Source organism: Paramisgurnus dabryanus, chromosome 15 (assembly GCF_030506205.2).
Source record: "Paramisgurnus dabryanus chromosome 15, PD_genome_1.1, whole genome shotgun sequence".
Taxonomy (NCBI): domain Eukaryota; kingdom Metazoa; phylum Chordata; class Actinopteri; order Cypriniformes; family Cobitidae; genus Paramisgurnus; species Paramisgurnus dabryanus.
Window position 1 is genome coordinate 835,160 of NC_133351.1, and position 144,179 is coordinate 979,338.

General features: G+C 37.0%; 4 protein-coding genes across 5 annotated transcripts in view; 1 reads left to right on the forward strand and 3 right to left on the reverse strand.

Moving 5' to 3' along the window:
- Positions 1-35,097: 35,097 nt before the first annotated feature.
- On the reverse strand, positions 35,098-100,140 carry LOC135733638 (anosmin-1). Its single transcript, XM_065252419.2, has 14 exons — positions 99,923-100,140; positions 83,581-83,628; positions 61,053-61,115; positions 60,683-60,905; positions 57,288-57,472; positions 56,512-56,641; positions 53,586-53,791; positions 50,033-50,177; positions 49,665-49,802; positions 42,533-42,621; positions 39,782-39,953; positions 39,316-39,530; positions 35,895-36,033; positions 35,098-35,809 (listed from the first exon to the last, which is right to left on the reverse strand). Exons 1-14 carry the CDS (start codon positions 100,085-100,087, stop codon positions 35,760-35,762), a joined length of 1,968 nt encoding a protein of 655 aa, XP_065108491.1. The 5' UTR covers positions 100,088-100,140; the 3' UTR covers positions 35,098-35,759.
- Positions 100,141-113,056: 12,916 nt separating this feature from the next.
- Positions 113,057-126,855, forward strand: tbl1x (transducin beta like 1 X-linked). The gene is made up of 15 exons (XM_065252431.2): positions 113,057-113,229; positions 118,522-118,631; positions 119,301-119,446; positions 119,779-119,980; positions 120,252-120,384; positions 121,693-121,831; positions 121,918-121,981; positions 122,069-122,166; positions 122,291-122,351; positions 122,545-122,666; positions 123,570-123,644; positions 124,215-124,327; positions 124,483-124,648; positions 125,396-125,497; positions 125,607-126,855. The coding sequence occupies exons 2-15, from the start codon at positions 118,574-118,576 to the stop codon at positions 125,631-125,633; spliced, it is 1,506 nt and encodes a 501-aa protein (XP_065108503.1). The 5' UTR covers positions 113,057-113,229; positions 118,522-118,573; the 3' UTR covers positions 125,634-126,855.
- A 316-nt stretch (positions 126,856-127,171) lies between these two features.
- On the reverse strand, positions 127,172-133,234 carry gpr143 (G protein-coupled receptor 143). Of its 2 annotated transcripts, none has more exons than XM_065252438.2 (9): positions 132,866-133,234; positions 131,040-131,146; positions 130,806-130,900; positions 130,596-130,688; positions 130,255-130,364; positions 129,479-129,587; positions 129,275-129,392; positions 128,795-129,044; positions 127,172-128,303 (listed from the first exon to the last, which is right to left on the reverse strand). In XM_065252438.2, exons 1-9 carry the CDS (start codon positions 133,179-133,181, stop codon positions 128,200-128,202), a joined length of 1,302 nt encoding a protein of 433 aa, XP_065108510.1. In that variant the 5' UTR covers positions 133,182-133,234; the 3' UTR covers positions 127,172-128,199. The 2 variants fall into 2 exon arrangements, with proteins under 2 accessions (XP_065108510.1, XP_073668055.1); XM_073811954.1 differs by having other exon boundaries at positions 128,742-129,044.
- Positions 133,235-139,517: 6,283 nt separating this feature from the next.
- The window catches only part of mospd2 (motile sperm domain containing 2), an 18,603-nt gene continuing 13,941 nt past the window's right edge, over positions 139,518-144,179 (reverse strand). Inside the window, exons 11-15 of the mRNA XM_065252430.1 lie at positions 143,508-143,601; positions 143,315-143,411; positions 143,071-143,200; positions 141,262-141,364; positions 139,518-140,025 (exon numbers count right to left, since the gene is read on the reverse strand). Of these exons, the coding sequence (XP_065108502.1) occupies positions 139,885-140,025; positions 141,262-141,364; positions 143,071-143,200; positions 143,315-143,411; positions 143,508-143,601 (565 nt within the window). The 3' untranslated portion in view covers positions 139,518-139,884. The remainder of the gene's footprint in view (positions 140,026-141,261; positions 141,365-143,070; positions 143,201-143,314; positions 143,412-143,507; positions 143,602-144,179) is intronic.

The following is a 144,179-nucleotide window of genomic DNA, read 5'->3' on the forward strand; positions in this document are numbered from 1 at the left end:
GGTGTGATGCTCGAGTCTGTCCCAAAATACGACTCCGGTGCACCCACGTGGACTCGCATCAAGGGTCCCTAAAGTCTGGACTACGTGATGTCATCAAAGTGTGGACTCTGAGGAGGACCACAAGTCCGGAGTGTGCCATTTGGGACAGGGCGTATGTGTGCATGTGCCCGAAGGACAGGAAACTCTCTCTGTCTGGGAGTGTCCTTAAGGTATTTAATGAGGTAAAATACTAGGGCATTACATAACCGATGACCTGTCTGATGACAGGGATATCTACAGACAGTGTTGTACACTGTACAGCCAGGCTAATACATTGATTCGGAAATTTGTTACGTGCACATGATCTGACAAGACTACACTTTTTAAAGTATATTGTACCCCTATGTATACTGCTCATCTGTGGTGGCAGTACAGTAAGAGACGTGTGCAGAGGCTTAATGTGGCATGCCAATGCTGCTTAAGGTGAAACAATGGAGAAGTGCAAGCCAAATGTTGTCAGTGCTTTTGTGCCAACCTGTGCTGCTGTGATGTGTAATCTCATGTATAGATGTATGTTATGAAGGTATATTTGGTGCAAAACAACTGCACACCTGTGACAGTGGAATTTGTATTTGCAGAGATTATCCACACATGTGTATCAGTAAATTTGAAGTCACAGATGAAGAGTTGCAAACTTGTAGATTTTTTTTCTTTCCCTCAAATACAACACAACAGTTACACATTCACAAATCCTTCAGTGCAGCTGCACAAATCCCATTTTACAAATCACAGATTAAAGGGATAGTTCGGCCAAAAATGATATTAAACCCATGATTTACTCACCCCCAAGCTGTCCGAGTTGCATATGTCCATCGTTTTTCAGACAAACACATTTTCTGATATTTTAGAAAATATTTTAGATCTTTCTGTTGATTAAATGTAATGTTACGGGGTCCAGCAATAGTCCACGACCTTCAAGTCCAAAAAAAGTGCGTCCATCCTTCACAAATTAAATCCAAACGGCTCCAGGATGATAAACAAAGGTCTTCTGAGGGTAATCCGTGCGGTGTTGTTGTAGAAATATCCATATTTAAAATGTTATTAACGTAATTAACTACCTTCCGGTTTCGCCGCCATCTTAGAGTCATCCGCATTCAGGATGAGCGCTTATGCAGCATACAGCGGTTTCTCTGTTGCTGCTCTGTCCCCCGCCCTCCGAATTTGTCATACGTCACTAAGAAAAGTGCGTACACTACGCTAATACTCTCTCCTGAGTCTAAGATGGCGGCGAAACCGGAAGGTAGTTAATTACGTTAATAACATTTTAAATATGGATATTTCTACAACAACACCGCACGGATTACCCTCAGAAGACCTTTGTTTATCATCCTGGAGCCGTTTGGATTTAATTTGTGAAGGATGGACGCACTTTTTTGGACTTGAAGGTCGTGGACTATTGCTGGACCCCGTAACATTACATTTAATCAACTGAAAGATCTAAAATATTTTCTAAAATATCCGAAAATGTGTTTGTCTGAAAAAACGATGGACATATGCAACTCGGACAGCTTGGGGGTGAGTAAATCATGGGTTTAATATCGTTTTTGGCCGAACTATCCCTTTAAGAAACTCACAAGCTCACGTTTTTTGCTACAATTGCTGCAGTAAATATAGTGCAAAACCTACTTGAACACCTGCATCAAAGTATGTGAAGTCACACACAAATTTTGTACATTCGCAAATCAGTTTGTGCATCTGTGCGATGAGAGTTGCATGTGTGTAAAAAAAATTTTTCACAAATATTTTTTTATTTTTGAAATATTTTCTAGCACAAACACAAGTACATAAATACAACTGCTTGAATCTGCTGCTACAAGTTTCAAACACTCTTTTTTGTGTGCTCTCTGTTTTGCACCAAATATCTCGAGATAAGTGGTGCGAAAGTGATTTGTATACCTGTAGGCTATGTTCAGCACTGCCCACCAGGTGGCGCCTGACACTCACTGAAGCAGAGTTTATTAATTACCAGCAATGTAATTAGGTATTATTTTCACCAAGTGGAGAACAATACAAATGGGAGTGCTAATTATACACAGATGAAGGTAATTACATACAATATTCCAATGATTCATTAGTAAACAAAACATAAGTTCCATAAATCTCAAACCATCAATATAAGTAGATAAAAAAATACAAGCAGCAAATACACACATAGGCCTACATATACCTAATAGGCTTTAATATACCTAAAAGGCCTCCTGTCTAAGTAAAAATTGGTCCAACTCACCTCACTTTCTAGATGAAAATACCCTCTCAATTGCTATATACAATAATGAAGTTATAGGATGATTAAGTTCAACAAAATGCAGTTGTAGCACTTATGTCACTGCAATCGTAATAACTATGCTACTGGACCAGTTCAAGGTTCGTTGAGTGGTGTATGTTATATTAGAAAAGACACATGAGACTTATATGAGAAATTTATTTATGAGAAATATTTACAGTAAAAGATGTGTCAATAAATAATCAATGTAGATCAATAAATAATCAATAAATGTTTATAGTAAATTATGTATGTCAATAAATAATCAATAAATATTTACAGTACGATATTTATAATAAATAATTTTAAATCCTTTATATTTAATCTTTTCTTATTTAAATAAGTTTAAATGGATTTAACTGGTTTAAGTATGGGTTTATTCTGGTTAGTTTTGTTCTTAGACCGGTCTATTAAATTTTAATCAGCTCTTTTAGAACAGTTGCTTTAACTATTTTTAAACTATTCTTTTGAGTTAACTCTTCTTTCTTTAAGGGAACAGGTAAGTATTTTAGCGTGCTTATGTTAGTGTGATTGTTTCACTTTACAGGGTCTAACTTTTTTTTGCAGGTAATTGTAAGGATTTTAAATGTTTCTTTTGTTTGTGCAATTGCTATTAGAAAAATACATATGGACCTTGGTATTTATAAAATCCTCTGTACGGCCCTGCTTATGACAATAAGAATCCACTCTCAATAGTGTATGACGAGCTGTAGGTTTTTTAATCGGATCCCTATGTAAAAAATTACAAGCTACCCACAAGTCTAAAAAGCTGATTTGATTTGGGTTAGCATCCAAAGTAAATGTTAAGAAATCAGAACAACTGTTTAGATAATAATAAAAACAATTTAGTTGTTCAGTTACCCGATTCAAAAAGACAGAAATAATCATCCAAATTAGTATATTAGAAGAAAAAGCATGTATCTTAGTTAAATGTAGGCCTATGTGTGTATTTGCTGCTTGTATTTTTTAATCTACTTATATTGATGGTTTGAGATTTATGGAACTTATATTTTGTTTACTAATGAATCATTGGAATATTGTATGTAATTACCTTCATCTGTGTATAATTAGCACTCCCATTTGTATTGTTCTCCACTTGGTGAAAATAATACCTTGATAAAGGCGATTTACCTTGCTGAAACATTGCTGGTAATTAATAAACTCTGCGTCAGTGAGTGTCGGGCGCCACCTGGTGGGAAGTTCTGAACATACCCTACAGGTATACAAATCACTTTCGCACCATTTATCTCGAGATATTTGGTGCAAAACAGAGAGCACACAAAAAAGAGTGTTTGAAACTTGTAGCAGCAGATTCAAGCAGTTGTATTTATGTACTTGTGTTTGTGCTAGAAAATATTTCAAAAATAAAAAAATATTTGTGAAAAAAAATTTTTTTTACACACATGCAACTCTCATCGCACAGATGCACAAACTGATTTTGCAAATGTACAAAATTTGTGTGTGACTTCACATACTTTGATGCAGGTGTTCAAGTAGGTTTTGCACCATATTTACTGCAGCAATTGTAGCAAAAAACGTGAGCTTGTGAGTTTCTTAATCTGTGATTTGTAAAATGGGATTTGTGCAGCTGCACTGAAGGATTTGTGAATGTGTAACTGTTGTGTTGTATTTGAGGGAAAGAAAAAAAATCTACAAGTTTGCAACTCTTCATCTGTGACTTCAAATTTACTGATACACATGTGTGGATAATCTCTACAAATACAAATTCCACTGTCACAGGTGTGCAGTTGTTTTGCACCAAATATACCTTCATAGTATGTGTAGGTTATCAGAATCTGTTAGTAGTATCATTTTAACATTGACAAACCTGGCACAGAGTTCACTCAGGCTTTTTACAAATATGTCATTTTAGTGCACATGTAAATAGGTGATTGTGGAGTATGTGTGTGTGCGTGTGCGTGTGTGTGTGTGTGTGTGTGTGTGTGTGTGTGTGTGTGTGTGTGTGTGTGTGTGTGTGTGTGTGTGCCTGGTAATTATCACGTTGTGGGGACCAGTTGTCCCCACAAAGATAAGAATACCAGTGTTTTTGTGACCTTGTGGGGACATTTTGATGTCCCCATGAGGAAACAAGCTTATAAATCAAACAAGATGATGTTTATTGAAAATCTAAGGTACAAGAAAGGTTTCTGTGATGGTTGGGGTTAGGGAATGGGGCAGGTTAGGGGAATAGAATATACAGTTTGTGCAGTATAAAATGCATTACGTCTATGGAATGTCCCCACAAAACATGGAAACCAGAATGTGTGTGTGTGTGTGTGTGTGTGTGTGTGTGTGTGTGTGTGTGTGTGTGTGTGTGTGTGTGTGTGTGTGTGTGTGTGTGTGTGTGTGTGTGTGTTGATGTGTTTTTCTGCTTTGGACCAACAGTGTCCCTAATACAGTTTGACGGATTTCTAGAAATAGGCAAACCAGGCAGTCACCTAGGGCTCCACCAGCTGCAGGGGGCACCAGAGAGCTCATATACATTTCGACTTAAATGAGTGAAAAAATTAGCACTGCAACAAAATAAAAGATAAACGCTGAATGTCACGTGTTTAACACAGAATGGAAAGCAAAATATTTCACCATCATCAGACCGAAGGTGTTATGTATGATTTGCTAAAAAGTATTGCAGTTTTTCAGCTTTCCTCTGTTTATAACACATATGTAATAAGTACGAATCAAGCATTGCATTTAAGAGAGCCTGATAAATAAATGCAAGAAAACATGTCAGAGGCACTTAAAGGGTTAAAGGCATCTGACCTCTTCATGTATTTACAGGTATGGAGTAGACAGAGAAGTGTAGCGTCCTCTGCTGGTAATATGAGCTTAAACATGCTCTTGATCTTACAGTCTCAGGTTACTAAAACTAATCTCACAACAAATGTAAGACTGCAACAATAGCAGCAGAAATCTCAAAGGACCATCGACACAAAGACACAGAAATACATTAACAGAGAAGCTGTGCGTACATCTTTAAAATCCAAATAACACATATGACTGCATAAACACTGTGAATGAATGACTACAGTTTTATTTATTCAATATTGTTCACACACATTTCTTCTAAACTGCTGATGTTATGATGTATATAACTATTATCTCAATCTCATGTGACCTGTACTGAGTCAACATGAGCAATAAAAAAATGAGTTATTTATATCTTGACATTCTCTGTTTAAACAACTTCAAAACCCTGTATGATTTGGTGGAATCTGACAAGAAAAAAATGACAGAGCTACATGTGTTTGAAAGTGATAGATTCAGCAAAGTCAATTTAGAGACAAATCAAGTTAAAGCTTATTGTAGGTTAAAAAGCAAAATCACCTCATCCATACCGTAAAATCACTGTAAAACTAATAGATTTAGCACACAAAGACAAAAACAATATCTATGAGAATATATATGTTCAACTTGTAGAATATGTTTTCTTTCTTTTACTGTTTGATTGACATTAGACAGATCTACATTTATACTTTCTTTTGCCTGTAGTTCAAAATTAGACCGAGAGAATTCAGACTCATTTTGCCAGCACGGTTCACATTTGCTCTGCTACACTTTCTTTGCACTGTTAGTCATTCTGCATGTCATCCTGTAAGATTTAATAATATTACCTAGAGACTACTTTAGCTATAAATCTTGACAGATTCAAAGTATTCCTTGTGTTGAAAAGACTAATTTAGACATTTCCTTGACACGAGGCTGAGCAAATAAAAAGAGTTTCTCTGTGAATATGTTGCACAGAAGCAGATGGCAGGAGATGCTGAGATCTTAGGAGACCTTTGCAGGCATCGCAGCAGGAGGCAAACTGCTCTGATTCACATCTGTGCCAGTTTTCAATGAAAAAAATCTTTATTTCTTTGTCCTCCAACAGCCCTGATATCTTAGATGAAACTTTAGGAGACTTTAAAAACTCCCTGTACGAGGATTTCATCTTCCTGTCTGATTATGATGTAAAACAAACTCCGGCCTCATTTGATCTACACGTGCTTCTAAAGTAAATTTCCTGTCTGGGTAATAAAATCAACTCTTTCTCTTTATTAAAGACTTCGGGTCAGGGCTTCAGTAAAGTTTGATCTTGACCGGCTGCACTTTTGTTTGTAGTTGATCAATTAACGGCCTGATGCTGTTGTGACAGATGCAATATTTCAGAAAGTTTCATGGAGTTACAGTACCTTTAATTCTATGCCATTTGTGTCAGGTTGGTTCACTTGTTTATCTCATTTCTCTGATGCTCCACCATGACAGTAGTTCATCTGAAAGATGAAAATGATTCATGACTACAAATGACTATAGGGCCAACTAAAGAAATTCAGACACAACAATTTTCACTGACATGTTTTATATTCATTCATTTACAAAATATTACAATCAATGACAACACAAAAAACCCACAATGATGTCAAAACGTTGTACAACAATTATACAAAATATTATTTATTCCTCATTTTTAGGTATCGCCAGACACATTATAATAGGTAATTTTATAATCATTTTTATTATCAAAAACTTGTGTCTGGCGATAGCTAAAAATTAGGAATAAATATTTTTTTTTTATAATTGTTGTACAACATTTTGACATATCAATAATTACTGTGTTGTTGTGAAATGATGTGAATGATCTTCCAGTCATGTATTTTGTATATGAGTATTAGTCTCTCACCCCTCCATACATGACTGTAGGATATAAAACTAATATAGCATTTCATTGACACACATGATCTGCTTATATTTAATCGCTGAAGGATTAAACTAATGCTGGCATTCATACTTCTTTCCATTTTGGGAATTGTTTATTGATATCATGAAAGAAAAGAATTGAACTTTAACAAGACTATAAAAATGTCACTCCGTGAACATTCATCATGTTTTTTTCCTTTATTCCCCCAGCTGGGTCAGTGTTCACCCCGTCCCACTGCTGATTAGACACATTACATCGAGCCAAAAACACTTAAATATCAGAACTTCCTAAGCCCTCAAACCATAAAATATGCATGTTTTAAAACACAAGGTACTACAGTAAATGAGGCCCAGTGTGATATTTACACTTTTAATGGTGTAGGGTTCCTAAGACCACCCAACACAATCATTTTCCACACTGCATAAAGGAACGGTTTACCTACAGATATAAATTCAGGTTTTTACACTCCCTCATGTCCCTCCAACCGTATGACTTTCATCATCTTCTGAACACAAACAGAGATTATTTCATGAATTCTCTTGTGTGCTTTATTAAGACCTAAGTGAGTCATTGACTTTACATTGAATCCACCCAATTGGATTGCCATTAAATCATCATTTTGTGTTCTTAAGAAGAGATTCAAAGAGGTTTCGAGCAACATAAGGAGCAGTAACAGAAGTTTTCAATCCTTTAAGAATTTAACATGACTCTTCCCGGTTTCACAGACAAAGTTTAAGGCAAGGCCTATGTATAATGAAAATAACTTACACATACAGCTCTTAAAATATATCCGTGCCATTGATTTGTCTCTAGATACACACGTCTTTTTGTAATTTATTAAAGATGTTTAATTTAACTAAGGCCTAGTCTTGGCTTTAGCTAAGCTTTGTCTGTGAAACCAGGCCTGTGTGTACTTTTAACCCTTACATTTCAGTCATCTATTATGAATATCTATTAACATTCTAGTCTCTTAAACAAAAACTATGTGAATAATGTTGAATAATCTGTTGAAAAAGAGCTGAATGAGTCAACGTTTCAAGAGTGGACTAACCTGTGAATGTCTGCGTGGGTTTATAATCACACACATCATATGATTCCTGTGAAGATCTGAGATTTGTCTAAATGTTTATGGAAACTCTTTAATGGTCTGAAGATATTTCAAGACTTTTCAGTCAATGCTTTCTTTTGATCAACAGGGGTCAGTGTTTCTACATCTAAAGTGGATAGCAACATTTTAAATCCCCTTCACAATTTCTACCTAGTTGGCATAACTACAAAGATGTACTGGATATAAATAACCAAAACTTGTTAGCTGTTATAGCTTCTTGTGATGTTTGTTTGTTTTATGTCAAATAAAGTCATCTTGAGTGAGTATGAGTTAACAAAGATAATCTCACCATTTGCTGGTTAAATATAAATGTTTGTATGTTTTTGGAGAATAAACTTACTGGCTAAAGATTGTGATTAACTTAAACATACACAAACATACACTGGTAAAAATGTCTGAATCAATGACAGTATGACTGTCAGCTGTTTTCCAGGAACTTACTGTAGATTTAAATGTATGGTATTTACTATAGTTTGTTTAAAGTCAAATGAACATTAAACATTAACAAGACTTTATCTAACTAAAATAACAGCCTCAAGCAAAACATGGAACTAAAATCTGAAGGAAAAAAACAGAAAAAGGTTGATGGGGATTTCTGGTTCCCAGAATTAAGATTTGTATATCATCTGAATAAATAACTCAAACTCTTTGGGCGGTTTCCGTTGGGACAGGGATCAGACTAGTCCTAGACTAAAATAAATATAAGAGCTGTCCAAACTGAGAACAACTTGCACTTAAAATACATATCTTAAAATACCTTGTTTTGCCTCAAAATGCACATATATTTAAGGTCTAGTCTTGGTTTAAGCTAATTCCTGTCTGAGAATCCACCCCTTTAAGTTTGTAAGATAGGACAATATTTGGTTAAGATACATCTATTTGTGCAAAAAGTCTAAATATTGAGAAAATCCCTTTAAAGATGTCCAAATGAAGTCTTTTGCAACACATATTACTGATGATAAATCATTTTTTAAATAATCTTTTTATTAATCATTTTTTATTTAAATTAGGAAATGGGTAACACTTTACATTAAGGTTCATTAGTTAACGTTAGTTAACTACAAGAGTTAACATGAACTAATAATTGCACTTATACAGCATTTATTAATCTTTGTTAATGTTAATTTCAACAATTACTAATATTAAAATCTTGTTAACATTGGTTAATGCACTGTGAACTAACATGAACAAACAATGAACAGCTTTATTTCTATTAACATTGACAAAAATTAATAATTACTGTAACAAATGTATTGCTTATGGTGTGTTTATGTTAGTTAATACATTAACTAGGGTTACCAGGAAATGTACACAATCTCTTTATGAAATATGATCTTTACTTTTTTTTATATAATGATTTTGGCATACACAGATAAGCTACAGCTTACGGTTTTGTGGTCCAGGGTTACATATTTGTTGTAATTTAAAAAGCAGATGTTGCTCTTCACGTGACTTCTCATCTGTTCATTTGTTTATCAACAGTTTTTGCTTTGAAGAACTAAATAAAGTTGATTCAAAGCATTGAAATGAATGTGAATAGCTTAGCTCAGATCTTTGTGTTCCTGTGGATGAGCTGGAGTAGATAACATATGACATCAATCATTCTGTTTTAAAATGATTAAGGACTGAGATTCTAAAATACAAAGAATAACTCCAACCTCCAACAGTCCAAACCAATTATGAGGAAGTCAAATTGCTCTCATCTTCCACAAGACAAAATATAGTGTGGATAAAGCCTATCAGATTTCCCTGGAGAGACTATAGAAATATTCTTATATTAAATTATCTGCAGGAGTCAGTAGAGGAAAAGGCAATAATATGGACTACTTCTTGACCTCATGAAGAAGTTAATGTCACGCTACTGAAACCCTGAGATGTTTCTTCTCACTGTGAGGTGGAGCTCAGCTGGTGACCTTTAAGAAACGACTGTGTGATGATCTGAGACCAGCAGCTATGAAAACAACACCTTGTCTGAATGATCAGAGCATTTAAATGTGATCACGATCAAGACACAACTATTTCACATATCTATTGTAACACTTACTATGAGCACAGATCTTTAGTTACAGTACACATCTTAAAGGTGCCAAATAATGCATGTTAATTTTCTGTTAAATTGTTCTCTGATATCTACACAAAGGTTTGTGACTTTATTAAGTGCAAAAATGATCCAGAGACAGTTAATCTTGTAAAACCAGTTTTACATCAAGGGTCATGAATAATAATGTTAAGCTCTGCTCTGATTGGCTGTTTCTCCTTCAGTAGCTCTCTGTGTGTGTAAACAGATCTTATGTTTGAGTCTGTATCAGATTTTGAGGAATAATCAATTGTTTGGAGATTGTTAATGGACGTTTCTGAGTGGTAAGTTTGTGTTTTTCAGTAAAGACCGGCACATGGACCTCACTATCATCCAACTACCACTTCTCCTCCTTCTCTCCGCTGACTGATAGCAAAGCTATTAAGCTTCTCTCCACCCACCTCACCACTTTCCCCTTGACCCAATCCCCTACCATTTGTTACAGGCCATTTCAGATATGCTCGCACTTGCACATATCATCAACACCTCCCTCCTTACCGGCACATTTCCATCCACTTTCAAGTTTAAAAAAAAGCCACATTAAACCCCCCCTCTTACTGACAGTTACAGACCTGTCACACTTGAGAGAGCTGAACCAGGTATATCCTCCTTTCTATCTTAGAATGACCTGCTCAATGACAATCAGTCAGGCTTCAAATGCAACCACACCACAGAAACAGCGTTGTTAGCGATCACAGAAGCATTACGGCAGAATTCAAATCCTTGGTCACTGACCCATCAGCAGCCTTTGACACAGACAATCATCCGATCCTATCATCGATAGGGATCATGGGTACTCCCCTCCAATGGTTCAAATCTAGGATCTCTGAGAGATCCTTTAGGGTGTTGCGAAAGGGTGTGCCGTCCACAGCTCACCAGTTGGTCACTGGGGTTCCTCAGGGATCAGTGCTCGGCCCACTCCTTTTTTCCATCTACACAACATACTTAGGACCTATAACACATGGCTTCTCCTACCACTGCTATGCTGATGACACACAAATCTTCTTCTCATTTCACACTGATGATCCCACCATCGCAGCACATATTACAGCCTGCTTAGAAGACATCTCAGCTTGAATGAAGAAACACCACCTCCAGCTGAACCTCGCTAAGACAAAGTTGCTTATTTTTCAGAACAACCCACACTACAGCACGACCCATCAATACAACTGGGCAACACAACCATTTCTCTTCCAAAATGGCAAGAAACCTCGGTGTTGTTTTTGATGACGAACTGTCCTTCTCTTATAACATTGCAAAGACAGTGCAATTGTGCCGTTTTGCTCTAAACAATATAAGAAAGATATGCCATATCTCACTGAGCAAGCGGCACAACTTCTAATTCAGGCCCTTGTAATCTCCAGGCTGTACTACTGCAAATCATTTCTTGCCAGCCTTCATGTACAATCTATTAAACTGCTCCAATTAGTTCAGAACGCAGCAGCTCGGTTCATCTTCCAGGAGCCCAAAAGGGTTCATGTAACGCCGCTCTTTATCTCCACTGGCTACCGATTAAAGATCGTATCAGGTACAAGTCCCTACTACTCACTTACACAACTTTTACTGGGAATGTACCAGCATCCTTTCACACCTTCATACATTTTTTTAGCATTGTAACAACATTGTACTTAATTTAATGTTGTGGTGTACATCTCGACTTTGACTTTACAGTTGGTGTTATGTTGTGATTGGTCTGTTTTCCAGCTGTCTTTTGCATGCATGAGGTTTACAAAGAAAGAAGGAAACAATCATGTTTGAGGCTCATATACCATGTACAGAGCTCTTATTATTCATCTATGCCTCAGTAAATACAGTTTAAAATTCTACAGCACCTTTAATGTGTCGAGTCAACTATAAGAAAGCATTTATGACGTTGATTCAAATAAAATTTTGAGTGGTCCGTCCAACCAAAGACAATATTTCTTTATGTTTAATAATTTGTTACCAACCGACAAAACATTAGAGATGGTTAGGATGGTTATGGATCAACGGTTTCAGATTAAACATTAAATCATTTCTTAATCCCGATTCGTTTCACTCAAATAGACTAAAACTAAACAATCGACTCAAATTGTCCTATTTTTGATGGACTGTTTAGCTGCTCCTGTGAGTGCATGTATATAGTGTTTCCAGAACAGCTCTGGATGATCAGGTCGAGTTATTTAAATTGCCTTTCAGAGGCCAGGACCTGGAATGGAACAATATCTTCTGGCTTGGGCTCCCCGGCCCACTGCTTCTCATTTATTTTAATGTGGAGTTAGGACAGGGCTTTGGCATCTTTCCATGCTGAAGGTAGGCCAGAGGAGATCCAGCTCCTGAGAGCTTACAATGAATCAGTCCATTTCAGTTCAATAAAAGTGCACAATGCTTCTTTCTGCTGTACTTGGCCACATCAGGACACAGGCAGGGGACACAAGAGCTGGGTAACCATGCACCAAGCATCTCATTTTTTGGTTGAGGAGATAATACACTGAAATGATGAAAATGCTCTAGTTTATAATGCATTATAAATGCAGGTATGTTTCCATATACATCTTTTAAAAAAGCACTCCGCAGGGGAATATATTGATTCTTTAATCAAGATCCTGAATGAGGCTGACTGAAGTTCTGTTCAGATTTTGAAAGTTTCAAAGCTTTATTGATATATACTTTGACAGGTGACCATTCACAATATTTTATGTCTTACAGTAGGGGTGAGCGGGGCACAAACTAACACGGGGTTAATTGTAATGCAGCTACTTTATATTTTTCTACATGGCCGTTCAATCGGTGGTTTTGGTCTTTTTCTCTTACTGTCAGAAAACCTTTTGTGAATTTGTGAAACGTTTTAATGTGTTTTGGTAAAGATATTATACAAAGAGTGTTTTGGAGGCATGAAAGTAATTTTCTTCATCTTATGTTTTTTAAATTTCTGAGTTGGGTGTGTAAGTCACCAAATCCAACCTTATATTATTTTAATCTCTGTCTTGTTACCTAAAACATAACAGCATTTTGAAACATGTCAGCAACTCCTAGTAACTCATAGATGGGATTGAAAACATTTTTACACAGCGGGGTTAGTTGTCACACAGTCTCAGGTATACAATGATAATGAAATGAAAACAATGAAAATACTATTCATTAAAATGATAACTGTTCATACAATATCAGGGGTAATAACGTAATATTATGATTTTTTGTCTTAATTGTGAAGCCCTTTCAAATAAATCTATTTCTGCATAACAGATGTTTAGATAAAGGATGATGGATGGGTGAATGTGTGGATATCTATCTATTATAGGCAGATATATAAACAATATCCACCTTTAGTATATAGACAGAATTTGATTGAATTATTTGTGTTTAAACTAAAGCAGGTGTTAAAAACCCTCTGTTTGTTACAATGAACCCCACCTATGGGGTAACGTTTGCACTCCTGTCACTTTCAGTGTAATTGTATGATAACGGCAGATCCCACAAACAAACTTTAAGTGTTCATTTGTACCAGAGATGTGTGTGTTGATTGTGTTACAAAAATTATTCATCTAACTTAAATATTTTTTGAATCATAGAGACAAAGACAAAAAGCATTAGGTTGTGCCCCGCACTCCCCTACTTAGTAAAAGTCTGAGTAGTTTTATAATGTTGTCAGATACATGAAAGTTAGATGGCAGGTCAGTTTACTAGTATGTTTGTTCAGTTTTAAGTCCTCATTCTACAGGACAGAGATGATAAAAGTATCAACCTCTCACTGCTGTCAGGTAAACTGAAGGAGCCTAACATAAGTATAGAAAGATGCTTAATGAGAACACACACACACACACACACACGCACGCGCACACGCACACGCACACACACACACACACACACACACACACGGTACTTCTAGTATATACGGTATGAATGTTAGTGATGAAAAGCTTCTTATGTTCTGAGTTAAAATATCAGTCTGATAAGATGTAAACAAGTGCAGAAGCACCATACGTTTCAGTCATGAAATGAAATTTGATTCTTAATTTTTTCCTTAAACTGTTTTGTTTTTCCACCAGATAAATTTCAAGTACATTGAAAGAAACTGTACATTTTATTATTAAACAGGTTGATTTTGTGTTTTAAACTCAATGTTTTACAGTACAGTAAAGGTTGAGGCATTGACAAATCTACTGTACATTGTGAAAAATGTGCTGTTGTTATGCATCAGTTTGCCAGTAACTTACTGTAGATTTAAATGTATTTGTTTACACTTTGTTTAAAGTTACTCATTCATTTGTTTGTGTACTTAATTTTTGCCCATTTATTTTTCTCATTTTCTAAAAACACAAAATCATCTCTCTTTGATTAAATATGTTATTTGTCCTGTTTATTTCTGTACATAAGTTTTGCATATTTCCTCTATGCTGTAAGTGTTTTTGATTCATTTGGGAGATCTGATGGAAGTGATTACTGTATGACAGCACTGTGTTTTGTTCGGCTGTTGTCATGGGGTAAATACATTTCTCTATGTGATTTTGGCTTGTCAAGAGTCTGTTGGGTCATTTTCATCTTAAAGAAGTTGAAGCATCTGTATGTCTGCAGTGTTGTTAACATCTCTAACAACATTTGTGTGTTGTCACATTAACCTTTACTCGTATCTCTGAACAACAAACATTTCATCGCATTATCAACCAAAGCTTCTCTAATAATAATGTTATAGCTGCTTGTGCTCCTTATCTTCTAATATATACATGTAAGCATTTAAAATATACTAGTATCTATTCATATTTCATTTTTAAAACGCAAATATTTTGAGGTGATTCTCACCGGCTGTCTTATATATACAGTAGATGCACATACTGTACAGTAATGTCTGAATGCTGTAAAATGTCACAGTGCTGTTATGTTGATAAAGTGTTTGAGAAATACTGTAGTGATTTGAAATCTCCTGCAACGCAGATTTTTTCCACTGTAACAAAACTTTCCTTTGCGTCTTTGTTTTATAAAGTTGAGTTTATTAGTACAGATGGCTGGCGGCTGATGGAAAACTCTGCTGCTGTTATAATCGCAGGTAATTGTGTTTAATGTGGCTGATAAATTCACACCGACTAAAACTCCTGACAGAATGAATATTATTCCCATTAAAAACACAAATCACATGCTCTCAACAGTGTGTTAAACCCTCTGCTATAAACACTCAAACATTTCTCATTAGATTCAATGTGTGACAGAATCACAATGCAACAAAATCTTAATTTCATACAAATGCTAAACTGCTCGCTAGACTTTTACATTTTCAGATAAAAACTGCAGTGCTGTTTATGTGTGAATGTTTTGTTATTATAATAGAAAGAGTTTGGACTCTGATACGTTCACTGCATCATCAGGAGGTTTGACATCTGAACCACACGCTGACCTTGTTTCATATAGAGGTCAATTCAAATCCTGCAGATATATTATTACTGATGTGAATTAATTGTGAAGAGTCTCCATTGACCAGGCCGTCTGACCCCAAAATCAATGATGAGTTTAATTTCAAGTGCTGCTGGCCTCATATTAAATACACAGGAGTCATGCTAATGCGTCAGAGAAGATAATTACTCAGATTTACTCCTGTTTCTATTGGAAATGATTCATGAAAAGACAGAAATTCAGTTATTATTTTGTGCTGTCAATTTCTCAATGTTCCACACATTTGCACAAAATGATATAAAAATTATGGACAAAATGGAGGAGTAAAGTAATCTGCAACTTTGTGTTTCAAACACAGAGATTGCAGCTTTAATTCTTTTCAGAGATGATATCTGTATACTGTAAAAAAAAAATGACTTTTACTTAGTATTTTTGTCTTATTTTCAGTACAAATATCTAAAAACCTTAAATCAAGATATATATATATAATGTGAAGTGAATTTGTGCTTAAAACAAGCAAAAATCTGCCGATTGTCCCAGTATGTGGGATGATAAAGGAGACGAGGAGTAGAATGAATGATAAACTTCTTAAATTAAACATAACAAAGAACAGGCAAAACTAACATGTAACATAAACCTATACAAGATGAGATCTAACTGAGACAAAGGCTTAAATACACATGGATGATAACAAAGAACAGGTGAAGACAATAATTAAACAAATGAGGAACAGGTGATGATGATGATGAAACAATAAATAAATAAATACATCAAGTCCAGACCAATAGGGGGAAGAAAAAAAATCTTGAAATAAGTTTACTTTATCTAAAAAACTTAATTAAAGAAAAATTTGCTTACCCCATTGGCAGATGTATTTATTTTTTGCTTTTTCATCACTTAAATTTGATATTTTTGGTCTAAAAACTAGATTTATTTTCTTGTGTTGTTTTGCTCATCAAGAAAAAGCACTGCATTTTTTGCTGTGTAGTTATAGTTTAAAAATAGATTTCACAGTCAGAAATACTGCACTGTAAAAAATGCTTTGCTGCCTTCAGCTTAGAGTTACAAGTCATTTTAACTTAATATTATTTAATTAAGGGGCAAGAGGCAATCTCTAGGCAAAGTTAATATTATTATTATTATTATTAGTATAAGTTAAAATGATTTTTAAATCTAAATTAGATTTTTTTACAGTGTGATTATTGAATAAATGAACATTTCTGCTGTTGTTTTGTTCTGTATATGACTAAACACAGAACTGTCTGATGACTGTGATTGGTTGTTTTGTCATTCAGATTATCTTTCTGACGATGGGACTCTTGGTCAGAAGAAGTGTCAGGTTACCTGGGCTCAGTCACGTGACCTGTGTGCCGGTCTATCAGTCATGCCGTTGTCTGTTTTGCAGGTGCATCGCATATATTTTTCTGTTATTCTTTCACGGCACTTAAATAAAACTGTCATTCAGTTGAAAAATGTCAAGGGTTCTTCCTCATTCAATCAGACAGCTGAAATGGGCTCAGACTTTAGTGTAACCAGATGTGCAGGTTGTCAGGACCATCACATCTTCTCATTTATTCTGAACAAATTGCTTGCATATGTCCAGAACGCTTTTGTCCCAGCAGCAGCATTCTGAGGAGAGTTTTTTTCAGATTTAGTATGAGGAAGATGATGGTTGTCAGTTTGATTTATTAGCATACCTTTGTGATGACTACAAAGACGACCTTTCATTGCTCAATGTCAGCAGACGTCGGTTCGTCGGTTACTTGCAAATTACTTCCAAAAGCGTCAGGTGGCTTCCAGCGAATGGTCAGATGTACCTGTAAAAGTTTGATCAGAAGGATGAGATCACATTTTCATTATTTGTGGTCAAAGGTTTATTTCACTGTCAGTTGTGTTTAAAATCATCGTGTTTGGTTAAAGATGTTGCAGAACTTCATCCATTGGTTGAGATGTTGTTTGCTGTACATTAATATTCTTTTCAGTATCAGTTGCTCTGCCAGTGCAGAAATCAATCACAGCTTACTATGAAAAGACATTCAGGCTCATGCACATCCCTGATAGATTCACACAACACATCATAACTGGATGAGTAGCATTTGCATGGATAAAATGATGGATCCAGCAGTGAAAACAGGAGTCAATGAAATCTCATGAATATCTCAACTAGACATCAGTGAGAGTTAATGAAAACTTTTACTTAAGTCTTCAGATTTCAAATAAATCTCACAAGCGTTTCAATCAGAGTTTAAGAGGAGATCTCTCAAAAACTCAGCTTGAATCTGCATTTCTGCTAAAGTTTCATCTTAAAGAAACTGTCATATACTTTTTTACTTTGTCTTGATGAAAATATAAAATGTTAGTAAAATCTTCTAAAAATTTTCTTGAATTAAGTGTTAAAAAAGTAAACTTATTTCAAAATATTTTTTCTTACCCCATTGGCAGATTTTTTTGCTTCTTTTAGGCACAAATTGTATATTGTATATTTGTACAGAAAACAAGACAAAAATACTAAATCAGAAAGTCATTTTTTGCAGTGTATAAACATGATGAGGCTTACAGTAACACATGAATGTACAGTACATAAAGTGTTCACAGTTTCTTATGATCTGAGTTCTTGTGTACGGAATGAAGATGTTTCCCTTTAATACCTAAAAGTATCATGAGATGAATGAGATTTAAAGCTCTGGACTCAGGCCTTCAGTATTTTGTGTCTCATCTCATGAGACCTGGCTGTTGTCAAATCAATCTGTGGGACCTGTTGCTGAACACAAGCAGAGCTTCTTTCATCAGTGATGAGAGATGAAGTCTGCTAGAGTCATTACAATCTCCTCATGTGTTGTAAAAGTCAAAGTGTAAAGTGTAGTGAACTCAATGATTCATACAGTTCTAGTGAATCTAGGAGACATTGAGGTGATGTGTGTGTGCATTTTGATTGACATTCATTCATTTACTACTGTCAGTAAATCTAACAGTCTGAATACATTAGCTGCGTTTACACTGGTTATGTGTAGGCTGTGTGTACCCTGCGTTGCCTGATGCACACCTTGCCAAAAATGTAACAACGCGTCTGTTCTATGCAAACTGCAAGAGCTGTGATTGGTCCGCTAGAACTCCTCCCTTCAGGTAAAAAATATATGCATTTCTTCATAGGCATTTCCGCTTGTGATGGTAAAAACAAATAAAGGGCAAGTTGAGGAATGATTTACATGCATGGATACTGCTTCCCAGTGGTCTGCATGTGTAATTGCACATGGATGCGGACGCTCCGGCTACACCTTAGGACCTACACACAACTATAATGAGCCTTTAAGTCACATGATTATTATTTGAAGATGACACTAAAACCTTCCAGAAACACCTCAATACGTGTTTGCTACAAAGTTTGCTCCAGAGTCTTTTCTTACCAATAATGTTTGCATAATACTCCTACGTAAAATAATGGCTTAAAATAACCAACTTCTATCGACATGATGTTTGGAATGACTTACGGTGAAAGGAAAAACAAAGTTTTAGTTGCATATCATCGGTTAATGGAAATGCTGTCATTTCACAAAAGTTTTTATCGACAATTAGAAAATATTGCATAAGTTTTGCACAAATCTGTAATGGAAATGTTAATCTTGGAAAAATTTAGAATTTTACCTACAATAAAAAAATGTAATTCAATTTGAATATAGAAAATAAAATCCTTAAAGGCACACAGTTGAAATTTTTGACCACTAGGGGGTGGTAGACATGTTTTTTTCACGTCTAGCGCCCCTAGAGGCCACAACGCCACAGCACTGTCGCAAAGGAAAAGAAGACAACTCTTTAGGTCACAAAGTGTGCCTTCCAACATGGCACATGAATATAATTTCATAGGTTTTATTTTTTTCAAAAGCCAAACAATCGCGTAGGGCACATTTTAAAGCCAGTTGTAACGGTGTTCGCTTGGTTAAAGTTTATATTAAAAAATTGCCATAAAGGGGAATTGAACCCGGATCACCCTTGTCGTAGGTGCATGACGCCACCACAGTGCCACAATGTCACATGATATAAGGCTCTCTCTACACTCTCCAAGTAGCCTCAAGTAAAATTCACGTTAAAAAAATTGCGAGCGAACGCTGGCCCAATATAATTGATCCTCGTCCTGTTTATTCTGTCACTCTCCCGTTTTCTCTTTCTGGAAACTTGGGTTTCTTTTTCTTAATTGATGACAAAAACATCAGGAGAATAAATAGTTGCGCTATCACGTCCGAATTTGAAGAAGTGGAGAAAGTGATGTATGCCGTTAAGCAGATTTTTGTAGTTCTTTATGTGCTTGGTTACTACCCCAAACCCCAAGTTTAAAAGTACGAGTAAAAGAGATACAGACCTCGTCAGGCTATGGTAGAAAAGTCATTCAACATATTTTAAGTGGATGTACCATCACAAAGGTCTTGAAAATATATAATGAAGGTTGAAAAACTACAAAGTGTCACTTTAATAATTCAAGGTTTCTGTTTGGATAAATAAACCTGTGGCGAGAGAGGGAGAGAGAGAGAGAGAGAGATTAAATAATCATCAGCATTATCATAAAGAAAATTATTTCAGAAAATTCCCAAATCTCTTAATATTCACCAGGCAGCTTCATTTTTACGAGCACTTCCGAGTCTGATTCCAGGAAAAGTTTTATTCGAATGTTTTGTCAGTCAATTTTCCTCCTGAAACTCATTTTATATTTCATTAAATGTATTGATATCAGCAGTAAGTTATGAGGAATTGGCAGCAGAAACACAACACATTTCTCTCTTAAAGTTGAAGTTGTTCATTTGGGAAAAGTTTTGTTCTGTGACATTCTCGCTGGTTTCTTTACAAGCTCAATGGGAAGGATAAAACCATGTTTGTGTAGTTATGAGGGCTGAGAATAATCTACACAACACAAACACTGAACTCTTACAAAAATCTCAAATCACAGCACTGGAAGAACTGAATATAGTAATGAAACATGGACTATAGTGTGTATATGAAAACTTAAAGCACTGAATTGACACTAACAAACATACACACACATTTCAATTTATGACTTGGTTTGGTTTGCGGTCGTTGTAACCAGTGAGGTTTGCGTTTTAGACCAAAAGTAATAATAAAGCATTCAACAGCCCTGTGGTATAAATAGGATTTAATGGACCCATAAACTACTGTATGTGCTGCAACATGATCTCATGGGAATATGTGTGTGTATTTTTACGTAAAGTGTGGTTGTACCACATGCACATTTGCTTACGCTTTAATACACAATGAAACATATAATACTGACATGTTGACAAGACTAATATGTTAATTATTTGTGTATTAACAGCTTTACAGATGTACAATAAATATTAATATAGTGGGCATACTCATATTGCTGACATTCTTTGACTTATTTATTTAAGACAGTTTACTCATTTATCTAATGAAATGTTCATGACTTTTGGGTTTGGGGTAGGGTGGTAACATTATCAACAAAAAGGTTAAGGTGAGATTATACAGCAAAATTTATGGTATGAAAGAAATGTTTTACATTTTGTAGCTGTAAAAATATAATAATGTTATGATTAAATGTTGCAAATACATCTACATTGTACACTTTAGCATCTATTAAAATGTATAAAAATATGTTTTGTGTGTTTGAAAGTTATGTATTAATACATATTAACAGTGAAGGGAACAACACAAACACATTCATCTCTTCAGACTCTTTTAGTTCTCACCGGCACACATTCACAATGAGATTCATCTGTCTGATGTTTTGCTTTGGTATATCTGTAATCATTTATTGGTTTTGCATCAACCAGCTGCTCTGGTAACCCCAAAACAATAAGAAAATGAAAATACAGAAGATACAAATTACAACACACTCTAGGGTCAAAAGTAATGATTACCTTATGTCCATACTTTAAATTTCTTTATATTCTATCTTTAAATCATTATGCTTAAATATTAACTATTTTCAGCAGAAATAATGATATTAGTATTGGGTTACAGTGACTCTCAGTGTAATATTAGATTTGATCTGGAATTATATAGGACTGGAAGTCTAATGGGCCAACTAAGCCAGGGACATACAGTATAATAGCCCACATGAGCCAGAATAAACATTTTTTTAGGGTGAATTTAAAGCATGCTGGTTTTAATCTCATAACAAAGCACATTTACAGAGTTCTTCAGATTTGTCTTTATTTACTTTAATTATACACAGAGGACATGAAGAAACTCCCTCCTATCCTCCCCTCCAGTTTTAATCAAAAGAAAATTGGTTTCTTAAAATCTCAAAGCTCCAAGCTAATGAAGAAAAACAAATTTAATTCAGTAAACACAGAGAAAGTGGAAAATAAAAGAAAGGAAAAAATTGCTTACCACAGAGACGAAACGAATACAGTGAGAAATGATAAGCAGCACCATAAAGAATTCACATCTATAGAGAATATAACACAGACAATATCACTGATGTACCTCTTATGATTCTCATTTGCAATGACACCATTTATACTTCATCATTGCTGTGTGCATTATGATTTCTTTTTACTTATTTTAATAGTATTTTTTATGTCTCAAGAATGTTTTTCTGTAAAGTTGCTTTGCAACAATACACAACATAGTGAAAAAAATGCAAACTGTTCCCAAACCAGTTAGCTTTACTGAGAATCTCTGAGGTGATCAATCTTACCGATCATGATCTTACCTCGCTAACACCGAGCTGCTTGTATTTCCGGCACAACCCACGCTCCAGCACCATCTATCCATTCAACTTGGCAACACAACCATTTCTCTTCCAAAACGGCAAAACACTTCAGTGTAGTCTTTGATGACGAACTGTCATTCTCTTATAACATTGCAAATCGATCATGTTGATTTGAAAGATACAGACATACCTACTCCTGATCCAGGCCCTGGTAATCTCTAGGCTAGACTACAGCAATGCTCTTTTTGCTGGTCTTTCTGTACGGTCTATCAAATCACCCAAACTGGTTCAGAACGCAATTTCTCATTAAGGGCCAGATTTACTTAACCTGGCAAATTAGCGGGAGAGTGCAATACCAAAAAGTTGCAGATGGGAGTGGTAATATCTATTAAATAACACAGACACAACAGCTGATTTCCATAATGACCAACAATCTACTGAGAGCAGCATAAATGAGTTCAGGATCACAAATAGAGCTGATGAGGTGCTGGTGATCTACTAACACCTGATGAGATTGAGCTCAGCACCGCAGACAACACAGATAATGAAGCCATAGGACACTGAGAGAACCAGAGGACAAAAAGATGTCTCTGAAGAAGACTTACAAGAAGTTTTAAAACACCTGCTATTGTGTGACTTCTCCTAGTGACTCCTCTTTTATTCCCTCCTCCAGCAAATAAAAATATAACATGGGTTGGCAAAAAATATTTTTTAATAATTTGTTCTTCTGGCATTAGAAATAAACTTGTACCACACGCTCTCTGATCTCTGTGATGCCTCTTTATCAGCAACAATTGTAGCTATTTCAATCGCAAAATGATGGAAGATTTTTTTTGACCTTAAATAATGTTGCAAATATCAAAAATATCACACGCACAAACATTAGTAAATTGCATTGCATGAAACATTTAAATAATCTTCTCCCATAAATTTGAAATTGAAACTCCTAGAAATGCATATGCAAAGAGATCAGTCACAAAAATTGTATACCTTTTATATTAGTGCTCCCCTATGACATATCGCTTTATTGTTTCCTAATCTTTGATAGTCGATCTATCTATCTTTCTGATACAGAAATGTCTCATGATGTTTACATGTGGAAAAACTCATGTGAAATGGGGTGATGTGTCATCACATTTGTTTTTCACATGTGCACAACATCACCACATTTCACATATGATCCCAAGGGATTCATACAAAAATGTTCTCAACCCATATTTCACATGTGATGATGTGGGTTTCTGTTCTATGTTGTGCAATATCTGTTTTTGCTTTAACACTAAAAACAGAAAATACACTAAATCTAAATAATGTTGGCTTGTTTAGCTCATAGTTAGGTCAAATATGGACGAACCCAACTGCTGGGATATAAATAACCCTATACTGGGTTGTTCTTACCCAACACAGGATTTGGGTTGAAATGAACCCAACTGTTGGGTTTGTCCAAATTTGACCCAACTTAAATATGTCTTTAAGTTAAATGAAGGATTAAGATTTGGATTAAAGAGAGACAGAACATCTGTGTGAATTTAAGCAGCTGGCCGGTTTCTGTACCCATTTCTGCTAAAGATCTCATGTTTGGAATGAAGAAACATACCAGAGATCAAACCTAATAAATCTCTCCTAATGTTCAACTCTTTTCATCCACAGTTTGTGGTCGCCAGAAAACTAAACTTGTTAAGAAATGTTTAATGAATGTAATAATTCATCTCACAACTGACTGATTTGCTTTATTATAACTTCTTCAATAATATCTGTGAAGATTCCTTTGGATTTTCCTAAAGTCACAGAAGTTATAATGCAGAAGCTGTAAACGTGGAGAGCTGAGTTCATTGACTTTATCTGACGTCTAATCTGTCTTCCTGTGGGCACTTACATGCATGAATATTTTAAATAAGATGAGGAACTTCCTTAAAACATCAATCAACCTGCAGTCTATTCAATTAACTCATCTGTAGATCTGAGATGATGTCTTTGCCCTGGGCTGAACATTTTAACCATGTGGCCTCACGAGGGAAACTTTTAAACGTCCGTGTGCTTAACTCAATTCAACATCTGAATGAAACACTGGATTGTGCTAAGTTCACTAATATCTTTACTTCAGCAAATGTATATTCATAAAACTATAGTATAATATAAAGTATAACACAACAAACTATTGTTATAACAGTAAAACTAAGACATTTTTAAAATTTCCAGTAAAGATCCTCCAAGCATCAGTGAGTCCTAAACATTTTACAATGATGTCAGTAAATGACGTCTCTCTGGACTGACACACTACACTACACTACACTATATAGACTCATACATACAAAGTCTACTGTATTGTATAATAGAGATATTTGATCTTCAGCACTATACAGTACAACTTCAGTGATTTCAAAATGTAATCAAAATAATAATTAATGTACACATATATATTAGACTGTGAAACAGTGTGATGAGGATAACACATGTGTACATGATGAAGAACAGGTGTTTGTTGTGATGGATGTTGTTTTCTGAAGCATGTGTCACATTATCTTGTTGTTACAGTTAAAAGTAAGGGCTTGAGAAATGATGCTTACAACAACTTCAGTCACTTTCAACCATACGTCATCCATACTTTGTGTTTCACAACAGAGATCTGTCATGGCTTCATTTTGAAGTTTGTATAAAATTGTAGACATCTTTATAGTTTTGCTTTTAAAAAAAGCAAGGGTGTTGATTATTTTTCTGTAAACAGCACACCTAACCTGTCAAATGTCTTAAAAATAGACACCAGATCAATATATGTGGTAACCGTGGTATAAGCGGAGTAATTGACTCTGTCCTTTAAATTATTAGTAAATAATGCACACCCCCAGTGTAACTCGCAATCAATTATTCCTTACTTATAAAATGTTTTAATTCTAATATATTTTTTTAAATTGCATCTTATAATTAGTATATCATCTATAGGATCAGTTATGTCTGGCTCTCTCTCTCTCAAGGGTTTTTTCCTCCATAGGACTTTGCCCCCTATAAATTAGGGTTTTTCTCCTAGGAGTTTTTTCAACGTGCTGACATTGGCTTGACTTTGAACTCACTTCTATACGTTACATTATTACTACACTCGCTAGTATGTTTTAATCTTGGGTTTGGGGTTAGAGCAACTTTTTGTTACATAAAATGAAATCCTCCTAACCCAAAGCCAAATTCTAACCCCAACTCCAAGCAAAGTTGGTGAAAAAAACAGATACAAATTGAAAAAGAAAAAAAAATACATAAAACAACACAAAAGACGTGCTGCCGTATGTATTGCACACCTTTTCACACTGCATGCTATTTATACTCAAATCATGAGAATGGGTTATCTTTACACAAAGCAAACCAAAGCTGTACAGTATATAGTGTATCACATCTCTTTATTACACGGCTCTCTGGAATGCTTGATTCTGATTGGTCAGTTGAGACATTTGCAGGTTCGTTCTTTTCGAATAATAACCGCTCCAAAATAATAACGCATAGCCGGTACTACTTTTACGAGTAAGATCGCTCCGCGCCAATAAAGATCAATAAAGATTACTGTCTGTTTGGCGCCATCTTGTGACAAACACTCGACAACCACGACAAGACACAGAGAGCTGACTGAGACTGAACTTGACAAAATAGAGCATGACAGCTACGAAGCCAACACACAAAAAAATACAGAATGGGCATTAAAACTTCTCAAAGACTGGTTAAAGAGAAAAAAATGGAGACAGACAAGTATGAAGCAGAGGATCTTAATAAGGTATTACGATCATTTTATGCATCTGTGCAAAGTTTCGCGGAAGGATAAAAATGTTAATTTAAAACAAATATGCCAATAAAATGTTTCATATTCATGTCCAGTTTTTTTTTCTTATGTGACAAGTAGCCGTGTAATAAGCGGGATAATGTAGAGTCAGCCGGTAGTTATCGGGAAATAAGCCCCTTCAGTGTGATACAAGACCCTCCGCTTCGCCTTGGGTCCTGATCACACTGTCGGGGCTTATTTCCCGATAACTACCGGCTGCCTCTACATTATCCCTTACTTGTCATATGGATTGTTATCATGGTGTTAATGAATTAATAGCCATATTCAACACAAACAAAAACACTCCAGCAATCTGCTTTAATGTAATATTGTGTTCCACAGAGAGCCATGAATATACAGTCAGGATATAAAAACGAGTAAATGATTACATGATTCATGTCATTTCTAAGAGAAACATCTTCCGTCCGCTAAGACCTTACTGGCTTTACTTATCTTTCTGATAGTGTGTGATGTTCCTCATGAGATGGTGACCTCCCATACTGTGATGATCTGAGCTGGTGAAGCATCTGTGAAGTATTAAAGATTCTGAGCAATGCGGCCTGGGATCAAAAATGCTTTTTTTTTCATATTCAGCTGTAAATTGAAAGATTCTGCTTGAAGACACAAAGTTTCAAGAGTCAGAGTTTCATCATCTTCCATGTGGTATGGTATCGGTGTCAAAGCCGACACATTTGAAGTGGAACATTCCAGAGTCGAGAGAGAGAAAAAACATCTGAAACATGTGCATCAAACCGCACAATAACTCACTCATTTATTTCTTCCCTCTCTTCTCTTAAACAGCTACGGATGAGCTGCCATGAGCAGAAGGTCACGGAGAAGCCAACATCACAAGTAAAACAATATATTAAGAAATGTAAAAGCAGCACATGTGATGTCTTCAGGACAACATTCATTAAAACATCATCATCTGGCAGCAGTATTACTGGTTTCACTGGTCATAAACACTTACTGTAAGTCTCACAGTGGCAGAAGTTGACTAAAGCTTATTTCAGTAAAATCATAAACTCTGTCAGCTATTCGCATGCAAAATGACCTGCTGTATTTAAACACATTCTCATAATTAGTGTATAGCATGCAGTGTATAAAGTCATGCAGTACATATGCCAAAATACAATTTTGCGAAGTTGCATATAATAAGCCAGTCCTTCCCGTTCACCTAATACACCACATCTTTTCATGTCGTTTTATGTTTCTGACTGTTTTTTAAATCATTGTCACTTGGGTTTGGAGTTAGAAATGTGGTTTAGGTTAGGATGTCATTTTATGTAACAAAAAGTTTTTCTAATCCCTAACCCAAGCGACAAAGGTAAAAAAAAGAAAAAAGAAAAGAGAAACCAATACATAAAACAAAAAACAAAAAGATGAGGCGTGTTAAGTGAACGGGAAGGACTGTGTGCTATTTATACACATTCATGAGAATAGACTCAAACGCATTCAAACATCTGTAGCTGTCAAACAACTGTTGGATAAAATAGACAAATATATCAAAATCATATCAGATATATAATACAAATAGATCCACCGTGAGTACATATGTCCATATGTATATATTTATTGAATATAAAAACTAAAAGCTTTGATATGAAGCCTTGAATGTTGACTTGAATCAAAGTGTTTGTCAGATGTATAAATCTGTTTAGCGCTGAATAAAGCTGCTGGTGATTTACATGAACATGAGGTTAACAGGTGCAGCAGATTTTTAATCAGTCTGTAAGAGATTTGGTTGGATTATAAATGACTGAAGGTGCGAAGTGTCGGAGAGTTTTTGGCAGGTCAATCGTGAGCTGAACTTTCATGACCCGCAGTTTCTCATCTGCTCTCGGTTTCCTCTGGGAGTCTTAAATGAGTTCAGTTCTGATGTCTCTCAGTCTCAGAAGTCATTTCACAGAAACTTCAATCACAAATAATTCATTATTTATGTTAAGGGAAATATCTGTGCTTCAGGTTTAGGATGACATGTTTTTGGTTCAGATGATTGACTCAAACAAAAGCAGGTTTGTACTCGGTTAAATCACAGGTGAAATTTGTCTCTGCTTTCCTCTCATGCTTGAATAAAAGCTGTGCAGTAAAGAATGAGACATTCAATTATTTGCCATTTAATGTTTTGTGCACTACAGAGCATGAGAACGGATCGGCGTCCGGTCATTCCTGACATGAAGCAAATTTATAACTTGCTAACTGCATCATAACACTTACTGAAGTCTGAGCTCCTGTTGCATCATCAAAATGATGTCACTTCCTGGACGACGATCTGACATTTATTGTTTTTTGTCATTTAAACAGGATGGAATGTGATACATGAATCTGATTAAAGGAATAAATCAACACACATGAGAAAAATTCGTTTATAATCTGATTTATAATAAGATGACCGATGAGGAATAATAACAACAACATACAGTACAGTACAGTATATTGGTGTGGTTAACAGTAATGAGACGTTGTATATCACAGGACACACTGCTGTGTGTGTGTTAATACAACACAATATTTAGACTGAACAGCAATCTTTTCCATCAGTATAATTGCACCGTGTACTGTTGTTTTTCCTTTTCTCCTCAGCGGTTACAATCCACCATATTCTGGCATTGACAAATGCTGTCAATTATTGCATCCACATGTTTAAACATCCAATCGGCCATAAGCCATGCGTTTCATCTGCTAAGCATTAAACTATGACTGGCATTTTTATATCAGAGCACAAGAGCTGAAATTTGGAGCAGCACAAGTGTGACTTGGACCGAAGGTCAAATCGGAAAATCCTGCAGCCGCTTTTAACATTGCATCATTTCTATCCCGATTCTTCGGCCATCAGAATACAGCATTTAACCAACCCATGGTTTAACAGTTCTTATACCACAGGTCTGTTGAATGCTTGATTCTGATTGGTTGAGAAATGTTCCATGGGTTTTGATTATTTTTCAGTAAGTGCACACCTAACCTTTAAAATGTTTTTAAAAAGGCACCAGAGCAATAGTTTTTTTTTGTAACCGTGTTATAAGCAGAATAATTGACTCAGGTCCTTTGAATTATTTAAAAATAAATAATGCACACCCGCGGTGTGTCCCGTTTCGTGCCACATTACCAACTTGGGTGTGAATTATGTAAGGAATAATTGACGACGGGCCATTGAATTAATGCACACCCAAGGTGCAATGCGGCACAACGCAAAGCAGAGTTACACCGCGGGTGTGCATTATTTTCAAATAATTCAATGGACCGGAGTCAATTATTCCTCTTATACCATGGTTGGGTGTGCGGTTATCAGAAATTAATGCATACCCACGGAACATTTCTCAGCCAATCAGAATACAACATTCAACAGACCCGTGGTATAATTTCTTATAATCCAACGGCCTGTCATCAATTATTCCTTACATTAACTACAGCTGTATGAGTGTAAACATAGTAATGCTTGAAAAATGAAAGAAGTTGATCATTATGACAACTAATAAAACAGAGAAATACACAGATACATGTGCACCTGTGAACTCACATCAACAGTAAACAACTGTCACATGTGGTGCTTTCATACTTTCGGCGACCCAAGTTCAATTCCCGACTTGTGGTCATTTGCCGATCCCATACCCCTCTCTCCTCCCAAAAATGGCCAAAAAATACAACATAAAAAAAACAGAAAACAGCTGAACTTTATTATTTAATCTGACTGAAGAATAAACCACTTGAGGCCGGTTGTTAGGAAGGTTCCTGAAGTTTAACTGGCAGAGCATTGCATTAACAGCACAAAAGGTCATGGATTTGTTCCGAGGAAACACACATTCTGATAATAATATGCAAATTGTCTGCTAAATGCATAAATGTAAATAATGAAACACAAGCACATCAGCACAAACACAAAATAGACATCTGCTGCATTCTCAAGATTGTTTAATTGCTGTTGAATTCACAGTAAAAAAGTGCTGTTGCCAGTATCTTACTGTAGATTTAAATTGATGTTATTTACTGGCAACAGTTTGTTCAAAGTTAAATGAACATTAAACATTAACAAGTCTTTATCTTTTCAGAATAAAACTATAAAATAACAGCATCATGCAAAGCATTCCGGGAACCAGAAATTCTTAACAAACTTTTTCAGTTTTTTTCCTTCCAATTTTGGTTCCCCGAATGCTTTGCATGATGCTGTTATTTTACAGTTTTATTCTGTAAAGAAAAAGACTTGTTAATGTTTAATGTTCATTTAACTTGTAACAAACTGTTGCCAGTAAATAACATCAATTTAAATCTACAGTAAGTTACTGACAATCAGCTGACAGTAAAAGGGGAGAACAGGGGTGAAAGTAACAAGGATAAAAGTAAGTGTTTTTCTCCGATCCCTGACTACATTTTCATCCCAAAATATGACAGCATCTATAGCACACAACCCTTGACAGCGCTGACAAATATCATGTTACTTCCTCATCGTTTTGCGCGTGTAGGTCCAGAAAGCTGTTTTTGACCATGATTAGTAAATTCCAAAAGCGATAATTTTTTTCTTATAACGCCGCGGCATGTTTTTGTTTCATGTGTTACAGTACTGATCAATCTACAGGTTATTTAGTGCTCCACTACATCCTGACTTCTCTGAGTTTTTCAAAATAAAAGTAAATCAGGTTCAAATGTCAGGAGATCCTGTTGGGATAAAAGTAACACTTGTTACTTTTGTTCCGTTGCTAAAATTGTTGCATTATGTTGAAAGTGTACATTATTTTTTATTTAATTTTCATTGTGTTCATACTGTAAAAAAAATGTTCTCAACAATTCAAATTTGTACTGTTTGGTTGCTTTTGAAACATTTGATGAAACGGAAATGTAAACTGTAAATGTAATTTCATTATTTTTTGCAACAATGGCAAAAAATGTCTGCAGCTAAGTTTTAACAAGGTGATAGACATGTATATTTACTAAAAACAAGTGTAACACAAAAATCTATCTAATGTAGTTGTGTTACTTTCATCTCAGCTGTCAGAGTAACAATGTGCTACTAATGTTCAAAGTCAAATTATACTGAAGTCATTTTACATTTGTTCACAACACTTGGAGTATTTGACCACAGCAAAACATATATCTCTGTCTAAAACATTAGCTTTGAAAATGATGTTTTATACTTTCGCCCCTGCTCTCCCCTACTGTAATTTCTACAGACATTTTTAACAGTGAATGGTGTTAAACTCAGTTTGTCTTTCAGATCAGATCACTGTCATGGGGAAGAAATATTCTAAAGATAAAAGTGATACGTATGTTGCTAGTTAAACTGTTAACTTGTCTGTAGCTACCTGAAGGTTTGTTAGTATGGATGGATGTTTAACATGATCACAGACTTGTGTAAAGTTTCTCTGATTGATTTTAAGAAGAAAGTCAGCGAGTGAGCGGCTCTTCCAAAGAATTTCCATCTTGTTTTATTTAAGCACTTCTCTTTCTAATTCAGCGAGTAAAGGAAGAAAACTCTCCGTGACAAAACTGATTACGTCTCTGGTGTGGATCTGAGCAGAAGTCGACCCCGCGACCGACCGGCTCGTGTACCGGCAGCAGAGCTCGAACCCTTAGAGGTAAGATGACCTCTGACCCGAATTTAAGCTTCCGCGCTCGTCCTGCCCTGTGATTACAGAGCATCCGTGTAACTCGATACACCACCATTCTTCTGGATCCTTTCCTAATTTCTTGACTTCCATTTTGCTCTGAGAAACAAGCACAAGCTGTTTCTAACAGTAGGACAATTGTACTTTAATCTCACAATGTGAATCTGGAACAGAATGAGGAGTAAATGATGGCAATATTTCAGTCATCTGGCACATTCAACGTGAATGTTATTCAAATTCTTGCATGAGAACAGAACTGGTTTATTTGCCTTTGATAAATGATTTTAGGGAAGATTAACTCTAATAAGCATGAAATGTTTACATACCTGCAATGTTTCCAACTAGAAGAGGAAGTTTTTTTGGGAGGGTTTGGTTAAAGACGTTTAGATGATAATGTGCTCTCAAGGGAAACTCTTCAAACACAAGCAAGCATTTCACTGAAGGCCTTATTGACCTCTGACCTGTAGGGTCATCAAATCTAAGCTGTTTTAATTTGACACAATGACCCTAAAGACCTGCAGTCACCATCTACATCAAGTTTCTCAAGACTTAAGTGAGAAAAACTCATCAGAAATAGAGGAAAGTGAGGTAAGATGAAACAATTTTCACACGTCTCTGCATGAGTCAAACAAAAACATCAACATTTATTTACGGATGTCTCATGTCAAATAAAATTATAAGAATGCCTTAATAAAAATGTGGCTTTTAAAAATGCTCTCGTGGTTTAACTTGCAAGTTGATCAGTGTGAATGGGTAAACTGACCCACTGACTTGTTTAGACTAAACCTGAACATAGTCATTTTAAACATAACTTTTTTATGCCAAATGCATAAAATGAAATGAATGAAAATTGTAACGTCTTGGCATGACACGTTTTCTAAAATGTTTAAAAATGAATTTGTTTTATTCTGTGGTTTCAGTGCCTAATGGTGGGGTATGTTGAACCGCTGGTTGAGTTTACCTACAGCATTTGGTTCAGCCACCATTGAAAACTGCCTAGTTAAGTCATTCAGACTAATCTTTATACATGAGCCTATCATCAATGTGTATGATTTAAATATTTAGGTCTGGATAAATCTGCTTTGACATAAAAGCCATTATACCTGACCTGTATAAACTTTACTTTGAGAGGATAAAAAACATCTTCATCTCTTTAACATGCACTTCTCTTCACCACAGAAATAAATGAATAGAAATAGAAATGATGTTTGCTTCCTGGATTTGTGGTCACGTGGTTAGAAATCTGTATGGTTGCTTAGATACAGGGGGTGGGTGGGTTAACTTACCCACTGGCTCACTCTCCCCTATACTGTATATGAAAGGAAATAAATCAGGAGCGTATGTGCCGTGTGATAAGAGATTTTAATGCTTCAGGCCAATTTAATCATCCGCCTGTTCAATATTTCATCATCTGTGGAGACTCCAAACAGACCTAGAACAGGATGTTATAAAATGTATGAAGGGTTAGAAAACATCACCATCACTTTTGCTTCAAGCTCTGGTTCATTTCTGTCATCAGGTGTGATTTGTTTCACAAAGACCTTCATGGTTTATCTCACACATAAACAGTTCAGTGAGACCTCAGTCCATATAAACCCAGCAGGTATTTTTCATTCAGTCAATGTTTATGGACGACGACTCTCTTCTCCATTAATTTTGAAGTTTTCTGTTCATATGACAAAAGCTGATTTGAATTTTTCTCTTTATGAATATTTGTTCTAGAACTGTGCCTGTGATGATATCACGAGCAAAGCTCTTTAAGTCAAGAGGATTATTTTGATCATTTATTCTGTGTTTTTATAGCTTTCATACTTCTTAAATGATACTTGAGAGAATTTCTCTGGCCGGCCGGAGGTTTTAAGACACAGCGGTGAGATAGATTGTGTTATTAGTTATTGTGTTTGTGTTTGTGTGGTTTCACTTACATTCTTTCAATCCCACAGCAGTTTAGAGATAAATAGAGGTCAATGTGCACAACATTAATAAATAAACACGAGTGAAAAGAGAGAAACACATGAAGAACCTCATCAAAAATCCAATAAGCTTTCTGAACTTTACATTTATAATAAAATCTGCTCATCGTATACCACTGCATCTCTCAAACAGATTCAATGACTGGAATCAAAACAGGATGGTTTTATTATTCCTATAGTGATTATTTGTATTATTTTAATATATGCAACTGTTTATATATGCATATGTGTGTGTGTGTGTGTGTGTGTGTGTGTGTGTGTGTGTGTGTGTGTGTGTGTGTGTGTGTGTGTGTGTGTGTGTGTGTGTGTGTGTGTGTGTGTGTGCTAGAGATGAAACAGAGCAGCTATACGTCTGATGCTCTGTTCTTCATTATAAACAGATGAAGTTTCTTGAGTCTAACCAGAAACACTCTCCAGTCCGTCTGTAATATCTGAACAATTCAAATAAAAAACAAACTGTACGATCTGAAATTGCATTTCAAAGGAAAGCTAAATTAAAAAATAGGAATTACATGCTTTAATACAATTTTAAAGGGATTATGGGAGATGCAATGGAATAAAAGACACAAGAACTAAAAACAAGGGGCCTGATTTAATAAACGGGGCAAATAAGTGCAAGAGCCCAATATTTAAAAAAAATGCTGGTAGTTCAGGGTCAGAAATAATCAGAGCTGATAAGGTGCAGGTGATCTACTAACACCTGATGTGCTTGAGTTCAGCCCCACAGACATCTCAGCTGAAAATTCAGGGTGTGAAATCTCAACTAACGAAGTCATAAGACACTGAAAAGAACTGGAGGACAAAAACATGAAGGTTTACAAGATGTTTTGAAACACCTGCTATTGTGCGACTTAGGACTATGTCCTAGTGACTCCAAAAAAATAACATGAATTGGCAAACAATATTTTTGAACATTTTGTTCCTCAGGCATAGCAAATAAACGAATAAATGTTAAAACAATCCTCTGCTATCGGAGCCGATGGTGTAGAGGACGGTGCTCCGACACATGATGCAGACGCACTTCTTACCAAGTTGGCCCAAAAAAATCAAACCTCCGCTTTGAACAAAGCTCGCTGTGATGCCTCTTCTATCAGCAACAATTTCAGCCATTTGAAACGCAAAATGATTGAAGACTCTTTTTAAGGTTTTTTTTGGCATTAAATAATGGTGCAAATACCAGTAATATCACACACACAAGCATTAGTAAGTCGCGTTGCACTAGACCACACCTTTTCAGCACTTATTATTCACTGTGTGTCCCTATTAGTCGTTATTAAATGACAATGCGTTCCTGTATAGCTCAGTGGTAGAGCATTGCATTTCGAACCCAGGAACTGTTGCTGGCAATGCATTGAAAGTCACTTTATATATGTCAAATTGCATAAATATATTACATATAAACATATACAAAATGATGGTTTGCACTGGCATGAGCTGTTAGTAAATCTGGCCCAAGAAATAAAATGAAATAAAAGAAAACTTTCTATATAAACTACAACAGAGAAACACAAAACTAAAAGAGGTGGGGATTATTTTATTACTTAAAAGTATGTACAGGTAACAACACAAGACTATATGTACAATTCATGTTTTTACATTATGTTTTTACAAGAAAAAACACTGACCTGCCAATGCAGAAGAACAAACAAATAAACACACAAATACAAACAAATGAAGTGTTGAAATACACACACATAAATAAATATCAACATTCACTGACTGCACCACAACAAATATCTCTAGTGGAGAACATACAGTATAGACTTTACATCATTTCATTGAGTATTAATAAACACAACTGTTAATCTTTGCTAACGCTTTCATACCAAACAACAAACCTGAAATGAAAGAAACTGGGAGAAAGCAAACAATCATTTGTCTGAAACAGAAATCATAACAGTGGTTCAATTGAAATGAGGTTGTAAGAATCAGTTTGTTTTACATCAATCTCAATTCTCCAAATTCAGTTCCTGTACGACTCCAACAAGAGTCACACAAATCACTGAATCATCGTGACGTTTAACTTCATCCTGTACAGCGTTTAAGAGAAGAAATTCACAAAGCAACCCAACTGTCTGAGATGATTTCTAAATGAATGAAGCTGAGATCTTTACAGTGTTGTCTCCATGATAAAACATCCATGTAAAGTTTTGATGCGTGACATGACGTGAGATCTTTAATGTTTCTCCGCTGCAGATCTCGGATGGTTCTGCTTATGTCGAGCTTCTGTGAGGAATAAAAACATCTGTAAATAAATCTGAGAAGAATCATTCAATGATTTATAAATGAGTAACACGTTACGTTAGCGTACTCTGTTGAAGTTGTGGTGGTTCGGGTGTCTGGAAGATCTTCATGGTTGCAGGTCCTTCACCTGCTGTAGTAATCACCTGAACCTCTAATCTGTAAAGTGATGCTGCTCTGAGGTTTGACACCACCAGGAAATTATGATCCTGAACAAAATCACAAAACAAAAGCACAGAATCAGTCTTACTGCATTCCAACCACTGACCTGCTCAGCAAAATATGTAATTAAAGGAGATGATGGAAGATCTTCAGCAGATGTTCTGACAGGCGTCTTTCATCATTTTTACTTCGTGTTTGTTATTAGTTCATTGGACGTGCGTGGTGCAGTTTTACTGAATAATCACAGAGGCATTTATAAACATGTCACAGAAATAATAAATGAATCCAATCTGATAATGATGACGCTGACTAACATTAAGCAAACAGGCTTTAATATCCTCTCACAGGAGATGAGTAAGGAAATGATCTGGCTGGACTCCGCGAGTCTGATTTATCTCAGTCTGATTGGAGGTTCAGCCGCTAGTCGCAAAGATGTAAATAGAAAAACATCATAATGTGATTTTGGTTTCTGCTGTTGTAAATGGAGTGTGAGGACAGTCTGTTCTTGGAGGAGTGTTTGTGATGGACGACTTCTCCTGTGTCTTTGACAGCGCTGATGTATGAGTGGAGACCAGCTCCAGATTTCATCACAGACAGCAGGGAGATTACATTAATACCTCTAATACTCACAATAGCATCAGTGAAGATCCTGAGAGCAAACGCTGGACAACACCGAGCTCAGCTGCTCAGGTCAATGATGATGCTCATGTGTTTGTGTAGTAACACACGCTCGCTTCAATATATGAGTGTCTTAGGACTCCTTAGTGTCGTGTGTGGTGTCTGACTGATGAAGAAAAACTAAAACTGCTCTAAGTTACTTTGTGTCTTTAAATGGATTTGTGTAAACTGAAGAATTCCTAGAGTGACTGGAGTTGATCCTCAAACAGTATATCCTCAGAGAAAACTAGTGGACTAGTCAGTCTGTGAATCTGATTAGATCAAATTTATATCATATCTGACCCTGGACCACAAAACCCCTGGTCATAAGTAGCATGGGTATATTTGAAGCAATAGCCAAAAGCTAGGGCTGTCAAAGCGTAATTGCGATTACTCGTATATAAAATACAGCCCTACCATTGTATGGGTCAAAATTATCATTTTATTTATCAAATTATTATTTTATGCCAAAAATCATTAGGATATTAAATAAAGATCATGTTCCATATTGTGTACTTACCATAAATATATAAAAATGTATTAATCATTAGTAATGTGTGTTGCTAAGGACATCATTTGGACATTTAAAGGACCATTTGGATTTCTCAATATTACAATTTTTTTGCACACTCAGATTCCAGATTTTCAAGTAGTTGTATCTCATCCAAATATGTCAGCTTATTTATTCAGCTTTCAGGTGATGTATAAATCTTAATAAAAAAATGGCCTTTATGACTGGTTTTGTGGTACAGGGTCACATTTGAATCAGACACTACACAGGGTGCTGCATCAGGGATCTGATTTGTGCAAGCACCGCAGTTTTATATGATGTAAAGTGAATCTCAAGTGAGTTCTAGTTATGCTGACTAAACTTTGTGGGAACAGGATCATATTTCAAAGTCTTGGGCTGTGATTATTAGTATTGGAAAATTCCAGGAATTTTCAAGGCTGGAAACTACCCATGGGAATTAACAGAAATGTATGGGAATTAACGGGAATAATGGAAATTAACAGGAAAATATGGGAATTAACAGGAATGGGAATTTACAAGAAAATATGTGAATTAACAGGAATATATGGGAATTAACGGGAATATATGGAAATAAACAGGAAAATATGGGAATTAACTGGAATTAACAGGAATATATGTGAATTAACAGGAATGGGAATTAACAAGAAAATATGTGAATTAATAGGAATATATGGGAATTAACGGGAATATATGGAAATTAACAGGAAAATATGGGAATTAACTGGAATTAACAGGAATATATGGGAATTAACAGGAATGGGAATTAACAAGAAAATATGTGAATTAATAGGAATATATGCAATTAATTGAGATATATGGGAATTAATAAGAAAATAAGTGAATTAAATGGAATATGTTAAGTAACAGGGATATATGGGAATTAATTGAAATATATGGGAATTAACAAGAAAATATGTGAATTAATGGGAATATAAAGGAATTAACAGGATTATATGGAAATTAATTGAAATATATGGGCATTAATAGGAATAAATTGGAATAAACTGGGAATTTGAAAAAATTGCAGAGTTGCCAAAACTCTGCTTCACAGAGTCAAGTACTGCACATATTCACATCAACTCACATCAGCTAACACATAACAACACTGTCAAAATATCTCGACACTCAATCCACATTAAAAGCCAAAGAATAAAAATATGTCTTGAGCAAACTCTTAAAACACTCAAGCGTTTTTATATGAAATGGTAAACCATTCCATAATTAAGGCTCTGCTACTGAAAATGCGCAGTCTCCTCTATTCTTACACCTAGACTGTGGAACATCAAAAAGGATCTGATTAAATGACCTCAATGATCTAGCCAGAGTGTGGACATGTAGCAGCTCTGATAAATAAGAAGGTGCCTTACCCTTTAAAATCTTAAACACAATCAGTAAATTGTAAATTCAATACTAAAACAAACCAGAAGCCAATGCAGCGAAGCCAAAACTGGGGGAAATATGCTCCCTTTCTTTGTCCTGGTTAAAAGCCGAGTCACTGCATTTTTAAACAACTGCAAGAGATGACTGATCTAAACCAACATAAAGTGCATTACAGTAATCCAATCGATACGTTATAAAAGTATGGATTACTTTCTCAAACTGTTTTTGTGCCAAGTAAGGCTTAACTTTGGCCAGCAATCTCAATTGAAAGAAATCAGATTTTACAACAGAACTTATCTGTTTCTCAAATTTAAAAACACTATCAAAAATCACCCCCAAGGTTCTTTGTAAATGGACGAAAATGTGAATCACCAAGTACATCAACACCAGCACAACACCAGTCACCCAAATAATTTAACACAACCACCTCAGTCTTACTTTCATTGAGGCATAGAAAGTTTTATTCTAACCATATTTTTAAATCTCTGAGACAGTTTAACATTGGCTGACCTAAGGATGGCTCCTACTGGTAGCATATATAGCGAAAATCAAATTGGGCCCAATATGGACCCTTGAGGGACACCACAAGTTAGAGGAGCAACAGAGGAGCTAAATTCACCAAGGTGAACAGAGAAACTCCTATCAGACAGATATGACTGAAACCATTTAATACCAACAGGAAATTTAAATGTAGTCAAAAAATGCAGCATAATTTTGTTTAAAACAACTGTGTTACACATTCAGATGTTGTGAGACTTACAGGCGGCAGAATCTGAGACTGAGAAATGATGCTATTGGGCAGTCCGTCCTGTCGGCTCTCTGTAGTAACCTCTGCCCACGTGACCTGGAAACCTGTGATTGGTTGATGAGTCTGGGGACGGGACACCCTCCAAAGAAAATGAGCTGTAACGTTGCCACCGTGGAAGGTGAAGGCCGCAGTCAGGTTTACAGGTTTAGCTAAAACCTTCGATGGTGCTAAAGGGATAAAAAACAGAAAATCATGATGTCAAAACAAGAGAAAGTGAAACATGAAATGTCACTGTAATGGGAGATGCTGATGCCAAGTGATCGTGCGTGTATAGCAAAACATTTATTTTGGCACAATGATTGAGTTTTAGATTCAATCCAGAATACAAATGCGATGATGTCAGTTGATCAAAACACAAAAGGCTTTGAAATCAATCACAAGTGTCTGATCAGAACATGAGATGTGAAGTTTGGCTTACTCGTGTCTCCGGGACAAGCGATGGGTTTGTGGCTTTTGCTCTGGAGCGTAGCACAGGAGGGTGTCAGGAAACTGATGCTCTCGTCTTTGGATCGTCTCTTAGCGTTCAGCGTGTGGACTGTGACTCTGTACTTACAGGAGAAGAGCAGGTTGGGAAGATTGATGTAGTTCTCCTGTGAGAAAAACACATTTATCAAACACTCACAGAAATGCCAACAGATAGGGGTGGGCGGTACGACCAAAAATCCATTTCACGGAATGAGTCATTTTATTTCACAGTTACGGTATATTTCACGGTATATACAGTACTGTGCAAAAGTCTTAGGCCACCACCACCAGACTTGTTGTTTTAGAAGTTTTAATGTCCATCCATATTTATTTTTCAATCTATTTGTATCTAAGATACAAACAGAAAATATGTACAAAAATAAACATTTAAATTTTCAGTAAATGTCTTCTTTAGGCATTGTCAGTGTTTAGTGTGACCTCTCTTGGCACTAAACACATCTTGAGCGTTTTTGAGCAGAATGAAGTAAAAAGACTAATTTCTTTAAAATTATAAATTAGGATTTCATTTTATTAGGGTTTAAAAGATCCTGCAGTTTTCTGCTATTGCTCAAGAAGAGTTTACCCTAAAAACTTGACACATCAGTTTACATTTTTATACAGTTTTTAATACTATATACACATTTCCTGTATTTTCTAGATTAATTCTATTAAAGGGACTGAGAAACAATTATATATATGATCACTATAACATTGCAAAAACAACAAATCTAATTCTAGCATGGTGGCCTAAGACTTTAGCACAGTACTGTATAGTATTTTTTTCAGCTTTATGTTTGTTTTTGAAATATAAAAATTTGCCATTCACATATTACCTAAATGCTCACCACAGTTTTAAAAATATAATTAGTTAGTAATAAAGTAAAAATGCACTAAAGATGACAAAAGATAAGTCTTAATAGGTAGAATCTTGTTTTTAAACTAGTTATTTACTTTGTAGGCTATTGAAGATACTGTATGCATTGTATTTTGTATTTATGCATACATTAAAAAGTATGAATATGCACAAATCAGATAGGGAAAAACCTGTATAGGATTTGAGATCTTTAGATATGTTGTTTTATTAAAAAATGTCCAGAAACAGAAACACGTCTCTATTGAAATGCAAACACATTGATAAACAGCTGTCCGTTGTGGTTAAATTGCGCTAGTTTAATCTTATTCCAGTTAACGACTAACTTGTTATGACGATGTATGTCATGTGATGTATCAACATGGTGGATGTAGTACGTCTGAATTCATTCATACTATCTATATTTGATACGCTACCCGTTCTCACCAAGATGTGTACAAATGACACGCAGTGTGATTATCGTGCAATAGATACGCCAAATTCCGATTTTGCATGCATATGATACGCCAGTCTTTTCCATTCACTTATATGGCGAATCGTTTCGTGTCGTTTTATTTATTGTTTTCTCATTTGTTTTCTGTTTTTTAAACCATTTTCGCTTGGGTTTAGGGTTAGATTTCCGATTTGTTTAAGCAGGTTATTTAATATACAGGTTTCTCAATGTTTTTGTCTATATTTAAGCCATGGTCGCTTGGAGTTGGGGTTAGAGTTGGGGTTTGGGTTAGGGTGTCATTTTTATATAACAAAAAGTTGTTCTAACCCTAAACCCAAGCGAAAATGGTAAAAAAAAACAGAAAACAAATGAGAAAACAATAAATAAAACGACACGAAACGATTCGCCATATAAGTGAATGGGAAGGACTGGCGTATCATATGCACGCAAAATCGGAATTTGGCGTATCTATTGCACGATAATCACACTGCGTGTCATTTGTACGCTTTTTGGTGAGAATGGGTTGTTGATACTATAGTATCTACTGTTTTAACGGATGATGAGTAGATTTAAATGAGATTTCAGACGCAGCCTCAGTCTAACATGTTATTTACATTACGCAAATACACAGAATAGAAAATCTGTTATTTCACAGTGAAGGAATATACTGCCATTCCAGCCATACCAACAAGTCATGTGACCTGGAGGAGTTCAACTACATCTAGACGTTCACATTTTATAAAAGAAAATGATGCTAAGGTGTTGCTTACTGGTCCAAGTGCTCTGTGACTTTGTGTTTTTTTGTAATGTTTGTGTGTTTTATTGTCCACTTAGTGAACAGACAGACATGATTGCTAATGCCCACATTAAACATGAGATCTGTGAACAGAATTTGGGCTGTGATGTCCTCAGACTGACAGAATATCATAGATTTAGGTCACCACCCGAAACACCCTAGCAACCTCATATTTTGTGTAATTTAAAGAATGTCATTTGAAGTAAAGCGTGAAGAAGTATAAAAGCATCCAAACTTTGACAAGCGTACGGAGACATTAGGAGTGAAGTATAGAGGAACGCCTCTGGAATCTCTTGTGTTTCCCAGTCGTCTAGTGAAGCAGTAATGAACGTGTGGACGCTCCGAGCTCCAGCGGACGGTCTGATGAATTTAATCTGCTTCCTGGAAATGTTGTTTTAACGCATGTGTTTTATTAGGCATCGGACCACATTTTCACCACATCGTTTGAAACAACACTCCCTAATTTGCTTGCAGTAATGATGAGGAATAACTCTTTAAAGACTTTACAGAGCCAGAGGATCTTGGCTTATACAGCGGTGAACGTTAAAGACACATGGAGGATTTGTAGGATTTGGTGTATGACTGATGAAGGTTAACAATCTACCTGAGTGATGGATTTCTGGGTTTCTCTGCTCTGGTTGTGACTGCAGTGTTCAGGCGTCCATTGAACGTGATAACGCTTCACAAATGAATCTGTAAAAATCAAACATGAACAAACACTCAAGACCTGGACTCTATTAAACAGCATAATTTACAGATATTTTCATGACAAACTTCTCCTTTTGGATCCTGTCTTACGGTACGGGCATAGAGCTGGAGTGTGTCTGTGTGTTATTATACAGTAGATCTGTTAATCAGTGGTGTTTATGCGGCGCTGTGAGTTTATTATTCATCACGCTGTGCCGCTTGGACGTGAAATGAAACTTTTCAAATTAATAATTAAGTTACGCTGGCTGATCAGAGAGACACGACTGCGGTCAGAGAGATAAAAGAGCCTTTGAAGACTCCGACTCGAAAGCTCACGAGCCTGGAAACACTTCTGGAAGAAGAAGAAAGGAATTGCAGCCGGAGAGAAGGAGGAAACTATACTGTGTAGAATAAACAAAGAGCTGAACCTAAACATGCTGACTTCTCAGGGCACATACAGGCTGGCATTCATGCAATATTAAAGGGAGGGGAAATTAATGCTATTTCATACATCTGACTTACTAACACAGTTTAAGAGTTGTAATCCTCATTCTAAACAAATGCAAAGTGTCAATAAAGCAGTATTTCTGGGCAAAACTCACACCTCCTCTTTTCATTTCGGAAAGTTTTATTGAGCCTGGGTACCTGTTACATATCAGTGACCCCATATTCCTTTTATGGGCAATTCCCCTGGAAAAGCACCCCCACCTGTCAATCAGAGTGAGAGCGAGAATAACGAGGACACTCATTAGCTTTGTTTTATATCAAGACTCAAAAATGGCATGAAAGAAGAAGTGTGTTTTTTGGTGTAAGGAGAAGAAAGTCTTGTTCAGCTTTCTAAGTAAGCTAGCATTATGGAAACAATGGATATAGTTTACTTATCCGGAGTTGCAGCAGAGTTTTGCATGTGTTTGTTTAATGCTGGATTTTGTTGAAATGGGGCGGTCCCAACCGGGTCATGAGTCACAGGCGGTAAGTAAAACTGCATCAAATGTCTGTGTTTGTTGGCAAACGACACAAACATGTAGTGAATCATAAGTTAACCAGAGATAGTGGGATAATGTTTTGTGTGTGTTGCTTGCTTGTGACTCGCTCTTCCCGCTGGATGCCTCTGGGATTTTGTGCTTTTCCAGGAACATTTGCTAGAGCTGATCCGTCTTTTATAAATCTGATGGAGAAGTCTCTTGAGAGATATAAAGGATGTAATACTACTCTATAGGTACTTAAGATTGAGCAGAAACAGTGTGTGTTATGGGAGCTTTAAGATTCATCTAGGCAAGGCAAGTTTATTTGTATAGCACATTTCATACACAGAGGTCATTCAAAGTGCTTTACACAGAAATGAGAAAACAATATATAAAAAAGAAAAAGTAAAAATAAGATTTACACGATAAGATCACAATAAAGACAAAGATACATGAGAATTTAAAATAACAATTAAAGAAAATAAATGTGATTTTAATAAAACAGTTTAAAATGTTAAAAAGAATAAAACAGGAGTAAAAGTGACTTGAGTTAAAGGTGCAGTCAGTGTGAAGCAACACAGTGCTCATTCTGTAAATGCAGAGTTAAACAGATGTGTTTTTAATCTAGATTTAAAAGTGTTTACTGTTGAAGCACATCTGATCTCTTCTGGAAGTTGATTCCAGCTAGAGGTGGCATAAAAGCTAAATGCTGACGCACCTTGTTTTGAGTGAACCCTTGGTATTTCTAACTGACCGGATCCTAATGATCTGAGTAATCTGTTAGGTTTATATTCAGTTAGCATATCTGTCATGTATTTGGGTCCTAAGCCATGAAGTGATTTATAAACGAGTAACAATACTTTAAAATCTATTCTAAATGTAACAGGAAGCCAGTGTAAGGACCTGAGGACTGGAGTGATGTGCTCAGATTTTTTGGTTCTGGTCAGAATTCTGGCAGCAGCGTTCTGTATGAGCTGCAGCTGTCTAATGTTCTTTTTGGGGATCCCCGTAAGGAGTCCATTGCAGTAATCCACCCTGCTGGTGATGAAAGCATGAACAAGTTTCTCTAAGTCCTGTCTTGAGACAAAACAGCTAATTCTGGCAATATTTCTGAGATGGTAGTAAGCTGATTTGCTTATCGCTTTCACGTGACTAATGAAATTAAGGTCAGACTCTAAAATTACACCAAGATTTCTGACTTTATTTTGTGTCTTTAGACCCCTAGAGTCAAGGTATGTGTTAACTTTGAGAGTTTCATCTTTATTTCCAAATACAATGACTTCGGTTTTGTCTTTGTTTAACTGGAGGAAGTTTTGACGCATCCAACAGTTAATTTCATCAATGCATTTACATAGAGAGTCAATGGGGCTGTAGTCATTAGGTGACAGGGCTAAGTATATCTGGGTGTCATCTGCATAGCTGTGGTAAGCAATTTGGTTCTTTTTCATTATTTGACCAAGTGGGAGCATATACAAATTAAACAGAAGCGGTGCAAGAATTGAACCCTGTGGGACTCCACATGTCATGGATGTCCACTCAGATTTATGGTTACCTATGTTCACATAGTAACCTCTTCCTTGTAGGTATGTTTTAAACCATTTGAGAACAATCCCAGAGAGCCCTACCCAGTTTTCCAGTCTATGTAAGAGTATGGTGTGATCTACTGTGTCAAAGGCAGCACTAAGATCTAGTAGCACCAGCACTGATATTTTACCTGAATCAGAGTTTAAGCGAATATCATTTATTATCTTTATGAGCACTGTCTCTGTGCTGTGATGCTGACGGAAACCAGATTGAAAGTTGTCCAGATAGCCATTTGAGTTTAAGAATTTGTTCAGCTGATTGAAAACAACCTTTTCAACGATCTTGCTTATAAACGGAAGATTTGAGATAGGTCTGTAGTTGCTAAGTATGGTTTTGTCTAGGTTACTCTTTTTTAGGAGAGGCTTAACAACTGCTGTTTTTAATGACTCTGGAAAAGTGCCTGTGATCAGAGAGGTGTTTACTATTTTTAAGAGGTCAGTTTCTAAGCAGTTAAGCACCTTTTTTAGAAAAGATGTGGGGAGAGTGTCAAGGCTGCAAGTTGATGCTTTAAGATGTTGTACTGTTTCTTCCAAGGTTTTTATATCAATTATGTCAAATTCTGAGAGAATGGCTAATTTCTGAGGTTGTTGCAATGATATCTGACTGACCACAGTACAATTTGAGGTCGTATTGATTGCCATTCTGATATTACTGATCTTCTCAGAGAAAAACTTAGCAAACTCATTGCATTTGTTGTCAGAGAGCATTTCACTAGGAACTTGAATTTGGGGGTTTGTTAGTCTCTCTACAGTAGCAAAAAGAGTGCGAGTGTGGTTTATGTTGTTATTTATAATATTGGAGAAGAAGGTCTGTCTAGCTGTGCCATCTAACAGGTTTGTTTGTTACATGGGTGCTTCAATGATATCCCACAATTCTGTGCATGCAGATTAGCGATTAGTAACAAGAATGAAAATCAGATTAAAATATGCTAAACCACAGAACAATACATGAATACTGAGCCAGTAATTCAGGTTTATAAACTTTATGATCATGTTTGGTTGAGAGTTATCGTCAGGGTTGAATCTGGACTTTATAAGCTCCAGTGTGCTGGATGATGTTGGGTCAGGTAAGGTGTGGTGTTTTGAAAGATGTTTAAATATGAACATTCACTGTCATCATTCATTGGCGATCATGTTGTTTCAATAATGACGTAACTTCTGGTCTCTTTCTCACACAGCTGATGTTGGACTCAAGGGGAATAAAGTGCACGCTCATGAGCGCGAGGAGAATTAAAAACATACGTGTGAGTACACGATGACTACATGTTCTTTTGAATGAAGCGTTTCTTTAAGATGAAGAACAGAAGTGAGATTACATCTCTGACATAGACGACTGTAACAGACCCAGTCAAAACTCCTCAATCAACAGAGCCAATCAAAAACCAGCACGAGCCACCACAAACCAGCAGGATCACACTGGGCTTTATGCATCACAGATTGTGAAAGTGCCACAGTAATTCACCATTGATTACATGAATGTGAGACCAGCAGGATTTTCACTGCCCTGTCAAATCACATAAAGCTCTTTTAAAAATAAACTTCAACACATAAACACATTAAGGATCAATGTTTGTGTATCTAAATGTGTTCTACAACATAATATGTTTGATTTCTAGAAACATTAGATGATATTCGCCTTATTCAGTCGTGTTGATTCCAAACTGAGGCTGTGAGGGATGGACATCCAGAGCGTGCGCTTTAAAGTTATTGTTTTGTATCACCCTTACGGAAATGAACCATGTTTTTGGTGTTAAAAGTGTAGTAACCATGTTTTTATTTTTCATTTTAACTGTAGTAAAACCATGGTTAATTTTCGTAAGGGCAGGATGCTCCTCATTCAGAAATAAATCATTTTACAAATTTCCACAGGACAAAGAACATCAGAAATCATGGATTTTTAAAATGAGAAGGGACTTATGACCTCATTTGAGATGAGAATAGCACATTGTGTACATAATATCTGTTTTGGATATTAACCTCTTGGCTAATGGCTAATTGTTGTAGGCCTAAGCATGTTTACTTTTCTTTAAAACACCAATATAACACAACAATACAATATTTTATAAGTATACATTTCTAGTTTGTATAGATCATAAGAGTTTGTCACATGTATTTGCTCTGTTATGTTTATTCAAGACATAAACATTTATTTAATAACGTGATTGACTTGATAACAAGCTATTTACATGAAAGATGGTTGTGCAAGTAATGTTAGAGTTAAAATCCCCAAAGTTGTGTACAAATGTTACTTGCTTAGAAATAAATCCTGCTTCTGTTGATTTAGCTCAATGTGCTTTAAAAACTTACAGGAGAAAGTTTTTTTTTATTTTAACATATTCATGCCTTGCATTTTTTGTAATCTGTATGAATTGGAGATATAGCTATAGGACTATATTGCGGTTTTAAAGAAAAGTAAGCATGCACACAACAATATTCAATTCAATTCTCATTTTAACAATTCATAATTTCTGAGGTTCTTTGTCCTGTGGAAATCTTTAAAATGATGTATTTTCTGTGTTTGATGGCTGAATGAGCAGCATCCTAATACAACACAATGGCCCTCATTTATCAAAAGTACGTACACCAAATTTCCAGCGTACACCTGGCGTACACCCAAAACCACGGTGACTTTGAGATTTATCAATACGCCTGCTCAGGAGGTGGTGTACGCACATTTTGAGTTAGTGCAGAAATGCGCAAACACTTCCTAACACCCCAAAACGCACTGACAAACGAAAATATATGATATATTATGACCCACTGTAGAAAAACAAAAACATAGTAGCCTAATTATAAACTTCAGTGTTTATTTTTATGCAACATGTACTTCAATGTTTAATTTGTGAGACTTTACCGAAGCATTTTATTTGTAGGCATATGTATTCCTTCAGTTGAGAGCCTGGGCGCTTTACCTGACGTTTCAGGGCAAAGCATGTGAGCGGATCGGAGCGGAGCCTTGAGCGGTGCGGTAATATTACCATCAAAGCGCCTTTCTAAAAAGTCCGCTCGCTCAGCACCGCTCGTTGAACCCAGAACGCCCTTTAATAATTTGCTAATTCGAGAATCTGTAAAAACGTCTAGCAATAAGTTATGGAATTCAAGCCTTCTACATAAATGTAAAGTAAAAATCAAAGTTAAGATTGGACAGGAAGAAAACATTGAAAGGAATTGCGGAGAGACTGTAAAGAGTTAGCAAATATTCATCCTGGAATTTGAAGCGGCACATTGTAAGAAAGCACAAGGATGTGCTACGAAAACATGGTAATGCAATAAAAGGTAAGCTAGTTACATACCATTCGATGATAAATAAATAGCTACACATGAATAGGTAAGGTAAAATGCTTGTGTTGAATGGAGCCATAAATCCGATCATGATGACATGCGGACAAAATCATGGCCACGAATTATCTTTTATGCTACATATGGACACTTCTTTTTCTTATTTAGTTTAAAGTATGGCCATAAATATAAAATTCGTTCCCAATATTCAACAGTTTGTTCCTTGGAATTAATTATTATAATATTTCGTAATTACTATTACAATTATTATTACTTCAAATTATGAATTAGTCTAGTAAAACATGTGGAAGTCTTGGAAACAAATTGTTAATTTGAATTATATCCGGAGCTCCGTATCAAACTGGATCTTAGCTAACAAACAACTGTATGTAAATACAGAAAAACACACTACAAAAGTTACTACATCATTTTAAAATATTATTTAAAAAAAACTTAACCGAACCATTAAGCAGACATATAATTTAGATGTAGGCAACATTAAATAATAATAATAAATAATTATTCTTCTAAATATCAATTAAGCGTCATTAATAATAAAAATAATAATAAAAATTTTACAAAACGTCATGCAATTATTAATGTGTTTTTAATCCCGCTCTTTAAACTCCCAAATAAAACAATTTTGTTTCTTTCCACTTCCCTGGTTTCTCGGCTTTGCCGTCTTCCATGTGTCAATGTCGTAAAATGAGGGCGTGGGGGAGGTGGAGACTTGAATTTATATGGGCGTGTTATTCTAATGACGATTGTTTTCAGCCGCCGCATTTATGAAGGGCAGATATTGCGTACACCTGAATTTCAGAGGTACGCACAGCTTCATAAATCAGGCGGAGAGACGAGTGTAAGCATAATCTTACGCCAACATATACGCCCGTTTCTACGCAAGAATGATAAATAAGGGCCAATAAGTTTAAAGTGCACGCTCTGGACGTCCATCCCTTAAAGTCTCGTTTTGGAATCAACATGTCAGCAGACTGAATAAAGTGAGTATTAATGATTATTAAACAGCTCTTGGAGTTCTTCATCCTGATTGGCCAGTGACAATATTCCAAATTTTTTTATTCTGCTTCACGTCCTTTATACCACCAGCCGGCTCAACCTTATCCCTTACTTAAATGCCATAGGAATTAATACAAATGTATATTTAATATATGTTCACCGCACATGTGTGTACTGTTTTTACAGGTTCATTTTTTTTTATTACCTGCACGCTTCTTCCAGTAGATACGTAGCTGTAGTTGTCCATCTTGATAATAAGGTGTGCCGACCTCCAGAGCACTTGCGACTCTCTTTCCCAAAACAGAACTGAGACCGGGAATCTTCCTCCCCTTAGACACAGGATCTACACAAACACAATAAACTAAACATTAGTTTCATCGATCCCATTCTCATTGCTTTAGTTTGTCTGTCTGTAGTAAATATTTAACACACGCATCCTAAAGCTCCACTACAGCTGTGTAATCTATTATTATTATTATACATTTATGACCATTTGATGAAAAAATGAAACATATTGCGATGATATTTCTAAGTGTGTAAGTAATGAGATGATGACGTTTAATGTGATCGTACTGGAGCGGTTGTGGTCCTGTGGGCTGAAGCTGATGGATGCTTTAGGGCTCTTCAGTCGTATTTGACCCCAGTAAGTCACCGCCTGAATCTCTACATTATAACTGTGATTGGCCAGAAGTCCATCGAGTTCAACCGAGTGTTCAGCCTGAAATAAAGATAGAGAAAAGAATCAAACACTGAATTTTAATATCACATTCAATTAGCTGTTAAATCGGAATCATCTGCACGTTTGTATTTATACTTCAGCACTTTATTTCTGAAACAAAATGAATGTTTTTATAAATATAGTAAGTGTGAAATGATTGCTACAAATTTAATTCATTTTATATTTTCAAGAGATGCACCGATGTATCGGCCAATAATCGGTATTGGTCATTAAAAGCAATTTTTTCACACAATTAGTTTCTTTCTATAATTCTTTTCTTTTAAACGCCATGCCAGCTTCTAAGCTATATTCATGTTAAAAATAAAGTCTAATTATATTAAGTAAGACTAGAATAGATGTTTAAAATGTTCATTTTATCTAAAAATACTAGAACTATGTTTGAATTAACTTGATTAAAAACTTTTTCAAAAGTATTAACAGGATAAAAAAGGTTTCCCTATAACAATTTTTTTAAAATAAATATAGTAAGTGTGAAGTGATTGCTATAAATTTAATTCATTATATATTTTCTAGAGATGCAACAATATTTCAGTCTATAATCGGTATCGGCCAATAAAATGAACTTTTCATACTATCGGTGATGGTCATGGCCAGTATATTCTGTCAATCGAAAGAAAACAGAAAAATTGAATGAATTTGACCTCTGCGTATAGAAAATGTAAGGAAACATCACTTGTTTAATCACTAAAAATATATATTTAGAATTTAGTTAATGCAAGTTAATATAACCACCAAACTATCGGTATGGGCAGATATTAGTCTGAGTAATCGGCTATTGGTATCGGTGGAAGATTTCATATTAGTGCATTTCTAATATTTTCATAACTTCTTAAGGTGTTTCACAGCATATACGGTTAAAACCAACAATATCTTATTATTATTTTTAAAACACGTTCAATGTTTCAGTTTGTTTTTTTGTAGACATAAAGACTTTTTAAATCAAATTAGGATCAGACTTCAGAGTCTCAGCTAAAGTTCAAAATCAATGTCAGATAAACGCATTGGAAACACATGTCTTCTCATCACATGAACTCATGATATCAGGCACCCAGCTTCTGTTTTTTTGAGTTTCTATCTAAAGCACATTCCTCCAGCAGCGTGCCATTGATTTGATTTAGTTAGTATTACTCCAGCTAGTTTTGACATTCCAGCCTCTGCAGGTTACTAAAGTAAACCCTGAGGTGATGAAGTGAAAACCAGCGGTCTATGTGTCAACAGACAGATCGTGTGTCTGAGAGTTTATGAACACCTTCACTTTGGGTTTGGTTTGAAAGTGCACGTGTCGCTGTCAACAACCTTCTCAACTACATGAAGTCATTATGTTAAATTGATCAGTAGTAGATGCTTTCATGGGTTCCTGCTGTGTGGTTTATGAAATAAAACACTGCCAGAACTTTCTACAGCAGCTCACAGTGCTCACAGGTGATGGGAAAAAACACCTTTGCCAAAACACAATCATTGTGTTAAATCTGACCTACAGATAAATATCAAAATAATGTGCAGTCTGGACACATTTATGCCTCATAATCTACAAACCTTTCCAGAAATGAGTTTAGCACACAATAAATTGTCTATATGGGCCATTCCACCGAAGCGGCGACATTTCTGTTCCCAGCCAGGACATTATATGTATAAAACGAACTCTAAAATACATTTTATTAAGCAAAGTGTCCCGCATGTTAATCTAACACCAAATTTAAATTATATAATTTACTATGTAGAAAAAACTGCATTTATCCTCTCTATACTTTACCTTTAAATATAAAGCATACAGTTCTTTAGATATCTTTATTTTTTGCATTTTTGTATTGTTTCATATCCCATCTTTGCTTTAAATATTTATACATCATAATATTTTAGATAAAATGCACATTTTAGTCATTTTCAAGAGAAGTCATTTTCATTTTTGAGGAAGTATCTTTTCTGTATATTTTATGATATTGATGCTATGACAATCTTAATGTTCAGTCATGTTACCTATATTATTTCTTTGATGTTATTTCAAAATAAAACATTTTGGTAAATCATTTCACGAGATTTGCTCAGCATCTAATTCAGCTATATTCCATGTATTTACTAAAGCTATGCTAAAAACTCAGTCCAAGTTACCAAAATGCCTCCATCCTCCATTAAGAAACCAGGTTAAAAATAGTTAACTAAAAACTAGTTACCTGAGATTGACCAAAATTAAAATATGTGTATTATTAGATTTAGGGCCAGATTTACTAAATGGGGCAAGAGCACAATTCCAAGAAAGCGCAGATGGGAGTGATAATATCTGTGGGTTATTTACTAATAAGGCACAAATTAAATAACACAGACGCAACAGCTGATTTCCATAATGACCAACAATCTACTAAAAGCAGCACAAATGAGTTCAGGATCACAAATAGAGCTGATGAGGTGCAGGTGATCTACTAACACCTGATGAGATTGAGCTCAACACTGCAGACATCACAGCTAATGAAGCCATAGGACACTGAGAGAACCAGAGGACAAAAAGATGAAGACTTTTAAAACACCTGCTATTGTGTGACTTCTCCTAGTGACTCCTCTTTCATTTCCTTCAGCAAATAATAAATAACATGGCTTGGCAAACAATATTCCTGAATAATATGTTCCTCTGGCATTATTAATAAACTTCCATGTTAAAAAATCCTTTGCCTTGTACCACGCGCTCTCTGATCTTTGATGTCACTCTTATCAGCAACAATTGCAGCTATTTCAATCGCAAAATGAGTTAAGACAAGCTTTTTTCTGCGTTTAATAATGTTGCAAAATCAGTAAAATCACATTCGCAAACATTCCTAAATTACGTTGCGCAAATAATTTAAATATTCTCCTCCCATAAATTTTGCGTCTGAAATGGAAACTCCTAGAAATGCATATGCAGTAAGATCAGTCACAAAAATAACTAGATCACACCTTTACAGCGCTAATAATCCACTGCGCGTCTTTAGTAAATCTTGACAGTTGTTATTTAACGACAAAATGATGGTTTGCTATTAGTAAATCTGGCCCTTAAAAAAGAAAAACAAATCTACTACAAGCAAATGGCACCGATTCTGTGAATTAAAGTATAACTACTGCAATATTTTTATATTTCATTCATTTATAGTTTGGTGACTTTTCTATGTTGTTAAAGACAGAAAAAAATACTAATAGATATTGTGTGTCCAGACACTTACTGCTCATGTAGGAAAATTTTGAGCAAAAATCTTCCATTGTCTGTTTCACAAATGGCAGATACACAGCAGTTTACATCAGACATCTCTCTGTGTGTGTTTATGTCTCTGGTTGTGATTTGCTGTGTTGGATCGGTGGATCAGTTTGTCCTCATAACAGCCACCGGCCACACATTAGCAAACATTAGAAAACCACATTTACCCCATCTGTGGTCTTTCTTCTCTTTCTTTTAGACGGCACTGATGACTTTCCAGGAACGCTCCAACTCCAGAAGACTTTGAAGTGGTGGACAGGGATGTCAGACTCTACAGGAAGAGTCCAGTTCAGTCGGACCGTCGTCAGGCCATCTTGGTTCACGGTGATGTTAGTTAATCTCAGTCCAGATGGAGTTGGAGGAGGAGATGGGTCTGATCACAACACAACATTTGACATCATCAGAAACTAAACATACAGATACATAATCCACACTGAATCAGCTGAAAGAGATCATTAGACCAGCGAGAACATTTAACAACAGATAAACACACACCAAACCAATGCCAGAACAATGAAATAGTGCAGACTATGAGTTAGAGGTCTTCTTGAGTCCAAAGAAAAGTACCCGACCCAAAATGACCCAAAACACTTTTTATCCGAACCCGATGTGCATAAATTTTTTTTTTAAATAAAGACCTGACCCGAGTCCGATCCAACCCCATGGCAATTTTTTGAACACGACTGAACCTTGAATGTAAGACAGAAAGCAACCCCAGTGGCCTCGCAACCAATTTGGCCCGCTGCTCCATTTATTTTCATTTGTTATCTGACGATGACACCACTAACCTCTTTGTGCATTCAAAAGTGCAATTATTTTTAATAACCCAAGACCCTATGCCACTAATATTATACCGACCCGTGTCCTAGGTACACGTAAAACTTTTAGACCTGAATCCACTCTGGTCTTGAGTCGGACCTCAGGTTTCTGGATCTAAGTGGACCTGTGAAGACCTCTACTATGAGGTTGCATCTGGGTCCAAAGTTGCCCTGACACACCAAACAAACGGCGGACGAGTAACTGATAAGACTGTAAGATGACTTTCTGAAAAAGCAGTAGTTGGTGTTCATTACTCAAAACTGGAAATAGGAAGAGCTATTGACCGCAGGGATTCACCACAGACGGATTCATGATATTTCTGTAATGTCTTATGATCTTTTCATGTATTTAAATGAGATGCAAATATTTTTTTAACGTTCTGTGCATTCCGTCTTGACTTCATCATTTGGTTGCTTTGTCACTTTCTTGTGCACTGGTTGGCGTTGCTGAACAGCCAATTAGAAAGAAATGAAGAGAAATGAAGTCAGATGATGCTCAAAACGACCATCGGCTTAGTGTTTAGCGGGCTTAACGTGATTTAAAATGACATGACAGGACAGAAGAGAACATTGCACAATACACCAACAATACACTGGTAACAATTTAACCGACACATAATTAAAAAATAATCTAGCTGTGCTGAAGGATATCCTGTTTTCATCACAGTAATCGTGCCAGCATGAAATGAAAAACTGACTTTAGTTCCTTTCTTATTATGTTTCTGTTGTACAATGATGGCTGAGATCCTGACCGTTGTTCCTCTAAATATCCTGCTGTCTTTGAGAACACCAAACGGTTAAATGAATGGGGTACATTTCAGGGTTATGATGTCATTTAATGTGCTATCCAATGGGATTTCAATATGAAAACAGTCCAGGGGTGCATTTCCCGAACAACGACGCAACTCGCGGCTGAAAAAGCATAGTAACTTTGTCGCACATTCGTCGTTTGAACCATGTTGGTTCAACAATATAGTTGATGATGTCACATGGGAGGTGAAGTACTAATTAATCTGTGCAAATCGATTTCATGTCAGATTATTGCTGTAAATAACATATATTGCATCGGAAGACTGATTTTGTTATAATGATTTAGTTATCTGTTGTTTATTTTCAAGATATTTAATTCATGCGCAAGTTCCCTCTTACGTCACTTCGCACAGGGATTCCCCAGGGTCTTAAAGCTCGTAGTTCTGCGCACATGCACAGTTTTAAAATTCAGCGTTTCAATTCTGTAAAATAAAAATTTTATATATTTAGAATGATGGATATACATTGCACTGTATGTTTTTTGCTTATTTTGTTAAAAAGCATGATCAACGTAAGTCTATGTATGATAATAACAAGGAACGATGCTTCAAACGACAGCTGAATCCCAATGATTATTCAAAGCCCAAATACCAACAACTAATGAACCAAATCCTTCAATCTCTAACTCAGAGAAAAACATCAACCTGCAGAAATGGTAGCACAATTTAGAGCCAAAAGACCGAGGACCTGGCAACGCTGCTTTGCGTTCAACCAAGCTGGTAACGGAGATGTGCCTGATAACCGTGCAGATTGCATTGGGTTGTATGAAGAAAAAGTGTCTGACTTTAATTATAAGTTCACATCTCACGCTGTTTGAAGCAGACGTGTGTCCGCTGTCTGACGGCGTTGTGTGGAAGCGTGTGACGTCACAGACCAACTAATCAATAATGAAATTTGTTTCGTCATCGATTATTACCGATTAGTTTTTGCAGCCTACTTCTCAGTGAAGAAAACATGTGATGTTGTCTCATGAGAAGTGATCTTAAGTGCTCTACCATGTTGTCTACGTAGTGAGGTGACTGTGTAATGGAACAGAGCTATAATGAAACGCATACAGTCAGTGGAGATCTCATTTGTTCTCACCATATGAGCTTCTCAATGATGGCATAGATTTCACACAGTCTGGCTTTACCTCATTCCTCCTGGCAAGCAAACAGTCCTGACACGCTGTTTTACAGCCTCACACCAGTCAAGGTTACTTATACAACATGTGTGAGAGATTGTGCTCTTATTACTACTATTATTCTCATCTCAACAGCAGAAGTAAATCTCTATGAGCGAAGAGCAATAAAAGGTTTATTAAAGGAATAGTTCAGCCAAAAACAAACATTTCTGAAAGAAGAAAATGCAGTCGTAACGTCCTCGACTGTTCTGTCCTTGACTAAAACAGATCAAAAGTGCCACCTGTTTTTACTGTAAACGGTGGAGGGATATCGGATGTCGGGCCACCAATGAAGAGACTCACCTCTGGATGAGCGGAAGTGTTTACTGGGAGCCGTGAACCCGCGGGTGCCGTGAACGTTGACCGCTGCCACACGGAACTGATACCACCTGCTCGGTCTGATGTCGGACAATGTGACACGCTCTTCGGCAATCTGAGGGTCAAAAAGGTCACAACCAGAGGTTAGGGGTCATGTACATTTAGGGCTGAATATGAGCTTGGAATCGGATCTATTTTAAAACTTGAAAGAGAGGACGCTTATTAAAAGCTGAGGTGTTGCGAGAGACATTTCTGCATCCTCCTTGTGTTTCACGTGGTGACATTTGAAGGAACAGAAGGAGATCCTTTCTGGATTTTGTACAATGGTAGCTCATTCTGACTCACAGTTAGTAAAGCATGAAAGGACAGATGGCTTGCTGATTATTCTCCACACGATGAAATACATAAAGATGAGAAATACAAGCCAAGCTGGCTTTTATTGTCATTTCAACCATGTACAGCTAATACACAGTGAAACAAAACAGTGTTTTCATCGAGGATCAAGGTTATACGCTACATACAACAACACAAGAACTGCTGTCAATATGAAACATTTATTAAGTATTGCAAGTTAGGTATACAGAATATGAGGGGCTTTATAGGGGACCCTTACATAAGTTATGTTTTTACATCATCATCACTCTCTGTTTTTGTGTCTCATGTCATGAGCACTGCATTTACTACTCTCTGTAAATGAGTTCATCTACTTGTGTATTATGTTGAACTAGCAGGTGATGATGATGATGATTATGATGACTGACCTGTGCCACATTCTGCCACTCGGTACCATCATCTTCACTGGGGTGAATGCCAAAGTTCCACCGGCGCTGGAGAACATACAGAACCGGTTCTACTGAGATATTGAACCTAGATGACCAGCGAATCTCAAGTTCTCCTGAGGGCTGCTCCAGGAACATCAACTCCTTCCTGGGCTTCAGAGGAGCTCCTGACAGACAGACAGACAATTATTTCATCATATGTGTCCTAATGCTCAACTGATGCCAGTATGCACTCAATTTAAAGAGAAAATAATTCAATCAGAGATCTGTGTGAAGAATAAGTCAAAAACAATTCAATTCAATTTTATTTATCTAGTGCTTTTTATAATTGCTCAATAGTTCCAAAGAAGCTTTACATTCATAAAAAACAGAGAAAGCGCAGAAAAATCAAAGGACAACAAAAATAGGAAAATAGAGCGGCTAAGATTAAACCGTACTAGTGAGCATTAATGTAATGTATAGAAGAAAGATCTAAGTTAAGCCAATGTCAGCTGACTCCCCTGTGGGGAAAAAAACAGACATTCTGGTTATGTAGAATATAAATAAAATCAGTGTTTCTGCTGTATGTGTAGCTCAAACATTAACAGACTCTGAAACCACAAAAAAACTTCTGCCTCCACATTCTGCTTTCTTCAATTTAACCTTCAAAGCCATTATAAACTCCTCCATATGTCATAAATTAAACATTTATTCAGTACAAAGCTTTGGGAGAAAGGAGTTCACCGTTCTGCTCTGTGATTGGTTACAGCTGTGATTAAAGGTTCACCGTTCTGCTTTGTGATTGGTTACGGCTCTGATGAAGAGTTTACTGTTCTGCTCTGTGATTGGTTACGCCTGCGATGAAGAGTTCACCGTTCTGCTCTGTGATTGGTTACGGCGGCGATGAAGAGTTCACCGTTCTGCTGTGATTGGTTACGGCTCTGATGAAGAGTTCACCGTTCTGCTCTGTGATTGGTTACGGCTGTGATGAAGAGTTCACCGTTCTGCTCTGTGATTGGTTACGGCAGCGATGAAGAGTTCACCGTTCTGCTCTGTGATTGGTTATGGCTGTGATGAAGAGTTTACTGTTCTGCTCTGTGATTGGTTACGGCTCTGATGAAGAGTTTACTGTTCTGCTCTGTGATTGGTTACGGCTGTGATGAAGAGTTTACTGTTCTGCTCTGTGATTGGTTACGGCTGTGATGAAGAGTTCACCGTTCTGCTCTGTGATTGGTTACGGCTCTGATGAAGAGTTTACTGTTCTGCTCTGTGATTGGTTACGCCTGCGATGAAGAGTTCACCGTTCTGCTCTGTGATTCGTTCCCGCTGTGATGAAGAGTTCACCGTTCTGCTCTGTGATTGGTTACGGCTGTGATGAAGAGTTTACTGTTCTGCTCTGTGCTCTGTGATTGGTTAAGCCTGCGATGAAGAGTTCACCGTTCTGCTCTGTGATTGGTTACGGCGGCGATGAAGAGTTCACCGTTCTGCTGTGATTGGTTACGGCTCTGATGAAGAGTTCACCGTTCTGCTCTGTGATTGGTTACGGCTGTGATGAAGAGTTCACCGTTCTGCTCTGTGATTGGTTACGGCAGCGATGAAGAGTTCACCGTTCTGCTCTGTGATTGGTTATGGCTGTGATGAAGAGTTTACTGTTCTGCTCTGTGATTGGTTACGGCTCTGATGAAGAGTTTACTGTTCTGCTCTGTGATTGGTTACGGCTCTGATGAAGAGTTCACCGTTCAGCTCTGTGATTGGTTACGGCTGTGATGAAGAGTTCACCGTTCAGCTTTGTGATTGGTTACGGCGGCGATGAAGAGTTTACCGTTCTGCTCTGTGATTCGTTACCGCTGTGATGAAGAGTTCACCGTTCTGCGATTGGTTACGGCTGCGATGAAGAGTTCGCCGTTCTGCTCTGTGATTGGTTACGGCTGTGATGAAGAGTTCACCGTCCAGCTCTGTGATTGGTTACGGCTGTGATAAAGAGTGAAACCAGTGTCCACACATACTGTGGTTGTACTCATGCAGAGCTGAACAGTGAAGTGTGCAGGTGTAAAGTGTGTAAAATATGTTTGTGTCCTGTGTGTGAATATAACAAGATCTGTTTGTGTGTGAACTGATCTTTGACATCTGAATACACTGACAAACGTGGATAAGTTTAAAAGAAGTCAATTCTCAACAGGGAATGATGGCTGTAGATACAACAGCTGTAGTGGATTGTGTTGTGGTTTCACATTTAGATTATGTGTGTGTGTTACGCCTGTTCAAACCCCAGACCTCTGTTACAATCCCACATCACTCCTTCAGTAACCACCTTCAGTACTGGAAATAATAAACTCACTCCAATCACAACCATACACACATCTACAGATCAGGAGAAAGTGTTCATCATCTTCCAATAAACACAGACACGTGCACACACACACAGGTGCTAATCATCTCCTCCAAAACAAACAGCAAAGGCTCTGCTACTAAACTGACAGATCTGCCTGTGGAAAAGTATTTAAGACATCAGAAAAGCACTCTTAAATTGATGGTTAGAAAGAATTTGGCCAAAAGAAGTTTTCTTAAAAGGCAAAACATGCTTTCTCAAAGCTTCTCTGGACGCTCTTCAAGTCCTTTTCATTAATGTTTTAAAACATCTCTTCTCACTTAGTAGCCTACTGTGAATAATTCTGTGAGAACTCTCTTCAACAGACTCCTGATCTTCTGCAATCTTTAACTCAGTCGAAACAGAAATGATTATTTCGTAACGCAAGGCCGTGGATGAAGAAACGCTGTCAGCGATGATCTTTGAAGATTTAGAAATCGAGAGGCGCAGCTGTGTCACAAAGCTGCTCTGCATTTCAGATGAAGCCCACATGCGTCAGGGACGAATCCTCAACATCTGTCTCTCTGTCCTCGTATCTTACAGTAAAACAAAGGACAAACGGAAACGTGCAAAGTTACGACGCCCACCTGCAGGAACATCTGAGAGCGATCGGAGCCGCGAGCGACAGTCGACGCTCAATTTCTCCTTTTAATAGCTTCCAGCATCATCAACGGTCATCAACTCAATTGTATCTGGGCCTCACCGATGCAACAGCGAGAAACAATTACACTTTTGACACAGCGATCATAATACAAATGTTTCTCTCGTAAAGTGCTGATTGGGTTTGGATTTTAATAAAAGGCTTTGCCCGATGAAGAGGAACCAGCAAATCTGAGATTAATAAAGATTCCCAAAGACGAATCACAAAGTGTCCTTTATTTGACCGGCAATGTTAAGAAAGCAGAAAGCATTTCGGCTTATTGCACAATTATGCAAAACCTTGTGGTTTTAACAAAAACAGATTGAAGTGGTTTAAGTGGAGTCACTATAAGTGGTTAAGCACTGAATGCGGTGAAGCAAGCGTTTGTACCTTTATAGAGATTCTTTGGCACCTGGCACGTGTGTCCACATCCATTAGGGCAGCATTTCTTCAGTGAAGAGCATTCAGCATCTGACTCGCAGCTCTCCACGCATGCGGCTGCGAATCCACTGGCACGATCTGGTGCCGGACAGTCCCCTTGTTTCTGAGTCTCTACAGAACGCAAAAACTCACAACTCGTGAGACACTCATAGTGCTTCTTTGGAAAATGTGTCTGAAAATAAGAACAGAACAGATTGGGTTATTCAAACATACTGTATATAGTCGCAGTACTTAACTTTGAGAACACAGCAGCTCATAAATCATCTGACGTTGTGTCTTTGAGATTTTCCATTGCTGCTGGGAAACACCGGTGACGTACCTCACACAGATCCTGACACTGGTTCTCCTGAATGTCCCATGATGCCATGCAAGGTTCCAGACACTAAGAGATAAATGAGAGGAGTCAGTCAGGCTCTTGGTTTATTAAACAGGGACAACACACAGGGTCATTCCTAATGCTGTTTGGAAGTTACGTTTATTCCACAAAAGCCGTTTGTTTTGTTGTTACTGCTGAAACCGTCTATAATACACAAAGTTTTCAAAGGAGCGTTAAAGTAATGTTGCTCAGAGGTGGCACATGCATTTATACAACATACAGTTGCATTTGTATAATGAGATTTAAAAATCTAAAATGATGAATATTACACTCAAAAAAATTTGTTCATTAACTTGAAAACTCTTCCATGAAATTAGTTTAGGCTTGTACAACAAGAATATAATAAGTTTAATTATTATATTTTTAATAAATACTTTTCATGGTCATACAAATATCGTGTTCAATAAACTTAGTTCAGTTAAGAAAAACTTTCCATGCAATTAGTTCTGGTCTGTTCAACAAGGAGAAAACAAGTTAATTAAAAAAAAATGTCTTGTTAAACCAACTGTCAGTGTCTATATCATACTAATAATTTTAATTTTTTAATTTTTAGAATTTTAGAAAAAAAACGCCTTCTCCATTTTTACAAAAAAATGCAACTGCGCAACACTCCTGATTGAAAACTAGGAGGACCAATAGTTGATGATCCACCCGGAAAAAGAAGATCCTCCGCAATACCTTTAAGTTAATGTCATTTTTTTAAATTTAAGTTGATTTAACATGATAAAATTTAATTGATACAAAAAAATGTGTTGTTTCATTTAAGTAAATTGGGCAAAAAATATTATTTTGAGTGTAATATTAAAATATAATTTGGGCCTGGTTTTACAGACAAGGTTTAGCTAAAGCCAGGACTAGGCCTTAGTTCAAATAAGATGGTTAAGCATCTTTTATAAACATGCCTTAGAAAAAGACGTCACTAGTGTGTATCTTGAGATAAATAAATGGCGCTGGTTTATTTTAAGATCTGTCAGCACAAGTTATTTTCAGTTGAGACAGGTCAAACATGTGTTTTAGTCTAGGACTAGCCTTAAAGGGTTAATTCACCCCCAAATGAAAATGTTATCATAAATCATTTACACCTGTGTTGCCCAGTGAAGAATAAATCATTTGTTTTGTTTTCTTTGTGCACAAAAGTGTTCTCGTCGTTTCATTATATTATTCTTGAACTACTGATGGCACATGGACATTTTGGGCGATGTCTTTCATTCTTTTCTGGGCTCGATTGTGTAAATCAAACAGCAGTCTAAACATGCTTCATATCTTTACATGTGTTCTGAAGACAATCAAAGGACTTGGTGATTTAGAACGACACAGGGGTAATGATTTATGATCAAATTGTAATTTTGGGGTGAATTAACCCTTAAAGCCTTGTCAGTGAAATGATGAAATGACCCTTTTTATAACAGTATCCTCTATACTAAGGTGGATCATTAACCTGGTCTGTTTTTATGCAGCATCATTGAGACTTCAATGAAAGACTTTCTGAGACGTCTCTCTAGCAACATGAACTTCTTCGTCCGGCTGACACACGACTACAGGATCTCATACTGAATTACACTCAAACGCTTCACTGTCACTTAAAATCACCGCTCACCTTTCTCAGGCGAATAAAAACACAAGATTAGTTCGTTCTCTCTTGGAATTTGTGGCACAGATGTTGCGTATCATGACAAATCATTCCTTACAGATGCATTAATGTAAGAGAGAGCCGCAGAGAAACGTCCGTCAGCGCACAGCTCGGTTTCTGTACCGCTGCTGCTGGGTCGAACCCAAACCACACCGACACAGCCAAACCAAAACCACTCAGACCTTTTCAATTTCAATCCACTCATATATGAGAGATTCAGTGAGCGATGTAACACATTAACTGCAGGACAGACGTTTATAAATGAAACCACATAATAGAGAAATGAACCTGTGACACATACCATGATAACAATGATTCAATGAATATTCACATTAAATACTAATTAATTTACTCAATGTTACATTTAAGTGCAAAGCAGAATTGCATGAGTTTCAAAAACAATGCACACCAGCTGTTTGCAAGCATTTACATTCACAGTATAGAAGAAACATCACAAACATCTCGCATTGTGTTTCACTGTGGTACAGTTTTGGAACGAAAATGAGGAGAAGATACAAACACTTCTCCAGAGTCATCTGTGAAAACATTACTGATATAAAAACAAACTGATCTGACAGAAAGTGTTGATCTGGTGATTTGAAGACTTTATGAGATTATAATGAGATCATTAGCGAGTGCTATCAATATTTAGCCTTTGGCAGTCAAACATTTATTTGCTGTTAAATGAAGTGTAAGGACTCAACACATGTTGGGATCTCAACACATTCAATGCCAGTCTGTAACTAAAGCATACGGTCTCTCATGTTAGTTTGAGAGCTTCTGGACTTCACAGTGATTCTCTGAGTAAAATCTCTGTCATATCACAATACTATGCATTCTGATGTGAAATCTTTAGTTTACATTTACTTTAATAATCGATTATGAATTAGTCATCAAATTTCATTATGGATTAGTTTGTGATATCAAATGCTCCCGGACCACTTAGGACAGTGTGGAGTCAGGCACTTTTTCTTAATACTACACACTGTAAAAAATACTTTGCTGCCTTAAATTTTTTTGTTAAATCAACAGATTTACAAGTCATGTCAACAGAGATGAGTTGTCACAACTTATAAAATATAGTTGAGAAAAGTCAACTTAATTTTATAAGTTATAACAACTCACCTGTAGTTATAACAACTTATCTCTAGTCAAGATAAATAATAGTAAGTTGAAATGACTTGTAAATCTGAGTTGATTCAACAAAAAATTTTAAGGCAGCAAAGTATTTTTTACAGTGCATGAGCTGCACATTTATCAAGCGCTTCTTTTTCTCACTGTGCAACCAGCTTGTTTAAAAGCAAGACAATGACGGAAACAAAAGTGCAAAAGAACTGATTAATAAAAGTTTAATTTCATCATTTAATATAAGCGTGTTTGTATTTGTTGTTGGGTTTTCATAAAAATAGTATGATCCAGGTTTTTATTACAGTGACTATCACTTTCATATCATAACGGCTAATTTATATTGTTAACAATGAATAATGTTAATTTTCATAAAGGTCTAAGGTTGAAGATAAAAATGAGTTTATCAATCTCTTAATTTATTTTATCCGATTAGTTGATTAATTGAAAAAATAATAGCCTGATTAATTGATTATGAAAATAATCGTTAGTTGCAGCCCTAATCTTAACAATCTCATAGAATCTATTCTATCTATAAACTTTTTTTCACGTAATTACAGTAAAATGTTTGACATGAAAACATATTATTTAGAGAGTTTACATTAGGGATGCACCAATGTATCGGTCTATAAATGATATCGCAGATAAAAGCATTTTCCCCACACTATTGGACAAACAGCGGTGATCAGGTCAGATTTTATCCTGGTGAGTTTAGGATTTCACAACATAATAATTTAAAACAATGAGTAAAAAGCAAAATCTGTATCGATCAATATCTGTAAGTAATTGAAAATCTGTATCAGCATTTGGCACAAACATTTTGTATCTGTACATCTCTAGTTGACATCATATAAATGTGAAAACTATCCAGGAATATTATTATTAGGTATAAAGAAAGTTTATATACAAACACTTTCCCTTATTGAGAAACCAAAAGAAAATGTGTTGTAAAACAGAATTGTTTTTCATTGTAAGCAACAATACATCAGTTGTGAAGCCCACAAACATCACAACATTCAGTAGCAGAAACATCAACTCATGACAAAGACTCTCTGTATAACAAACAATACAATTAAAAAGCCCACAGACATTTAAATGTTTAAAGCACCAGAACCACACCAGCAGTAACAGATACACATCACCGATTAATAAACGTTTGTCATTCATCACATCTGTCTCAAACACTGTGAGGATTTATGCCTTCAATCTTAAATGTAAAAGAGACACAGAGATATTTATCATACAATTCAAACGTACAATATGGGTAAAAAGATGTCTCAGTGTATTTCTTTCTATATTTACACAATATTGAAATGGCTTTTAAAATGCACTTTTCAATCTTCAGTTTCAGGTTAGGGTTGTAAAAACATTGAGCTTTCAAAAATCTGAAATGAATAATGTTTGTTTTTGTTCGATGTGTTTTTTCCTCTGTTGCTATGTGGCTGTTTTGTTGGACTTATCTGACTTCAGATCAGACAGACATTTCAAAATGTGAGAACCTCAAAAAATGTTTTGTGAGAAACGAAAGGAATTGCCGGGCCTGATTGGTTTATTTTACAAAAACAGTTTGGTGTTGCTTTTCATGTAAGAGGAAGATTGTATAAATATGTGGTCAAATAAATATGAGGAAGGCGAGAGCTGAGGTAACACAACCAAGAGAGAGAAAGTGTGTGGAAAAAACATCGCTTGAGTTAATGGAGCGTGAGACGCTGAAAATACTGCCTGAGGCGGCTTTATAACACAAAACTACAGCGCTGAAGAGAATCAAACTCTGTCAGATGAATGAAAAGACAGAAAGACTCCAGGTGTGTTTACTCAATAGGGTGCGTGCGCTGTGAAGAAAGACAGAAGACATTTTTAAGAAGTCTATTATCTCATAAGATTACACACATCACCATCTGTGTTTTCACATTACTGGATGTTTTTTCACTCCTACATGAAAATCACGTACAGCAGTCCTGAGATCTCAGAAAGAGATTTACCACGGTACAAACAGTAATGGTGCTTTTCCATTGCATAGTACCCCACGTTTGGTTTGGGTCAGGTCGGGTCAGCTCACCTCACTTTGGCTTGGTCAGCTTTTCCATCGAGTTTAGTAATACTTCGCAGTGGGAGGGATTATAGATGTGTCGTTATAGTTGCGCTGCCTGCTGCTGTATCATACAGTGAGAGTGTTGTTGGAATGCTAAACATTTCCATACATTCATTTATTTCTCAGTCTGCCACAAAAACCAAATTGACCACCACAAAGATGTTTGCACATCGTGTTCATCACTTGCTTTGTATCACATGACAGTTTCTGTACAAACACCGGTGGCGTCGTCAGCTGAGCATAATTTAAGTTGCATATACACATACATCACGAATGTGCCGTTACAAACTGCAAGTCTGGAAAAAACTGTTATGGTGTTTCTGGTTCTCAACATGTGGATGTTTTTCGTTGCTAAAAGGGAGTTTGGGAACTTATAGCAGAGTACAGATGACAACATGTTTGCTCAAGACAGCGCAAGCTAGCATGAAGGTAAAGCTAATCAGTAGCTATGATGCTGGTAGTGATGATTCTCTCAGACCAATCAGTGATCTACGGTGTTTTCGTGTCACGTTTGGTATCAGCTCAGATCCTTTGGAACCCCAGCCGAGGTGGTACGAAAAGAGTATTGGGTACTACTAACTGTACCCAGTGGAAAAGCTCACAAAAGTAAGCTGACCCAACCCAAACTAAACCAAACTGTGGGGTACTTTGCAATGGAAAAGCGCCATAAGGGTGAGGGGGCACAAACTAACGCAGGGTTCATTTTAACACGACTACTTTATATATTATAGGGCTGATCAATCTGTGCTTTTGGTCTTTTTCTCTTAACGTCAGAAAATCTTCTGTGAATTTGTGAAAAGTTTTGATGTGTTTTGGTTAAGATATTGAACACAGAGGGCCCTATGTTAACGATATGAAACACAAGTGAGTTTGTGGGCGGATCTTGGGCGCTGTTGCTATTTTCCCGGCGTGAGAAATAACTCTTGCGCGGGGCGCAAATCATTAAGGGGTTGGTCTGAAGTAGGTTCATTATTCATAGGTGTGGTTTGGGCATAACGTCAAATAAACCAATCAGAACGCTATCCAACATTCCCTTTAAACGCAAGGGCGCAAGTTCCATGGCGGGTTGCTATTATTATGACGGATTTACCAGGCGCACGCCAGGAGCGGTTCACAGCCGAGGCGACCCACGTTCTTGTAAGAGCAGTCAAAGACAGAGAAGTTGTTTTGTATGGGGATAGGAGAAACCCACCCAAATCAGCGTAGGTTAAACAGGCGTGAGAGGAAATAGCCACAGTCTCATCAGCTGGCATATCGTTGCGCCAAGCGCTACAATGATGTCAGGAGACGGGGGAATCCCAAGCTTGCCAGCATAAATCGGGCACGCCGTGTAACGGGAGGTGGATCTGCCTCAGGACCTGACGCCAGCAGAGGACATCGCTGCGTCCACCCTCACCGCTGAAAGGGTTTGGGGGCTTTGAAATCGGACCCAAGAAACGCAACAACCCCAAAGTACTCTTACAAATCAAGGTCACATACATTAAGGTTTCTTATGAAAACATTTGAATTATTATTTACATAAAATAAACGTAATACAGCCACACAACAAACTTATGAAAATATTTTAATCGTTATTTGCATGATAAGTTTTTAACGCAGCCACACAATAAATAAAAACTATCACCACAATGCTCACCACTATGATTCCCCTTATCTCGTGTATTAATATTTTTTAGTGTAACAATTTATGATTTGCAAAAATAACTGTTGCATCTGTGTAGATTAGATAAGCAAAGTGTATGCGCGTTGTGCACGCTATACATTATGGTCAAGCATGAGCCCTTAAAATAGCATAATGAACCACGCGCAACGCGCCACTGACTTGAAACTTTTTTTTTCTGGTCAGTGGCGCAATTGTTTTTTGAAACTGCAAAATAGCATCAGGGATGGTTTGCGCCGAAACATGCCTCTTTTTTTGCGCTAAACCGCCCAGGGAGCGCAAGTTCATTCCCTAGTTTGCCGACGTGCGTCTGTGGAGGGAAAAACCCGCTGGGCGCCGGTGCAAAATACGAATGATACATGCGTCACTGACAAAGTCAACTGCGCTGGCTGCAAGATAGGGCCCAGAGTGTTTTGGAGGTCAATTTCTTCATCTTATGATTTTTTTTATATTTCTGAGTTGTGTGTTTAAGTCACCAAATTCAACCTTTTATTATCTGAATCACTGTCTTGTTATCTAAAACATAACACCATGTCAGCAACTCCTAGTATCTGATAGCTGGGATTGAAAACATTTTTACACAGCGGGGTTAGTTGTCACAGGTATACAATGATAATGAAAGGAAAATAATGAAAATACTATTCATCAAAATGATAACAATTATCATTTTTTGTCTTTCATAAAAATCTATTTCTATGCATTGATGCCTAATACAATGATGGTTAGATGAAGGATGATGGATGGGTGAATGTGTGGATATCTATCTATTATAGGCAGATATAGAAACAATATCCACCTTTAGTATATAGACAGAATTTGATTGAATTATTTGTGTTTAAACTAAATTTTCTAGCAGGTGTAACAACAAACCCTCTGTTTGTTAAAATGAACCCCACCTATGGGGTAACGTTTGCACTCCTGTCACTTTCAGTGTAATTGTACGATAATGGTAGATCACACAAACAAACTTTAAGTGTTGATTTGTAGCAGAGATGTGCGTGTTGATTGAAAAAATTATTTGTCTAACTTAGATATTATTTGAATGATAGAGACAAAGCCAAAAAGCATTACTTTGTGACCCGCTCTCTCCTACAACTGAATCTTAACCAGTTGGCACACAAGTTCAAGACAGTCAAAGGTTAGTCACACCCATTTAGTCTGACACAAAACACACAAACCCATCCATCATCACCAGTCTTGAATTGGTTTGACTTGACTTGCCAGCAAACTTCAAAGCAGTGTAGTTGGTTTGTGAGCGTGGTAATGTTTACACTGAAGTGTGGTGATGAGGTCATGATGACTTCACAGAGCTCCAGCAGATCTCCTAATGATGATCACAGAGAAACTTTCTTCTAAAGAAACACGAGCCGGCTCTGCTTAGTGTTGCGTATGACTGAGCGCATATGTGTGTCATTGATCAGACTCGAAAGGATTGACACACGTTTTGGTATGCATATCAAACATGATCACGTCCACATATATACACATTTACCACAAAATCATAAACTGCCCACAATGTGAGAAGATGAATCTTAACATCATACAGCCACTGTTCAGAAAATACTGGAGAATCAAATAATGTGGAGAACCTGAAGGATTTTTCTGAGGAACTCATGATACAAAAAATATTGGACACAAATAGCATTTATCTTCTGCATTAAAGCTGAAATAGTGAACTAAGGTTGGGTGATAAACCAGTAGAAATTTGTCAAGTGGTAGAGATTTTGGACTATCATGTCTATCAAGGTTATGTGCTCACTTCACGTTGCTGTGCTCGTGGTCACGAAAAATTAACGTATGCATGCAAGCACCGTAATTTTAAAACCAAACACAAAGCATCATGTTCCTCATTTTAGATTATTCACGGGATTTAACTTCGTGGCATGCAATTTTTTTGTGATAATTGCACAGCCCAATTCGCATCATTTGGATCGCCCAGCGCAAGTTTGCATCTATTTGTGTCTTTGCATTGACTTTGCATGTAATCTATTCATGCATATCGTTAAATTCGCATTTGCTGTGTACGCTCCATTAGAGGAGCTCACAAGCCACACATCCACTGCTCAATGACCTCATAAGCATTTTTGCAACTTTATTGGCCCTAAATACGCCTCAAAATGCCCACCTTAGCAAGTATCTTCACAAACACAACCTTTCAGGTCTTAAGAGAAAGAAAACAACTGAAAAAAGATGTGTAACAGTATATTTGATCCGGACTTTGGTTTTAAAGAGGAAGTTATTTTGCTGAATAGTCTAGAGATGGAATTTGATACAGAGTTTAAAAGCATGCTCCCATTATCCAACCCCATAAAAATCATTTGATTCAAATGTGTTAACATCAAATCTTCTGCAGCGATGCCTACAGTCAAATCAAAGTGTAATATTGCCTCCCAGCAGAGAGAAGAGACTCAGCAGAGAGATATTTAGTGAATTATTGATATAAATACACAACAAAAGAGTCATAGATGTGTCCATGCATTATACATGTGCTATACAAACACCAGCATCTTTAATTCATGAGCTGAAGAAAGACGGAGCGGATTGAGTTTTGTCTGCACTGGAATGTAACAAAGATCCACTTTAATACTTCATAACACGCTGACACACGTCACTATTAACATATGAAGAAAACCTAAGCCCATTCCTATATTATATTATACACAATTTTCTCACCACTGATTGTGTTTGATGAAGAAGAGGAAGATCTACAACTGACTAATAAATAAATGAGTAATGTTAAATCAATATTTCATTTCATTCTCTCAGTCGTGCAGTTTGATGACTCAATATAATAGATAATAGAAAAAAGTGCATTATTTGTGTTCTGAAGTGATTTATGATCAAACTGTCATTTGGGGTGAACTAACCCTTTAACTAAGCAGCAGTTGTCCTGTGCATGTAGACTATGTTTGTATTTGTAATGATTAATTTAAATGAATTATTTCAAACATGTCAAATGAACTGGTGAAAAACACAGAAGAGAAACACCAACCATCAGCTAGGCTTCATACATTTTAAGCAAAACTCTTGACGTTAAGAAAACATTCCCATCCACACACATCCATCACTGACTCAAATCCCTGTTAATAAGATGAGGGCTGATATTTTCGGCCTGAAACACAAAAGCTCAATTAATCTTCTTTCCACTCAGGGATCGGTTTACAATTCATGACACAACACCTCAACAGGATGTATCCATCAAAACAGGGTCAGATTTAAGATAAGAGTCCAGGCTTAGAGTCCCTGGGAAATGAAGGACCTATTTAGGGTATCTCCTGTCGTCGGGCGATATATCTGATTTACTGTATATGAATACCCCTCCTAATGGACCCCAATATTTTAGAGGTGCTGACTGAGAAGACTGCTGACAGGTGCTGGGAAAACAGAAACCCTCTGGATTCCCAAGATATAAAACAATGCTGAGTACAACAACACAATGTTTGCTTGAAGACTTTATGCCATGGGTTTTATACTTTGTTCAAATCAATGTTACAAACTTTTGCCAATCCATATTACTTTCATAGTCATGCAAAACAACTTGAATTCATGATTAGTAAAGAAAAACAACCTTTTACAGGGCCTGAACATTTATTTTATACATTTCATACGTTTCCATTACCATTTAAAATGCACAAATTGACATTGCGAATAAAATTATGGCCAATGAAAACACGTCAATTTCGCAAAAAACTATATATCGCAAAATGCTTGCATGAGGTGGTTTTTCAGACAATTTAGAAATGCCTGTAGTATTTCACAAAACTGCAATGGAAACATAAATGGGTCACCTGATGAAAGTAAGTCACATCATTTTTATTTGAAGATATGAACTAAAACCTCTCAGAAACACCTTAGTACTAGGGGTGTAAATCAGACAGTTCATTGCAATATAGATTTTTTTACTCCCCCAGTGATGCGATATTTACCAATTCATCAAACACTTCTTCGATGCAGTTTATCGATATTTTTATATCATTTGCCTAGTTAAGCAGTTACATTTACTTACAAATGCAACCAAAATATATAACATGATCATTGAAAATGCACAATTTACAACAACAAACTAACAAAAAAAACAATTTTTAAATAAAGAAAAATAAATAGTGAGAAAAAATCAAGCTTATGATGGCAACAGCCAAAATCTTTCAGTATTTTGTGCCAAAACACTTGTTGACACTAGAAGATGAAAATAAATGAAAATGTGCGCTTTGGCAGAAATACGTATATGGACGTTACGTCAAGGAATGAGGATGTGGAAAGAGTCAAAATAAAGGTACCTCATATGGATATTTTATGGGTGGCATCAAAGCAACGTATCATTAGAAGTGCGATGTCTTTATCCATATCGATGTATCGTTACACCCCTACTCAATACGTCCATGGCATGAATGTTTGGATACTCTTACGTCTCCTTCTGTTAAAAATAATGCCTAATGTGGTTGATGTGATTTAGTAAACCTACCAACATCATTCAATATGATGTTTGGAATGACTTATCGCGAAGAAGAAAAACTATATTTCAGTCGCATATCATCAATTAATGGAAACGGCATCATTTCCTAATCGTTTTTTGTCGACATTTAGAAAATAACGCTAACGTTTTGTGCAAATCTTCAAAGAAAACGCTACTATAGCTACTATAACCATACGTTTTTACTCTGACAGCAGAAATACAGCTGTCACGTGACGTGACCCAGCAGAGATATGAGACCAGCGAGTTGATTCTGTTTTTTACACATAATGGTCTGGTCTCGTGTTAAAGGGTTAGTTCACCCCAGAATAAACATTTTGTCATTTATTACTCACCCTCATGTTGTTCAACAACTTTGTTCATTTTCAAAACACAAATTAAGATATTTTTGTATACATAGATGCCTCATTTGAACATGCAGCAGCCAAACCGCTGATATTGAGGCATCTATGTATACATATGTCTATGTTTAACACATGCATTCGCTGCTTTCTTTAATACGTGTCAGAGATTGATTTTTTCATCAGCCCAAGGTGTGAGTTGTGTTGCTGTCTTGAATTTCATCAAACATTTCTTCATTTTTGTTCTGACAGTGTGACCAAACTAAAATAATCAAGCAGTTTAATTTTTTTATCAGGTCTCTTGTTAACAGAAGACTTGTAGAGAGATGTGACATTAATAAACAAACAGCAGACCTCTGTCTAACCCTGTCGAACAACACTTCTCTGTTTATTGCTTTGAGAAGATTTAACAAGCAGCTCTCATTATAATAATCCCTTAAGATAAATGAAGGAGCCGAGCTATACATCTGACACTGAGGTCAAAACTGATCAGTCACAGTCAGACAGACAGTCAACTCAAGGTAAACTTTTACAAGCATAGCATATAATGTTATGAACATAAACCAAATGAATTTGATAATCTCTTAGGGGTGGTTTCCCAGACATAGTTCAAATTAATCCAGGACTAAACCTTAGGACATTTTAGGAATTTAGTTTTCAGAAACAATACTGGTGTGCATCTTTAAACAATGGCACTGATATATGTTAAGAAATCTCAATGCAAGCTGTTTTCAATTAAGACAGCTCAAACAAGCATTTTAGTCTGGGACTAGACTTAAGCCCTGTCTGGGAAACCACCCCATGTTTAGTATATATTACCGGTGCAAAGGAAAATCTTCTTCATTTAACTTTGTTTAAATGTTTTCAAATCCATCTACACATTTTAAACTTTCACAGCCTTTATGTACGTGACTTTTCCTAAGTTGTGCTCCGTCCCGTACACTTCCTCAAGCATGTGTGATATATACGTCTGTGGACACATATTCTCTCTTCTTCACCCCATGCCTCCTTCTTTTGGCTGCTATGTTTGCCACCCACCATGATGAGTAATGAATGGAGCAGATAGCAGACAGAAGCTCAGGTCGCCCACCAGCACCCCTCCCCTCTATAGCCCATCAAAGTTAACAGGCATGTCCCATCAGAACATCACCCGCTGGGTTCTGACCGGCCCTCCACTGCACTGCGCTACCACACACATACAACAGCACTACGTCATATCAGGAAGCAAATAAATGCACTCATTTACTCACAACAGGAGCGACCATTTCTGCCCTGAGTCAAATGAGTGAATTGGAAAGTATTATCTAAACTTTACAAGAACTTTCCAGAACGCTGATGTCTTTAACAGTTACGCCGAGTAAGGTGTTGCTAACTCATCTGGTTTACACGTCCACCAAAAGGGACTTTGAAGTTTTTACTGATGGACCCAACGTAAAACCAACACCAAACTCTTGTGTTGGTGGACTGGAGAACATCTGAGCTAAATATCTTCATAGATATATATATTATTTAAAGGGATAGTTCAGTTTTCTAACAACTTGAGTGTGCATAAATGATGGCAGGTTTTTTATTTTTATGAGAACTATCCCTTTAACTAAAGAATGACTATAAAGATTATGGTCATGGTTCCCTTTTACCTTGATTATAATCTTCCTTTTCAGTTATTGTATTACATACTATTATTAGTCTATACCAAACACAATAATATAACTTATTTTAATCTTTTTTTGTTTTATAATTGAAATTGATTGAATTCTCACAGGCCCGAAGTACAACAGTAAAAGTCATTCAGTTTGATTTATTCATTCTGATTCAGCTTTGAGATGCAACATTACGGCCACACGTGTCAGATGGGCGCACACACACATCATTTTCAAACAGCATGTGAGTAAATCTGTTTCGCGTCTTCTTGTGCTTAAAAATTTAAATTGGCAATATCTGAAAGCATGTGAAATGATCGCTTGTGCCGACGCACAAGAGAAGATGGATTGACAGGTCTACGCTGTTCTCACTCCCTTCATTTAAACTTTAAAGCTCAACCAGATGTGCATGAACGAAATAAGATTTACCTTATAATGCTCACTCGTGATTGGATATGTGTTACTTCACTCAAAAGTAACAAACCAAAAACATTGTACGTGTCCTCCATGTATTATATGCCCATGCTTTACTGTCACAAAGAGTTTATATTCAAAATATAAAAATACACAAAAACTATATAGAAATATAAAATAACATACATACAAAACAAGTTATATGTTATTTGTATGGTTGTTAAGTTCCAGCCTTATTTTATTTCTCTCTTTGTTTTTGATCAGTTTTGTTAAAAAGCACCTATGTTGTTGCTAAAAACAATATTATTTTGTGTATTTGCTGCAACGCAAAGTTACATTTAAAAATAATTAATTTATGAATTATTGTTGCTCCTCTATGCCCTGCCTCCCTGAAACACATTGATTTTGTACAAAGTTCATCTTTCTGACAGGTGCTGTGTCCTCTGACTGGCCAGCTAATCTGTACGTTGTGATTGGCCTAAATACCTTTGACGTCAGTCGGAAATGTGACGCCCCTTACCATGTTTGAAAGATTCCCTCACAATGCTCACAATTCGTCTTTACTACCTTATCAATACGAGCTAAATCTGATCCAGAAAATGCAGATGACCAAGCTGATCGATCAACTTTACCAGCGTGGCTTGAGCAGAATGTAACAGATTGGTAAGTTAAGGACACTTAAACATAAAACCATGTCTGAATGCTTTGTGATCATAGAAACGACCAACAACAACTGCTACTGTACACTGCACAAAACTCATGTTTGATTCATGGTTTGGTAAAGTCTTTAAATATGAAAACATCAACTACCTACAGGCTATGAGTCAAAAGTGGGTGGAGTTATGATAATGACCATTGTGTCTACTTCGAGGGGTATCCTTCCGATCTCTTTGATGAAGCCAATACAGAAGTGACTTAAACTGCAATTCATTGGCTGGCCGCTTGAGGCTCCAAAAGGGAGTCAATTATTCCCATAGACCCCCATGATAAAAATGGCCAACTTTACAGTAGAAAATAATATGTTTACAGCCTGGTAGAAACCAAAAGTGTTTTTGGTCTGTATAGCTTATTTTGCCCTTCATGACAACTGTGAGGAGGGTGAATTTTTTTGTAACTCATTCATTTAAATGATATTAAGCCTTAAACTTCTGCATAATTAAGGGCGTGGCCACTTGAGTGATGGTTGAACAGCCACTGCTGTCACTAGAATCGAGCTAGGTGGGCGTGGTTTGAGCAATCAGCCATCTTAGCTTCACCTATGTCCCACCTCTTTACCCATTTTCGAATATCCGCGAGTGAGATTCGCGGTGACGCGTAGCCAATATGACAATGGTAGGCAACATCTACTTTAAGCTTCAAAAACAATCTTCACAAACCAATGGGTGACGTCACATACACTATTTCCATTTTTTTTACAGTCTATGGTCTACGTCAACACGACGAGGAAGTAAACGGTTGCCTACGAACTGTGTGTTTGTTGTAGTCCAAGAAAAGAGATTTATGTTGGAGATGATAACTTGCATCATTGTTTACTTTGGGGTTTTTACCTTTTGGATATCATTAACATGAACTAATACACACTTACACACCAAAGAAAAACCATGAATTAGATAACAGATGCTCTTTACGCTCAATTTAGTAAGGGGCGAAGTTTAGTTCAGCTGCTCAGTTCTGTGTGTGCACGAGTGAAGCTCATTGTCCATCGGTGCCACCTATCTTACAGGCATAAAATAGCTGAAGTTGAACAATCGTTTCGTCCTTGATGCAAAAGCTCATCTCGTTAGTGATTCACATCGCTTTATTGCATCACAGACAAACTGACAAGGCCTTTACACATGAAAGTACAGATTATAGATGATGTCCATTAAACTCCTGACTCAATCTGAACCTCTATGGAAAAACAACTGACCTGGAAAAGCACTTGATTCACATGCCACTACAGTCACTAGAGTCATTTAAGGGGGAGGTCTGGGAGCGGAGAATCACCACATCATTTTCCCATGAACGATTCCTGTAGTCCAAATCTTAATAAAGGCACATATTCACAGGATTCAAAAAACTCACTAATTCTGACATGAAAAGAGATTTGTGCATATGCAACACTTATGAATCATTGCAATCTTTCTTTAAAAACACACACAGGAACACCAGCTCGACCGGCATTAAATCAATATTTAACATTCGATTTAAGAAACCCCTTTATTCTTTTGACGACCTGAGCAGTCCTGTAAGTCCATCTCAGAGAGACTGTCTGCCGTTGATGCTTATTTGCAAAGCAAATCAACTCGACCTTTAGGGCTTCTTAGAAGTCTGACCCCTCTAAGCAACAGAAACTGCTTTTCAGCTCCTTGTTTTTCTCTTCAACACCCGCTTTCGCTTGAACAAGCACCCAGAAGTTGTCAAACTTTCCTGCCGTGTGAAGGCCGAGCTGAAGAAGTGCTCACAAGAGAGAAAGAAAGAGGAGACAAAAAGCCCTGACAAAGCCCAAACATTCAGGCCTCCTAGCGTGATGGTGTGTGAATGGAGGGTGATGGTTGTGCTATGGCATGCTAATGAAGTTCTAATACTCACAAATGCCCTCTCTCTTTCCTCCGGCAACAGGGTTAATTATCATAACAACGGGGTGCTGGAGAAACAGTGGACGTTTCGCAGGAGAAACCAAGACGAAGAGCAAAACGCAGATGGATAAGAGAGGTCGGTCGCCCTGTCTCGGTTTAATGAGTACCATCGGCGGAAGGAAACTACGGCATCGGTATGTTTCGCCGTGTCTCTGGAAGTAGGGGGCTTGTTTAAACCATCACTTTCTTTGCTTTTGTTTGACTTCTGTGCTGACTCGCTTCAATCTTCAGTGAAAGAGCTATTCACAAACACAAAAACACACAAACTGTACAGGAGAACACTGCTGGGATACTCTTTATAAACCATCTCAGTGTGCTTCTTGCTTTGTAATGTAAAGACTTTACAAACAAATCACTTCATTAAGAGCGGATCACTGGCATGAAGATACACAAACTCTACCAGCAGAAACCTGCTTCAACAAAACACAGCCGCTAACATTACAAAGAAACAAACAAGCTTGAATGATTTGACAACTACTTCAGTAACATTCATAGCAATAATATCTGTTGTCATGTGCCATTTATTGCCAGAACCGTGCTGTCGTATTTAAAGTTGTGATTGAATACTGAAGAGTGATTGCATGCATAAAAATAAATGAATGCATAAAAAAATTAAACTTTTACCAAATGTTTTTAACCGTATATGGATCTCTCAATTGTCAATATATGGGGGTTTAAATACCAATGCAAGTCTCTGTTTAAGTCGATTTTTGCTTTGTTTATTTTTTAACCAAAGGCAGCTGACTTGTTGCCTGCTGCCTCATGAGGCTATAGGTGTGTTTGAGTTCATGCGATCCTGCGCAGACCGATTGGTGAGGTTTGCCGCTTGCAGTTGAGGGAGGAGTTGAAGATAGAGCGGTCAAAACGGACACCTGCTGTCTTGCTGTAGTGACGTGTGCGCTGTGTTGCCTTTTTTTAATCGCAAAAGAAGTGAATAAGATCTTTTAATAAAATCTGCAACCAGAAACCCTTTATATTTAATATAACCTAAAAATAACGGAAACATAAACCTACAGTATTAAAATAGCTAGGGGCGGTTTCCCAGGTTTATCGTAGTCCCAGACTAAAATGCATGTTTGAGCTGCTTTAATTTAAAAAAACCTTGACCAGTTTCATTTTAACATACTTTGTTGATATTGTTTTGTCTTAAGATGCACACCTGTAAAGTTTTTTTACCGCTCCATAGAGTTTGGTCTTTCACTTTTTTATTTTTATATTTGTTACATGAGTTTTACCTGTTATAAAAACATGAATTTATAATGTTTATTAGTTGAACTGAAGGTTTGATTAAACATGAAACGCATGTGATTGTTGTCATCAGTTAGGAGACCAATCACAGAGAGATGTGTCGTCACCAGAAGCCTATGCAGACGCTCTGGAAAGGCCAGCCGGCTCCTCTCGAAACCCTCCTGTGGTACTTTGATACCATTTGTCACAGTCATATGCATTCAGCGCCAGCTCAAGTCGGACAACATGTCTAACCAGCATGCACTGCTTCAAGTCAGCCGCCAATCCGTCTGCGCAGCACCGCATGAAGTCAAAGACACCCAATGACTTCAGCGGCATGAAGGCAGCTCCGGGAAACGCATTCAGACAGCCTTCATAGGCAGTGTAATGTAATTGTGTTTGAAATATAAACAGACAGCGCCTTTGTGATAACTAATCCCATATTTGAAAACTCTAATACAATTAAAAGCTGTAAAAAATATATATATAACTTCATTTACACTTTGTGATCCAGCTGCTTTCTTGGCCGCCAATCTATTTTTTCAAACTCGACCAGGCTCGACCAATCACATTCCCCTTGCACACACATGCATAGAATTGTGGGACAAGATGATGAAGGTATCTCAAGAGACAAGAAGTAAACCAAACACTGGATTCGGACGTGCCTCCAAACGCAGCCACTGTCTCTCTAAAGCTTGTGTCCTTATTTGTCGCATCCATAACACGTTTTTTTACAGAAAACATGAGTATAGACTGATATTTTTCTGAGGTCTGGACTCTCTTATAAGGAATTTAGAAAAATTAAAACAGATGGTTCTATGGTTGCCAGATATTTAGAAATTATTGGAATATTGCAAATGTCACGTCACAATGTTTTGCAATAACTGAATGATTTTAATTCTTGAAAAAGTTATGAGTTTTAGGTCGATACTGATGCCAGACAGATTGGTAAGACAAAGAGAGTGATGGTTTCTTTCCCATGTGAAACATGTATGCAGTTATATCATTTTCAGTTTTTTTATATATTTTATCATTATTCAAACTGATTTTACAACCCTAAAGATTACTGTATTGTATACTAGTGCTGTGTTTAAAATAGCAATATGGCGATACATCTACATGAACTCCTGATGATGTGCGCATACAGCACCTTCTGTATCAATTCTGACACATTTTTGAAAGTAGCATGATGGATCATAGTTGATCCGTGATCATACGAAAGGGACACATGTGACACGCAGAGTGATATTTAAAGGGTTAACCTTTCCTGCTTTTGTCTACATCTCGCACACCTTTCATAAGCGCATACTCTCTGTCTCTTTATATGCAGATATCTTAACTTTAACTTTGCAGCAGTTTAAGTAGCTTGTGGTCTTGTATCAGGAAACATATAGTATCAGGAAATTGTTGGCCTATCATATACTGCCCAAGATGGTTCAATATATTGGTAATAATATCATTATCTGAGAAATTATATTTTTATTTTTGACTGAAAATGTGACATACTGCTGGAATTACACAGATACTGCATCAGTCCAACGCTCAACACAGCCACACACACAAACACACACAAATCATGTTCTTGTGTTTAGTGAGAGCTAGACAAAGCAGAACTAATGGACAAGAACACATCTTTAAAAGCAGATTTATTTAACTTGACATGCTTTCTAAAGCGAGACGCTTGTGGTGAGAGATGATGAAAAACTAGCAAGACATAATGCGCTGACGTCCATCTGACACACATTTACAAACACACACACACACACACACACACACACACACACAAACAATAAAAAAACCTTCATCCAACAGCACATCGCCAATGACCATCAAAAACACATGACCTTAGATTACATACGACACTAGAAACAGAAACACTGAACTGAACTCCATAGATGGCACAACGCTCTCACAGGCATCAAGTCCTTTATAGTTTTTGATCCATACATGAAGAAGGCCAGTTTCAATGGGAACGCCCAACGTTCAGACACGCAAACAGCCAAATCCTTCTTTAACATAACAGCTCTTGATGGATGACTAGGGACAAGACCGTTGCCAGGAACCAATACTGGCCAACTTCACGGAAAAGGAAAAGAAAACAGGTCTTTTGTTGCATTTTAACACCAAAACAAAGCGTCTTTGCTTTTAAAGCACACTTTAGCTCTTCTTTGAAGCCCTGACATCCTCATTAACTCGCGTGAAGGAATATGAAGTTTTGTTTTTGCCCGGTTCTTCGTCTGCTCCGCTTGGCTGAACTTCACTCGACTGGTGCTGCACCAGCGTGACAGGCATTCAGTTTTCATAATCGTACGACAGAAAGCTTCAAACATTTCAGTCCTCTAAAACATGCAGATTGCTGAATAACTTTACAGCAGTGCAATCTTTTACTTATTATTAAAATAAATCTATTACACATCATATAAACACGCTGCTCTAAAATCTATTATAGACCCAACTACCTCATACACGACAAAGTCTAGATACACTTTCTGCTTTCTCAGTGTTACACAACACCTACCACTGATCTGCATTTGTACTGTTTTGTCATTGCTAAGACTTTCAAATAATTAACCAGAAAAACCATTGGGATGCAAGAGGGATATTTAAAGGGGAGATTTTGCAAGACTTTTTAAGATGTAAAATAAATCTTTGGTTTTCAGCTTAAAATGTCCCACAGATCATTTATAATAACATGTTACAATTTACGCTTTGTCGGTGTGAACAAAATTGTACTGTTTTTGGGTGTGTCCTTTAAAATGCAAATGAGCTGATGATAATGCAAACACTGATCACCATAATGGTGGTTTGATGAAGTTGAAACACAATTGTGCTGTCAATTATTTTCTCTCGGTCTCTGCACTAAATGGCAGTGCTGTGGTTGAATAGTGCAGAGTAAGGGTGGTATTAATATAATAAGATCCCCTTCTGACATCACTAGGGAGCAACATTTTAATGAGCTATTTTTTCACATGCTTGCAGAGAATGGTTTACCACACTGTAAAAAATCCAATTAATGAAATGTTGGAAGGGCAAAAATATATAAGTTGAACCAATTTTCTTGTTTGGGCTTAGTTGAGTAGACATATTATTTTAAGTCTAGATAAATCTGTGTTTAAAACATTAAGTGAATGGTTATTTCCAAATTCAGTCAACATTCAGAATGGCTATGTTGACTGAACTAATTAAGACAAATCTGGTCAATATGTGGACTTATGACAGCTATGTTTCCTGACAACAAAATGCTCATAATATTACTGTTATTTGGTAACAAAATGTAATTTTAAGAGTTGTTCAGGCGTGAATGTATGTGCTTTAAGTTTAAATATGCGGTCGGTTAATATAGATAGCGGCTATTTAAAAATGTGCTCGGACACTTTCGGACGGAGAAGAGCTCCAGATGAGCTCCAGAAAATCACAGACACTTAAGCGCTCACACCCCGCCCAGCGCAGCCTCGCCTCGGCAAGCCCATCAGAAATCGACTGCTGGCTCTGATATCTCTGTGGCGTTTAAACATGCGATTTAATTCATTTTAATTTCTTATACTTAATAATAAAAGGTTTACCGGTATGTTTTAAATCATATTTTAGGATTGCACTTAAATGATATCGCTGTTGAATGATATTTCATATCTTTCACATTTGTTATAACTGGGCTGCGTACTGCCTGCGAATTTGAACTTCAGAGCTGAAGGTGCGAGTGGAGAAATAGTCCCAATATCATAACAATCTTAAAACTTCTAAATATACCCGTGTTTGTACCCGTGTGCGTGCGTGTGTGCGCGCGCGCGTGCTCGCGCATGTACATGTATGTATGTATGTATGCGCGTGCGTCTGTGTATTTTGAATTTAAAATGTTTTAACTCGGAAGGATCTGGATCACAGGTCATTTCATCTGAGATCAATCCGCACGCAACAGCTGGAATCACTCACTGATTCACACAAGGGAGGACACAAGTCAGCCGTTTCCTGAAGTTCACGTCAGGTAAGTGTTTGTAATTAAATGTTAATTTTAGAATATATTAATTGACAAAGACGCAAATACTCGACGTTTTTCTAATTATATTTTTGTAAAGATATATTAGAAGTGTGTTATGTTATGTGACCGAAGTAAAGTGGAGCTATTTTAGTTAAGATAAAAAGCCTGGATAACGTTATAGGGTTGGTTTACCGGACAGAGTTTAGAACTCGGTCTTTATTATAATTGGGACATTTTTACAAACAAACCTTATATAATACAATACTGGCGTGCATTTTGAGATAAAACAATAGCACTCATATGTTAAGAGATGTCAGTAAGTTATTTTAGTCAGTGAAAAGCCCTGTCCGAGAAAACCGCCCAATAGTGTTTAATGTGTGATGTCTGAGGGAAATTTGGCCTAACATTAACGTTATTTAGGGAATAAAGTCTTTCACCGTCAAACTTTATTATATTAAACATGTTATTTATGTATGTGTGTGTGTGTTTATATTCCTCTGTTTATCAAACCAGATCGGAGATGATGTGAGAGGCAGACCCGAGACATAGCGAGACAGTCTCCGCTTGGACTGGCTGAGGAAAGTCTCCTAAATGGCCCTGGAGATGTTCTGACTGACTTTGGAGGCTTTTTGGACTGTTTTATGCCCTCTATTTAAAGAAGACTTAATTCTGTATGTTCAGTCTGTATGATAAGTGACTAAGTGAATAAAAAGCTTTTGTTTTTATGTGACTGAAGTTAATTATTTTGTTTACAACACCAGCATAAATTATTTGATAAATAATTTAAAAATGTTATTAAAAAAATCCCAAATAATAAATATTAATTGAAGTAACACATAAAACATTGAGTGAATACTTAAATTTTAATTGACAGAGTCTTTGCTGTAAGTTTTTAAAGATTCAACTGATTAAAACATTTTAGTTGAATGAACTATAAAGCTAATTGAGCCAACATACTTTTTTATATTTGAGCCAAATTTGGGCCAACTAAAAAACATCAATCCAGGTAACACTTTGGTGACAGAAATTGAGTGAACGTAAAATTTCTGTGGAACTAGTTACTAAAAAATTATTCATTGAGCTAACAATTTATTTTTTACAGTGCAAAACTAAGATACTGGGTTGATCTTTTTCACATTTTCTATGTTGATAGAAGCACTAGGGACACAAATATAGCACTTAAACATGAAAAAAGTCATCCATGATTTTCATGACATGTCCCCTTTAAATGACCAATTCACATCTGAGAGTTTAGGAGAAACATGAATGAGTTTTACCTTTGAGCATTGCTTGTGATTCTGACACCAAACCAACGATCCATTACTCTGTGAACAGAAAAAGAAACAACATCACATCATGAAACAATGGTTTACCTGAGGTAAACAGAAACATTTATTGGGACTCAAATATACTCAAAAACAAGGTAAAATAGTATTTTTTTTATTTACACAGAACTTTTTCAACACGGTTTGGCATTGCCTATTGGCGCTTTTCCATTGCATAGTACCCCACACGGGTCAGGTCATGTCAGCTCACTTTACGTTGGTTCAGATAGCTCTTCCATTGAGTTTAATATCAGTTCAGAGTGGGAGGGATTACATGTGTCGCTAAATTTCATACAAAATGTGGGAGCGAGCATCGTTGGAATGCAATGTTTCCCATTCATTCATTCATTTATTTGTCAGTTGCCACAAAATCAAAAATTGACCACCACAAATAAATGTTTGCACATCATGTTAATCACTACCTCTGCTCTGACAGTTTCTCAGCTCACTTGAAACCCCAACTGACGTGGTCCTTAAAAAAGTATTGGATACTAAGTACAGTACTGTACCCAGTGTAAAAGCCCACAAAAGTGAGCGGAGCGGAGCTGACCCGACCCGTGGGGTACTATGCAATGGAAAAGCACCATATTTAGACAGCTTACTAGGTTTTAGCACAGAGCCCACGAGTTACAGTTTTGGCCTTCATTAATGTGCAAACATCACAATGAGAACTGACAGATTGCTTTTAGTAGAGAAAGATGCTTGAAGGACCCATCCAAATACTCCATTAACAACCGTTTCAAATTAAAAAATATAAAATGGACCTTTGTTTCAATTTCCAAGAAGGGACTTTGGAGTATTTGAACGGCTAAACTTTACGGGTCTAGGAAAGACCAAAAGTCTGCTTAAGTTCAATGTCAAGTTCAAAGGCTTCTGGAACAATGTAATCCAGTGGAAATTCCCAGAGAAACCTTGGGAAAAAAACGTATCATTAAAGGACTTCATTTGCCATGCAGTACCACAGGGTGTTGTGCATTTGATGTCAATGTTAATGGTCAAAGAGAGGAAGACAAGACAGCATCCACAGTTTCTAATTCAAACACAAATCGTTCTTAAAAAGAAAGCGAAGGGGTTCGAATTGTCTGGTTATGGGTTTATTTAAGAAGATCAGACTGTAAACACTCTTAACTTAACCTTATTTTACTTCTTTACAAGAGACATTTAACCACTGTAATCTCACAGTTCATTTTGTACCATGGTGCAGACGGGTTGTTGTTATTAAAGAAATATTTAATAAAGATTAAATGACTTCCCTTTTATAGTAACAGGTACGAAGATACACACCTCTTCATCAACTTGTTTACATATCACTAAAGTAAAAATAATAAAGTTGTGATTATATTAAATGATCTGATTCAGTCATGATTATATTTAGAATACAGCACAGCCTCCATTCCCAAATTGCATAAACATTTCTGCTTAAAGCAACATCACACAGAGTCATTTCCATAACCCTGTCAGCATCCCCATAGAAGACTGCTATTCTTCTTCATCATCATCATCATCATCACTGAACTCAGTAGATGGGTTTCCATCACACTGATTTTATGCGCATTTTGAAGTATCGCATAAGGAACGAGTGATGGAAATGGCAAAATGTGAATAAAAATCCGTTAATTCGCAAAAAATGTTTTCATGGATTTATGCAAAAAAGAGTCATTGTGAATAGAAATGCATTTGCTGAATAAATTCATGTCCAACATTAAACCCACGTGACTGATCGTCTAACTGTATCAGATGACGTTGTCTTTCCCACATGTGGGTCTCGACGCCCTTGCTGCTCTTGCCTGCATCAACAATTTTGCATTTCTTCTTCTGTGCACAACATTTAGTTTGGCAATTACAAGCTGCACTGCTAGTAAAATTATAACTTGCCCAATTGTAACTAAATGCAGTCCTGTCTCAATTTCCTAAGCATTCCTTGTTAGTGGTGCTTGCATTTATGCAAGGCATCACTATTACTATTGCTCATACTTATTATTTATTTATATCTTTATTTATTATTCTTATATCTGGACACTTTTTCGGCGCGTAACTCGTCCCACACGGTTTGTCGTAGACCAATAAAACAGGGCTCAAAATGACCGGCTTATTGAGGACACGTCTGCTATGACTTTTATAAGGGATCGGGTGCAGGATTTCCGAAAGGGGGGCGAAAAACCACCCGAAAAATCCCATTGACTTAACATTGCGCCCAACTTTGACGAGTCATAGCTCCGCTCAAGGATTTTATAGAAACATGTGGGTTACAACATTTGAAGAGGGTGGTAGACTCTGTAACAACATGGATCACAATGGGGTGTAAGTTGTACCCCTGGGGTGTAAGAGGTGCCCAAAAATGCCCAATGAAAAGTCAATGGGGCAAAATCCCATAGACTTAACATTGGAAAAATTTTGACGCGTCATAGGTACGAGTGAGGATTTCATAGAAACATGTGGGTTACATTATTTGAAGAGGGTGGTAGGCTATGTAAGAACATACATGACATTGGGGTGTAAGTTGTACCCCTGGGGTGTAAGAGGCACCCGAAAATTCCCATTGACTTATAATGGGGCAGGAAACATGCCCATATAAGGGAATAAAAAAGTTCCAGATGGGATATCTTCGCTTTACAATGTCGTAGAGACACGGGGGTTGGACCGTTTTACTCATGACTCAGAGTGTAATCATTATGGGATGCCAATTTTTTCCCTAGCAACCAAATACAGTACCCTAGCAACAGAGTAAACAAAGCCTTATATCTCCGCACCAGAACATCGTAGAGACACGGGGGTTGGACCGTTTGACTAGTGACTCAGAGTGTAATCATTATGGGATGCCAATTTTTTCCCTAGCAACCAAATACAGTACCCTAGCAACAGAGTAAACAAAGCCTTATATCTCCGCACCAGAACATCGTAGAGACACGGGGGTTGGACCGTTTGACTAGTGACTCAGAGTGTAATCATTATGGGATGCCAATTTTTTCCCTAGCAACCAAATACAGTACCCTAGCAACAGAGTAAACAAAAGGTGCGTTCCATTCGACAGGGTCCCTGCGGAGTGTTCACTGCTCCCTACTCCCTGAGCACGGTATATCAGTTGAAGTGGACTTCACGGACAATAACCGCTCATTTGGAACGGCCTGCAAACGTCATCAAAGAAAGTCAACGACGGGGTCGCACAGATTGATATAACATAAATATATATAGGACTACATTCATATTTTAATTTTTATTTACGATCACATTTCAAATATGTACACTATACAATAAAAAAAACATTGAGTACTACGTAATGAAAAACGTATGTTTATTATACACTTTAATTGACTATTGCTGCTATTACTTGACTATTAACAGAATTGAAGCCCTGCTGTAACTGTCATGCAAATATGAAAGTAAACTTTAAACTTTGGTTAACTATGTGTATATATGTGTTTTTAAACGCTTGTCATATAATTGCATAGCGGTCTGACCGTTCCGACGGGTGATCACGTGATGCGCGCAATGACAGTTGGGTGATTATCGCTCTCCACTTCCGGTGAAGTGATGTATCGATGTTCCCTGATTCCCTATGCCGTGCGCAGTGCCCTTCGAACTGAACATGTTCGCTCCCTTCGGATTGGAATCTCACTTAAGATGGCGGAATACCCTGTGAAGTCCACTTCGCAGTCCACTTACGGTCGAATGGAACGCACCTAAAGCCTTATATCTCCGCACCAGAACATCGTAGAGACACGGGGGTTGGACCGTTTGACTAGTGACTCAGAGTGTAATCATTATGGGATGCCAATTTTTTCCCTAGCAACCAAATACAGTACCCTAGCAACAGAGTAAACAAAGCCTTATATCTCCGCATCAGAACATCGTAGAGACACGGGGGTTGGACCTTTTGACTTGTGACTCGGAGTGTAATCATTATGGGATGCCATTTTTTTCCCTAGCAACCAAATACAGTACCCTAGCAACAGAGTAAACAAAGCCTTATATCTCCGCACCAGAACATCGTAGAGACACGGGGGTTGGACCGTTTGACTAGTGACTCAGAGTGTAATCATTATGGGATGCCAATTTTTTCCCTAGCAACCAAATACAGTACCCTAGCAACAGAGTAAACAAAGCCTTATATCTCCGCATCAGAACATCGTAGAGACACGGGGGTTGGACCTTTTGACTTGTGACTCGGAGTGTAATCATTATGGGATGCCATTTTTTTCCCTAGCAACCAAATACAGTACCCTAGCAACAGAGTAAACAAAGCCTTATATCTCCGCACCAGAACATCGTAGAGACACGGGGGTTGGACCGTTTGACTAGTGACTCAGAGTGTAATCATTATGGGATGCCAATTTTTTCCCTAGCAACCAAATACAGTACCCTAGCAACAGAGTAAACAAAGCCTTATATCTCCGCATCAGAACATCGTAGAGACACGGGGGTTGGACCGTTTGACTCGTGACTCGGAGTGTAATCATTATGGGATGCCAATTTTTTCCCTAGCAACCAAATACAGTACCCTAGCAACAGAGTAAACAAAACCTTATATCTCCGCATCAGAACATCGTAGAGACACGGGGGTTGGACCGTTTGACTTGTGACTCAGAGTGTAATCATTATGGGATGCCAATTTTTTCCCTAGCAACCAAATACAGTACCCTAGCAACAGAGTAAACAAAACCTTATATCTCCGCATCAGAACATCGTAGAGACACGGGGGTTGGACCGTTTGACTCGTGACTCAGAGTGTAATCATTATGGGATGCCAATTTTTCCCTAGCAACCAAATACAGTACCCTAGCAACAGAGTAAACAAAGCCTTATATCTCCGCATCAGAACATCGTAGAGACACGGGGGTTGGACCGTTTGACTCGTGACTCAGAGTGTAATCATTATGGGATGCCATTTTTTTCCCTAGCAACCAAATACAGTACCCTAGCAACAGAGTAAACAAAGCCTTATATCTCCGCATCAGAACATCGTAGAGACACGGGGGTTGGACCGTTTGACTCGTGAATCAGAGTGTAATCACTAGTGGATGCCAATTTTTTCCCTAGCAACCAAATACAGTACCCTAGCAACAGTGTAAACAAAGCCTTATAACTCAGCATCAGAACATCGTAGAGACACGGGGGTTGGACCGTTTTACTCGTGACTCGGCATGTAATCACTAGTGGATGCCAATTTTTTTCCCTAGCAACCAAATACAGTACCCTAGCAACAGTGTAAACAAAGCCTTATATCTCTGCATCAGAACATCGTAGAGACACGGGGGTTGGACCGTTTTACTCGTGACTCGGCATGTAATCACTAGTGGATGCCAATTTTTTCCCTAGCAACCAAATACAGTACCCTAGCAACAGTGTAAACAAACCCTTATATCTCCGCATCAGAACATCGTAGAGACACGGGGGTTGGACCGTTTGACTTGTGACTTAGAGTGTAATCACCAGTGGATGCCAATTTTTTCCCTAGCAACCAAATACAGTACCCTAGCAACAGTGTAAACAAAGCCTTATATCTCCGCATCAGAACATCGTAGAGACACGGGGGTTGGACCGTTTAACTCGTGACTCTGAGTGTAATCACTAGTGGATAGTGGGTTGGAACGTTTTACTTTTGGGTTGGAGTATAATCATATATTGTCCCGAGAATTTTGCCACGGCAAGCACCACTTCACATTTTCTTCAGGAAATGTACCTATCTAGTATCTTATTATTCTTATGTCTGCACACTTTTTCGGCGCGTAACTCGTCCCACACGGTTTGTCGTAGACACACGAAAGAGGGCTCAAATTGACCGGATTATTGAGGAGAGGTGTGCTATGACTTTTATAAGAGATCGGGTGCAGGATTTCCGAAAGGGGGGCGAAAAACCACCCGAAAAATCCCATTGACTTAACATTGGGCCGAACTTTGACGGGTCATAGCTCCGCTCGAGGATTTGGTAGAAACATGTGGGTTATAACATTTGAAGATGGTGGTAGGCTCTGTAAGAACATACATCACATTGGGGTGTTAGTTGTACCCCTGGGGTGTAAGAGGCACCCGAAATTTCCCATTGACTTATAATGGGGCAGGAAACATGCCCATATAAGGGAATAAAAAAGTTCCAGATGGAATATCTTCGCTTTACAATGTCGTAGAGACATGGGGGTGGGCTCATTTTACTCAGACATCCAATCAATTTATCAGGATAGTCCCAGAGCTATTAAGCCACGCCCCTAGCAACCACTTTTAAGCACCCTAGCAACATAAAATTCAAACAGTTTTATCTAGGCATCAGAACATCGTAGAATAACGGGGGTTGGATCGTTTTACTCGTGACTCGGAGGGTAATCACTGGCCACATCATTGGCCACTCCCAAGCCACGCCCCTAGCAACCAAATGTGAGCACCCTAGCAACAGAGTAAACAAAGCCTTATATCTTCGCATCAGAACATCGTAGAAAAACGGGGGTTGGACCGTTTTACTTGGGACTCGGAGTGTAGCAACTGGTCACATCATTGGCCACTCCCAAGCCCCGCCCCTAGCAACCAAATACAGTACCCTAGCAACAGAGTAAACAAAGCTTTATATCTTCGCATCAGAACATCGTAGAAACACGGGGGTTGGACCGTTTTACTTGTGACTCAGAGTGTAGCAACTGGTCACATCATTGGCCACTCCCAAGCCCCGCCCCTAGCAACCAAATACAGTACCCTAGCAACAGAGTAAACAAAGCCTTATATCTCAGCATCAGAACATCGTAGAGACACGGGGGTTGGACCGTTTGACTCATGACTCAGAGTGTAATCACTATGGGATGCCAATTTTTTCCCTAGCAACCAAATACAGTACCCTAGCAACAGAGTAAACAAAGCCTTATATCTCCGCATCAGAACATCGTAGAGACACGGGGGTTTGACCGTTTGACTCGTGACTCAGTGTGTAATCACTATGCGATGCCAAATTTTTCCCTAGCAACCAAATACAGTACCCTAGCAACAGAGTAAACAAAGCCTTATATCTCCGCATCAGAACATCGTAGAGACACGGGGGTTGGACCGTTTGACTCGTGACTCAGAGTGTTATCACTATGGGATGCCAATTTTTTCCCTAGCAACCAAATACAGTACCCTAGCAACAGAGTAAACAAAGCCTTATATCTCAGCATCAGACCATCGTAGAGACACGGGGGTTGGACCATTTGACTCGTGATTCAGTGTGTAATCACTATGGGATGCCAATTTTTTCCCTAGCAACCAAATACAGTACCCTAGCAACAGAGTAAACAAAGCCTTATATCTCAGCATCAGAACATCATAGAGACACCGGGGTTGGACCGTTTGACTCGTGACTCAGAGTGTAATCACTATGGGATACCAATTTTTTCCATAGCAACCAAATACAGTACCCTAGCAACCGAAAAAAAAAGCCTTATATCTCCGCATCAGAACATCGTAGAGACACGGGGGTTGGACCGTTTGACTCGTGACTCAGAGTGTAATCATTATGGGATGCCAATGTTTTCCCTAGCAACCAAATACAGTACCCTAGCAACAGAGTAAACAAAGCCTTATATCTCCGCATCAGAACATCGTAGAGACACAGGGGTTGGACCGTTTGACTCGTGACTCAGAGTGTAATCATTATGGGATGCCATTTTTTCCCCTAGCAACCAAATACAGTACCCTAGCAACAGAGTAAACAAAGCCTTATATCTCAGCATCAGAACATCATAGAGACACGGGGGTTGGACCATTTGACTCGTGATTCAGTGTGTAATCACTATGGGATGCCAATTTTTTCCCTAGCAACCAAATACAGTACCCTAGCAACAGAGTAAACAAAGCCTTATATCTCAGCATCAGAACATCATAGAGACACGGGGGTTGGACCGTTTGACTCGTGACTCAGAGTGTAATCATTATGGGATGCCATTTTTTCCCCTAGCAACCAAATACAGTACCCTAGCAACAGAGTAAACAAAGCCTTATATCTCCGCATCAGAACATCGTAGGGACACGGGGGTTGGACCGTTTGACTCGTGACTCAGAGTGTAATCACTATGGGATACCAATTTTTTCCATAGCAACCAAATACAGTACCCTAGCAACCGAATAAACAAAGCCTTATATATCCGCATCAGAACATCGTAGAGACACGGGGGTTGGACCGTTTGACTCGTGACTTGAAGTGTAATCAGCAGTGGATGCCAATTTTCTCCCTAGCAACCAAATACAGTACCCTAGCAACCGAATAAACAAACCCTTATATCTCCGCATCAGAACATCGTAGAGACACGGGGGCTGCACCGTTTGACTCGTGACTCGGAGTGTAATTACTAGTGGATGCCAATTTTTTCCCTAGCAACCAAATACAGTACCCTAGCAACAGAGTAAACAAAGCCTTATATCTCCACATCAGAACATCGTACAGACACGGGGGTTTGACCGTTTGACTCGTGACTCGGAGTGTAATCACTAGTGGATGCCAATTTTCTCCCTAGCAACCAAATACAGTACCCTAGCAACCGAATAAACAAAGCCTTATATCTTCGCATCAGAATATCGTAGAGACATGTGGGTTGAATTGTTTTACTTTTGGCTTGGAGTATAATCATATATTGTCCCCCGACATTTGCCACAGCAAGCACCACTTCACATTTTCTTCAGGAAATGTACCTATCTAGTTTTATTTACTGTTGGTTACTAGGTTACCAATACCACCGTCATTGGCTTGAAAAATTTGATGGAAACTAATTCGCATTTCTTTGTTTTTCTTTTTTTTGCGCATTTTGAAAAGATGTTTTGATGGAAGCCCAGCTAGTGAGTCCATTATAGATCAGCTCTATACTCTCAGCTTTACACTTACACATGAGGAGCAGATGTAAATTATACAGATGCATATATAGAAAAAGCTACTACACATTTGTAAAATCAGTCACAGTATGTATTTGTAAGCTGTGTTTTTGGCCCAGCTGATGTCTTTGCATTCAACTTTTTTTCCTGAAAGTTTCCTTTCTCTGTCTTATATTTAAACTGAGGCTTTGGTGCAAATGTTTAACACAACACTGAGGTCTGAACGCTTCACAAACTATGATGATAAGTTATGTTTCAGAGATGTCTTGTTTGGTTAAGGTTGTTTCATACATCTCACATTAGGCAGACATCATTGTGTACAGAAACGAGCTAGAGCATCGTCCATCATTTTCAATCTTTCCAATTCTCTTTTAATACTGAAGCGCACAATGCTTATGGTGTTTGATGATCATAACACTCCTTATATATCAGCATTTGTTTGAGTTTATAGATTTAGAAGTTATTTTATATTCCTAATCCAATTCGAAAAACATCTTTACTGGTAAAATAAAGGATCAGATGAGGACTGGGACATGATGCTGGTAAATGAGCAAACAGGAAAAAAACAGCTTGGTTTAAGCTGTGTTAGCTGTTTAACTGTGTTTTGATTACTTAACCGGTCAACCTGGACTTCGCTGCTCTGTCTAGATCAGCCACCAGCTTTGCCAGGCTGGGAGGACCATCTTAAATGAGCCACTGCCACCTTAAACCAGCTAAAACAAGCTACCATCTTATCCTGGTCTTAGCTGGATTTTTCAGTAGGGAAAGACTTCTTATCAACCGTACAGAAGGTGCAAAACATCTACAGCTGCCACATTCCTGAGATAAAGCGGCTGTAAAGTGTCACGGTCAATGAAAAAACTGGGATCCCAAAGCCATAGACGGATTTTAGGAGACGCGGGCAGATAGACTCCTTGTTTAAAGAGTTATTATTGCTCAGTAGTTAAGATAAGTCTCATAACACACCCAACATTCAAACAACCCAACCATTATTATACAAGACAAAGGTGCAGAAATAACACAGTTTGTCATTCAAGTGAACTCATGAATTATAAAAGATCAAATGACATGAATGTGAATGCACAGGTGTCACATGGTGGTTTTTAGTCATCTAACAATGACGTGTGTGACATCATTTTAATTACCAGAGAAAAATAAAAACCGTCTACCCAATAATAATAATAATACTTTTATATTAAGGTTTCAAGAGCACAAAAGTAAAGCTCATATTTTTGAATAAAGACCATTGAGCATGGTTGACAAACTTTTCATTTTTTTGCTTTTTTATAATTGAGTTGTTTAATTGAAAACTTTAAATGTCTTAATTTATGGTATCAAAATGTCATTGCTAGTCATTAATTGGACTAAACAGTTTTTTGTGCCATTCACCACAAAAGCAAAGCGACTTTGCACGACCCACCTTATCCCACTGTGCGAGCCATAAGTGAGTCCCGAGCAGAGATGTATAAAGTACTAGCGACCCAGACTTGAGTAAAAGTACAAGTGCTCTATCAAAAAAGTGACTTGAGTAGAAGTTGAAGTGCTCTTTAAGCACAGCACTTAAGTGGAAGTACTAAAGTATTAAACATGCTTTGTACTTAAGTATTGCAAGTAGTTTATTTTAAAATATACTACTCAAGTACTGAAAGTAAAAGTACAAGTATTGTGTAATGTAGTTATTAAAGAAAACAGTCAAAAGTTTGAATATAATATTGTTTATATTATTTCAAATGTTTAAGCTAAAGGACACTTACAATTCCTTTGGCTGTAGCAGGAGTACAAGGACATGAATGTTCAGATAATTCAGATTAATTTAACTGATATGGCGATAGAGAATTCAGAATTAATGAAATATTAGTCGATAAAATGGTAATAGGTAAAGGTACAAGGTGTTTCATTGAATTTAGGTTTCCTTCTTTCGCGCACACTCGCCCTTTCTTGCGCATTCTCTCTCTCTCTGTCTTTCTCGCGCACTTTGGTTCTCTCTTCGCTTCACATTTGTCAACAACCTGGCTCATATTTGTGAGTGAGAGGTTGGGAGGGGTTGCCCTTTACTATCTCCAATTGGTTCAGACCACCATGTGACCATGATTCGTAACATTTGAGAGTAACGAGTAACTATGCAGCACATAAAAAATGTATTGGAGTAAAAGTATTAAACTCAAAGAAAAAATGTACTGAAGTAAAAGTGGAAGTAGGAGAAAAAAATAATACTTCAGTAGAGTACAGATACTGTCTTTTAGTACTTAAGTACAGTAGTGAAGTAGTTCTACTTCGTTACTATACATCTCTGGTCCCGAGTCCCCGACCCACAGTTTAAAAACCCCTGCATTAAAGGAATGATTCAGAGTCTATTATTTGAACTTAAAGTTGTTTTCTTAAGAGATAATCCAGTGTCATTGCTTCAGACAATAACTCTGTATTGGTTTTGAGTTTAGACGCTTTGACAGACACAGTAATGTTTTAACAGCACCACAGAGCCACAGTGTTTACACTTTGGCATTTGTAAGTAAACCTTTTATAATCAGACTAACAAATGGCTTTTTATAGCCGTCTACATAGCTGAACATATACTACACAAACGCCTTGCAGCTATTTAGTTTTTTCTTTCAGATTTTGGTTGCCAGAATGCTTTCTATAAGGCTGTAATTTTATAGTTTTATTCTGTAAAGATAAGGATTTGTTGTTAATGTTTAATGCTTATTTATCTTTGAACAAACTGTTGCTAGTAAATAAGTAAGGAATAATTGATGACAGGCCGTTGAATTATAAGAAAATAATGCACACCCAAGGTGGTTAAGCTGCACAACAGGAAGCGGAGCGCGGGTGTGCATTATTTTCGAATAATTCAAAGTCAGTTATTCCGCTTATATACCACGGTTGCCAAAAATATTGCTCCCTTGTCTATTTTAAGATATTTTAATGGTTAGGTGAGCGGTTATTAAAAAATAATCAACACCCATGGAACATTTCTCAGCTAATCAGAATCCAGCATTCAACAGCCCTGTGGTATAACATAAATGTAAATCTATTGTAAGTTACTGTCATTTCTATAGCCTTTTTTTACATTGGTGTCCCTGTCATTGTAAGTGCATTATATATCACCATGCTTTGCTTTCTTTTTATATTAAAGTGTAAATTATTTTCTGTCACAATTAGCATCATCACAGACATGCTCAATACAACTTTCTTTTAAAACTAAGAAAAGATTTCATGGGGTACATGATAGTACCAGCAGATACAGATGATCTGATTACAGCAATTATCAAGTCTCAGTATATTTCAATCAGCACACGACTCCGTTCATGTCTGTCATAACTGAGAAACCACATACATGCACATGCACACACATGTGCACGCCTGCATACACATGCACAAAAACACACATGCACAAAAACACACATGCACACACACACACACACATGCACACACACACATGCACGCACGCACAAACATACACATACAAGCTGCTGGTGCGGTTCAATTCCACTTCCAAGTTATTTCATATCAAAGGCCCGTGACAAAGGGACATGGCAAAACCGCTTTCCAATGTTTGTCTTTCCTTTGGATCAGAACACGCTTCCCTCGGGCTCGGCACATTAACTATAAGAGCCAAATGCAGAGAACGACGGGTTTAATTTAAAACATCATAACTTTTACGATGTCAAACGCACTAGCAGGACCTCTCTGACACACCTTTGGCTTAATACATTCACACATAAATAATTCCACACACACGGCAGACGCTTTCCAAGAGCACCCGGCCGAACACAGGCACTCTTTCAGTGCAGACGCAGACGTTAAATTTACAGCTGGGTGTTTCCATTCAGACTATTATGGGATGGGGGAGAGAAATACCTCTTTGATGCTATTTAGACATTAAATAGAAAAATTAAAACTCCAGAAAGATGTCACATGTAATTTCACTGGACAGTAAACCGTGTGTTTTGATAACCTCTCTCGGCACACAATTTTGGACATAAACTTTATAAGTTGCCTACATGAAGTTGAATATTTCTTGGCTTTAATGATAACACACAGTTGAGCACCATTAAAGGTGCCAAAGAATGCATTGTAATAATCTGTTAAATTGTTCTCTGATAGAAGGTTTGTGGCTTTATTAAGTGAAAAAATGATCCAGAGTCAGTTTTTCATGTCCATTTACAACCCTAGGATTTGTCTTTATAATGAAATGGCCTATTATTACCTTATTTGAAAGGGTGATGAATAGTAATGTTGAGCTCTGCTCTGATTGGCTGTTTCTCCTTCAGTAGCTCTGTGTGTGTGTAAACAGATCTTATGTTTGAGTCTGTATCAGATTTTGAGGAATAATCAATTGTTTGGAGATTGTTAATGGACGTTTATGAGTGGTAAGTTTGTGTTTTTTCAGTATGGACCTGCAAAACCTAACTGTAACGTCAATAGTAGAACTTCAGACTAAACGCTAGCATATAACATTAACTAGCATATAACATTAACTAGCATATAACACTAACTCAACAGTCACAACTTCATTTTTAGCATTGTAACAACATTGTACTTAATTAAATGTGTAATTTAATGTTGGGGGTGTACATCATTAAACCATAGTGCCTCAGTGATGTGAGGTGTGACCGGCTTCGCGGGCTCGCGGCTGCCGCGCATTACGCGGACCGGCGGGTTGCTGATGCGCGGTCACGCGGAATTATCTGTTTGTTTTTTAATCACACATGGTAATGCTACTGATGTCATACGTCGGTCTGCGTAGCTCGACACGACGTCAAACACGCATCTCCTGACCCAGTCTTTAGTACCACAAGCGCTTGTAACGCTAACCAGACACCCAAATGCCGCCATATCCACAATAAATAAATAAATAAACCCACATGATCATCGTTTTCGTGATCGATCATCGATGCCACGTTCGAGTACTCGAGCAATCGAGTACTCGTGCCCATCCCTAATCATGACTGTAACGTAAGAAGGAGGAAACAATCGTGTTTGGGGCTCACGGTATGTCATTACCATGTACACAACTCTTATTATTCATCTATAAATACATAAAGACAGATTTACATTCTATGGCACCTTTAACAAAACCAGATGTTCTATCTCATACCAACTTGATCTGACATGCATTCATAGATCTATTTCAATGAAAAACAAGAAATTTGATCTTCAATACAATGCAGTTAACAAACTCACATGACACAAATGACCTTACAATAAATTATTGATGGTTTAATGCCAGCATTGATTATCGTTTCTAAAGATAAGTATATATATATATAAAACACTTTTAAAAATTCCTTGACAAAGCAAACAGTGGACTTTGAACCTGAAGTGACCAGCCAAGTATAGATGGTTTAAGCTAAATAAAATCCCACTTAGACCCGACTGTACATTTAAAGTCTCGTTCGACTGCTTCGGTCAACACAAACACCACTTGTGTCTATGAAATCTCTTTATATAGGAATGTATTCACCTCCAGCAGGAATTGACCCGGTGTAAGAGGTTCATTGTGGAGTGTGACACTAGCATTTGGTCAACCGGCTAGTTTGGGCTGGGGGGTGGATGTTTTTGCAGCTGACCAGACCTCCCATCTTCACATGAAAGAAGCATGAACACACACACGCACACACACACGGCCTCTGGACAGTCTTTATGGAGCTCTGACAACAATCGCTTACTATTCCTGGAGCTTCTCGGCCAGCTCGACCAGCTCTTTATCAAGCTCAGCCTGTCACGGCACTTCCTCTAGAGACAAAAGCCATGGAGATTCAGAAAGAGAGCTTCTCCATATTTCTCTTTTGATGTTGAGACCTCCCCTATATGGACTCTCGCTCCACTTTATGTTTGCCAAAGGCTGCATATCTTTTCAAACAGATACATATAGAATCGTGTGCTTTTAGAAACGTATTTCTATGTGAGGGATTCAAGGATTAGCTTGGATTTCAAAAGCAAACCTGTCAGAAACATGTCAACATTAGATTAAAATAAAACTATTTTTTGCCATTTTAAAGGGACAGTTCACTCAAAAAATGAATATTCTGTCATCATTTTCTCATCCTCATGTTGTTGTAAACCTGTAGGAGTTCATTTATTCTGATGAAAACAAAAGAAGATATTTTGATAAATGATGGTAAACACACAGCTGATGGTAACCATTACTTCCATAGTAGGGAAAACAAATATTATGGAAGTATTGTGATAAATGATGAAGAAGATATTTTAATAAACAATGAAGAAGATATTTTGATAAATGATGGTAAGCACACAGTAAAATAACCTTTGACTTCCATAGTAGAAAAAATAAATGTAATGGAAGTATTGTAATAAATGATAAAGAAGATATTTTATATTTTAATAAATGATGATAAGCACACATATGATTGTTACCATTGACTTCCATAGTAGGAAAAATAAATATGATGTCATTCAATGGCAGCTGTGTGCTTACCATCATTTTCTCAAAATATCATCATCAACGTTTATCAAAATATCTTCTTCATCATTTATCACAATACTTCCATAATATTCATTTTTCCTACTATGGAAGTCAATGGACACTATATACTGTGTGCTTACCATCATTTAGCAAAATATCTTCTTTAGTGTTCATCAGATAAAAGAAATTCAAACAGGTTTACAACAACATGAGAATGAGAAAATGATTACAGAATTTTAATTTTTGGGTGAACTATCCCTTTAAGCAATAAATTATTTTGAAGACTTTTCTGCAAAAAATCTGCTTGTCATTAGTGTACTGTCAAAAACATTTCATTTCATTATTTATAGCATTTCTGTCATCCTTACTTTGATTTATGCTCATTTAAATTAAAATGTTGTCATGAATTTTTACAGCAAAAGTATTGTGTTAAGATAAAACATATTTGTATCATAGTAACGAAACTACTGAAACACAACAACTCTTGAGAATAAACAAATTCCTGAAATAAACTCCATATATGAAAAACATCTTTCCCATGAAATTATAACAGATTCAGGGATGAGATCCAACATAAGACCTTCTCCTCTCTGGAGATTATTATGATAATAATAATAATGAAAAATATAATAATTCTAATAATGTTTTCTTTATATAAGACCTGTGTATGGTCTCTGATGCATTCGATTATCAATACAGTAAATGATCTCAGTCTATTTATCTCCTTTAACAAGCGCTGACACAGGAACAGTTTCAAAGATGAACATTCAGCATTCGTGGATCTGCTACTAACCAAACCAGACGAGATGAACAAACTGATTCATTAACAAATCTATTCAACTAAAAATCTCCGAATGTTAATAAAACATATAAACAGTGATGAACATAAGTGTCAAATCTACAGACGCAACAATTTCTGTTCAATCAATTTTACATGTAACAATTAAGTAGAAGTAATAACTCTAATGCAAATGTGTAGTGAATGAATAATGAATGAATAATTTGACCTAGCAAACGGATTAGAAAGTGAAAATAAACCCATACCTGTTTAAACACAGCAGAGATGCGCGTAATGTGCAGGCTGAGGCATCGCGACGCACACCTCGCGCGGTAAACGCTTTCGCTGAAGTGATCGTCGGGTTTCCTCGCGTCCACAGTCACGCTCAGTATAATCCAGAGGCTCAACACGAACGCGCTTTTCAGATACATCTTTCAGGGTGCGAGCTCACGCGCTGTCTGTGTTGCCTCTGCTGATGCGACTGACAAAAAGTTTGACGCAGCCGGGGGAGGCGTCAGCGCGAGCGAGGGGAGGAGCTTGATGCTCGCCCCGCCTCTCTAGACGCAGGTAGAGATGCTGGAGAAGAAACAGCCATGACCGTAGCAGGCCAGCGAGGTCCGGAGTCCAGAGTTTTTTGATATTAAAAAATAAAATTCAAGTTCTCTGAATGACTAATTAGTAATTTAAAACGACTCACATTGGCATCCGCGTATTGTTAACTAAGAGTTAACAATATAGTGATTTAGTGTAAAATGACCGAGATTGGCTGAAGCACCGTGTCAGACTCTGGCGACCGCGGGTGCAGCATTCGCAGTGTTGCCAGATCTCATTGTGAAAAATCCTCGTTATACGTAGTGTTTAATGTTTTAGCAATGAACGTGACACTTTGGGAAATGTATAAAATGAAAATGTGCAGGTTAGTGTTAGCGATTTATTTCTGAAAGACAATGACTGAACTTATTTTTTTTTCTTTAGGGCTTATATTGTTTGTTTTCGCCCAAATGTCTGGCAACACGGGGTGACCAGCACCTAAACGGTAATCAAATGGCACATCATTCAGCATGGGCAGGTTACTGCTGACATGATACCACATTAGGTAAGACCTGTTTTTTTACAATCTTTTTGTCATAGGGTATGTAAGAAACGCTTAACGCTAAAACATCAGTAGAAAATAATACTGGTACAAAGATGTAGAAACAATTGGGTTGAAATGAAATATGCCAAATACAGCATGTAAACATTGGCCATGAAGAAGGGAGGCTATGTTATTTCATTCAGTGTAGGAGTTGGCATGTAACAAAGACATGCTAAAAATATTCATAAGAGCCCTAAACAAAGTTCTTGTTTATATTGTCTAATATTGCTTATTAAAACAATTAATATAATTTTATAATAAGCATTGTTGCATGAAAATAAATAAATTATCCACCCTAACAGTAAAGTATTAACAAATTGTAATCTAATAAATAGGGAATTATATAATAATGTAAAATAAAAAACATAATAATGAACATGTTTTGACAAAAATAAAAAAAACAAAGTTATTAGTATTATGTAAACAGTATTAATATAAACAGTTAGTGTATTGAAATAAATGGTGTGTCAAAAAAGCACAGTAACGTAAGATGTTCTTAAGTTTATCTTATCTAAAAGACACATTTTTAGTATATTAACTACAAAAGTAGTGCACAAAATAGTACATTTACTAAGTGTACTTAGTGTACTTTTTTCTCCTGGGATAACATTTGTTAACTCTTAACCTCCCTGGACCTCACTCATTTTCAAACCCTGGCTACGGTCATGGAAACATCATATTTATGTTAAAACACTGCTGTCAGACCAGGGCTAGTTGTCACACTCTTTGTCAAACTTGTTTTAGGACATTTTAACAAACATAATGTATCTTAAGAGAGACATCTGCAGAACATCTCTGGAATAAGTTGTCTCAATGGGATCCTGTCATTAAACAGCAAAATAAACTTAAAAACAGTATTTAGAAGTTAAAGAATTAGGTAACACAAAACAATTTATGAAAGTGTACAAATAGTAAAAGCAACAAAATGACATGAAAAAGATGTTATAACTTGCCATAAAAACACACACAGTTTATCTTCTTATCTTATCTATTCAATTCATAATGTATGTCTGTGTATTACGTGTGTGTGCGTGCGTGCGTGCGTGCGTGCGTGCGTGTGTGTGTGTGTGTGTGTGCTTGTGCATGTGTGCGTGTGTGTGTGTTCACTTGTTGAAACTATTAAAAATATACGATGATAGTGGAAGTTTACTTTGAAGGAAAAAAAACACAAAAATGATCCTGATTTAAGTCCTAAACCTTTTTCTTTTGAGCTAGAGTTTTTGAACTAGAGAAAACAAGCCTTTAAGTCATTTCAGTTTTGACAGCTTAACAATTAATCTCTTAATCATTCTTTCATTTTTGTTAAAAAAATAAACATTTAAAGACTAAAATAATGCAGCCTACAATATTATTTTCATAAGCAGATAAACAAAGTGAACCACTTTAAACATTATCTTTAAACATTCACTTTAGTGATGATCAACAGGCCTATGAACTAAACTGCAGTGTTACTACATTGTAAAATAAATGCAGCATTTTTGCATTGTTATGTTTGTTACTTTAACTTAACAAATTAAGTTAAACAATTTCAACTTGTTTTTATAAGTAATGTCAACTTATCACAGGCCAAAACCAAGTTGTTTTAATTGGCTTTCTGCTGCAATTATTTACAGTGTATATGAGAGTATAAGGTTATATTAAGAGTTTTTATACACAGAGGGTTTAGTTTAAATAAACATTCACTATATATGCAATAATCTCACTTGAGATTCACGTCATGTAGTGGAAACTTCCCATGTACTGAACTTTACAAGCATTTAAACATGTCTAGCATTATTTAACTTTACAAACATCTGTAACCATAGCACGGAAAAAATGACTATAAGCGTAATTAAACAGATCACGCAACACTGTCTCTCAAAACTTGACAACTCGCAGGAACGGAGATAACAAAGTTCTCATCATTAAAAAAAAATCTAGTTGAAAAAGTTCCCGGAAGGGTTTATAAAATGTTATGACTTCACTCTCTTCTGCTCTCGCTCACCGTTACAGCGGCAGAAGGAGTATTCGGCTCTAATGAGTTTTTATGGCTTTGCCTCCTGAACAGCACAAGACAGACTCTGGAGCTCATAATCAGTAGATTTGGCCTAACGTAACACTTCGCCCTGGGCCAACCGCTGCCCGTGCCAAATATTTCAGCTCGTACCTCTCTAATAAAAGCAGTCAGGCTTAAACAGACTAGATCTATCTCACGGAGAAGGATCGGAGGCCAAGAGCTGCTTGAATTCATACGCTTATATTTTCAAGGGCAGAGCGATGTTGACCACACACATCTGGTCACGGTCTTCTTACTCCATTTCGCCTGTGTTTTTCTCAGTAACATGTGTGGTCAACAGCCTGTATTCATTTCATATTTGCTATGCCCCGTGTGACCAAGAAGGCCACATCCCAGCTGTTCGGTTTGTAGCGGCGGTGCGTGAGAGATCCCTGGCCACTCTTAAAGCCCTTTAAACACGGATGTCTGTGTACCTTAAACGTGTCTGTAATGGCTTAATTTGTTGGCTTATTGCAGCCATGTGTTGTCGAGGTGAGTTTGGGGGATTTATGGTGTGTACTTTGAGTGGAGTGTGAATGGTGCGCGGTCGCAACGTCTCCTGCAGACCTAATGACACCTTTATACCCAACTTTAAGAGACGACGGTGCAGACGGCGTGCACACCTTAGAGCGCGGCGCCTAGGTGGTAATGCTCTTTACATTTTCCGAACGTCAGGCAGGAGTATGAAACACAGGCATTATGCTTTTAAATCGTGCTTCCTTACATTTCTTCAACCAGATCCCCAGTTTTGGTGCTACTCTCATTTCTAGACCTCTGTGTGTGAGTCCAGACCAGCCACAACAATTAATAACATAGAAACCCTTTTCAAAACTAGAACCTGCAGTTCATGGCATGTGGCCATCATGGCTTGTTAAGGCAGAAACTGATTCATGGGCATTTTTTATGCACGGTGACGATCCTTCCTATACGCAAATTACGCGAGTTGCATAGGGCCCCCATACCACTAGTAGGCCCCCTCGATCTCAAAATAATTTAAATAGCATTTTACCAAATCAAAATGATTATTATGTTTAATATGAACAAGACTAAAAAAATTTAATGATTTGCAAACATGCAGATTTATGCTAAATGATTATTTAATTACTGATATATACTCGGACAACATGCAGTACGTGACATGACGCAGGAAAGTGATGTGCTAAGTATGCGCATATCATAATTAAGCCTTCTGGCATCTGGGACTGGCACTGGGCAAAATTGTTGTGCGGCTGCCACTTTTCTCGTCACTTGACCTGCTGCAAAGAGCCATGCCGGAGGAAACGGGAGGACTTTTGGATGCACGAGCACCGTGTGCAGTCTACGCTTCGCATGTGAAACTGTCTGTGTTTTTGCCACTCTTCTATTGAAAATTAACTAGACACTCGCAACTGACACATCCTGTCTGAAAGGGATTTTTAAATATATGACTTTAATATTTAATCAACTGTATGGGACAGTTTCCCAGACAGGGATTAGACTAGTCCTAGACTAAAATAAATGTAAGAGCTGTCCAAACTGAAAAACACTTGCACTGTCATATCTTAAAATACACAAGTGCCCTTTGTTTGCCTCAAAATGCACACAAGAAATGTTTTTAATAAGGCATGTTTGTTAAAACTAGTTATATTTCCTAATTAAACTAAGGCCTAGTTCTGGTTTAAGATAATCCCTGTTCAGGAAACCACCCTTATAAATCGTCATGCAGGGCGGATTGGACTCCTCCGTGGGCCTGCAGGCTGTATGTTTGACACCCCTGCTGTAGGGCATCAATATGATGAATTTAATATTGAAAATCATTTTATGCCATTCAATAGAATGTAAAAATGCATTCTCCATCATCATACCCGTGGCGTTGGTGACACAAAAGCTGTTGACTTTACAGATCTGGTTTTGAGTTAGGGTTTTTCACTTCTGTGTAAAAAAGGCAGATAAAACATATCTAAATAAATGTCTGTTTTTACAGATGTGTATTTGACTGTGTAAAACCCCAGGGTTTTAAAATGTCCCTTTAACGTATGCTCTTGCTCCAAGGACTCGCACCTTCACCATCTCACAGCTGCAGCTCTGCCAAAACTGAACACTTAAGTTACAATAATGTTTATATAAGCAAAGGTGAAGATCTGGCTTCTTTCTCCAGTAATGACCCTGGTGCCCACCTGACAGCTATTGTTTACATCTCGAAATAATATAAGCATTTGTAGTTTGTCTAATGACATTTATGAGCCAGTTCTATATAATGAAAAAGTCTTGAAATCATGATTTTAAACTCTTTTGAGGTGCAAAACACCTTACCTTAAAACATAAACGAGAGCCGAGCCAGGTGCAGTCAGAGGAGAAATCCAGAAGAAGATCTGTCGGTCCAGGTTAATTCTTCTCATTGTGAAACAGACATCTATAGGCAAATACAAGCAGATATCATGTTTAAGCAAATGGTGGATGCATTTGAAATGCGGTAATCCAATGGATCTGAGTCTTAATTCTGTATAAAATCACATACGGATTAAGCACTAGAGCACAGGAAATGTTCAAACATAATTCACAAATAATAACAAAAACACATTTTAGACCAAATGGAAAAATTGTGCTTGTTCTCTAACCCAACTTGTATCCTCCCCAATCATGTTGTATTGCTTAAAGCTGGATGATCGGATTAAAACAGCTCATTTCAAACAGAAGATTTATTGGTTTTGAGTCAGAATGTCTGCTGAATTAACACAAGAGTTATGTACTAAACTCTCATGTTTGATACTTATTCATTTGTTGTTATGTTGACTCAACATTTAAGCATTTCACACCATCATCATCATCATCATCATCCTATGACCTAAAATCAGTCCAATTACTGACAAAAGTATAGTTAAAGATAAACAGAACAAAAACTGTGTATGTTTTCCTTACACCAAAAACAACATCAGCGGTATTAAATGTGTCTGTTAAGTGGAGCTGAACCTGGTATTTTTTTCCTTTAAGACCACAATAATTTTCAATAACCTGCAAATTGTCAATTGGGAAAAAAATGACGTCTGGGAATAACAGCCATGTGCATAACAAATGAAGGAATGGTAGAAAAAAATCATAGCATATATTTGAAATCCTCAAAAGGCATAAATCAAACCCTGATGTCCACGCTGACCCCATTTCTGTGGCGGTTTTCCCTAAACTTCTCCACGACGGTTAACCTATCCCCCCTTCACTCGCTGTCAGACATTTTAACCATCTGGAATTCATCTCACTGAAGTCAGTGAATTTTTTCATTCACATTTAAACAATAATTTAGGCCTCATATTTTGTGTTTAAACATAAACTGCTACTATCATTCTGGAGAAGCGAAACCATCACACACACTGTAAACCCGGATAAGTTGAAATGACTTCATGTCATGAAAATATGTCAAACTGTTTTATCCTGTAGAAAAACAATAGAGTTTAAAATCAGAAGACTAAACATGTCTAGATTACGGTACTGAAATTCCCCCACCCCACCCTTATCTTTACTCTTTTGTGTGGTTCAGCGATCTGCAGGCATCAGATTCCCAGCACCCATATTTAGACAGAAGAGCCTTTGATCACGTGACCTTCACCTGCAGGTGGGCTCATTGTTTCTCACCTGTACAGAGACGCCCGGGTCTAATTCATCACCGCAGTCATATAATAGACTGAAAAAAAACAACACAACGTCATGTAAAAGGAAAGCAAATAGTTCATTCTGTACATCTACTAAAGTAGGGCACTTATTCTGTTTGTTTAACGCAGCACAGAGGAACAAACACATTCCTCAGTGAGCATGACATTCAATTCAACATTCAAAAACTATTGTTGTAAGTCCATTTGTAATGCAGTTTATTTGCTGGGAAGAGTAGATCAAGTGTGATATAAAGAGATGACAATCTGTCAATCAGTACCATCAGAAAAAAACCAAATGTTAAACCCACTGTCATGTATGCAATAAAACAGCCTCTCCTCTCGTGTCCATGCCTGTGTTGTTTTCCTAAACTTGAAGGCTCCACCTAGAGGACGAGCTCGGATTTAACATCTTAACTCTATGTTTAATCAGACATTCAGGGGCGGTTTCCCCGGACAGGGATTAGACTAGTCCTAGACTAAAATAAACGTGAGAGCTATTCAAACTGAAAACAACTTGCAGTGACATATCTTGAAATACATCAGTGCCCTTTGTTTTGCCTCAAAATGCACACAAGTAATGTTTTTAATAAAACATGATTGTTAAAACTAGTTATATTTCCTAATTAAACTAAGGCCTAGTCCTGGCTTAAACGAATCCCTGTCTGGGAAACCACCCCTCAAACATTTGTAAATTAACAAAAATAACCATTTGTATCTGTATGCATAATTGTTGTCAAATCAACATATAGTTTTATGCTACCCTAACAATCTCAACGTTTGTTTGTTATGTCAACTCTTCACAAGTCAAAACTTAAAATAGTACGTTGAATTGACTTGCAAAACCAAGTTGTTGAATCTATTGCTGCTTTTGAAGTCATGTGACAAACGTCTGTCATGTTACTGTTTTTACATCAAGTTTAAATACTGTTGATTTAAGTTAAGTAGCACCTCGTCATTTACAAAGTTTTTTTATAATAACAAACATTTTTCATTGCCAAATTGTTGTGTAAAAATCTTGCCATGACCTTTCTGAGTTTGGGTTTGGCTCTCAAAATGAGACCAAAAGGGATAAAGTCTTAACATTTGAAAACCAAATAATATCAATGCAGCTTTGTGAAGTGGTAAAGGAAATATAATCTTTCTGGCCATGAAGTTTAATAAAACGAGTTTCCTTTCTCTGACTGGAACCACAACATCTCTTTAGATGGAGGAATTCCCAGCGGTATTCCAAATATTAGCTATTTTAAGATTGTGGTGGTCACGGACACATTTAGCCAATCATTCATTTGTACATTGTTGTGATAACAGCGGTTAACTCCAGCAAGATTTTCCTAACATAAATTCTGTTTTATTTTTAAGGTTAATCATTATACATTAGCTGTCAAAAGTTTGGAAAGACTTTACTTGACTGAGTCTTGCTAATGATCGTATAGGGGACATCATGAAAATCTGTTTTTTTCATGTTTAAGTACTAAAATGGAGTCCCCAGGGTTTATCAACCTAGAAAAGGTGTAAAAGATCAACCCAGTAACTTAGTTTTGGTAAACCATTCTCTGTAAGCATGTGAAAAAATAAGTCATTAAAATTTGGCTCCCCTTGTGATGTCAGAAGTGGCACACATAAATGGCATTTTTGCTCACACCTAAAAAGTGTCAATTTTAACATGTTATAATAAAAATTATCTATATGACATTTTGAGCTAAAACTTCAAAAATGTCCCCTTTACATAGCTTTGGGTCTAAAGTCATCTTGTAAAGTAGACGATATAAATTGAGCTATAATGAATGATTTCTCTGTGTACCAATATTAAACATTCTATTTATTTTTAATGGAAAGAGCAGTCAACAAGTGAGAACTCTGTAAATAATAGTAAAAATAAAAATATATGCATAGGTGTGTAAATACTTATTTGACAGCATACAAAATCACATTTAATTTATAGTTTGTCAATGTGTTGTATGTGTTGATGCAGGAGATGTCCTGACCACTAGATGGAGATCACATACTTTAACAACTGGAGAAAAACCTTTATCTCACTTTTAACTCTTTAATTTCAAATACAGACAACATAATGTAAAAGTAAAACTTCATTGTAAAAGTAGAAAGATTATAAAGCAGCGTGTATTATAAAACCATACTGTAAAGTGATTATATCTGAGTATTATAAATGCAGCACTTTTGCTCTGATCTTTTCAGCAATGCAGTAGAAAACACAGAGCGTTAATATTTCTGCTCTATTATAGCAAGATCTCTAAACAGTGAGTAAATATAATAACAGGATTTTCAGGAGTCAGTCGGGGTCTCGTCACAGATGATAGTCGATCATTGTGACGCTTCTCTGAAACATCATCTTCATGCTACAGATTTAAACTATGCTTCAGATTACTACATCATTAAATCATCATTATCTTAAATTGGATGTTTTGTGCACAGCTTCTCAGACAAGGCTTAGAACTAAAATCCAGGTTTGGACTGTCTTAACTGAAAACAACTTTCACTGATAGCCGCCTCAGTTAAAAAACAAAAACAAAAGCCTAATCCTGGCTTAATCTAAGAAATCAGATTATAAATCATTTATTATTAAGGAACACATTTACCATCAACATCACAGAGACCAATAAAGATGTGCAAAGTGCAATTGGCAATGTTCATTTAGCATGAGGAATTAAACATTATCTGTATTTGTGTTTACTTTCATCATCTGAACTCTCCAAATATCACATTTACATCAACTGTAACATTTTCATTTTAAAATTGGGCATTTTAAATTTAGCAATATATTCATTCATTTGTGATTAAAAAAAATCTTCAGATCACATTGTGATCAATTCATTTAAGAGACCTGACTCAAAATACACTGCTCTTCTGTTTGCAAAATACAATTACAGTTTCACTCAAGACTCAAGTTATTCAATAAAAAGTTTTTTTATAATAAACATGCCATATTTAGTGCATGAATGTTTTCATTTAATGTCAGTAGTTGTTTGTTTAAAACAGCATCTTATATTTATGCCACCTGACAGGTGAAAACCCCTAAAAGACACAAGCGTGACCTTTGAACCTCTTGACAGCTGTCTGTGAGCTTCACTCCTCTTCACAGCTTTTTGTAATGGGAACTATATTTATTTAAGAATAAACAAGTGTACACTACAGTGGCAAAGTTCAACAATCTCCTGCAGTGAGTTTCCTACAAATTGAAAAACATGAATGCAGTTTATCAAAAATTACACTTAAATTCAATTGACAAATACTAACTTACCACAAGCTGCTCAGGCCCAACAACAACCAAATGGTTATCATAATGCACAAATATTGAACAGTTTGTTTTCCATATATTGAGAGTTTTTTGTGCTGTGCACAGACAGCAGCCTAATTCAAATCACACTGCACTCAACACAAATCATGTTTATCCTCGTTGCAGGTTAATGTGTCATTAATGCTGTTGCGTTTATTTTACCTTGTGGTATTTTAAGAATGAGATACATCACACAATCTCATCGCGCTCACATCTTGGCTCCGTCCGGAAGCTCTAAAATGCCTTCGGAGGCAGCATTCCAAACAGGAAAGCATCACGGCATGTCCAGATCCAATGTTTGCTTTACTTCCTGAAATACCTTCATCTTCTTGTCCCACAATTCTATGCATGGGTGTGCACGGGGAATGTGATTGGTCGAGTTCTAAAAAATAAAATGGCGGCCAAGGAAGTGGCTGGAGCACAAATGTACTGTAAATAAAGTTATATTTTCACATTTGAAACCTTTTAATTGCATTTCTCGCAAGAAATGAGTATTGTTGTTTTCAAATATGTGATTAGTTATCACAAAGGCGCTCTCTGATTATATTTCAAACTGAATTTCATTACGCTGCCTATGAAGGCTGTCTGACAGCATTTCTCAGAGCTGCCCTTATGCCTCCGAAGACATTGCCTCATGAGGCAGCGAGGTAACAAGTCAGCTGCCTTAGCTTTTGGACCCAGCCGTTGTTGATTTACGTACAGAGCAACCAAAGGATTTGCGCCAAAACACCACAAAGAGCGTGATTGGACAAGAGACTGATGCATGTGCTCATCTTGAGTGTCACAGCATATAAGAATATACTGGAAACTTCACTCACCTTAACCACGCTTTTCATACATGGTGCATTAATAAAAAAATCTATCTAATTTAATTGGCTAAAATGTAAAGAAAATGTTCTTTACTCAAGTTTTTATTTTTTGCGATATAGCCAAGGCGCCGGTTCATTGCAAAGATATCCCCTTTTGAGTTGGCGTGTCAGAAAACAAAGAGACAGATCAATTCATTCAGTGGCTTTGTGGATCAGATTCGGTACTGACCATAGACTGTAAAAAATACTGACTCGCAAGATATTTTTATTAAGTTCAACAAAACAACAAAACATTACAGCAGTAAAAAAAAAAAAAAAGGGGAAAAATAATAAAATAAGAAAAAAATGAATTACAAATAATCCCAGGAATACACAGAGGACAATAACACAAATATACAAATTAATAGGAAATAAAGGAGGAATAGAGAGATCTAGTTTTCGTTGTTTTAGGCTATAATTTCCATATACTTGTCTAGATCCTCTTTAAATGTGAAATTTGGCTAATATTAGCAGGAAACATAAATTAATTATATAAAATTTACTTGTATTCTCTTTCAAGCGGTCAAACAATCTAAAAAAGACATCTTTAAAACAAAAGAGGACTGAAACTGAATAAACTATAATAGTTATGTCCAAAATTTCTCAGTGTTGGTACATTGCCAAAATCAATAACATTCCAAACGATTCAGTTTGTTTTGATATACTGATTCAAAAAGCGAACCGATTCGCGATTCATTAACGAGCCAGATCGCGATTCACAACCGGCCCAAACACGTGGCTCGTGTGCGTGCGTGTGTGTGTGTGTGTGTGTGTGTGTGTGTGTGTAAATAAAATGCTGTATATTCGAGTGATGGTCGTGATATTTAACCAGATTTGTGTCTAGTGTTGTTAGTAAAAGTACACGCACATATAGCAGAAAGTTTACGACCTTTCCTTTGAATCTCTGGGTGTACGATGACCCGAGCAGTCAAACAAACTCATCCCACGATTCATGAGAGGTCACGTGACCCCGTGACTGTGGGTGAGGGGCTTATCGACCCTGTGCTTTGTTTTGAGGTCAACCGTAAACCCTCTAAATGATGTGCGTGAAAAAAATGCTTGGTGAAGTATATCATAACTTTCCATTTAAATGAAAAGAAAAACTCTCTAAAGTGACCCAAAGTATACGAAATACTTCTTATTTATTTCATTTAATTGCCAATGTGTACAACATTTTATTCATTAGAAGTTAAAATACAAAGATTTTCAAAAATATCTCATACTTTATGAGCACCCAAACGAACTAAACATACTTTTTTAGTCGATTGTTTAAATAAAGTTTACATTTTTGTTCTTGCTTTAATGACTTGTATTCAGTTTTTGTACAAGGTGCACAGATACATCAGTACTTAGGGCTCTCAGTGGAATGTGCGACTGTAATGACGTCAATTTGTTATTTACTTTTCAAATGTAAGTGACCGTGCAAGACGAAAGGAGAAATCATCCGTCACTATGTGACCAGACAAGCGAAAATAAAAGGAGTGGAGGAAGGGAGCTGTTTCTGTGCTCAGATACACTACACAAAAGTCTATTCATGTGCAGAGACGTTGTTTTATTATCATTTTTAATGTAATGTAAATAAAGTTTAATGTAATTATGAATAGTTATGGATGTTCAGTTGTTATGCTTTTATATAAATGTATTTATCTGTCCACACTGAAAGTGAACTGGTACAATAAGATTTAATCACAGTCAGTAAGAACTGTAATTAATAATATAATTTATTTAAGACAAAACAAGATACCATCACAGAAATATTAACACTAACAATAACTAATAAAACATTATTAATATATTCTGTGTTTGTTGAAGATATTGCAGCACACGTGGAGCGAGTGGTACAGAGAGGTGAATGATCTGTTAGTTAACAGTGTTGAACAAGCAGGTTTAAGGTCAGCTGCTCATTTTTTCATTGTGGGTCACAAAGTGCCCTCCCCTCCATTTTCTTGCTATGTTCCAAATCCTAGTGAGCTGCCTACATAGACAGCATTTTGAATAAGGAAACAAACCCATCTTTAATATATGTATTAAAGGTTTGCCACATTTAAGACTATAAAGAGAGAAATAAAATAGATATAATTAAACACAAAAAGATGTTTTGTGAAGGCAACCATTACTATTTTGAATACTGTTAGTTTGAGTAGTAACATCGATTTCCCAGACTAAAATGCCATGTTTGATCTGTCTTAACTATTATTATAAACTATTATAAAACTATAAAATTATTGTTTTGTTTCAAGATGCACACCAGTATTGTTTTTTGTAAGGTTTGATTGTAAAAACTGCTTAAATGTCCTAATAGAACTAGTCCTAGATTAAACCTAATTGACCCACAATTAATCATGTATTGATAGTCTGATATACGATCATAGCCTAGGTAGGCAACTCACTAGGATTTGAAACACCACCCGTCTCTCTCTCTCTCTCTCTCTCTCTCTCTCTCTCTCTCTCTCTCTGAGAAACACACACACACACGCGCGCGCGCACACACACAGACAGGAAACTTGTGTAAATCAGCCATGATCGACATTTAAACTCTGTTAAGTGAAATGGCTGTAAAGTCTGAGTTTGATCGGTAAAGTTTGAGGATTTAATCGCTTGTGGAAGTGAAAGAGAAGCAGAGAGTCACTTCAGAAGGTAAGTGGCGATATTTGATTCATCTTGACTGTATCATAAGGACTCGTGAAGCCTTTGTAGGTGTTTATAAGTGTTTCTAATGTGATATAATGTATCTGCCGCTGTCGGCGTGTGAATGATACAGGTTAACCTAAACTTTTCCACGCGCCTTTAAAGCATCTTAAGTCTTTAGTTTCACGAGTCTAACGGTCACTATAACGAGTGATTACAACTTAATTGTGTTGATTTTCCTGTTTAATATAACACAAGATGATGAAAGATGAAACAGCACATGTTTCAGTCAGGACGGGCTGTGTGGGGGAGGGGAGGACCAGCGCCACACTAGTTAGTACTCGATTGCTGTATACTTCTAGTTAATATCATTAGTTAGTGGGACACACATTAACTCTTAACGTACATGTATGACTTTATGACTCAGATTTCTCGAAACAGAAGTTGTGTGTGTGTGTGCGCGTGTGTGTTTACAGCACGTGTTGTCATGTCAACTAAAGTTACATTGTGTCTTTTGTCAGGATTATTAAAGTCTTCAGATAAAATAACTACACCATACACACTCACACACACATATAATGTTATGTATAATGGTTTAATTTTAGAGCATTTATTTGAATGACAATAAACAAAATCTTGTCATTTAATTATAAGCAGTGCCCAGTGGTGTTCAACTTACTCGGTCAAAGGTCAGAATCTACTGTAGATCAATGAGTCTAAATATGTACAGGTCACTTTAAATGAAACTTGTGTGATTATTGACTTACCTCATCTTGTTTCTCAACTCTGTACAAACTCTTGTAATAAGAAAAGGTCTGTGTGAGAATTTAGAAATGTGTTTGACAGATGTAACAGCGTTTGTGTGTTTGTTACTACATGAGATGAGTAGATAAAGACAAAATCTCAACTGTGTCACCTCTGCATGGACTGAACCTGAAACCTTCATATTCACACCAAGACCAAGTCTTATTTAATCTAGCAGGATCTTTCTGAAAGTGTCAGTGGTGGGTTTTAGGTTTCAGTGTTTGTGTTCTGATGATAAAGCCCTTTAATAAATACAGACAGACAACACCAAATAGCCTGGATATTGTTGCTCACAAAGTTGTGTGTCAGCTTGTGGTTTGTGGTCAGATCAGATGGCAGTGATGTGTCCACTCACTTTATAAAGGATAATGTAGGTTGATATAGCTACTGTTTATATAGCACATTTATTTGACCTTATTGTTTATTCTTATATAGACTCTTGATGTTTACATTTATGTATTTGATTCGAAAAGCAGCAGTTATTGATGAGATGCTCTTTATGAACCTACAGGCCAAATAAATACAAGCGCATACCTATCATGGCATTGACGCTGTAGTTTTTTTAGTAAAACTCATAGTGGATAATTTTTTCTTAAAAGTGTGTCGAATGATTCATCTCTAAACCGTATGCAAGAACAGTGAATGGGTTAAAAACATCAAGATGAAGCAAACAGATAATGAGGGCACTAAATACAGAAGACATCTCCTCCTACACTTCATCTTGTCATGAAGAGGTTATAAATAGCTTTAGATTTGCACACAGTTGTAAATCATTACGACTGACTGAGTTAATGGTTAATAGGATTGAATGAGAGAGAATCAGATTCAGGAGATTTTCTGTCAGATTTTACTTTGAATTTACATCCAGCTGTAACAAACGTGTTAAACGGGTCTGGGTTTGGAACCAGAAACAAACTGGAGACTCAACCAACAGTCTCTCTTGTTATTTAAACAATATTGGACTTGAAGCATGCATTTTTTAACCCTTTACTTGAAAAAAGGTTACACAAAAATTTTCACTATATTTACAATATTTTTTATGATCATCAACACAACATTGTGAATGTCTCATTTATCAATTTCATTTGAGTTTCCTGTAGATTATGTTGTTTACTTGTTGTTTAATATAGGCTATAATGATATCGTTTTAACCAGAATTCTATTCAGTAAATAAAACCTGACTGATCAGTTACTCTTGTTTGTAATATTTAAAGGTGCCAAAGCATTGATAAAGTAGAATAGGTGAAATTGTTCTCTGATATCTACATAAATAGAATATATCTTTATTAAGTGTTAAAATGATCCAGAGTCAGTTTTTCATGTCCATTTACACCCTTAGGTTTTGCCTTTTTATTTGAAAGGGTCATGAATCTGCTCTGCTCTGATTGGCTGTTTCTCCTTCAGTAGCTCTGTGTGTGTGTAAACAGATCTTATGTTTGAGTCTGTATTACATGAAGATACAGATTTTGAGGAATAATCAATTGTTTGGAGATTGTTAATGGACGTTTCTGAGTGAATTTTTATTAGTATGGACCTGCAAAACGTAACTGTAACGACAATAGTAGAACTTCAGCCTAAACATTAGTATATAGCATTAAATAGCAGATAGCGCTAACTCTGCGAAATGTAATGTTGGGGCATACATCACAGTTGGTGTTACGTTGAGATTGGTCTGTTTTCCAGCGGCCTTTACTAATGAACTCTTATTATTCATCTATGCCTCAATAAATACAGTTTTACATTCTACGGCACCTTTAAAGAATCAGCAGCTAAATTTAGATCTTCAACAAAACAATGCTGAAATATTGATGACTGATGCACACCACTCACTGCTCAAACATACAGATTTTGTAAATGTATGAAGTAGGGGTGGCACGGTCCATGAAAAAAATCCGAACCGTTCGGTTCGCTTGTCTCGGTTCGGAGTGCGTGTGTGCCGCACAGTTCAACGGTTCATGGCACGCGCAATGTAGTCTCATGCCCTGTATGTGACCTCAGATAGCGTGTTTCCCTTTTGCGCGAAAGAAGAGGTGACTGGTTTGGAGTACTGCAGGTTATGTTACGTGTAGAAATGGCAAGTGGGAGAGAAAAGGAAGTCTGCCCGCAGTTGGAGGATGCGCCAGCGTCGTATAAGTTTGGTGTGTGGAAACATATTTTTATTTCATGTTACTTATGATGACAGCGGAAATAAAACAATAGATTGAACTGCAGTCTATGGGTTGAATATGCTCAAACAGCCACAGGAGATCGCCTTCTCTCCGACCATTTATCTAATCTGAGGTGAACACAATGTTTTATGTCTTTTCGTATTCAGCGCTATTTTTAGCCTTTCATTGATAAAATTAAAGCGGCTGATTTCCGCGTAGTTTCATTTTGCTAGCGTGTGAAAGTTGCGCGATCTTATTTCAGAAATTGCCCCTCAAAGTAATCAGGACAGAAGTGGACAAAAGAGACGGATTAAAATATAACAGGTGTAAAGGTTATGTTTCTCTCTCGTCCACATTTACTCTCTGCAGTATTTAAGCAGCCTCTCAGTGATAAATCTAAGAGCTACACTGAAGTTGGCATTTTAATAAATGCAAGTTATCTTTGTGTGCTAAAAGTGCACATAAAGTTCATGTAGATGGCAATACACATTCTCTTTTTTGCCAAATAAATGAAAAGCATGTTGAAATCATCAATGTCTTCCCTCTTGCTCTATCAAAATCTCATCTGGCTTTCCTCAGGGATGGTCCCAATAATGCCCTTAAAGTCAAATTCAGTTTGTGCATGATTACATGATATAACTTTTTTTAATACTGTATCCTAAATTATGGATAATTAATACATTAATAAGATAATACATTTCTGGAGTGTTAAAAATTTAAAGAAAAAATAACAACAAGAACCGTACTGAACCGAGAACCGTGACCAAAGAACCGTGATACGAACCGAACCGAGGGTTTTGTGAACCGTGCCACCCCTAGTATGAAGCTCTGCTGTGCATTCATTTGTCTGATGTGGTTTCTAAATACAGCAGAGAGTAAAGTACATGGGAGTTTCAGAAGTGTTTGTGTAAATGTGTGTGATTTGTGATACTGTAATGTTGTTGACGAGACACACATGATATTACATCTCCATAGTAACATTGTTTCAGATGTATGATTGAAGATGATGCTCACTGAATCTTCATCTCATCTATTTGTTGTTAAATGTTGTGCTCGTGTACAAATTTGCACGCACATATAATACACCAAAGACTCTACTGTTATACAACATATAACACACAATATACAAAGAAAGAACACTGTACATTATACACATTACAATATGCAAATACAACACAGTACACAGAGAATGTAAACATGCATAATAGTGGGGGGGGGGATTTACATTGCAATGTTAGGTTTTCCTGCCATGTATTTTGCAATATGAGAACTTCTGGACGACTTCACCAGATGACTTATAAAAGCTCAGTTTAAGAGGAATTCACTTTTGACTTCTCATTGACATCTATGAGTTTCTTCTGCCATGTTAAACCTCTGGCAAAGGGATCAAAAATAGTGTTTCATTTAAAAACAAGCTCAGTTTTTCATGCCATGTGACTACTGCAGATGCATGCATTGCAATGTTGATGCTAAAACAATATATTGTGCAGCCCTAGTGTATATGCATACATGTAGACAAAGTGTGTGTGCAATTAAGCAGGAAGTGGGCAAGTGCCGAGGTAGAGTAGGTCAGTGGTTCTCAAACTTTTTCAGCGTGCGGCCCCCATTTGGGAACGGTGCATTCCTTTGCAAAATTTATGACAATAAACTGTTCTAAAACTTAACATTTTAATTAAACAAAACATGAAATTCAAGTAGTGCTATTGGTTAGTAGCCTTATTTTGTTGAGGTTTACTTAAACAGAATTCATAATAAATTAATGTATTATGTAAAATGTCAAAAAACTGGGGCCCGACCCCCCAGTATAAAAACCACTGGTGTAGGTGATGCCTTGACCATCATAAATAACATTTTACCCTGGTAACATTGTACTCAATTGACCTGTGCAGTTTCAATGTTTCATGTTTACTGTGAATAAATGAAAATGCAATAATACACAGAAGGCTGTGGTTTACAATGATCTTACCACAGTTCACTTTATACTACTGCTTAACCGTAGTTCATTGACATTGATTGCTTTTTTTGGTATAATAAATCTTTTATTGTAAGGACTGCTGTAAGGAGGATTAAGTGTGACTGTGATGAACGGTGGGTTTGTGGGCTCATTGGTCAGATGTCACAGTGTCTGGTGATGACCGCAGGAGCGCATTTTCACCCGGCAGAGGCGCTCAGGAGAAAATGGCTGCTTTAGTTCTTGTTTGCACATCTGTTGGATGTGGCCAGCCAGGAGAAAATGAGTCTCAAGTGTCAAATGAAGTTCTGAGAAAAAATGTTATGATGGTTAAAACGATTTGAGGACTTTTTGTTTTTGTTATTTCATGTATGTAACATGTTGTTTTATCACCTGCAGATTGGGGCTCATTCTGAGCTCCAGTGTTTCTCATCTTCTGAAGTGAGCTAAGATGAGCATAACTAGTGATGAAGTCAACTTTCTGGTGTACAGATATCTGCAGGAGTCAGGTAAATATCTTAATGTCTGAATATATTGAATCAATATATGTTTGCCTATAACCACATGATTACATGTACATATGTCCCAGTGACATCTTAAGGGCACCTAATAGATTGTCATTGGTCCCTAGATGTTTATCGTTCACATGCTGAGACATGCGCACATGGACAAACCTGCAAAAAGCCGGTTAAGGTGTTTACATGCAACACAATATTGGGGTAATGAGCAAAAAACTACCTGTGCCGATTCTCTTTCCCCGATAAAAGAAAACCGTTTTACCCGTTTACATGATCCCACGCGTTAATCCGTCTAAGGGTGTGCATGTAAACGCTCTCAATGATGCTGAAGATATAACATGACAGAATATTGTTGAGAAATAAGATGAATATGTAATTGAATCTCCATTTAATCTCATTGCTGTCTAGGAGAAGCAACTGAGATTTTCAAGAGATCTTGTGTGTGTGATTTTTCTTTCTCATGGGATTGTATAGTTGTGTTTAGCTCTGTATGTTGTGATGGGTAATAATAACAGGTGTAAATGAATCCTTGACATAAACTCAAATAGTGAATTATTTCATCTACCTGCATGAATGGTTTATGTGTCACACATATTTACTCGCTGTTTAAAAGACTGTTTGTGTGTGTGTGTGTGCGTGTGTGATGTGTTTGGTCTTTAGGTTTCTCTCACTCGGCGTTCACATTCGGCATTGAGAGTCACATCAGTCAATCAAACATCAACGGCTCTCTGGTTCCTCCTGCCGCTCTCATCTCTATATTACAGAAAGGACTTCAGTATGTGGAGGCTGAGATCAGCATCAATGAAGTGAGACTCTTAGTGATGTCATTTCCTGTTTGTGCATGCAGGAGCATAAAGTCTTAAATTTCTTTTAGCTTTTAAATTATTTATACAGAATTAAAACCATGTTTCAGACAGGTCTGTTCTTTTCTATTGTGCTGTATTGAGTTGTTTTTCTAAGATCGATCAATCATCCCACACTGTGTGTACTCACATAACAAACATGAGTGCCAAAATACTCTTACAGCGTTTCTTTTATTTGAACTGTGTGTGTGTGTGTTGTGTTCAGCTTGACTTTTAGATATGAATGTTGATTATGATGATGTATTTGATATGAATGTTTTTAATTGATCTGTTAGGATGGCACAGTGTTTGACGGTCGGCCGATTGAGTCTCTGTCACTCATTGATGCTGTGATACCAGATGTTGTCCACTCGAGGCAACAGACGGTCAAAGACAAAGTCACCCGACATCAGCCGACCAACACTACACAATCTCACTCCATGAAGAACGGCAACGTCTCAATCAATGGTGATGAGAACGGCACTCATGAGGACCTCCGTAAGTCTTTCATTTACTACAGAAAACCGTTTCAAACTTATTTTTTATCATCTGATGTTTCTGGATAATCTGTTAAAATTGCTTCTGTGTCATGTGTTAATAATCTGTGAAATATGATGTTTATTTATAATTGGAAAATAAAAATATATGTTATTTAAAACCACATGAATTTTATTTCATATAAGTTCTCTCTGTCTCTCGTTCTCTTTCACTAAATGAAGCTCTGCAATGCATTGTGGGTAAAAACTGAGCTGTGTTTTTTCTTTGTCAGATAATCACATGGAGTTTATGGAGTCGGATGGTGAGATTCAGATTCCTGCCAGCAGGGCGACGGTGTTGAGAGGTCATGAATCAGAGGTGTTTATCTGTGCATGGAACCCTGTGTGTGATCTTCTGGCCTCTGGGTAAATCCTGCAGCTCTTAACCTGACATTCAACTCAGGTTTAAATAAAATAAAATAAAATCAGCACTTCACTTGGCTCATTGGCCTTGTTTTAAATCTATTGTGCCTTCTAGTGTAGAGGAGAGCGGGGCATTACCTAACGCTTTTTGGTTTTGGCACAATCATTCAAAAATATTTGAGTTTGATTAATTTTATTTTTACACAATCAACACGCACATATCTGCTACTAATGAACATATGAAGTTTGTTTCTATTACTCACCATTCTTAGACAATTACACCAAACATGACAGAAGTGCAAACGTTACAATTTATCCCATAGGTAGGGTTAATAGTAACAGGCAGGGGGTTAGTTGTAACACTTGATAAAAAGGTTTAAAGGCAAATATTTCAATACTATTTTGTCTATATACTTGAAGTGGATATTGTTACTATATCCGTCTATAATAGACAGGTATCTACACTTTTCATCCCTCATCTAACCACAGTTCAACATACAAATTTCTAAATATGTGAGAAAAAACAGCAGAATTATGACAAAAAACATTTTTATATGTGACCCAGTCTGTAAAAACCATACTAAAGTCTCAAAATCAAATTATGAGATCATGAAAACCAAAGTCTGATTTGAGCCATTCATTTCATTATGATTTTAATCTTTGACATGACCTTATTTAATCAATATTAAAGATATGAACAAAAATAAATTTTGACACAATTTTTGATAAGACAGGCACATTTATTTTTTTGGCAGCCAGCAATCATTCATGTGTAGCCTATTTAAAACAACCCTAAGAATTACGCTAATGTTAGGGGTTTTCATATGGTTAGTGCTGAGGTTAAATTAACCCCACTGGGTGAAAATATTTTCAAGCCTACCAAAAAAGTTGTCAAGAGCTGCAGACATATTTCAAAATGTTTCAAAAATATTTCAATATTTGTTTTTTGGCATTGTTGACCCTGTGCAACAATGGTCCATGTTACAACTAACCCTGCGTTAGTTAGTGCCCCGCGCACCCCTACTTGCACAACATTTTATCATTCATCATTACCTCACCAGAAAAGTTGGATATCTTCAATTTTTAATAACTGTATGTATTAGTAGGAAAAACCAAAGATGGCAAAGTTAACAAATGTTTGTCTGTTGAATATAAAGAAGTGCCTGTGTGTACGGAGTTCCCCGCTGCCCTCTGCAGGTCAGGATGAGCGCTGCTCTTGTGTTAATGTTGCAGACAGGATAAACTGGAGCACAGATCAGTGTGATGTGTATTTATGTCTTTGTTTCTATAACCGTGATGTTTGCTTGGCAGCTCTGGAGATTCGACGGCTCGTATCTGGAGTCTTAATGGACCGGGCAGCGGCTCGACTCAGCTGGTTCTGCGTCACTGCATCAGAGAAGGAGGTCAAGACGTCCCCAGTAATAAAGACGTCACCTCATTAGACTGGAACGTGAGTGTCTCCATCTTTATTCATGAGTTTCTTCTCAATGCATTTCTCTCTTTTACACTGATTCTTATGTGATGCTTTCTCTGCAGAGTGATGGAGGTCTCCTTGCAACTGGATCTTATGATGGATTTGCAAGAATATGGACAAAAGATGGTGTGCATGCTGCTAATAATCATATAACACACAAGACAAAAGTCCGATGTGTTTTTTAAAGCTTCATGTGTTTATGGTGTTTTATAGGAAATCTCAGCAGTACACTCGGTCAGCACAAAGGTCCAATATTTGCTCTCAAATGGAACAAGAAAGGCAACAGTATATTGAGCGCTGGAGTCGATAAAGTAAATCTATATTTCACTAAAGTCACACAAGAAATCATGTGCAAAAGAGTTTCAGTTTCACATCTATGTCTGTTTATAAGCAGTCATTCATTCATTAATGTAATATTTTTTAATCTTTTTGCAGACGACAATCATTTGGGATGCACACACAGGTGAAGCCAAACAGCAGTTTCCATTTCACTCCGGTGAGAAATCAAATCATTCATATTTCTAATCTGTTTACCCAACAGTAAAGTTTACCTCATGTTTTAATGTGTACATATATCTTTAAAAAGGTCCCAAGAATCATTTATACATCAGATCCTTAGATGGGTCATGGGCCGGGTGTTCTGATCGGTGATGTCATTGCATATATTGACCAATGTCTGTTGTCCACAGCTCCGGCTCTGGATGTTGATTGGCAGAACAACACCACGTTTGCCTCCTGTAGTACAGACATGTGCATCCATGTGTGTCGTCTAGGAAGTGAACGACCGCTCAAGACCTTTCAAGGGCACACGGTGAGCAACATAAGTTATAGAAGTTACACAGTATATCCTCCTGAGAAAAGTTCTATGAAGAGTTTTGTTTTTTTCTTACACAAACACATTGCAAAAAATAAACACACTTATTTTAATTTTATGATAACAGGACTTTAATGTTCTTAATAATATCCATCATGATTCAGTGTTTTTGCCATTTGATTCAATTTTCACATTTATTTAAATTTTTATATGCAATTAAAGGTTATAAGTTTTAAATATATATATATATATAAAGATTTTTATGCATCTCCAAACATTTTTGATTGTCTAACATTTGAGGCAAATGGATTGCACCATACTTCCTAATTCTCTCATCTGGGTGTGGCTTTCTTTTAATTATTAGGTAACACTTTACAATTGTGTTGTATTTGTCAACATTAGTTAATGCACAATGAACTAACATGACCAATTGTATAATCAAATATTAATAAATGCTGATAAATTATATTCTTTATTGTTGGTTCATGCATTTAATATTGAAAACATATACAATCTTATTGTAAAGTGTTACAAATTATTTTATTCAAAAACTTCTCTGCATCTGTTATAGAACATGAAAACAAACATAAGAACAAAGTCCTGGTGTCCAATACAAAGGACATCAAATAAAAGTCGTGTTTCAAAAGGGTCAAAATTATTGGACATTTCTCAAATTCTGCTCAACTTTAAGCCTAGACTCATGTTGAAAAAACAATTGATGAAAACATATCATCTGCACAAAAGGATAACTTACTTCCCTTGTTGCCATAAAATGTGAAAATTGCAATATTCATTATTTTGAAAAGAAAGTTTGTGTGCTCTGTACAAATATGTTATTGCAGAAAGCCAAGGATGTCCTTTTGACCGTAAGCTTAAAAACTCTCAAACGTTTGATTTCAGAATGAAGTGAATGCCATTAAATGGGATCCATCAGGAACACTGCTGGCTTCTTGTTCAGATGATATGACCTTAAAGGTTGGATTTATCTTCTGTTTTCTAGTCTTTATTTAAATGTAAATGAAATGTGAATATATTTGTGGTTACATTTAGATTTGGAGGGAAATGATTTAATTGGGTTTCATGTAAGTAGAAGTGAGAAGATTCGTATTCGTCTGTTTGTGATACAAACATGAGTTGAATGTGAATCATACTAAAACTATAAAGAACTAGTTCAAGACTTCACACTTTTGATTGGCTTTTACACTATTTCACTTCTTACATGAACATTTTTGTTTTATTTGACGGTTTGGTTCAAGTGATCAGAATCACAGTAATGACATAAAATCATCCTACATAACGTAAAGAAGATTCTGTGAAAGTGTCAAAGATTAAAATCAATGAATGAAACTTTAAAGCTCCTCATCTCATCATTAGATTTGAAGACTTTCACAGACAGGATCAGGATACAGTATTTCATCTAGTAAATACTAAAGATATTAAGAATGGTTTTGTCTGTATGTGGGCTGTTCGTATCTCTTCATGAGAGTCTAATGCTCACAGTGTTATACATTTTTAAGATGATATCTGATGTTCCTCTTACTGTAGATCTGGACCATGAGACAGGATTCATGTCTGCACAACCTCGAGGCCCATAACAAAGAGATTTACACCATCAAATGGAGTCCTGCAGGTTCTGTGTATAACGCGCTGTTGGCCAGGTAACGCACAAACTATCACCTGATCAGACTTCAGTCTCCACTGCTGTGCTTCATGAGCTGATAAAATTTTTTCCATCATTAACACCCTTAAAATAATGTGTAGGACTGATAAAATCCAGTTTGATCTTGACGTGACTGCTCTCTCTGTACTTCAGTGCATCTTTTGACTCAACGGTTCGATTATGGGATGCTGAAAGAGGACTTTGTGTTCACACGCTGACTAAACATCAGGAGCCCGTCTACAGCGTAGCGTTCAGTCCTGATGGAAAGTTCCTGGCCAGTGGCTCTTTTGATAAATGTGTCCACATCTGGGACACTCTGGTCAGTTTAGATTCATTAACAAACACCAGAAGTAAAACCTCTTAACTTCTTAAACATAGAGTAATTCCCATAATCAGGGTTCCCACGGGTCCTTGAAATCCTTGAAAGTTTGTGAATCTGGGGGGGGGATTCAAGGCCCTAGGAAGTTTTGAAAATAAACATACTTAGACACAGGTCATTGAAAGTGCTTGAATCTATTTTAAGTAAGAAGTTTTCTGGAAAAAACTGTTGTTAACTGTTGTTCCCTGAGAAGTGAACAAGACGCTGCGTCTCCCTTGCCAAACTCCCTGTAATGCCGTCTTTGGCAATATTTCAGATAGCGATATACTTCCTGGCTCCCGCGTCACCCTGTCTTTGTCATTAAGCTTCATCATTGGTTGAATTTGATATACACATTCAGACGCGCTTACCACTTGAGGCGTCCCCAAAGTGTCACTGCAGTGACGCAGCGCGAGTTCCCTCGAAAGGGAACTGTAACAATGTATCTTAAAATGTATCACGATGTAACCTTGCTCTCACTTGAAATGTGTCCCCACATTTAGTCCTTAAATTTGAAGGTATTGGACCTGGAAAGTCCTTGAAAGGTCCTTGAATTTGAAGTTAACCAAGGTGTGGGAACCCTGTAATAATGCTCATCTTATTTGTCTTAAAACATAACAATATTATGAAGCATGTTTACTTGATTATTGAGATTAATATGTGATGTATTTGGATGAATGAACTTTATTTGTGTTGATTTGTCTTCAGAGCGGATCTCTTGTGAACAGCTACACGGGAACAGGTGGAATATTTGAAGTTTGCTGGAATAGTGTTGGAGATAAAGTTGGCGCGAGCGCATCGGATGGTTCAGTACGTCAACACATCTGCTCTTTAACTACTTTTAACAAGAATCCATTAGTCAAAGACTTTGCATTTATAATGAAGCACTTGTTGTTTTGTTTGTTTGTTTGTTTGTCAGGTCTGTGTTCTTGATCTACGGAAGTAGCGTTTGACTGATCTGAAGGTTGGATTTCACAGTTGATGGCCTGAACTGAATGAATCCAAAAGATTAAGATCTGAAGAAACAAAACCCAAATGTTCAAGAAGCAAACTGAGAGGACAAGGCGAGCAGATTGTGTTTGTGCTGTTCAGTAAATGTGACGCTCGGTCTCGTGAGGGGTCTGTGCATTAATGGATGGGCTCAAATATGGCTGTTTATTGGGTTTTTACATGTGGATGTTTTGTTTGGGTCAGTTTATTTCTCTGATCGGATGAGAAGAAGAAGCTGTGAGTAATGTCAGCGGAGAAGAAACACTTCATGTCTGCTGCAGACTTCTGTCAGATTGATTTCCATCTTAAATGAGCGAATGAAAATTCAATTCAGAAAATATTTGATGAAGATGTTTGATTCTGCGATATGTGTCATATCTCCAGTGGATGTACATTTAATGAATGTAAATTGTAAATTAGCTAACAACACAGATTTTATAAACTGTGTAAATATGTCTATAACAGAGTCGGCCTTCTTTAAAGCTTGAAACTGTTGAATACTCGGTTTTGTAGTTTTTGTAGACATCATGTCTGCTGGCTTGGCAGCACAGTGTAGTGATGTTTAAACCGAGCTGATAAAAACTCAAATCATCTCATGAAAGACAGAGAGAGAAAGTCAATGGCATGTTTACATGTGTAAAATCAGGTCAATGTGCCTACGAGTCTTATTCAGATTATTGGCCAGAAGTGGTGGAGTTAATCTGAATAAACTAGTTTATGACCAGCATTTTGGGTTAATTGTTGCCTGATTCATTGGTTTGTCCTGCTGTATTGTTTGTTTTTTACTGTAATTGAGGCCTGACATCAGCTTTACTGATACGATAACATCAGCAGTCATCATGTTTCAGCTTTATTTCCAGCTCTGCTCAGGACTCGGCTTTTTAACGTACATGTTTTTTTTTGTACATATTTTCCTGATGGTAGAATCAGTTTTGTTTTCTTTGATAACATTAAAAGTCATGACATGTTGAAGTATGAATGTCCAGCAGTCTGTGTCGGAGAGAGAAATGCTTGGATTGGATGTTAATGTTTGCAGTTGGGTTGTGTTTGTTTGTTTGTTTGTGTGTTTGTTGTGTATCTGCCCTGTTGCTGAGGTTTAATCTGTTTTATAGACAGACATGTATCTCAATGTCTTGCACATGATGGTTCAATAAATCACTTTATTTTGATATTACAAACTCTTGTGTTTGGTGTATTTGTGTTTGATGTCAAATGCCATAAAACATGAAATATATTTATAAAATTGCTAAACCATAGATATCATTTCTGATATTTTGCTGTTAAAACTTATTCAAATCAATATTTGATTTTCTTCATATACACTTTCAGAATAATAAATGGTTTTCTTTTTAAAGGTCCTACCAATATATTTACCTCTGTGGTACTAATATGAAGTCTTTAGGCTAAAGCGTACCACCCGGTGACAGCTTCTGACAGTGTATTAAAAACCAAAGACAGGGAAAAGTGTTTTTATTACAAAAAATACACACTTCTCCTATAATACAATATACGAATATAAAATGAGTAAAACATGAGCAACTATGCTTTCTACATCTGTATGTGCTGTTTAATTTTTACTGTATAGCTTTATTAAACATTAAAATCTGTTCAGTACTCAATATAAATCAATCAATGGACCAAACTTTAACAACAAACAAATATTGGCAAATAAGTCATAGTTTTGAGATTTGATTGATTCATATTGAACTTTAAAGGTGCCAAAGAATGCATTGTAATAATCTGTTAAATTCTTTTCTTACATCTACATAGAAGGTTTGTTGCTTTATAAAGTGCAAAAATTATTTTACATGTCCATTTATAACCCTTTAGAATGAAATGGTCTATTATTACCTTATTTGAAAGGGTCATGAATAATAATGTTGAGCTCTGCTCTGATTGGCTGTTTCTCCTTCAGTAGCTCTGTGTGTGTGTGTAAACAGATCTTATGTTTGAGTCTGTATCAGATTTTGAGGAATAATCAATAGTTTGGAGATTGTTAATGGACGTTTCTGAGTGCTAAGTTTGTGTTTTTTTTTTTCAGTATGGACCTGCAAAACGTAACTGAAACGTCAATAGTAGAAATTCAGCCTAAACGCTAGCATATAGCATTAACTAGCATATAGCACGAACTCAGCAGTGACAACTTTGTTTTTAGCATTGTAATGACATTTTAATTAATTTAATGTTGGGGTGTACATCATGGCTGTAACGTCACAGTTGGTGTTAATTTGAGATTGGTCTGTTTTCCAGCGGTCTTTTGCATGCATGAGGTTTACATAAGAAGGAGGAACGATCATGTTTGAGGCTCATGATATGTCATTACCACACAACTCTTTATTATTTATCTATAAATACATAAATACAGTTTTTCATTCTGCAGCACCTTTAAAGATGAAATCAGAAGGAGATCAATCTTTAAGTTTTCATGCATTTGTGTGTTAACTATTATGATAAATCTCTTAACCAGTTGTGTTTTTTATCAGTTTTTCTAATACACAGGTGATATTAATGTCACATGAACATCAGCCTGTAGAAATCTCCAGTGACGTGACGTGATCTGGATTTACATCTTCAAAGTCTCGCTGGTCACTGGATATGTGGATTTCTACTGTACTAGATTCTGAACCTATAAGATAAAGAAGACTAGTTAACTTTATCACCTAAAAAGATTTTACCCTATAATATCTTGAATAATATAATAATTAATGATATACTTGTGTATATGTTTCTTTTCTTTAAAAATAATTAGAAATACATATATATTCAATAACAAAAATATAGTATTAGAATGAGTCAAAATTTACTAAATATAAAATAATAAAAATTCTATCACAATGCTGTGGATTTTGATTTGATGCTTTTAACGGGATAGTTCACCCAGAAATGAAAATACTGTTTTATTATTTATTATTATAGAGGTTTTTATAGCTTATTAATATAGCATCAGTAATATAGAATCAGTCCCAATTTCACATTATAAAAAAATACATTCACATACAAGTACAACTGCCATTTGAACATGATTTTTATTTCAGATTTTACAGAAATAGACAAATGATCCAACCGAGTGTCAATGCGCATCTGTTGAGTTTTCACGTTCCTACTCGAGTCCTTTACCTTCAGATAGGACACTTATGGCATCTGAATGTTGCTGATGTCCATTGGTGCTTAAGTTCTTCTGTACGTGGCTTTGGAAGAACAGCATGGATCCCATCACGGGATTGTAACCGCTTGCAACGGCCACAGACGTGGATGCTGAATCCCAGGGCAGATCTCTGCGTCTCTGAGGTCTCGGATCAACATCCAGACCCATCCAGCCATGAAAAGCCAAAGAGTTGAGGAAACCCTGCATGGGATTCAGTATTCCCTTCAGGACAGAAGAGAGAACTGATCAATCTCTGAAGAACGATGCTGATTTACATTCAGTTTAAGGCAACCGACTATAAAGTACAGATGATGATGATGATGTACTGAGAGCAGTCTGGACATTAGGTGTTAGTACTGTCTGTTTGTAACACAATATTCCTCTTATAAAACAAATCCTAGTAAAGGCTTTTCATCATCAGATCTTTCAAGATAATTCGACTTAATACTCACCATGATAAACCATGTGATGAGAGCAGCGTTGCGGATGTTTTTCAGATCGATGGCTTTAATGTCAGGTTGCATTTCCATGTAAAACAGCAAACTTTCATTGATGATGTTGGGCAGCCAGCTATAAGACGAGAAAGAGAGAAATATTCACTCCATCATTCTGAATGACACTGAAGTTGTTCATTATGTAACAGATGAAGGTCTTACCAAATGCAGAAGACCAGCATTATCTTAAAAAATCTGATTTTAATCTCCGATCCCAGACGTCTTTCATTCTCCGTGTAGATTCCCTGTTGACCTTTGAGCAGTGATGTGACTGCACAGACACACAAACATCACAGACTCCATCACTAAAGCATTGTGAGCTTTGTCAAAGAAGTGTTTTTAGAAAGAATTGTGTTGCAGAGATTTTATATAGCAGACATCAGCGTGGCTTTGAATTTTATCCTGTCGAGATGACATTATTTTTTGGTAAATTGCCTTTGTCATTAAGTTTCGGCTTAGAAAGTAGGAATCAAAAACTAAGGCAATCATACAAACTGTTAAAGAAGAATCTAGGATTTATCTGAAGAGATGGCTAGAGTTGGTTAGTTCAATTCATTTTTAATGAATCACTTTAGATGTTCAGTGAATCAATTTGAAATTCAGATTCAACTCATATTGAATCAAAGTGATTAAAACATTCACCTACATTAAATTAGTAATTATTGCTGTATGGATTCTTATATTAGTGCATATAAATAAAGATTAAAGCCTGAGGTTTTTTAAAATCTTAAATCTTTGACATAATGACTTTTGGGTTGAATAGATCATCTGATTTACTGGGATATGAATCAAACATAATGAGATGCAATTTTTGTAACATTACCCAGCCTTGTTTGAGGCTGTAACCAGTTTATGGTTATTTAAACAAAATATCCCAATAATAAAGTTTTTAAATGAATGATGCATGTTTTTAAATGCAGTTTTTTTTGTTCACTCACCGGCAGAAACGGTTTGAGTAAAAAGCACGGGATTCACAAACAACACCAGGAGCATTGGTACATATGTGGTGATGTAATGAGGGATGGCGTGCTGAAGTCCATTCTCACAACTGTCAAATGAAAAAACACATCACATCGACAGGATATTGATATGAAAACCTTGTGTCATGATGATGATCTTGTGTTGTGTTTGTGAAGCTCATGCACATGGTGTGGATTTTCAAAGCGAACCCTCATAACAACAGACTGAATCACATTGTGTACACAAAATACCTGACCTACTTTCCTCTTTATGCAACTCTTAAAGGTACAGTGCACTCAACAAATGTAAAGGTGTTTACCTCGATATAGATGGGTAATACAACATAGCGACTCCCTCCACACACAACAGCAGAGTTAAACCCCATGTGATCATGTGATACAACACCATGGTGCTAAAGGAACCAAAGCACAGAAAAGTGTTTAAACATCCACAACACCGACATGAAAACACTTAACAGAAGTTTGTATTTATTATTTATCCTCCATCATCACTAATATGATGGACAAACCTGATTCCTGCAGATCTTTTGACCACCAAGTAAACATCCACTGCATAACAGAAGGTCCACCAAAACGATGCGCTGAAGAACAACTGGATCCACATCTACTGAGTAAGTATAACATATTCAGCTTTAATCATAAAGAAACGATCAATAAAAATTAAATCAACATTTCTTTCAGACAGACAACCTGAGCAGAATTATTTTGATTGTAAAATGTGAAATGAAGCTTCTGTGACTTACAGCACTGCCAACACAATACACCTGCGGCCAGACGTCACTGCTGTTCACTGAGATCTTATTCACCAGGTTTGGTAAACCGACCCATATGGACGACCTGACAATGATTCCTATAAAGATGACTTTTAATTTAGTATCTCATTACATTTCTTACTGTTTCAATAAAGTGCTCTTCACAATTGTTTAATTGTTCCAAAGCAAATTTAGCCAACATGAATAATAACAAGAAAAACTGAAAAATTATAGGACAACAAAGTAATAAAAAATTACAGTGGCTGAGATTAAACCATACTAGTGAGCGGAGTAATAATGTAATATATAATGTAACGTAAAGTAGTTCTAGGTTAAGCTAATGTCAGCTGACTCACAAGGGGTTGAAAAAACTCCTATGAGAAAACCCTGTGAGAAAAAAGTCCTTGGGAGAAAAGAGAGAGATTATACAATTTAATGGGAATTAAAAGTTATAATAATTTATATTAAAAATTAAAGGAAGCGGTTGGTTGTCGCTTGGCAGACTTAGGCGATGCAGTAAAAAAATATATATACTATTCAATTTATTAAGAATTCAAAAATGTAGAAATAATGGGATGCAGTCTGTGGTCGCTGATCAGACATCAGCTGGGCATCATGTTTCAGTCATTCATTTATTGACCTTTAGATTTTCTTTCGGAAAAAAATTAACATTCAATAAAAATATTAAATCAGATGTGGTAATTTCAGTGATTCAATTAACTTTAGGTAGGATAGTCATGCATGTTCAATAGTGTAGTGCAGGCTATGCGCATACAGAGTATACCCACTTCTTTATTAGATGGCATGCATGAGATATACCCACTTCTTTATTAGATGGCATGGGGTATGCCCACTTCTTTATGATATGGCATGGGGTATATCCACTACTTTATTAGGTGGCATGGGGTATGCCCACATCTTTATTAGATGGCATGGGGTATGCCCACTTCTTTATTAGATGGCATGGGGTATACCCACTTCTGTATTAGATGGCATGGGGTATGCCCACTTCTTTATTAGATGGCATGGGGTATGCCCACTTCTTTATTAGATGGCATGGGGTATACACACTTCTTTATGAGATGGCATGGGGTATGCCCACTTCTTTATTAGATGGCATGGGGTATACCCACTTCTCTATTAGATGGCATGGGGTATACCCACTTCTTTATTATATGGCATGGGGTTTAACCACTTCTTTATTAGATGGCATGGGGTATAACCACTTCTTTATTAGGTGGCATGGGGTATACCCACTTCTTTATTAGGTGCCATGGGGTATACCCCCTTCTTTATGAGATGGCATGGGGTATGCCCACTTCTTTATTAGATGGCATGGGGTATGGCCACTTATTTATTAGATGGCATGGGGTATGCCCACTTCTTTATTAGATGCCACGGGGTATGCCCACTTCTTTATAAGATGGCATGGGGTATGCCCAATTCTAAATATTCACTTCATAAAGATCCTTACGCCAAGAAGTCAAGCAGCAGAAGTAAAGTAACAATACTAGCCCATTTTGGAGTAAACTAATTATGCAAGACTATACATGTCTTACATATCACTTATATTGCAGGGTTTTCAACCTTGGGCCACTTAAAAAAATGGTATACCCCCTTCTCCAGGCACCACTACACCACTGTGTGTATGTTGTTCTTCATATGACACCAACATTTATTTAAACGCTCAACTTTTTTCAAGTTTTATCTTTACATAATCACATTAGGCCTACTACATATTACTGTTTGATAAGCTTAAACATTTGTAAAACTTTGCAAACCTAATGAAAGTGTAGGAAGCAGCCAGAATAACTTACCTGCGCATCCCAACACATCACACAAACTGATGATAAATAAAATCCTGCTGGATGCTGTGGGTTTGGGATGCGGGTGAGGAGATAAACGCCTGGAGTCTCTGCGCTTCGGCAGCATCTGAAGAACACAGAAGATCAAATTCAACCCGGAGCTGCAGATACAAATCGAGCTGAAGATCCGAGACTGAAAACTGACGACCAGCTCGGTGGCGGGGTCACGGTTCGGACAACAGAAAGTCTCGAGCCGTGGAGATGCCATGATGGAAGAGAGAAGAAGAAAGGAGAAGAAAGGAAGAGGAGGAGAAAAGAGTAAATTCATTCATCTGAGCTGCTGCGGGTGAAATCACGAGGCTTCATCATCATCATCATGTGCTTCAGTTTAATCCGAACTGAAAAATGAATGCGCGCGCACGCTACTGCTGCTCTCATGTGTTTCCCTTCAACATGAAACTCTATGATGTTTATTAAAGCATCTGGAGGTTACTTTGAAACATTTATCATGCATAATTTTTGCTCTTTTTAATAAAATGTTATACGTCCCAGAATTTAGGCTACTATTAAACCCATTTTTGTGTGAATAAAAAGTCTACACTCAAAAAAAAAAACAGTGCTCGATTATGATTGGCTGAGTCGCGATCTTTAGAAACATACACATCTGCCATCATTCCGCTTTTTCAAATAATTATCATTATATGTCATTATATATTTGTTGCTATTAGTTTTTTCATTAAACCTTGCCAGGTATGGGGAATATAAACTATTTTATTAAAGCAATATGCCGTGTGTGCAGGAGCGTCATGCCCATTTAAGGAGCGTCCATAACTGTTACTTGTATTTTTATCTGTTTAATATGCACAATATTATCAGTTCTGTGCTGCATCCTTGTCACTTTTCAGAGATTTTCGCCGTTAATCGTGTTGATTTATTCAGGCAGCGGGCGCTGCAGACGCAATTGCGCAGGCGCAGATGTCATCAGCATATGAGCGCGGACTCGCGGGCAGGACTCTTTCCTTGCTGCTGCATTTTGTTATCTGAAAAATTCAAACGTCGTCAGATACGCTCACAACATTTCCAAACCTCAGTACGTTAATGTGAAGATAACCTCCACTGTGTAGAAATCGTATGGTTCAAAATGTGACAGACTTAATGTTATAGACTTCTAGATTCATCTTGGTACAGCCGAGGTCACGGGGGGGGGGGGGGGGGGGGCGCGGAATCACACATCACACATTAGGTAAAATTTATTGCAAAAATGACTCTTATAATTTTATTTTTAAATAGAATAAAAGTTTTAAAAAATAAAAGTTTTTAATATGTGCAATTAAAATAAAAAGTTGAAAATAAACAAACTATAGCATTATTGCTTTTGCAGAACTGAGCATTAAAGTCAATCACGTGACTGCTGTTTATGTCATTTTCATTGTTTGTATACTTTATGGATTTAAAATTACATTCATTTTATAACATAACGCAGTTGTTGAGCTTGAATTAGGTGATATAAGTATTTGACATAACAGTTAATCAACACATTAGATTCTTAGAAATGTACCGTGAATGCTCTATAATATTTATTTGAATGTCTGTGTTATTTCTGCGAGCTGTGCACATTGTGTCCCCTTAAAAAGATTGGTGCATGACGCCCCTGTGTGTGTTAACAGTGAGTCTTGGTCAAGAGAAATTAGATGTTGAACTCCAGTCCAGGGTTTCTGTCTTACTGCAGCATTGAGCCCAATGAAAAACACCTGAAGCAGTTCATCCAGATCTTTAGATTCACAGGAATTTATTCACTAAAGTCCTTCAGGTTCTCCAAAAATAAAAAATAAGAAAGAAACGTTCTTATTAGATTGTACAGTTTCTGACATTTCCACCAGTACATGAAGTTTCTCTTCAGCATAAGACAGATGTCATGTGAGAGTAAAGACACTGACTGCTCCATCACAAACTGAATTAGAAAGAGATGTATATTTAAGAGAAAGATTTTAATCAGAAGTTTGTGTGGCCTCGCTCTCTTCACAGTGTGGTTCTGTAGAGGTCTGAAGATAAATCAACTGGTCCATATGTTCTGACCCAGAAGAACTCATCCTCACAGCATGCATCTAAGACGTCTGGAAATCTTCATCTCTTATTGTCAGATTATGCAATACATTTACTGCAGGTATTTACTCCTTAACTATGTTGATACAGAATACATCATACGTCTTTTTTATGTAACTGTGGACAATGTACCAAAGAGCCGATCCTTCCTATACGCAGGGTTCGCAAGCTGCGTAGGGGCCCAAAACACTATGAGGCCCCCTTGCATCTTAAAGGACAAGTTCGGTATTTTAGACTTAAAGCCCTGTTTTCAGATTGTTTATGGTCAAATAGAATGGTTTTGACTGAAATTTCGACATTTTCGGCTGCCCTGAGAATTTTCGCATGTTTGTGTTTCAGCTCAGACCTCTACAATGGGTTTAATGGTGCACTGGAACAATCCTTCCTAAAATGCATTAAACTTTCGTTAACAAAGACGTGAAACTCACCGAGTGGTCAGGGGTGTTCACTGATATGCTCACACAAAAATCGCTCCAAAAGACGCATTCCAACAGGTTTTATCGTAGTTTTTACCAACTCCATTGACTGTATTAGACGTCCTGTGAGGTACGGTATTACTCCGCGCCGGGAACTTTGTTTCTATTCTTGCAATTGGCAAAGGCGGATTAGCGCCACCACCTGGGCTGGAGTGTCTATTATTCAAGCTCTAAGCGGAAGAATGTACAGGTGTGAGGCGTTTGGGGAAATAGGTCCACAAGTTAACAACGAATGCTAAAACACCTGTTGGAAAGCATCTTTTGCAGCGATTTTTGTGTGAGCATATCAGTGAACACCCCTGACCACTCGGTGAGTTTCACGTCTTTGTAAACTAAAGTTTAATGCATTTTAGGAAGGATTGTTCCAGTGCACCATTAAACCCATTGCAGAGGTCTGAGCTGAAACACAAACACGCGAAAATTCTCAGGGCAGCCGAAAATGTCGAAATTTCAGTCAAAACCATTCTATTTCACCATAAACAATCTGAAAACAGGGCTTTAAGTCTAAAATACCGAACTTGTCCTTTAACTTCATGCCGCCCTTCACAGACCAATTGGCGAGTGACATCATTGTGCCGCAATAGCCATTGGAAAGCATCAGAAGCAGTCTGATCTCACGATACTTTAACTCTTTCACTGCCATTGACGAGTTATATCGAGCGACGACTTGTGGTACCATCTCAAAAAGGGAAGAAAACACAAACCGTACCTTCTCAGGAACTGTCCCACAACTGTGGAATGATCTGCCGGTCGTGACACGATCAGCTGACACTGTAGCTGTCTTTAAGACTCGGCTAAAAACCCATCTCTTCCACCATTACCTAACTTCCTAATTACAGATTTACTATCTTTATTTAGTTACCCTTCTCTTTATCTCTTTCTCTATCTACCTTCCTCTTTATCCAAAAAAAAAAAAAAAAAAAAAAAAAAAAAAACTACTAACATACCCTTGGCTATGTATATTGTGTTGGACTTGATGAGACTATTTCCAGTGCACTTATGTATTGCTGTTCTTATGTTGCCATAATTGCTTCTATTGTTTACCTCACTTGTAAGTCGCTTTGGACAAAAGCGTCTGCTAAATGACTAAATGTAAATGTAAATGTAAATGTCAATTAAGAGAAAACAATTGGATGAAAAAAAATTCCTGATGAGTTTTTATGGTAATCTGTAATACTGTGATTATCCACTTAATGACTTAATGACTTACCCAATTCATAAAAACCTGAAGCAAAAAATTATTTATTAATTTTACACTCCATTTATGTTTTGATAGTCGTTCTGAATCTGATGTCTAAAAAAATTCCTTCACAAAAATGCAATTATTTCAGCTCTTTGCTAAAAAAATATTTTTGAAAAAACTTAGCAATTTTTAGGAGTTTATACGCAGAGAAAAAATATAGATAGGATGAAACGTTTTTGTCCCGTTTTGTTTGTTTGTTTATTGTTTGTTTGAAAGCAGAGGGTCTGTTGTTTCATTTGATATATTTGTATGTTTATATATTTTTAGAAGAACATTTAAAAAGGCTGGTGGGGAATGAGTTAATTCCAGTTGTCAGTTGGTTTGTGCGGTTTGACGTGCCTATCGACATGTGTCTGCAAATATGGATCTGATTTAAAGCTATACGTCCGGAGCAAAAAAGACAAAAAGCACAATGAAGTAAAAATATTAAGAACACATTTCTATTTATTCTTGACTAACCATGTAATGGTTTGATTACACTACACAGTCCACATCCATCCACAGATTCAATATTAGTCCAGTGTGTTTTGTTAGAAATGCTTGTATGCATCAATAATCTAAATCTTTCATATGTGTTAAAGAAATAAACCCATTAAGTCATGTAAGCTGTTGTGGGACTTCTGTTAGCTTTTTAAAACAATGCACATTACGTCTAAAGTTTGCATATTGAGAGAACTATTGATGTATTTTTGTATGTTTACCTCTGGAGTCTGATCATGCCTTAGTTTTAGCCTGGTCCAACCAGACTCTCGTACATTCATTTCATTTGTACAGAGAGTCTGGCCACGCTCCATTGCAAAGCGTTACTTCCGTTAAGGAGGGTCCATTGTTGAAGTTTAAAACTACTGGATCTGCCCAGAGTCACTCAGGATCTGCCATAGGCGATCGCTAACGTGTGGTCGTGACGTATATCATGCACCGAAACCGGACGGAAACAACAAGTAGGAATAATCAGACAAACAAAACTTAGCAAACCTGGTTCTTGCTCCGGCTTTAACTTCTGTATATTCGGCAGTTTTGCAACAACGGACCGAATAGCTTTTCTCACGTCTTTCTCCGCTGCCATAACTGAACTACAACTCAAACTGACGCACGACCTCAATGTCATCGTTCTTAGCCACCCCCATCTGTTCGCTGATTGGTCCTGCAGATTTTTGCAGGAGAAAACGAAACTCTATAAAGAAATCCCAGACGTACTGCTGAAGCGAAATGAAAATTAAGCGGAAGCACGTAGGAGGGCGGAGCCAGGCTACCTTAGTTTTTAAGCAAACTGGAAAATCTGTTGAGTTGTTTTAGTTTTTCTGAAAGCTATTTTGGTTTTATTTTATTCATAATTTTCAATTTGTTTCCTTGATGTTCTACATCTCTTAAAGAATATATCTTTCAGTAGACCTTGTTTTCTAAATACCAATATAACAGATTTACTGAGCTTTTCAGAAAACACCTGTTAATGTTATAATTATTGAGGAAGTCACAGTGGTGTCACAGTAATGCCGTATGTACAGCTATAAGATAATACAATGTGTTTTTTGTTAAACATTTTGTTTATAGCCACATTTAAGCAGAGACAATGAATGGGTTTTTATGAACTCGTTGACAGGGCCCCCTCACAAAGTTGCTTAGGGCCCCCAGAAGTCTAGGCTTTCAAAAAATCTAGATGTACAGGTTTTCTACAGGCAAATGTAAATGCATTAAAAATGAAAATGCTATTATGCTCTAATGCCACTAGGAGGCGCTGCCGTAATGCCAGCAGAATGATAACATATTTTGCTTCTGGTAAATTCACTAACACAATAAATTCTAAACATTAAGTAGCATGTTTAAAATACATTGCATATTCAATACATCTTTGCATGCATCCAGTATAGATTATAACACTGATGTAAAATGAGATTGTAACTAAATGTGAGTTGTGTTTATTTCTGCAAAACTAACAGCCACGGTGCAAACTGTCCCATTGTTTCTAGGCAGTTATAATGTATAAAACTAAACAATACAGTGCTCACTAAGGGTGGGATTGAAATTGATTCATCCCCAGGGCAACAGGACAGTCAGACATTACCGACGAGTCTGATCGCAGAATCAGACAGACAAAACCTAGTAAATATACGAGCGAGTCTCAGGCTGTCTTCTCCTCTCATTTACTCTCTATTGATGCCTCGGCCTCATTTCCACTTGTTTTCATTTCACTCGACTAAAACCCCACGGTTCAATTCTGCACAGAGCTAAAATCAATTCATCTGAGCCAGACAGAGAACAAAGCAATCCAGATTGTAATTAGTAGAGAGGAAATGAAGACGGTGTTGTAGTCATAAATAAACATCACATTATACTCTGATCAGCTGTGACAGATAAATTACTGATGTGACCTGACAAGCGTTATAGAGGATATTATACCACAGGGCTGTTGAATGCTTTATTCTGATTGGATGAGAAATGTTTCATGGGTATGCATTATTTTTTAATAAACGCACACCTGACCTGTCAAATGTCTTAAAATAAACACCAGAGCAATGTCTGTGGTATAAGAGGAATTACTGACTCCAGTCCTTTGAATTATTTAAAAAAATGCACACTCCGCTTTATGTTGGGTCACATTATTTTCCAATAATTCAGTGGCCCGTCGTCAATTATTCCTCACGTATCCTGTGAAATCACACCAGGTTAACAAGAACAATTATGGCAAAATAATTGCACTGACATTTAAAGCCAAAAACATAAATATAGACAAATAAACCAGTGCACCTGACATGAGGACTGAGTGTAAATGACATGAGCTGTTAAATGTGTGACGCTATCATGCTAAAGGTCAATGCGTTTGGGCAAAGAAAAAGACAAAGGATAGTGATGCATAACAAAAAGTATCATTTTAATGTCCATACATTCATCATTTTTTATAAAATACTATATATTAAAATTAAACTGAGTTAATTACATTTGCATGGTCTTAACATGATTTATAAATTAAACCTGTCTTAGTTGAATCATTAATAAGAAAAAGCTTTTTAGCTTGACACAAAGCCTTTCACATGTGTACAGAGCAGTGTGGCAATATCCTGCATTTGTCCATGTACAGAGTCAAACTTCATTTTGGTCCTTTGATAAGTAAACAGATAAAATGGAGTCCGTGTGTCTCCAGGTTAAAGTCCAACCGGCTGAGAATCTTCAGGTGCTTGTATAGTGCGTGTGGAGGCCGTGACGGATCTGCTTCATGACTGCCACAGCGAGTATGACGTCATAAAGCTGAGAGCCAATAGAAATGACACCAGAACCAGAAGAACCTTCTGTACCCAAAGACACATCTCCAGTTTCTGTTCCAGCCGTGAGTTTGTGATCATGAGACGTTGCAGCTGTTAAACACAAAGATCAACTCAGTCAAAGCTCTTAAACATCAGAAGTGCATTGTGTGAATATTTCCAGAAACCACGTCTACATCAATGGCTGTGTTTACATGAACAAAACCGCATCAATCCGACTGAATTAAATCTGATTGAAGGTTACGACAGTACAGTTTACATGCACCCTAAACATTGCAATCTGATTCAAATGTTGGTTTACATGTACCGTACACTCTTTATAATCCAAATCAAACGTCTGCGCAAGAGCACAGCCAGGGTTGCCAGATTTTCGTATAAAAGCATCCTTATGACTATTCACAGATTACCAAATACCAATAAATAACAAACAAAATCCTGAAACAGTTTAAAGTAGCAAAAATCTGAAGTCCGCCGATAGCAGAGGACTTGGCAACGCAGTGCACAGCATTTCTCTTAGAGTTCACGCTTTATCTCTGAATAACTGTACAAAGTCAAAGTTGAGTCAAAGTTTTCAGATATAGGCAAAGAAAACCCTTTTCAAAAGGCATGCTGCTATTTTATTTCTTTATGTAATGTTATGAAAGTTAACATGAACGCTGCAGAATGTACACTGCGTGACCCCATTACCCTTATCATGTGTGTTGCTATTGCATGTTTCTGTGATGTGAATCATGTGATGCAGATATAAGACATGAACTTGAGCACAATTCTTCTGAGCATGTGCACAAATGTAGTTTTGCATCTGATTGAAAAAAATGAATAACTATGAGTTAAGTATGTGTGCTCAATCTGCACAGACCGCTTAAATTTCGTTAACACAATAGCTGGACATGATTTTCATAATTTCATTCACTGTGATCCTGTCGCAAACCCCCCTCACCCCCCATTTACAAAAACTCATTGGATCAAGATGAATCACAAGAATGACCTATTTTGGATCCAAAATGGCGAATTTTGCCGAAAGGTGACAAGTTTGCACCCCTGAGTGTGAAATCATCTCTACATCACTGTGTCATTTTCAGAATTATCCTGATAACCTTTCTGACAATAAAGTGAAATGCATTGATTACATCTGAGAATAACATCTTCAGTGTGGATTATTTCTTTAAGCTCATGGACTCTATAAGCACTGAGACTTGACGTGTTTATACAGCACTTCAGAGAAGCTGCAAGTTACTGAATGAATACTGATGCTAAAAGCAAGCTTGTGTATTTAGGTCAAGACTGATCTCTCACGTTAAATAAGTGATTTATATTCTGTGGTCTTACCGTCGTCTGCAGGTCTTGATTCTCATTGGTGGATGTGACTGATAAACTTTCCAGTGAATTACTGTGAACAAACTGTGGAGTCTCTAGAACATGACATCGTATCCTGCAGGAAACATAAGACACATGTTTAAAGTACGCATATATAAGAAACATTCACATCTCATCAGGCTGGATTTACACAGAAAATCTTGATGCCCAATTCTGATCTGTTACCTGTATCTGATTTATTTGACAACCCGCTTACATCATCTTTTAAAAGTGACTCATATCTGATATCTGCATTTACACTAAACACTTGACAAAACAATTCATCATCCTTCATTGTGCTGCTAAGAAGAGTCATGTGATCCTGAGTTGATGTCATTTGCCAGCATCACATTTTTAATCAAATCTGATCTTGAGATGGGAATATCCGCTTACATTGCGAATGCGAATGCATGTATCTGATACATAGCCGATTTATTTCCAAATATGAATCAGAACTGAAACCGATTTGAGAATATTGGAATCTATGAGCTTTTTTCCTGCTTTCCTGTGGGTCAAATCTGATCTGTGCAACATGAAAGAGAAAAATCTGAATTGAGTCATTTAAACAGGCAGTGTAGATGCAGCCTGAGCGACGTCTCATCACGGGACCAAAGGACTCAGATGGATGACAATAAAGACGTTTAAAGATGTGAACCTGTCAAAGCTTATTTAAGGCTGCAAATTCACCCTACAGGGACAATGATACATGATTTATTTTAACACATCACGTCATGAAGACAGCTGAGATGTGCTGATGTAACTTCATTTACACAGAAACAAAACCTTAAAATCTGACACAAGCCTTGATTTAGACCGATGGTCTCCAACATGGTGCCCGCTGTGAGTTGCCCACCAATGCTCATTCTTTTAATAGCCTCAATTTTAATCATTATTTATTAAATAATTTTAATATTAGCTTGGCTTCTTTACGAATGTAACATTTTAAACGATGATAAAAACATCAATAAGTAAAATAAAATCAAATCAACAAGTAAAAGAGTCGACTTTATCAAAAAAGTAGCCCTCCAGATTGTTTTATCCATTGTGGTAGCCTTTGCTCACAAAAAGGTTGGAGACCCCTGCTTTAGACAATATTTGATCATTATCCCTGGGAATCAAACCCATGACCTCTGTGTTGCCAACATAAGATTGACCAGTTCAGAAACACTTATGCTGTTATCCTCGCTCTAGAATACTCGCAGGATTTCACTTCGTTTCATGTGAATATTTTCAACTTGCACGAAGAAGTGCTTGAGGCGAACAGCATGTGTTCTGCCCAATTCGCGTCATTCGCATCGCCCTGAACAAGTATGTGTTTATTCGTATCTCTGCATTGACTTTATATGTAATCTACTCGTGCATATCATTGAATTTGATCGTTTTGTGTATGCCCGATTATGCTGCGTTCACACCAACTGCAAAACATCACATTTCTTGCTCTAGATTACTCACAGGATTTAACTTGTGTCTTGCAATATTTCGCTGGAGTTGAATATGTTTGATGTGTACGGCCCGTTACAGTACAGGAGACCCAGCTGAATACAGTTTTACAAAATACACCATCAACTAAAAGGATTTTCATGTCACCTCTCTCACTGCCTTGACCCTTCAACAGCGCTGACTTACACAAAGTCACCAGAAGATTTTTATATGAACAGAAATGAAAAGCTACACTAGACCTTTCTGGTTCCTGTCATTGGCCAGAATGAGGGTATGTTTGTTCTTTAAAGGAGCAGTATTCACAGCAGATGTCAGACAGATATTAAGAGAGCATGACGTCACCTGTGCTCCATGACTTTGGTTTTGGGAACTTCTTTCCAGAACTGAGCCAGATCAGGTAAAGCAGCTCCAGTGTTTGAGTCCATCTCTGCAGCCATGACCAGAAAACGGTCCTGCGGGGACGCCTGGAAACCTGTGGAACAAACACACATCAACTCATGCATGACTACCAAACCTCCACCAGCTGAAGGAAACGAGCAGTTTGAGATGGAAAGTAATAATAAAGTGAGATATTGTGTGTCTTTACCTCCATGAAGTGACACCACGATATCCACACTGGCTCCAGGTTCACAGCTGCTGTTACTGGGCTTTACTCTGTATTTCTCTGGAGCCGTTGTCCTGACCTGCGTACGGAAGAAAACATGATTGACTGACTCCACTTATTTTATGATATCAGCGGTTGATCTCCTCAGACAGGAGAGGTAAAGATGGAGTCTCACCTTAAAAGCCACATGATTTTTTGTGATGTTGTTAAGAATGATCAAACACTTCTTCTCGGTTTCTTTAGCACCAAAACTGAGCTCTTCTGCTGGACTGAGACACAGAAACGACAGATGTGTTGATCACATTTATTATCTCACTGACTGATACAGCGGTCACTCATAGTATAATGGCGCTTTTCCATTGCATAGTACCCCACAGTTTAGGTCGCGTCAGCTTACTTTTGGGCCTTTTCCACTGGGTGCAGTATGTAGTACCCAATACTTTTTTTAATACCACCTCGGTCAGGGTTCCAAGCGACCCGAGCTGATACCAAAACGTGACGCGTAAACACTGTAGATCACTGATTGGTCAGAGAGAATCGTCACTATCAGCGTCATTGCTATAATGTAAAAGATTAGCTTTACCTTCATGCTAGCTTGCGCTATCTCGAGCAAACCTGTTGTCATCTGTGCTTTGCTGTAAGTTCTTAAACTCCCTTTTAGTGATGACAAACATCCACAGGTTGAGAATCAAAAACACAATAACAGTTTTTTCCAGACTTGCAGTTTGTGGCGGCACATTCGCGATGTGCGTGTCCGCATAAATGCTTAAATGCAACGTAAATGAGGCACAGCGGAGCACGTCGACCGATGCCACAGAAACGGTATGTACAGAAACTGTCATGTGAG

Coding starts and splice junctions, on each gene's coding strand:
- LOC135733638 (XM_065252419.2), bottom strand. CDS start 100,087: ATGTATCTGAAAAGCGCGTTCGTGTTGAGCCTCTGGATTATACTGAGC. Junction 83,629..99,922: donor TCTCTGCTGTGTTTAAACAG/GTATGGGTTTAT, acceptor TTCTGTTCACAG/AGTAATGGATCGTTGGTTTG. Junction 50,178..53,585: donor GAAGAAAGACCACAGATGGG/GTAAATGTGGTT, acceptor TCTTTATTTCAG/GCTGAACACTCGGTTGAACT.
- tbl1x (XM_065252431.2), top strand. CDS start 118,574: ATGAGCATAACTAGTGATGAAGTCAACTTTCTGGTGTACAGATATCTG. Junction 121,832..121,917: donor TCACCTCATTAGACTGGAAC/GTGAGTGTCTCC, acceptor CTTTCTCTGCAG/AGTGATGGAGGTCTCCTTGC. Junction 123,645..124,214: donor CAGATGATATGACCTTAAAG/GTTGGATTTATC, acceptor CTCTTACTGTAG/ATCTGGACCATGAGACAGGA.
- gpr143 (XM_065252438.2), bottom strand. CDS start 133,181: ATGAATTTACTCTTTTCTCCTCCTCTTCCTTTCTTCTCCTTTCTTCTT. Junction 130,365..130,595: donor TATTACCCATCTATATCGAG/GTAAACACCTTT, acceptor TTCATTTGACAG/TTGTGAGAATGGACTTCAGC. Junction 129,045..129,274: donor TCATCACATGGTTTATCATG/GTGAGTATTAAG, acceptor TCTGTCCTGAAG/GGAATACTGAATCCCATGCA.